The sequence below is a fragment of the Callospermophilus lateralis genome, chromosome 8 (genome assembly GCF_048772815.1).
Source record: "Callospermophilus lateralis isolate mCalLat2 chromosome 8, mCalLat2.hap1, whole genome shotgun sequence".
Classification (NCBI taxonomy): domain Eukaryota; kingdom Metazoa; phylum Chordata; class Mammalia; order Rodentia; family Sciuridae; genus Callospermophilus; species Callospermophilus lateralis.
Genome location: NC_135312.1, coordinates 33231606 through 33375784, shown reverse-complemented (window position 1 = coordinate 33375784; position 144179 = coordinate 33231606). Strand labels below are relative to the sequence as shown.

General features: G+C 36.3%; 1 protein-coding gene across 1 annotated transcript; it reads right to left on the bottom strand.

Moving 5' to 3' along the window:
* Positions 1-34458: 34458 nt before the first annotated feature.
* Grxcr1 (glutaredoxin and cysteine rich domain containing 1) lies at positions 34459-140210 on the bottom strand. Its single transcript, XM_076864015.2, has 4 exons — positions 139827-140210; positions 79516-79758; positions 46258-46323; positions 34459-34638 (listed from the first exon to the last, which is right to left on the bottom strand). Exons 1-4 carry the CDS (start codon positions 140208-140210, stop codon positions 34459-34461), a joined length of 873 nt encoding a protein of 290 aa, XP_076720130.2.
* Positions 140211-144179: the final 3969 nt, after the last annotated feature.

Below are 144179 nucleotides of genomic sequence, written 5' to 3'. Positions count from 1 at the left end.
AAACACTATACAGATTTAATACAATTCCAATCCAAATCCCAATGACATTTCTCATAGAAATAGAAAAAGCAGTCATGAAATTCATCTGGAAAAATAAGAGACCAAGAATAGCAAAAGCAATCCTTAGCAAAAAAGAGTGAATGAAACAAGTGGTATCACTATACCACAACTTAAACTAGACTACAGGGCATTAATAATAAAAACAGCATGGTTTTAGCACCAAAATAGAATGGTAAATCAATGGTACAGGATAGAGGACACAAAGACAAACCCAGATAATTACATTTATCTTATATTAGACAAAGCTGCCAAAAACATACATTGAAGAAAAGATAGCCTTTTCAACAAATGGTTCTGGGGAAACGGAAATTAAGCCCCTATCTCTCACCATGCATAAAACTCAACTCAAAGTAAATCAAGGACCTAGGAATTAAACCAGAGACCCTATGTCTAATAGAAGAAAAAGTAGGCCCAAATCTCCATGATGTCGGAGTAGGCCCCAACTTCCTTGAGAAGACTCCTGTAGCCCAAGAATTAAAATCAAGAATCAATAGATGGGATGGATTCAAACTAAAAATCTTCTTCTCAGCAAAAGAAACAATCAGTGAGGTGAATAGAGAGCCTACAGAAATTGCGCAAATTTTTACCCACAAGCATAACAGATAGAGCGTATCTCTAGGGTATCTCTAGGGTGTATAAAGAACTCAAAAAGCTAAATGACCCAATCAGTAAACAGGCTAAGGAACTTAACAGACACTTCTCAGAAGATAATACACAATAAGTCAACAAATATATAAAAAAATGTTCAAGATCTCTAGCAATTATAGAAATGCAGATCAAAACTACTCTAAGATTTCATCTCACTCCAGTCAGAATGGAAGTTATTAAGAATATAAACAGCAATAAGTGTTAGCAAGGATATAGGGAAAAGGCACACTCAAACATTGCTGGTGGGACTGCAAATGAGTACAACCAATCAGGAAAGCAGTATGGATACTCCCTGGAAAACTGGGAATGGAACCACTATTTAACCCAGCTATCTCACTCCTCGGTTTCTACTCAAAGGACTGAAAAACAGCATACTACAGTGATGCAGCCCACATCAATGATTATAGCTGCATAATTCACAATACCTAAATTGTGGAACCAACATAGATGCCCTTCAGTAAATGAATGGATAAGGAAATTCTGTTATATATACACAATGAAATATTACTCAGCATTAAAAAAGAATAAAGTCATGGCATTTGCAGGTAAATGCATGGAGTTGGAGAATATAATGCTAAGTGAAGTAAGCCAATCCCAAAAAACCAAAGGAAGAATGTTTTCTCTGATATGTGGATGCTTACCCATAATGGGGTGGTGGGTGGAAATTGAAAGTAATGTTGGAACTTTAGACAGGGAAAAGGAAGACGTGAATAGTGTGATTCTTTTTTGTGTACAATTGGAGACACAATAGTACACAGTGTGCGCTGTATGTGTACTATAAATTGAAATGCATTCTGCTGTCATGTATAATAAATTGAATAAATAATTTTTTTAAAAAAGTTTCAGATAACTGCATCTGTACGGATTTGTCTCTGACTCTTCTATTCTATTGGTCTTCATGTCTGTTTTTATGCTGGTACCATACAGTTTTTGTTACTATAGCTCTCTATTATAATTTTTAAGTAGGGAATTATTATGCTTCCAGTGTTACTCTTATTGCTCAGAATTTCTTTGGCTACTTTGGGACACTTATTTTATAGTAAACAATTAAAAGCATGAAAAGAGAGACTACAGAAAGGAGGAAAATCTTTACCACCTACTCTTATGACAGAGTATTAATATCCAGAATACATAAAGAACTCAGAAAACTTACTGAAAAAAATCAAATAACCCAATCAATAAATAGGCAAATGTACTAAACAGACACTTCCTAAAAAAGAAATACAAATGGCCAGAAAATATGCAAAAAAAAAATGTTTAATGTATTTAGTAATCAGGGAAATGCAACAAAAACCTACACAGAGATTTTAATCTCACCCTAGTTAGAATGCTATTTTGTCAGAACACAAAAAATAATAATAAATGATGGTGAAGATTCAGGGGAGAAAGGAACACTTAAACACTTTTGGTGGGATTCTGATTAGTACAATCACTATGGATATTAGCGTGAAGGAATACTCGCACCATGTGCTGAGTTTTATTATCATGGGGCATAGTATAGTACAAGCCTACTCTTGAGACTTTGGGAATCTTCACAGATGAGGAGAAAATTAGTGCTTTCAGGTAAGGAGCAACAAACCAGAAAGCAAAACTGCTTCTGCAATATCAGCTTCACACTGTCAAAGAGCTAAACAGACCATTCATAGGTGAAACAAAAAAAGGTGAAATTGTTTTCTTACACATAGGGCAGTATGAAGGACATTTTACAGGGCAGAGGGATATTCTGTGACCAAAAGCAAACAAAATCTTAAAGACTGCTATATCAAACAAGGATGAACAATAAGGATTTAAATAATAAGGCAGAAAATATCTTGCTATTTAAATGTCTTTTAAATTTTTTTTTCTATTTTATTGGGAGATAGTAACAAGTAGAAAAATGGATTTGTGTTTACCCCAAGTAGAAATTGTTCTGGTATAATCAGCAATGGAAACATATAACTTAAAGTTAAGCCACAGCTAGTAGGATTAAGTGGTTTTTTTTTTTTTTCTTTTTTAAGTAACAGGCAAAACAGGTCTGTGTATTCAGTTCATTAACTGTGCTAGTAAAAAGCCAAGTACCTAAATTTTAGTTTCTCATGATTTGTTTTCTGGCTTTGGGAAAATCCTTCATAGACTTCTGGCTTCAGTTACTTCATCTCTCACGTTAGGGACCTTTCTCATCAAATAATTTTCAAGAGCATCATAATTAATTCACGTTTCATTCATTTGTGGAACAAATATTTATTGATCTCTTGGTAGGCAGAAAGCCTGAAGCTTAATTTTGGAAACAGAATTGAAAAGAGAGGGACCTACATTCAATGAGTTAAATCATTAGCAAACGATTAAAAGTAAACAAGCTATCACAATACAGTTCAGTGAGAACTTCCACATGGGGTAATTGCAGATTCAACTCAACAAATATTTATGAAGCAACTTCCATGAACCAAGCAATATGCTAGATACTGATGAGAATACAAAATAAACTAACACAATTTATGCTCTTTTAAACAGAATATAATTTTGTGGCAACATTCTGGCTTTGTTCATTCATAATTCAAAGTATGTCCTAAGGTACAGAGAGACACCTAGAGATTTAGTTCACAGGTAGTCCCAGGTGCTGCCAGCTGCTCTTCAAACATTGCAACTAATGAAAGGTGATCTTCCTTTAGTGTGCACAGAATGAAGTATTTCTGCAATAATTACTACTAATGCCTTTTTAAGACTATTAGAGACTTGGTATCATGATTGAACACAAATTAATTTAGTTTACTAACATCATCTTAATTACAAAGAAATGTCACTGTTAATAGCTTATGACTCTTAACCAACTTTGGAGACTGCATAAAATTTGCTTGTTTGTTTTTAGAAAAGATCATCCACATCATACTTCAGAGCACTAAATGGTAGATATAGTCTGGTCCCTACTAGCAGGCCTTATGAGAGAGGAAGGAAACTCTTTTTAATAGCTTATTCGAGGATTTCTTTATGTCACTTCTGTAGTTGATCATCTTCTTACTTCCTTTCAGTTACCAGGTAACCTTAATTTCAGGATGTGAGGCTTAAGCAATTTACCCTAACATAATCTTTCTATTTTTTTTAAGTAGAAAGTATGGTCGTGGATCCTTAAACGTGATGATGTATAATGATTTTTATTATTAATGACATGTTGAAGGATTTACCTTTGATATTTTGGTAACTAATTCAAACAATATGATCAAGTGCCAAAGGATGCCAGTAGACATGATCTCTCCTAATGCTCTAAGATCATGATAAAAGTTTTGATAAAATCAATTAAATAGCCTAAGTATATGTAATTATATGTTCACTTCAATTAGAGTAACATTGATCTGCTATTTGTTTGACAAAAGAGTTCTCATGAGTAAATGGTTGAAAAATCCTAGACTCTTATTAGTTTGCACATGCAAATAGGTAAAAGAAAAACAGGTAAAGATTCAGTCAGTCTATGTACTATGATCAGGTAAGTTTAATGACTTTGGATTTCTCAAAATTCCACTATATGTTTCAGATCCAAACATAAGCCCATGTATCATCCTCATATCTGGCAAAATTGGGGTAAAAGTTATTAAATCCATAGCAACAGGCTAACAATACTGACCTTAACATCTGGTGTGAGATAAATTTATAAACAAATAATTTTATTTAGTCTTCCTTGGTTTAATCCCAATATAATTATTTTTTGTTAATTAATACATTAAAGAAAACCAAATTTTACACTTAAATATTTGCTAACTTTTGTATTTTCGATTAGCCACAAATCCCCCAATCTGAGACTATTCAGGAGTTCACAGGACACAACCTGCTCTGGGAGAATTTGTTAAACATTTGCCTATGAGAAGATGTGTATATAGACCTTATTATCTTGGACATCAAAACTCCTGAATCTACTAAACATACAAAAGAAAAGAAATTTGAAGTGTTAAGTTTAATTAAGGAATTTGCTATTTTAGTAAACATATTGAAAAAATGAGAAAATATGACTTGGCTTCTTTTTTGCTTATTAAATGTCATTCTTTGCTTCTGAGAGGGAAAAGCAGAAAAGGTAGCAAGAATCTACAGATCCCAAAAGGAATAAGTGGGCCAAAAGCAAAACATGAGAATGGAGAGAGCCAAAGGTGACCACAATCTGCAGCTGAGATACTGACAGAGGTGGCAGGCTTTTGAAAGGTGATGACCCCTAGACACCATGTTCCAGCTATGATGTGATCATCAGGCATTTAGAACCATCAAAATTATACTGTGTAAGGCATAATGGCATTTGTGTTATAAGTCAGAGAAATATTCAGTAGAATCAGAAGCACTGCTTGACAGTTCTCTATGAAGAGCTGTAGTAAAAAAATGAAAATAAAAATAACTGTTGTTTTTGCCCCCCACATCCCTCCGTCTTCCTATAAGCTGTGCTGTTAATTTCTCATGGAAAGCTACTTTACACTTACTGCATCACCATGCCATAGGAATTCTGGATGTGGCTTTGGCAGACAGCTTACAGTAATTAGTGGAGGGAGGAACACATGACTTACTGAGAGTCAATGAAACACAATGGAACATTTGCTAGGAATCCTAGGGGGCGAGACCTCCATCTCTTTCCCTGGGTTTTAAATGTGGTTGAATAGACTGTAGCTCCTACCATTAGTCTGTCCCTCATGAACCGTGAGGGAGAATACAATAGTTTCAGAGCAGAGCTGAGCTGTGAAATGGGAAAAAATAACATGGAAAAAGGCCATACTTTGAGTTTGTGGCTTGATCAGGCTGCATCTGTATTCTTCAATTATATGAACCAAGAATTACCCCATTTAATTAAGCCAATTTCATACTATTAACTGTTGTGAGGGCCTACATAAAATATGAAGGGGCTTTCTGACATGGTAGAAGAAATTTAGAATCCAATTTGGCTGGACTGAATCCTTCTGTGAGAAGTGAGTTAACCTCTCTGTGGTCAGTTGTATTATAAAATACAAACAGAAAATGATCAATGCTCAATGACAAATCAATGAGAATATATCTTCTAAAATATAATATGCCCCACAATAGGCACTCAAAAATCAGCAGTTATGTCTACAGCGAGAATAATGAACCATTCTGAAAGGTTCCCATGGGTATCCACAAAAAAATAAATACAAACTGTAAGAAAAAAAATTAAATGTCTGAGGATAATTTTTCTGGGTTTGTTAACCAAACCCATATATTCTAATGCCTACTTATTGTGTTACTTTGGAATAGCCATCCACCTCTTATTAATTTAGTTTTTAAATGACTTATTTAGGTGATGAATGTCAATCAATATGTTCTAGTTCTAAACCTCTGATTCTATAATTCATGTAACCCAATAGTTATGAGATTATACCAATTTTTCATAGATATATAAACCAACACATTATTTATATATAAAAATGAAAATTTTATAGTTCATTTTTTCTACTGACTAGTTACCTTGAAATAGTAATTTAGAAAACAGTAATTTAGAAAAATTTTTTAAAAATTCTATTTGAGGTAATAAACTCATTAATTATAACTTATGCCACTAGCTTGTTCGCTTTCCTTTCTTCTTGAATAATTTATCTATTCAAAGCAGGTAAGCAAGATAGGTGTCAGCCAGGACTGGGTCCAGTGGATTGACATAAAGTGTTAAAACTAGAATAAAAGAAAATCATGTCTGTGCACTCTTAGGTGGCACTGGAGATTATTAACTGAGTCTAGGCAGGTTGAGGAAAGCACTCCCATAATGGGCAAAGGGGTGGGGACAATCACAATGGGAGATTGGCACCTACCAGGAAAATGAATTCACTAAATGATACATTGAAGATGATGGGGCCTATGTTTCACCAGAGAAGAGAGTTACGAATGTAGAAAAGCAAAAATGTAGAAAGAATACTTTATTGCTGAACCAGACTTGAAATAATCAAATGAGCTCAAATACATACAAATAAATAAGTAAACAAATATGAGATGATATTTTATTTGTTCATATACCTCTACATGCACATACATATACATCTGTATGGTGTGTGTGTGTGTGGGTGTGTGTGTGTGTGTGTGTGCATGTGCATATACACACACATATATATATATACATATACTTTGAAATTCTATCCATGGAAACGGGTTCTGGAGCAATGACACATCAATAGCAATAAACAAACCTAATACCCAAATATTAGTTTCGCAATATCTGTACATAGTAAAAGGTACAGGAATCCTTGATTCCAGGCTGATTTGGGAGCTTATTATCAAAAGCAAAAAGTGCTCAAAGAATGATGGACATGTTTAAAGAACAAAAACACTACCTTACAGGGACGATGGCTATATTTTAAAACATTTTGGTTCCTGAATCCATAGTGATATAAATAAACAAATAGGCCCAGCCAGACCGGAGCAGGAAGCCGCGACAGCCGCCCAGCCAGACCGGAGCAGGAAGCCGCAACAGCCGCCCAGCCAGACCGGAGCAGGAAGCCGCAACAGCCGCCCAGCCAGACCGGGGCAGGAAGCCGAGACAGCCGCCAGCCAGACTGGAGCAGGAAGGCGCCAGCCGCTCAGCCAGACCAGAGGAGGAAGTCCATTCCCGACCCGAGCGCTAGTCTCCAGGAAGCCCATCAACCCTTAAAACCCATCAAAGTGGGTGTGGCTACCAGCACAGTTGCGGCTGATCCAGGTACCCGGTTTCCAACTCCCCCACCCTTAGCTGCAATAACTCAAAACATTTCCCACAAGCTTTTGGGGATTGTAGCTATCAACACAAAACAACAACTGTAGAGGCACCTGGTTTCTACCTCAGAGACTAGAGTAGGGAAGATACAGGTGGAAGCTCATTTCCCTTCACACTGGCTATACCCACCACCCTGAATACAGAGGCTCAAACTAGGAATAGACAACGCCACCTACTGGAAGCAAGGAAAACAGTGTTCTGAGAGACTTTTTTTTTTTTCCCCTCTTTCTCTTTTCTTCTCTCTCTTCCACAACTTCAGCATATGTGAAACCAAGAACTGAGCATGAACAACTGAATTACCAAAGTAATATAATATAGAGGAATTGCATATACCCCACCTCCCCCCCATTTTTTTTCTGTATTTCTATCTTACTTCCCTTTCCCTTCTCTTATTTCTCTTTTCTTCCTTGTTATTTCTTTTCTTTTCTTTTTTTTTAAATTCATACTCTCTCTATACCACTTTCAATCTCCTAACTTTTGCTATCTATACATAGGGTAACTATCTAAATAGGAGGTTGAGTCTATACATTCTTCCATAAATTACCAGTCGAGTGGTTAGAGTTCTCCAAAGGTGCTAAGTTAGTTTAACCTCATTCCCTCACTCCTTTCTCTTTAAGTATAACATCCTTCGTATGAAATTAAGTTTTCTATATGCCACCAGATATGGTACACCTTTTATGAAACTAAGGAATATATTCTTAAGTAATAATTAAATCCAATATCTATAGTCTTAGAATCTAACTATAAATGTATTAATAATGAAAACTTGTCCTTAGATAATGTACTGTTGATATTGGGATCTGTTAACATTGTCTTTCTCCGAAAAAGAGGGATATTGGAGCTATTCAAGAACAATACAAATATATAAGGGGAAAAACATTAGCTCAACAGTTTCACAAAGCTAGAAAGAATCATGAGCAGTATGAAAAGACAAGGAAAGAAAGGACCACAAACAATACAGGTCAATTCAACATTAGATGAGGTAATATCTGCAGCTGATGGAATGTCAGACAAAGAGTTCAGGATATACATGCTTCAGATGATCTGGAGTCTCAAGGAAGACATTATTCATCAAATTCAGACAATGAAAAACCACTTTGACAATGAATTACATAAACAAATCCAAGAAGCAAAAGATCAACTCTATAGGGAGATAGAGGATATAAAAAACAAACAAACAGAAATCCTGAAAATGCAGGAAACAATAAACCAAATTAAAAACTCAAATGAGAGTATTACCAGCAGAGTAGAACACTTGGAAGATAGAACTTCAGACAACGAAGACAAAGTTTTTCAACTTGATAAGAACATAGACAGCTCAGCGAGAATGTTAAGAAATCATGAGCAGAACATCCAAGAATTATGGGATAACATCAAGAAACCAAACCTAAGAGTTATTGGGATACAAGAGGGTACAGAGGTCCAAACCAAGGGAATGAGTAATCTATTCAATGAAATAATACTAGAAAACTTCCCAGACTTAAAGAATGAAAAAGAAATCCAAATACTAGAAGCCTACAGGACACCGAATATACAAAATCATAAGAGATCCACACCAAGACATATAATAATGAAGATGCCCAACATACAGAATAAGGAGAGAATCTTAAAAGCCACAAGAGAGAGGAAGCAGATTACATTTAAGGGTAAACAAATCAGGATAACTGCTGATCTTTCAACACAGACTCTGAAAGCTAGAAGATCCTGGAACAACATATTTCAAACGCTGAAAGAAAAAGGGTTCCAACCAAGAATCATGTATCCAGCGAAATTAAGCTTCAGGATTGAAGATGAAATAAAAATCTTCCACGATAAGCAAAAGTTAAAAGAATTTGCAGCTAGAAAACCAGCTCTTCAAAACATCCTTGGCAAAACATTACAGGAAGAGAAAATGAAAAATATCAATGAAAACCAACAACGGGAGGTAGTACAATAAAGGAAAAACTAAGCATAGAGGAAAAACTAATCATGTTAAGTATCATACATAACCAAATATGGCTGGAAATACAAACCATATCTCAATAGTAACCCTAAATGTTAATGGCTTAAATGCACCAATCAAAACACATAGGCTAGTAGAATGGATTAAAAAAAAAGATCCAACAATATGCTGCCTACAGGAGACTCATCTGATAGGAAAAGACATACACAGACTGAAGGTGAAAGGTTGGGAAAAATCATATCACTCATACGGACCCCGGAAGCAAGCAGGGGTGTCCATACTTGTATCAAATAAAATAGACTTCAAGCCAAAGTTAATCAAAAGGGATAAACAAGGACAATACATACTGCTCAGGGGAACCATACACCAACAAGACTTGACGATCATTAATATATATGCCCCAAACAATGGTGCAGCTACGTTCATCAAACAAACTCTTCTCAAGTTCAAGAGTCTAATAGACCACAACACAATAATCATGGGAGATTTTAATACACCTCTCTCACCAATGGACAGATCTTCCAAACAAAACTTGAATAAAGAAACCATAGAGCTCAATAATACAATAAATAACTTAGACTTAATTGATATATACAGAATATACCACCCAACATCAAGCGGATACACTTTCTTCTCAGCAGCACATGGATCCTTCTCAAAAATAGACCATATATTATGTCACAGGGCAAAGCTTAGCAATTAAAAGGAGTTGAGATACTACCATGCATTTTATCTGATCATAATGGAATGAAATTGGAAATCAATAATAAAATGAGAAAGGAAAAACCCTACATCACATGGAGATTAAACAATATGCTACTGAATGAACAAAGGGTTACAGAAGACATCAAAGAGGAAATTAAAAAATTCTTAGAGGTAAACAAAAACTCAGAAACAACATATCGAAATCTTTGGGACACTATGAAAGCAGTACTAAGAGGAAAATTCATTTCATGGAGTTCATTCCTTAAAAGAAGGAAAAGCCAACAAATAAATGACCTCATACTACACCTCAAAGCCTTAGAAAAAGAAGAACAAATCAGCAGCAAATACAGTAGAAGGCAAGAAATAATTAAAATTAGAGCAGAAATCAATGAAATCGAAACAAAAGAAACAATCGAAAAAATTGACAAAACTAAAAGTTGGTTCTTTGAAAAAATAAATAAGATTGATAGACCACTAGCCACACTAACAAAGAGAAGAAGAGAGAGAACCCAAATTACTAGCTTACGGGATGAAAAAGGCAACATCACAACAGACAATTCAGAAATACAGACGATAATTAGAAATTATTTTGAAACCCTATACTCTAATAAAATAGAAGATAGTGAAGGCATAGATAAATTCCTTGAGACATATGAACTACCCAGATTGAATCAGGAAGATATAAACAACCTAAACAGATCAATATCAAGGGAGGAAATAGAAGAAGCCATCAAAAGACTACCAACCAAGAAAAGCCCAGGACCGGATGGATATACAGCAGAGTTTTACAAAACATTTAAAGAGGAACTAATACCAATACTCCATAATCTATTTCAGGAGATAGAAAAAGAGGGAGAACTCCCAAATTCATTCTATGAGGCCAATATCACCCTGATTCCCAAACCAGAGAAGGACACCTCAAAGAAAGAAAACTACAGACCAATATCCCTAATGAATTTAGATGCAAAAATCCTCAACAAAATTCTGGCAAATCGTATACAAAAACATATCAAAAAGATTGTGCACCATGATCAAGTAGGATTCATCCCTGGGATGCAAGGCTGGTTCAATATACAGAAATCAATAAACGTTATTCACCACATCAATAGACTTAAAGATAAGAACCATATGATCATCTCGGTGGACGCAGAAAAAGCATTCGACAAAGTACAGCATCCCTTTATGTTCAAAACATTAGAAAAACTAGGGATAACAGGAACTTACCTCAAAATTATAAAAGCTATATATGCTAAGCCTCAGGCTAGCATCATTATAAATGGAAAAAAACTGAAGGCATTCCCTCTAAAATCTGGAACAAGACAGGGATGCCCTCTCTCACCACTTCTATTCAATATAGTTCTCGAAACACTGGCCAGAGCAATTAGACAGACGAAAGAAATTAAAGGCATAAAAATAGGAAAAGAAGAACTTAAATTATCACTATTTGTGGATGATATGATCCTATACCTAGAAGACACAAAAGGGTCTACAAAGAAACTACTAGAGCTAATAAATGAATTCAGCAAAGTGGCTGGATATAAAATCAACACGCATAAATCAAAGGCATTCCTGTATATCAGCGACAAATCTTCTGAACAGGAAATGAGGACATCTACCCCATTCACAATATCCTCAAAAAAAATAAAATACTTGGGAATCAACCTAACAAAAGAGGTGAAAGATTTATACAATGAAAACTACAGAACCCTAAAGAGAGAAATAGAAGAAGATCTCAGAAGATGGAAAAATATACCCTGTTCATGGATAGGCAGAACTAACATCATCAAAATGGCAATATTACCAAAAGTTCTCTATAGATTCAATGCAATGCCAATCAAAATCCCAACGGCATTTCTTGTAGAAATAGATAAAGCAATCATGAAATTCATATGGAAAAATAAAAGACCCAGAATAGCAAAAGCAATTCTAAGCAGGAAGTGTGAATCAGGAGGTGTAGCGATACCAGATTTCAAACTGTACTACAAAGCAATAGTAACAAAAACAACATGGTAGTGGTACCAAAACAGGCGGGTGGACCAATGGTATAGAATAGAGGACACAGAAACCAATCCACAAAATTACAACTATCTTATATTCGATAAAGGGGCTAAAAGCATGCAATGGAGGAAGGATAGCATCTTCAACAAATGGTGCTGGGAAAACTAGAAATCCATATGCAATAAAATGAAACTGAATCCCCTCCTCTCGCCATGCACAAAAGTTAACTCAAAATGGATCAAGGACCTTGATATCAAATCAGAGACTATGCGTCTGATAGATGAAAAGGTTGGCTCCGATCTACATATTGTGGGGTCGGGCTCCAAATTCCTTAATAGGACACCCATAGCACAAGAGTTAAAAACAAGAATCAACAAATGGGACTTACTTAAACTAAAAAGTTTTTTCTCAGCAAGAGAAACAATAAGAGAGGTAAATAGGGAGCCTACATCATGGGAACAAATTTTTACTCCTCACACTTCAGATAGAGCCCTAATATCCAGAGTATACAAAGAACTCAAAAAATTAAACAATAAGAAAACAAATAACCCAATCAACAAATGGGCCAAAGACCTGAACAGACACTTCTCAGAGGAGGACATACAATCATTCAACAAGTACATGAAAAAATGCTCACCATCTCTAGCAGTCAGAGAAATGCAAATCAAAACCACCCTAAGATACCATCTCACTCCAGTAAGATTGGCAGCCATTATGAAGTCAAACAATAACAAGTGCTGGCGAGGATGTGGGGAAAAGGGTACTCTTATACATTGCTGGTGGGACTGCAAAATGGTGAGGCCAATATGGAAAGCAGTATGGAGATTCCTGGGAAAGCTGGGAATGGAACCACCATTTGACCCAGCTATCGCCCTTCTCGGACTATTCCCTGAAGACCTCAAAAGAGCGTACTACAGGGATACTGCCACATCGATGTTCATAGCAGCACAATTCACAATAGCAAGACTGTGGAACCAACCCCGATGCCCCTCAATAGATGAATGGATAAAAAAAATGTGGCATTTATACACAATGGAGTACTACGCAGCACTAAAAAATGACAAAATCATGGAATTTGCAGGGAAATGGATGGCACTAGAGCAGATTATGCTAAGTGAAGCTAGCCAATCCCTAAAAAACAAATGCCAAATGTCTTCTTTGATATAATGAGAGCAACCAAGAACAGAGCAGGGAGGAAGAGCAGGAGGAAAAGATTAACATTAAGCAGAGTCATGAAGTGGGAGGGAAAGGGAGAGAAAAGGGAAATTGCTTGGAAATGGAAGGAGACCCTCATTGTTATACAAAATTACATATAAGAGGTTGCGAGGGGAATGGAAAAAAAATCAAGGAGAGAAATGAATTACAGTAGATGGGGTAGAGAGAGAAGATGGGAGGGGAGGGGAGGGGGGATAGTAGAGGATAGGAAAGGTAGCAGAATACAACAGTTACTATTATGGTATTATGTAAAAATGTGGATGTGTAACCGATGTGATTCTGCAATCTTTGTAATGTTTTGAATAACCAATAAAATAAATAAATAAATAAATAAATAAATAAATAAACAAATAAATAAATACAAACAAAAGAAACCGTTTTCTTTGGTATAACATCAACTAATAAATTTAGAATGAATGATAGAATCAAGAAATTACAATTTGGCAAAGTAATATTAATTTAGCTAAGAGATATCAGGGGATGCTAAAATGAGTAGATTAAAATTTTATGAGCAATGGGAATTTACATAGTACCAAAGTACCTCCCTACAAAACATTTATTAATCACAAAGGGGCACATGAGTAATTTTAATGTGGAAAAGCATAGCAGATGTCACCTTAATCCAGTGCTGCTCAACGATAGCATGACCAGTTATGGAACAAATTAAAACTCTGCATTACTTAATAGGATACAATGAAAAGAACACACACACACTTCTCTAATAAACTTGCTCAAAATGCAAAATTCATGCCTGTTAAAAATAAAACTTTAGAAATGTTAAATTCACCAGAGTTTGTGAAAGGAAGGATTGGCAAATCCAGCAATGCCCAGAAATCAGAATAGGTTCAGAGTGACTCTAGGGCTGCCACAGGGATAGATAGCATTTATGGACAGAAAACAAAACTGAAATACAAAAACAGTGTGTTGGTTGAAGCTTGGCACTTGCCTTATTTGATACTGGTTTAAATAGTTGGCTGCCCTACTTGACTGAAATTGGGCTATTATGACAACTAAGACTTAACTACTTATAAAAAAAAAAAAAAAGAGTGAGAGAGAGAGAGAAAGAGTAGGTCTGTTCACACATTAAGTTAGGTCCCAGTTCACTAGGTAAAGAAAAACATTTAGGTCAAACTTAGAATAAGTAGGGTTGGCCACTTTAAGACAAACTTAATTAAATATAACAAATATAATTGTAACAAAATACCAAGTAATCCCTACTGGAGAACATTCTATGAAATAACTTGGAAAAAAAAACTCTAAAGTCATGAAAGGGGAGAGAAGGCTAAGGAATTGTTTCTGATTAAAAGACATTAAAGATATTTCAATATACAATCCTGGTTTGAACAATTGGAACATCTAATAGAATTCAAATTGGAGTTATGGATTGGGTGGTGATAATATATCCATGTTCATTTTGATATATGTATTATGGTTTATTAGAGAAATGTCCTTACTTACAGGATTAACACTGAAGTATTTAGGCTGATGGCATACCATATCAACAAATTCTTAAATGATTAATGGAATACAAATAGCTGTATTATTCTCATAACTTTTGTCTAAGTTCGACATTTCAGAATTAAAATTATTGTTAAGTTTTTTAAAAAGTGACAAAAATCAAAAGTTAAAAACAACTGAAATGTCCATCAAAAAGTGAATGGACACGTTACTGTTTATTCACACAACATTCTACTTGATAAATAAATGGACCAAACTACCCATACATGCTAACATGGATGAATGTCACAGACATCATACTCTAATGAAATAAGGCCGACACACACAAGAAAAATTATTGTGTGATTTTGTGTACAAGAAATCCCAGAACAAGCAAAATTAACCTTTAATAAAAGAAATCACATGTGTAACTGACCATGGAGATTAGAGAGGTCAGAGAAAACTGGCAGTAAGCAGACACAAGGCAAGTTTTTCCTAGGGTGATGGAAATGCATTCTGTAGTAAGACACCATTAAGCAGGTGTCAACAGTCACCAAATTATACTTTTAAAGCATATAAATTTTATTATATGAGAATTGGACCTTCTAAACTGATTTTAAAATAAAATACTGCTGGTAATAAAAATATCAAGCCAGGTAATAAAAATATCAATGAAAACAAAATTTTTTAAAAGTACAACTATTCTCTATGGAGGTGTATTTAACAAACAGTCGTGAACTGTAAATTAACCTGCTCATTTACTGGAACTTAATCAGTTAGCAAATACGATAGTCTAATAAGTATTTAATTTACTTACCTCTCAATTTTAATGTGACACATTTAATAAAGTTCTATAATAAAAATAAATTTCTAAACCAAACTATTTCATTATGTGAATTTTTATTTAATGTGTTCCTTATCCTCCTGTCTTATACTTATTTTAATGGTGTTTTGTTAAACAGTGTTATACTCTTTAAAGTCAAACAATTCCATTAGCCTAAATATGCAAACAAATGCCTTTCTTGATGTGGCCAAGGAAAGCAACCCTGTAACTTTAATATCCATATATTCTTTAAGGTATTTGAAACATTCAAAAACAAAAGATTTATCATAATCCTGGTTTACCCAAATAGTGTATTCTGTTTTCCTAAAGTTCACAGCAATTTTAATTGCTGAAGTACTATCTTTTAAGAGCAATATACAAACATTCAAAGGAATAGTGGTGTTTCTTTACAAATGTCTTGAATAACCAATAAAAAAAAAACAAACATACAAAAAAAAAAACCAAAACAAAACAAACAAACAAAAAAAGAAATATATGGAGTCTGAAAAGGGAAACTGATTTATGGACCTGAGCCTTGCTGGAAAAGCACACAAGGGTTTTACTCCAGCTTTGCCTTATATTTTAAGTGATTCCTCAAAACCTATCATTTTTGAATATTTTTTTTCAAATTCATTATGCTAGAGTAAAAAAGGAAAGTCCTCTAAGATTTAAATACAAAAAAAAAGTTAAGCACCATCATTTCACCCCAGATTATTCAGTGTCCTTAAGTGCCACATCTAAATTATTTAAAGAAAACTCAGCAATCTAAATTTTTCTGCTGCCTGAATTATTTAGGGCATAAATGTTTCCTGTTGAATGCTTTTGTGGTTACATTTTGCATCTTAGCCTAAGTGAATAAAATTAGCTTTAGTGCAATAATACAAAAGCAATGTCCAGAAATAATACAAGAAGTGACTGCCATTTTTTCCTTATGAAACTGATGAAGCAATGTTGGCCACAGTGCACATTTTTGTTTTATTCAGTTAGCCTTGCACCAACAATAAATTATTCCACAGAGGTATGTGGCTTTTTTTTTACCATATATGAAAGTCAATTGCAATAAATTTTTAACTTACTCTCTAAATATGCTGTTGCTAGTTCAAGTTTCCATACCTATTAGAATATTTTATATTGGCAATAATATACTTACCAATGTGGCCAATTACCTTGGTGAAGAAGAGTTGGCAATTTGTGATTTTATGTGAAATCCAACGAGTTCTCTCTGGAGTATGCCTTAGATTATATTACTAAAAGATAGTACTGTGCTTCATTTTCCCCATTGGTTTAGAAATAGCCTATTTTGAAGAATTACTAGAACCTGGTTTCTGTCTTTAATTTTAATTACCTCTCATTTAGTGGTGCTTTTAGCAAGTCCAAACCACATGATTTGACTTTCAGATTTTATTTCTGTTCTCTTCTTCTTGCTTAATGGAGAAATAGGGGATTAGAAGAAGAAGACCAATGTTCCAAAATGACAAGGCCATAAGAAAAATAAGATAATGGAAATGGATATGGGAAATAAGATAATGGAAATGACTAAATGAATCAGAGGAAAAATAAATAATAGTGAAATTATTTTGTTCCATTGAATCGAATTGAGGTACCCTCTGAATTGAATAATATTTTATGTGTAAGGAGAATTATTTGTTAGAGGTTTATGCTTGTAAGTGATGGAAGCCAATTCAGGATAAAGAAAATTGAGGGGAAAAATAATTAGATTAGATGAGCTGTGGAGATGGAATTTTCTATATGGACACAGGGCTATTTCATAGAATCCAAGGGCAACAGTTATGGGTCTCTAGAAGAAACTGTAACTACACCTATTAAGCTTGGTTCTCTCTAGGCTTTCTCTTCATCTTGCTTGCTCAGTAGATTGTCTGTCCAGTTCATGCAGCATACAGAACTTGGCTAATTCGGAATTCCCAAGGATAGATCCGGTATGTCAAGAGAAGCCCAGCCTCACCTGAAATTTCCTGGAGGAAGAATCTTATCATTGTAGCTGGGGCCAAATGCTTTTCCATGGTCCAATAAACTGTAAGCAAGGATTTCATAAATATTATATGACTTAAGGGACTTCACTCGTCATAAGTTTCCATATCAAAGGAGAACAGATACTCATAACAGGCCCACAACAGAAACCTGTAGATAACCCATTTTGAAATAAATGGTTCTTTTAGATCAATCCCTTTAATAACTTGCATTTTTAATTTGCCAAGCACCAAGGTGTTATCCTTCTAGAATTCTACGTTTTGTCTACACAGTGTAAAAACTAAACTTCCATCTTATAAAGTGTCATGTACTTTGTAAATTGGGTATTTTATTTTCTCCCTTCAGTTTCTACTTTGCCAGTATTTTTCATATTTGTATATCTGAAGTAGATTTTCCTGCACTTCCCTGAAGTTGTCTTCGAAACCGAATTGGAGGGTTCATAGTACACCATAACTTCTATCCCCAAATTCAGCATTAAAACAAAGAACTATAAAAGTAACGACTAAAATTCCCAAAATTCTTTTCCTTGTTCTAGGTAGAGTTTGATGATGATTGGCATTCACATTAAATTTGTAGGATAAAAGAGAAAAAGGAACCATCATTCTCCAGAGACACTTGAAGTCAGGTCTAACACTCAGTGATTCCTAGTGAGCTCAGGAACTCCAGTCTCACCTTTGTAGCCTGAATATGTTGAAGGAAGCTTCTTCAAGATGCCTGAGTATTTCAGCAGCTTACTGGGGACCCACTATTTGATATTTTATGCTGATATCTTTTGTGTCCATTTACTTGACCTAAGCACCCTCAGCAATGGTATACTTCCTTAATTCGTACCTTAAACTCTTATACAGAATACACGTATGGCCTCCCATGTTCTTGATGGAAAAATGACTTAAAAAATTGAACTTATTGAATCATATTTACTTGTTTTTCATGTACTATAAAATATACCTGTTCTCGAGAATCTGTGCTCTTAATCACTGTGAAATTAAATTGAAGGCATTCAGGTATTTCATTCCATTTCAAACATTGCCTCTACTTGAATCATGTGGAGTTTGATCACTTCAACCAATATAACCAATCATTTCAAAAGTATTCAAACAAAAATTCTCATAATTCATTTTTTACATTTCTTTTAAAATGGTATAATCTCATTATATTTTAACATCTGATAGGAAGCAGACCGACATGAGTGGTGGGAACATGAGGTTAATTGGAAAAATCTATAGACAGGGTCTACTGCGCTGACTCCTACATGTATTTTGTGGAATGGAAATTTTCTGGAAGCTGCTGGCTTAATTCAGTGGAATATACTACATTCCTCAGCAAGCAACCTATTATCTGCAGAAGAAATGTGGACCCCAGGACTCCTCCTTGCCAAAAATAAGAGAATGGCTACCCTAAGGGGGACTTTTGGGACCTTTGTACAGAACAAATTTTAGGACTCATGGAGAAGGATAATTAGAATCAAGGCCACAACAATAAAATCTGTAAGAACAAGTTCCAATGAGAACCCGTCAGTGCAGGCCAATGTGACTCAGAGTTGCTTTGAATTTTTAAAATGTCAGTATAATAGTAAAATCTCCCCTTCCTTGGGTGAAACCATGCACAATGGGGAATTGAAAATTTGATGCAGTTCTGCTGTCAGTCAAAAGTCAAGAAGTAGACCTGGGCAGGGCTCTGGAAACTTCCTCTGAGACTCCCAACAAAATTGGAGGACAGGAGGGGCATGCTGTTCCTGTCCTGAGAGGACCCAGTCTCTCCTTTTCTCCCTTGAGAGTGTTCTCTCTATCCCTTTTCCTATCCCTTCTAATAAACTCATGCCTGCCCTCATGCCTGCCCCTCTGAGCAATTTGTCTGAAATTCTTCTGGTGTGAAAACAAACACCTGGCGACTGAGGATCTCTGCAGTCACTGCAGCTCCACGGAGGGCCTTCTCTGCAACAATATCCATGATCCTTTGGGAATGAAACTTGACAACGGTTATAAATTTGCCTCCAAGAGGTTATGGGTTTCTCTCAGTTGCAGAGTGCTTGCCTAGCATGCTCACGGCCCTGGTTTTGATCCTCGGCCTTGAAGGAAAAAAATTTAGTCTTTAAGACTAATAGTCTAGTCATTATCAAACAGTTACCTTCAATACAGCTACCTTCCTTCATCTTTTCTTCTTTGGATATGACCCAACACCAAAAGCTAACTGTGTCCTCTAAAAGTTTCAGGGGCCAAAATATCTGTACTTTTGTAAATCCTCAGAAACCCTCATTGCCCCCTGTTGATAGCATCGCTATAGTATAAAACATGACTCCTCTAGTTTCCTCTTATGTTTTACTTTCATTAAATCAAGCTTGGGCTGTTAGATTTTGCCTTGGATATTGAATTTGGATTAAGTTCACATCAGAACACTGGGAGAAATATGGAGAGTATAAATAAATCAAATCAAATGAATAAAGCATTAGGTGGGCTGTGCAATGGGGCAGAAGCGTCTGCATGTTTGCAGGAATTCAATATGAGATGAATGGCTTTGGAACGCACGTGCACAGCCAGGCAAGGGCTCCCAACCAGCAGGCCAAAGTCCTTCATGCACACTTTACTGGCCCATCCAGGTTGAATTTGCGTGGTCTTTGAAACCCAGCTGTTGAAGCCCCCTTTTTTCACGTTGAAACCAAAGTCCTGTATTATGAATTTCACACATTAGAATAAGCAAGTGCATCGATACTTTATTATGTTCTTCGCTAGAATTTGTGGAAGTGTTAAAATAAATTTTAAAGTTAATTAAAAGATATCAGTGAGTGTAAACTCATAATTATCAAAATCTTTCTCTCTGAAAATAGTTCTGCGGAACTTTACACCCCACAACGTTTGTGCTATATTGTTTTAGGCCCTCTGGAGGTTTAAGTGAAACTTAATTTTCAAGTGGAGTAATTTTCTAAACTCATTTTCTTCTTATAAAACAATGCCTACTTTAAACAAAGCAAACTTCTAAGATATGGCATCTCAAGCAGTTAAAATAATAGCACATATTTCATAAACTTGCACAACTCTCTTTGAGGCCACAAAAAATGTTCTTTCCCCCAGATCTGCTACATTGGCAAGAGTTTGAAAAATGTCAGTAAAGTGGGGGTGGGGGGGAAGATTACTGTTTTTTTTAGTTACATTTAACTTTCAATGTGTTTAGACTCACTACTTTGAAAAACAAAGCTATAAACTAAATTATATGTCTTAATTTTAAATTTTTTTCCTAGTAACTATGTAGATATTATAATGCAAGTAATTCTAAGAAATTCTCATCAAAAAATGAAGACATTTTTCAGAAACTATATTTATTTTTCACACTACTAGGGAAATCCTTAATACACTTTCTAAATATCAATAAACAGCACATTTTTAGTAACCACTCTAGTTCATTACTTGAATTTCCTTATGACCACAGCTTGAGGATTGAGAGAAAATACTATGAAAAATGTAAGATTTACATTCCCAGGTTCTAAACGCAACTTAAAAAAAAAAAAAAAAACAAGAACAAACAAACAAGAAACCCCAAGAACAATGGAGAATGATGGCAGGAGGTTATTATATGATCAGAGAAAAAGTTAAATAAACCTGAGAGCTCTTTATAAAAGAGATTGTGTCATCCTCACAAGCTGTATGCAAACTTTGATCAGACGAAGCATCAAGACTTTAAAAAGAAAGCCTTTGTCTACATTAGATCTCAGAGAAAGACATCCTACTAAAAACTATTATACATTTCCTTGGAAAAATCATCTAAGCATGAATTTTGTTCTGAACTCAGATACCAAGTCTTCCAATCTGTGTTTAAGTTTATAATCTATGTGACATTCCCCTATCTCCAACCCCACACACCCCTATAAATTCTGGAAGGCTTTGTGTTGTGACTTCCTATGCAAAGGATTGGTAGAATTATTAGGAGTAATATTACACAGTCATGGAAACTATAATGGAGAATAAATAATATTTACACATGGGTATTTCTTCTCCATATTTCTCCATTGGATCATTATGATTGTATAATGAAGCCCATAAAAAAAATCACTCGATAATTCAGTTTAAAACTTAAAGTTATCTAGTTTCCCAAGATCAGATATCACTACTAATATAATCTACCAAATAATATCTAAATTCAATCTTACTTTTCTTTAATAAGCACTAGATAATGTATGAAACACAAAGGAATCCCAGTTCTTTTATTCAAGGCTTTCGTTTTTATTTAAATAATGAGAATCTTTCATATTATCAGTTCTATCTTTTTAGATTTTAAATTTAAAATTCCTGGCATAAGACAAACATCAAAGTGTACTTTGATTGAAAAAATACTAACATCTGATACAATAATAAACAACAATAATTATTCATATATTCTATTACCCAATTTTACATTTATTATGTTTATAGCACACTAATTTGGAACACCAGAAGGGGAAAATGGAAGATTTAGGATATTTGTAAGGAGAAAAGTGGTCTAGGACATCATAAATTTCAAAACACATGGTTCCAATTCTACTTAAAACATACATACAAAGGTCTGGGAGGTAGCTTATTTTTTTGCTTGTTTGTTTGTTTGTTTTGTAATCTACAGGTATGTAAGTCTATTTTATTATTTTTCAATAATCTTCCAAGATGAATATCCCAATAAGCTTCATCCATATGCCTCCTTTTAGTATTTCAATGGGGTTTAGGATACTCTCTCCATTTCCTTCTATATAAGACATCAGGGAACAGTTGGCAAAGAGAATTCTCCTTGAGGAACTATAAAAGCTTTGTTATAGACTTATATCTATGTGTGGAAAATTCTAAGTCATGTCAAAAAACTCTAATATAAAATTTAATTTGGGTTTTTCTTATAAAAGTATGATATTTTTCAATCTGTGAAGGGAAATTTAAGAATGAATCACTCTCTAGCACTTCTACATATGCACTTTTTAATTCATGTTATTACTGCTGTACTCCAGTCTATAAAATATTTATGTTATCCTAAGGAAGGTAATATATACCAAACATTATTGGCAGGAATTTCAGCACTTCTGAAGTAAAAGTAACATGGAGGTTAGCCAAGTTTTTATCAGCACTAGAAGATTGTACATTTGACCCATGCTCTTTCTTATGGCTTCCATGAGTATAGTTTGGGTGGTTAAAAGGTAATGCTTTACACAACTTGGTAGTGGGTACACAGGAGCATTATCATGACTACAAACCCATCCTAGAAGAAATCTTTGAAAAGGATTTAAACTCAATGTATATTTCACAGTATTCTTTCTGCCATTGCACTATGGAGGGTAACAGAATGAGAAAATAGATAAACTCTGCTGACTCAATAAGTGTGATTAAATTCCATTTTTTCTAAGTCATTAAGCACTGCTTAAAATGGAATTGTGGAAAATAAAAGAGGGGAGTATGAGCCAGAAATCCCTCAACCTGCTAACATATATAGTAATATGCAGAGCTAGGTCACATACAAATAACTAACATCTCCATTTACTCTTTTTTTGCCACTAAATTTCAAAACACATGGTTTTGAAATTTCTTATAAGAGAATCTGAATGGCACCAAATGGTAAAAATTCTGTGAGTTTAAGATTTCAACCAGCTGTCTTCAGAATCAATCCCCTTGGGGCTTCCAGCTTGGTATTTTTCCATACTTAACAGGATTTAGAAGGCAAAAGATGTAAAGATGTGTGGGCATTCATGTGTGGGCATTAACAAAGCTTTGAAATATAGTGTAACTCAAGCATTGTGATCATCATTGATGATATAAGGGTTAAAAGTTTATTATTACAACCAGCAAGAAGGTAATATGCTATACAGAAAATTCCATGAGTTTACTAATCAACAACATTTCCAGAACCCAATGAAATACATATCTAGAAAATTTAATACTTTAGGTTGCTTATATTTTAAAATTTTTAGATAATTTAGAACCAACCAGTAGAGTTCCAAAAAATGGTCAAAATAATTTTTGAATCAACTTTTCAATAGCAAATTATCTATAAATCACTAAGAAATATAATTAGAAAGCATAATCATTCATCATAGCAACTTTAACTGAAAATAGATGTTGCATAAATGTAATTTTATCTTAGTAATAATGACAGACTGCATGCCAATAATCTAGAAAATTAAACTAGAACACAATAATCTTAACAAAATAGTTGAATTACCCACATGAACAAATAAATAAAATTTTACTGAATTATGTAAATAGGCATTTTAATAAACTAATATAGCAAATATTTGCTTAGTTTATAATTTATAATTTCCATGGTTCTAGCATCTAGAAATAAGATAGTAGATAAACTCCCTGAGATAATAAACCACTACATATGCACTACAATTCCAGGTGCCAATAACTGTTTTGAAGGAAAATAAGGTAAGTAATAATATGATAATAAAGGCTTATCATTTAGATAGGGTAGATAGGGAAGCTGTTTTGGGTTGAGGTGACATTTGAGCCATACTGAAAAAAGAGTTGAAGAAGATATTATCCTATTTCTTAATTTGAAGACTAAAAAGTAGTAAGATAGATAGATAGATAAATAAATAGATATATACACAAATTAATACAGTTTACTTAAATAGACAAAAGTCTTGAAGGAAACAATATCAAGAGGTACAGTTGTGCTGAGTTCTTTCTTCTTTATTTTACAAAAGAGATCTATAATTATCATGTATTAGTTTAATATTCAGAAATAAAAATTGTCATCAAGAATGCTCCTGCTATTCGGATACAAAAAAACATTATTCTGGTATTAGCTTGCTATAGCATTAGTTTGATTTTTCCAGTCCTTGCTCAAATCTCTTTTCTTCTTATTAGCAGGTGGTAAATATCTTTCACTTGAAGGTTTCTTCAAGGACTAGTATGTCTCAAAGTCCCAGAGGGACCCTGCTTTCCCAGCCAGTGCCTGATAATGCCTCTGGTGGCATGACCCCCAAGCCACAAGAATTTTTGCTAAAGACATATTCTAATAGTTTGACTGACTGATGCTCGGCTTTCTGCTGACTTGCACTTCCTACTGAGTTCTAGAATGCTGTCCAGGCCACAGTAAAGGAACCAAATCTATGCTTTTTAGCTCACACTCCCATTGCCAAATATTATTCTTTGAAGCACAGCACTATGTCAGTCTAATGTTAAAAAGCATTTCACATCAGCTTCATCCTGTGTTGAAGCATGTGCTCCCTCCAAAGCAAGAACCCACAAATTTTAGGATATTACTCCTAGATGACACACACAAAAAATATGGATGAACTAGAAAAGGAATGAAGCTGATCCAGAGAGGAAGAGAGAGAAGACAACGGGAGACAACTTTGGGGCTTTGATATGAATTTGAATTCAAACATGGACTCAGTTATAAAGTTAGTGATCAACTGCACACTCTCAAATAGTAGAAGAAAGTGGCAGGGGGAATTAAGGGTATGGATCCATACATACAGAGATATAATGGGGAATTACAACACAGGGATAATCACCCTCCTCTGTTTTTCTGCAAAAGATCATGATATCCAGTTTCTTTTTATAAACTTCCTCACCTTCTTCCATGTTAAGTCTGCCCTCAGTCAACACCTCAGTGCACTGGCTTCCTCTCCTGGTAGGGTAATCCAAATCTTTCTTTCTAGGAGCTTTTACCTTTTGGGTGCCCTGCTTTCATTGCATAACTATAATCTTCCATTAGTCTTCAGCACTGGATGTGACTGAAAAACAGCCTGGGTTCCACACATCCTCTTCCCTGAAGCAACATTATTTTCTTGTCTTTTAAATTTATTTATCTATTCTAATTTGTTATACATGACAGAAGAATGCATTTCAATTCATGGTATACATATAGAGCACAATTTTTCATGTCTCTGGTTGTACACAAAGTAGAGCTATACCATTCATGTATTCATACCTGTATTTAGAGTAATATTGTCCATCTCATTCCACTATCTTTCCTACCTCCACACACCCTTTCTTCCCCTCCCTCCCCTTTGCCCTATCTAAATTTCCTCCATTCCTTCCATTATCCCCCTCACCCCCATTACGGTTCAGCATCCACATACCAGAGAAAACATTCCGCCTTTGGTTTTTTGGGGATTGGCTTACTAAACTTAGCATGATGTTCTCCAACTCCCTCCATTTACCTGCATCCATATACCTGCCATGATTTTATTCTCTTTTAATGCTGAGTAATATTTCATTGTGTATAAATGCCATAGTTTCTTTATCCATTCATCTATTGAGGGCACCTCGGTTGATTCCACAAATTACATATTGTGAATTGTGCTGCTATAAACATTGATGTGGCTGCATCACTGAAGTATACTATTTTTTCAGTTTTTTGGGTATAAACCAAGGAGTGGGATAGCTGAGTCAAATGGTGATTCCATTCCAAGTTTTCCAAGGATTCTCCATACTGCTTTCTATATTGGTTGCACCAATTTACAGTCCCACCCCCAATGTATGAGTGTGCCTTTTCCCCCACATCCCCACCAACTCTTGTTATTGTTTGTATTCTTAATAGCCACCATTCTGACTGGAGTGAGATGAAATCTTAGAGTATAAAACTTCACTCAAAGTGGATCAAGGACCTAGGAATTAGACCAGAGACTCTGCACCTAAAAGAAGAAAAAATATGCCAAAATCTTCATCATGTTGGTGTAGGCCCCAACTTCCTTGACGAGACACCTCTAGCACAATAAATAAAATCAAGAATCAATAAATGGGTAATGGCATATTAAGAATTGTAATACAAAAATAAATAAATAAATAAATAAACAAACAAGAATCAATAAATGGGATGGATTTAAACTTCTTCTCAGCAAAAGAGACAATCAGTGAGGTGAGGAGAGAGCCTAGATAATGGGAACAAATTTTTTACAACATGTACGTCAGATAGAATATTAATCTCTAGGATATATAAAGAATTTAATAAACTTAACACACATACACACACATGCAAAAAAAAAACCAATCAATAAATTGGCCAAGGAAATGAACTTCTCAGATGATATACAATCACTCAACAGGTATATGAAAAAAATGTTCAACATCTCTAGCAATTAGAGAAATGCAAAGCAACATTATTTTTTTATTGACAAATATAATCAATAAGTCAACCAAAGGGTAACTTTTTCTCTGTGAGTTTGATGGTAGCAGAAACTGAGAATAACTTTGTGAAAGTTTCACCTTCTGGTTCAACAGAACCCTTGTTTTGGCCCCTGATGGAAGCTCTCCTCATCTATGTATCAATAGCTCAACATGAAGGATGTAGGAAACTAAAATATTTTGGGTCCCAATATTGATTGATATTTAGAAGGTCCATTCCCACTTCCACTTTTTGGTTCTCATAGTCTTGAGATTCAGTAATTTTTTTTGCATGTCTTCTAAATATCCAAAAATCAGTGCCATATTTTGCCACTGGTTAAAAGCTTATACCGCACCCAAGATCTCAAGTTGTTATTTACTAGCTTCTTGCTTCTTTTAATGTATAATTATTTTCTTTTTCCAAATTAATGTTTCATAAAATAAATAACTTTACTGTCAATGCCTTCATTGCCTAAGGACAAAAACAAACTCCTACAACTTCAAATCTTTTCACCATTTATCTCAAACCCTACAGCAAGTATTGAAATAGCTACTTTATGCGTATTAACGTAATCATCTCAGCAATCCTATTTGTTAGGCATTAGTATTGTTCTCATCTTACAAATAAGAAAATTGAGGCATAAAGGTAGAGGTAACTTGCCTAAAATCACACAGCTGATAAATGGTGGAAGTAGAATTCAAAACCAGATAGTTAGAATCCAAAGCTTACCCTCCGAATCACAGTGATCCACCAGCTGTCACTGGGATCACTTGAAGCAGTGATGAGTATTTGAAAATGCCAGGTACTATGAATATGTTTGCATATTCTAAGAACTCTGCTTTACCACCTACCTGAATTTCATAGGTAGGCTGTGTTGTTACCCATGCTCTTGCAGTAGAAATCCTGGCCATTAAGAAAGATGCTTCTTCAATCTAAGCCCACCAAGAGAGCTCTCATGTTCATGTATTCTGCTCCTTTGAGCATTCCATATTATTCAGTGTTTCTGTGAGACATCTGATAACTAGAACACAAACTATTTCATGACAATCATTTGTTATCTCAATCCTAATAGAGGCAAAACTGTCAAATTTATCTTTGTTCCCTTCAGAATTCTTGGTATATATCATGTCTTTCATATGGTTACTTTTGACTCCAGGAACTCAGGAAGTTTTCTATAATTATCACTATAATGTTACTAGCAAATTTAAATATTTCATTCAGACCCAAGTACTTCTTCATAAATAGGCTTAAAAGTCTCCCAATTCCTACTTTTGCAGACATATAAAATGAGAAGAGGATATGTAAGGAAGAGGAATCCAAGTACTGGTAGCTGTTTTCATATTTATAACAGCACAAGGATTCATAGCAACTACCAAAAATGTACAAAGAACACTTGCACCTCAGGGAAAGAATGTTCTGAAAAACAGTTATATTCCTCTTTTCCAAGACTAAATTATGCTGTAATATTTCCTAACCATAAAACAAAAATGTGACATAAAAATATATTGACATCTCTGTCTCCAGGTAAAAATCTACAGCAACAGGAAACTCAAAAAAAAAATCTGTAATGGAAGCAAATAGTGATCAAAAGCCATGTGGTCATTAAGAAAACAGCTCCTTTGATTTTGTACCACTGATCCTTCTAAGGTCTTAGAACTTCACAACACCTTCATTCATGAAATGCAAAGGCATTGTAGGAAACAAGGAATAAAACAGTCAGCGACTTAGAAAAAAATTAAAAGACCCTTCTTTTCTATGAGCCTTAGCATGTCTCATTCATTGCAATGAATTGACAGCAAATCACAGTACCATTGTCTAGATGGTGCAAACATTTTGCTTTCTAACTGTGTACCATATGTTGAGTATACAGAAGCCATTTATGTTGATATTCTTCTAAAGAAGTGGTAGGGAGAGAAAGTGGGAAAATATAGAGGGAAAATGGAAAGAACTTAAGGACACAGAATGCTAATGAGGCATGTGCAGTGCCGGGAATCAATATGAATTTTTCTAGATGTTGATTATTATTGAGAGGAGGCTCCAGTTTTACTAGACTTAAACAGTGTTTTTAAGACATCTTACATTCTTCTGTGAAACCTATTTGCTTATTCCAAGTTACCTTGCCACCAAATCATGCATTTTGAATTTCTAGTCTGTTCTGTGCTAGGTTTAATGAAACAAGGTTAAAATATAAAGTTTTTATCAGAATGGGTGTTCCTTCTTTCCCAGAAGAGTTTCGCTTTCAGAAGAGGATATTTCCTTGTAGTTGAACATTTTTTCTTTGAATAGAATTTTTCATACATAGCTTGTCCAGGTTTCCTAGAGATACCAGTATTCCTCTGCAGAAGAGTGCTTCTTCTTTTTTTTTTTTTTTTTTTTTTTTTTTTTTTGGTAGGGGGTAGGTGGTAGGGATTGAACTCAGGGGCACTGGACCACTGATCCACATCCCCAGCCCTATTTTGTATTTTATTTAGAGACAGGGTTTCACTGAGTTGCTTAGCACTTCACTTTTGATGAGGCTGGCTTTGAACTCATAATCCTCCTGCTTCAGCCTCCTGAGCCACTGGGATTACAGGCATGTGCTACCGAGCCCAACCAGAGAGTGCTTCTTGATAGAAACTCACTGCAGTCACTTCTAACAAAGCAGAAGTCTCTGCCACAGAGTGCATACTGAGACTGTCTCTAAGTGCGGAAGGTTGGAAGTGTTTCATACTTGCAAAGTGTACATGTTTCCCAAAGTAATTGACTTTCCAAACACTGTGTGCATGCTGGTATCTAAGCAATATCAGCAGATGAAGAATACGAAGACTAGTACTAAAGGCAATGATGAATGACCTTGAGCATGTTATTAATGGGCCCCTTATTACTGTTATGGACACAGAAGTTAGCTAATGATTCTTTCTTAGCCAACTTCAATTTCATATGCTTTCAAGGTTGGCAGATGCTCCCCATTCTCTCTGTAATGCATTCCTTCCAATACCTCCCACCTGCTGACTGCTTGAAACTAGCAGAAACACTCCTGCCATCCTGCTCACTTCTGCTTCCCTTGGGCAAATGTGTATCCCAAGATTCAGGTTAGTTTCTTCCCAAATCTGGTGGCCTTATAATTGTTTACAGTTATTTGTATAATTGATAACTATGTAACATACTAATTTTAATTAAATGAAATAAATTATTATAACTAAATATTGCAAAAACTGGTTAAATACAATTAACAGAAAGAATGCTGTTTATTCTATGAAACCTAAGATTAATGCCTCAGGAATTACTTTATAAAGTCAAGTACTAAGAAAAACGTACTGTCAAAATTAATTGTGGATGAGGAAACTACAAAAGTTCAGAAGAAATGATCACAAAAATCTTACATTCAGATTGCTTGGTAAAGAGCCTTTTAATTTTCACTCCATTTTGAAGAAAGCCAGGTTGGCTTCTTTGAGGTTTGTTTATGAAAGACCAGACAAGACTCTAATCAATAAGCCAATAATTTAGCTTTAAAAAAAAAGAACTTGGAATGACAAAAATACTGAAAATAAAAATGTAGGTAAATATATTAAGTCATTTTTAAAGATTCCTCCGTTAATCTTTTCTTTATATTAATGGGCCAAGTCCAGCCCTGATCTCATTACTGTGTATCCTTTGCCAACAACCAGCACCACCTGACTTCTGAGATCAGGGAGAGGAATGCATGAGGTTGTTTTTTTATTTTTATTTATTTATTTTGGTGGGGGGGGGGTGTTACCAGGGATTGAACTGTGGGGCACTCAGCCACTGAGTCATATCCCCAGCCCTATTTTTGTATTTTATTTAGAGACAGGGTCTCACTGAGTTGTTTAGCACCTTACCTTTGCTGAGACTGGCTTTAAACTCTCCATCTGCTGCGATTACAGGCATGTGCCACTGCGCCCAACAGGAATGTGTGAGGTTTTAAGAGTTGCCAAGAGGTATGATGGGGTTAAGAGTCAGGGACACAGGACAGACTTTCTTTTCATTCCAACTCTTTTGCTTTTTAAATGTTCTTCTTTGAGCCAGTTTGTTGTTTGCTCCACTGATTTTCCACTTTGTACAAGAAATAAAGGCAGCTCACATGGGCTCTGTGGAAACAGCAAATTAATATAGAAATTAGAAGGTGTTATGTGAATGTTAGTTCTTTCCCTTCTCTGGCCAATAAAAAAATACATTGCTAATGCATAATTTTTTTATTTATGAAATAATTCTATGCCTCTGCATTGTTCTTGTTTGAAGTACTTCTTTGTATATTTTAATTAATCCTGCACACTGACAATAAAGGGCAAATATACCAGGTAAAATTTTCTCCTATTTATTTGTTGTAAAACTGAAACAGATGGATGTGAATTGTCTAAATCAAGTTCTTTCAGAAAGATACATAAATTTATGTTTAAACATCACCTACTTTAAGTTCATCCTCATCCTATTACTTTTTTAACTCTTGAAATTCTACCCCATGTCTTGACAGTTTTTTTTAATTAGTCTTTCATAATATTCTCTTTAGAAGTCTATAATAATCAGCAGAAAACATCACATTTAACACCCATGCCAATACGTGCCAAAAAATAATAAGATGGAAAAAAGAAAATAAATTTCTTAGGAGCACAACTGAGAGTCAGTTAGCTTTGTCCTCAGAGTCTGTAGTTCAAGACAGCACCTGAAAATTAGATGCCCTCATGCTATCCCCTTTCTCCATCCTGATGAGACCTCAGACCAGAAGAACACGGAAACTCGGTTGAATTCTCAGACACAGAGTGAGATCCTGAAAAGTAAAAAAAAAAAAAAAAAAATTCTAGATAAGCCCTACTTAATACTTACTGGAGTCTCACCACATCATGTTGCAAGAGAGATGAAATTTGTTGATACAAAGCACTTCCTTTCTTTTATGATAGAAGAAATCAACTCTCAACTAGCCCCATCTTGTTCCACTTAGTTCTAATTACATTTGATTTCTTCCCCTCCTCCCAACTTGTGGGCAATAATTCTACAGATTAATTTCACCTGTTCTCTAACTTCACCTAAATTAGTATAGTATGTGTAGTTCACGCCCTTCATGTCTGGCTTAGTTTATTCAATGTAATGTTTTTGAGATTCATCCATGTTATTTCCAGGATCAGTATTTTGTTCCTTTTTATTACCAGGTCCCGAGCCTCTGTGTAAACATATCACAAATTTCTTATCAATTGTCCCACTGATGAATTTCTGAGATACTCCTACTTTTTAGCTATTGTCAATGTAGCTTCTACAAAATTCTTATACACTGTGAAAATACGTTTTCCTTTTTCTAGGGTAAATAACTAGGGGCATCATTGTTTGGCATCTAATTAGTGTATATTTATTAAAAACTGGTCAATGGTTTTCGTACATGGTGTTTCCATTTGGCATTTCCTTTAGCAATGTATGAGAATTCCAGTTGCTTTACATCCACACCAACACTTGGTATTTGGGGATGTTTTAATTCTATACATTGTAAATATGATGGTAGTCTTATGTCTTACAATCCAATTGTGACTTTACTTTTCATTCCCCTGATGAATAATAATGTCATATTTTTTAAGGATTTGACCATTCATGTCTTCTTTTGTGGATTGTCTGTTGTCTGTCCATTCTCTATTAGATTGTTCTTTTTAATTTTTCAGGATTATTTATATATTCTAGCTTTTAGTTTTGTACAGATATTTATAGTGTACATATTTTCTTTTAGCTCTGGTTTCCATTTACATTTTTACATGCCTTTTTATGAGAGTATTTGAATTCAAATTAACCACAGTTATTGTCTTAATAGTTATTGAATTAATGAGCAGATTTGGGGCTCTCTTCTTTTTGATGCCCTTGTTGTTTGGAACTGTCTATTCAATTCCAAACATTGTGGCAGCTCCAGTCTCTAACCTTTAGATCTTTCTTCAACCCATTTAGATGGTGCTGTCCTCATGAACTATGTTCTGTGCAAACTAGGGAGTGCTTTCAGAGGAAAAGCTGAATTAATATGAGATTCTTTTTGAACCCTTTTTTCAGTGCCTGAATCCCCTTCTGTTCCTTTCTGCTCCTAATTGCTTTCCAGGCCTTCAATGGTTGGGTTTAATTTTCATTATTGTTTGGAGTATACACATGTTATTATCAGGAGCCTCTGGCTGCTAGCATCTTCTTTACTATTAGGAACCTGTCACTTCTTTGTATTGAATTTCTCATACATTTCACACACTTTTTCTCTGAGCACAGGCTCCATGTATGCTATTTCTTCAACTGAAGCACAATCCCTTGCTATCTGACTAATTAGTTTCCAATTACCCTTATATCAATTGTTCAACAAGGTCTCTTCTAACCATTTTCTAAATCATATTTGTTGATCCTCCTGTTCTACATTCCCAAAGCCTGATTGCTGCTTTTGTGATATTTATAAGACTCATCTGCTTATATTTATTTGTTGGATACTTACTTCCTAATTAGAATACAAGCTCCATTAAAACAGAAACCTTGGGGTTGGGGCTCCAACTCAGTGGTAAAGTGTTTGCCTAGCACATGTGAGGCCCTGAGTTTGATCCTCAGCACCACATAAAAATAAATAAATAGAATAAAAGTAGGTGAAAAAAATCTTAAAGAAAAAACAGAAACCTTGAGCCTGTCACAGTAGTGCTTTTTATTTATAAAAAATAAATCTTCTGTCAGCTTTCATAGCATCACCAAAAACTCTGATAACATTTGTGTTATACCTTTATGATCATCCACACCAATGGTCTTTCCCCCTAAAGCTATGCATTAATTGTGGCTTTGATTTCACCATGACTTTATAATGTCTAGTGTACAATATCTCTACTTCCCACCTCTTTGTTCTGCATAATCACGGTGCCTTTCCTCCCACCAACTAAGGAAAAAAAATGGTTACTTAACAAGTGACATGTACAAGGAGTCTGTGTGTTTTGTGTACTTCAGAGTTGAATTGAAATGGCCAGGCACAAATTTAGTCATCTTTTTGTTCACACATTGGCATAAAAATTGGCATTAAATGTTTCTTGTAACTGCATCCAAGTTTTTCCACTAGAAACTGGGAACTTTTCTGTGTAATGACTTTCTGATTCTACGTTTCATAACTCAAAGATTGGACCACTGCTTTCACATGATGTAAGTAGTGTCTCATGACTGGAGTTTATTTTGTAGTATCTGTACTTGTATGTTTTAAGAGCTATTCTGTCAACAGATGATATATTTGTCCTTTGAAAACACAATATAGGGGCTGGGGTTGTGACTCAGTGGCAGAGGGCCTGCATAGATTCCATCCTCAGCACCACATAAAAACAAATCAACAAATAAATAAAGGTTAAATTATTTTTTAAAAAAGAAAGAAAACATAATACAATTTTTAAAAACTGTACATCTAAAGAGATCTCTACTACAAAATTATTCTACTTTAAAAAGTCTAAGCTTAAATATAATTATGAAAATATTCTCCACTCTTCTTTTCTGCTGCTGAAGCATGCCTACAAATGTGTTGTGCATCTAGGGAGTTACACTAACTCATCCCAGACAATAGGGTCACAATAGGCACCATTAGCTACATTGTGTCTTTTCTTTAGAAAATCAAACACATTTAGCAAACCAGACTGGGTATCTTGGAATGGTATTGCATACTCTCTTAATGCCACTTAGAAACTAAGGTCTAGCACAGGGCTTAGCACAAACTAATTATTAAACAAATATTTCCTTAACAAATCAACAAAATTATTCACAGAAAAAATTCAAAACAAAGGCAATTGTAATATACAAACTTTATTGATTAATCCAAAAACATGGCTTTCTTAAAAAAAAAAAAAAAGTATAAATCAAATGATGACTTTCAGTTACTAAAAGGAGTCTTTCCCTGGGCAGAAGCTCACACTAAGCAGCACAGTTCTGACAACGCTGAAGACCATTCTCGTTGCAAGCTGTACACTTCAGGGCTTTGAAAGAGTCTGTAAAGCAATTTCGAAATACTGACATCTTGCTCCCATGGCACACGGAGCATGGAAGAAAACCGAAGCCTCCACAGGAGCGACACTCGTGTGGATGCTGCACTCTCTGTGTAGGGGACAAGGGGACAAGAGAGAATAGAAAGTGTGTTAGCATGAACAACTCAATTAGCCTTCCCATCTTTCTGTCCTTTGAGAGGTTGTAAAATGACATTGGCACAATATAACATGGCTATGAATTTGAAATGACAAGCCATGGGGGGAAATTGGCGGAGTCTTCCTTCATTACCCCATTGACAGCACAGACATGGCTTCTAAAGGCTGGTTAGTTGTAGATTTAACATATACACCTTCCAGAGTTTCATCCTAGGAATATATTTTTTTTACACATGATATAATGAGGCGCTAGATATTTGCATTAAAAGAAATTACTTTTACTTTTCCAATAAAGAAAATACTTTAACTTTCCCTTTAGTATTTTTTAACAGCTTTATGTCTTTGTTTATAGAATAGTACCTCTAATAGTGAATTTGGAAAATCAGGAAACTATAAGCTAAAATGTGGAGGAGCCTCTAACAATGATATCCATCTTTATATTGCCAGTTTGAACAATGCTTTATTCTTTTCAAAGCACTTTAAAATGCATTATTATGTAGAATCTTCCCCCAATCCATCTTCCACATATATAGTCATCTTCTTCAATAAAAACATAATTCAAGCATCATTATCCTCATTTTATACTTAAGGGACAAGCTTAGAAATCTTACGTGCATTTATAAAATGTCCCACAGTAGCAATCAGTATTTCTATCTCAAGCAAACTTCAAGTATCCTAATAGTAGAATGAAAAACCATTAGGCATCACATTGTTGATAATATTTTGAAAATCATTCACATGCATTTCTCTTTGCTTTTCTGAGCATGTAACCTTTGTCAGAGTTCATTAATGGTCTCTGTCAGGTGGGGGACATTAGGAACCATAACAGGGTGAATAGCAAGAGAAAAGAGTGAATGGATGGTCAGTTTCTGACTTGTAAAATGGGAATCTGCATCAATATTTAAAAGCTTGGCTTTGTAAAGAAAATAATTACTAAAACAATGTTGGCAAATGTAGGAATACATACAAAGACATACTCGAAGAAACATGCTAAACACACTTGTACATGCACACAGCTTTTCTTTAGAGATTAAAAATCTCATATCTTAAAGTCTCCAAAAATCCATCTTAAAAGGAACCTGCCTACCTGTATTTAACCAAACATTTCTCTAACACATACAACTTTTTCCATGGAAATAAATATAACTCTCTCATAATAAGTAGCTTGTGAAACATACTTTGAAAACAAACATTAAAAACATGATTGACTTAAAATTTATATATTTCCAGACTATTTTTCAGATGTACATTTTCTGTATGTGGCAAGATTCAGTTACCATTACAGTTTGGCTTAGCTATCATATTAAGATGGCAAAACCCATGAAATAGCTCATTTTTAACAGCACAGAATTACTTTCTTGGAAAGTAGTGGTTGCCAATCTGAATGACACAAACAAGGAACTTTGTCAAGATTGTAATGATTTAGAGGTCTTCCAACAAGTTGAATTGAACGTATGTAGCAATTTGGTTATTTTTTTAAATGGTTTTTTGTCATTGCTTGGTATAAGAATTGACACCAAGAAAGGTGCACTGAAGTTATAATTTTTGTATACTAAAAAGTCTTTAGAAAAATACCTGGAGTAAAAGCAAATCTAGCAATAATAAAAAGAACCTATTTTAAAAGCAAATATAAGAGAATTAGTAAGTAATGTTGTTCTTGTCCAATTTTAGAGATTATGAACTATCCTTGACATAATTAAAGTTAGAAAGAGAGATTACATTAAAAATGGTTATGACTTCTACAACAAAGCCACCAACTACACAGAACAGATGTGGAGCCTACCTAGAACTGTAGCAAGGATGTTAAGGCCCCTGAGTCCAGAATCTCATTTATTACTGCTGAATTGTAAATAGTACCCTAGGAAAATAGGTGGTCCAAATTGCAAATAAAAATACAGAATGCTAAGATAAATTTGAATTTCAGAAATAATGTTTGTATAATTATATATTCTGTTGAACATAAACTATAAAATTATTGATCATTTACCTGAGATTTAAATATAAATGGGCATCCTGTATTTTACCTGGCAACCCTGTGGAAGAGAGGATGTCAGGCAAAGGAGAGTTGTTTATGCAGCAGCTACTTATCAATCAATAAAAATTATTTCAGTATCTTCAAAACCACTCAAGGCATGCTTCAATTTTTTTAATAACCAGTATAGCTGTGTGGATGTACACTAACTGAATATCAACCCTGCTATTTCCCAAGACACATGCAAATGATCAAATTTTTGAATTGCATATGGTTTTCCCACAACCTATATGTGGAATGAAAAGCAAAGAATAGAAAAGCTGAAATTATATGCATGAGGTAGCTTCCTAGGCTCATTCTCTACCTACATCACTCACTATAGACACCAGACTATTGGCAAACAGAATTCAAAATGGTAACTCAAAAAAATTATTTTTTTTACACCATGGGCCGTCAGTATGACTTACAATGCTTACTTTCAAAAACCACAAATATCAAAATGTTAAATCCACTAATACCAAGAGTCTACTGTTTCTTAATGATGTATATTAAGTCATAACAATACCTTTCCTAAAATAAAATTAGCATATCAATACTGAAAGGTCATTTTCATTCTTAAAGGGAATCATAAATATATCAAAGCCATCTTAGAGAGTGTCCTCAAAATTGAAGCAATTCTATGATGCAGTCTGTCCTACTCAAAGGGTTGGTGAGAAGAGTCAGGATTAATTCACATACAATGAATAGACTATCGCCTGGCGCATAGTAGGCATTCAACAAGTTTACTCATTATTAGCAAGTGTTTCATTAATAAATCCTTATTTGAAGGGATATTGATTAACTACTAAATTGCTTATGATCACAACATAACCACAAGCAATTTTTCTATCATTTAGAGTCATTTTATTAAACACATGTTCTATAATTAACCTTCTGATTTAAGGTCTTGCCACTATAATGAAGGGTGAGCAAATGTGCTTCAGTCTAGTGCTAATTATGATGTTTAAGGCAGTGCTGGAAAGATCCAGAGACCATTTCCATTCTCAAGAAAACCTGGCTGTTTCAACCATACATGTGGGAGAGAAAAGGGACAGCTTAGCCAGTTCAAGATGAAGTTCTTCTAACAAAAATTAAACACGCATTGCCTACACGCATTCTCACACCAACCCCATATGATAGATACTGCCATATTACAAAGAGAAAAACAAAGCCTCTTAATGGGGGAAAAAAATTCAGGTCACCACTAGAAGATAAGAACTGGAGTGTTCTCTTCATAAGCAAAATCTGTGGGCTTTCTTCTACAGTGTGCTAATTTTTATTTATTGATTTGCTTGTGCTGCAGTGCTTGGGATCCATCCCAGGGCCTCATGCATGCTAGGCAAGGGCTACTACTACTGAGCTGAGCCCTTGGCATAGTTATTTTTTGTTTGTTTGTTTGTTGGCTCAAATGATACATACATGAGATCCCCAAGTGTAAAATAATTAGAAGAATAAATACGGTGACTAACACAGAATGTGGAGCAAAAGGAGGGTCTTGAGGGCACCCACTATGGCTCTTACTTGCTCTATCAGCCTTCAGGAATCCCATTATTGTTACATCATCCAACACAATCTAAAGCAGTGGTTCTTCTAACAAAAATAAGTAGGTCAGTCATTCCTAGCTACCTCCTTCAAAGAACACTTTTGTAAAACTGAAATTTTCATTCCAATTTAAAGTACTCTCTACAAAGAACTTGCTTAAAATAGATGCTCCTGACTCACCCAAAGTCCAAGACTTCAGTTTTTTCTTTACAGAACAATGTAAAAGAAAAAAAAAAGCTAGGAAATTTCCAAAGAATGTGGACAATGTTTCAGGTTAAAAGATGGAGAAATGACTGAGGTTAACAATATAGTCATAACTATTAGGAACAAAGCAGACTTCCACTTTCAATGAAGAGGTTAACAACAAAAACTTTGACCTTCTAGCAATTCAGGAATCTAAGGCAGCTCTTCAGTGCCCTAGTTGCCAGCAAAATGAGAAACCATGCAGACCTGGTTGAGAACAGACATGGTTGGAGTTCTCAATCCACAAAATGTTCCTCCGCTGAAGAGTGGTTTAGATTGAGGCATGTCTCTTTGTAATGAAATTTTAAGGAAAGGGGAGTAAGAAATCATCTTTCCCCTTTTCCTCTTTTTGTTCATGTATTTCTGGTGAAGGGCATTTTTAAAGAACTCACTAGGTGAGATCTTTTTACTTATTAATTTATTTCACAAATACTTACCTAGTGTCCACTAGCCAGGAACTGCACAGGCATTGGTGATTACAGCAATGAACTAGAAACTTCCTTGTTCCCCTAAGAGGACCTCTCAGCTCTATCCTTAGATCTTTGAATAGATTCATTCCAGTCATTTAAATTGAAGCTTACAGAAATTTCAGATGTACAGCAAAAGACCCAGGGGACCAGGACTCAAGGGTGGAATGCATGAATGATTGTCAACTTTGTGGTACAAACTTTCTGTATTTGGAGAATACAGAAAGTTGATCCCAGGTCCTCTAATATAGAAATAAGATACCAAAATCAAGAGCCTTTGTGTCATCTTCAAGATCAGGAAATATTAAATATTAATATTAATCAGGTTATTAATCAGGTTATAAATATTAAATATAAAATATTATTTATTTTTTAACCTCAGATCATCCAATTCTATCCTAGTAGAGTTTGAAAGTACCTTAAACACCTACCAAAGAGAAGGTTATTTATTTGTGTCCCTGTGTCAACAAACCTCATCATCCAGATTGTCCATAAGCAGATCTATTCATGTAACAAATTATCAACAAGCACACACTTGAGATATAATCATCTCTCTCTGTACATAGATATGACAATTTAATTTAGCAAATGCTTTTTAATTGCCGATTAAAACACCTCACTTCTGGACCATGCTGTTAAAAAGATTAAACAGAATCTTTCCTAATCAACAGTGTTTCCAGCATTCTTAGTTTAAAGTTGGGAGGGAAAGCCACTGCACAAAATGCAGACACGGGAAATTTGTATTTATAATACTCAATGTTTATACCTGAATATAGGAGTCTAATTCTGTAGCCCAATGGGATGGAGTGCTGTAAATCTGCTTAATAGGTTATCAGTTTTCAGTGAGAAGCAGATGACATCACCTGATTGCCCAAGTGAGAAAGTGGGGCTCTGCTGCCATAGCCTCTGAACTTGCTGAGTCTGCTCCCTAAGAGGGACCATTCTCTGCAGGGGGGCTCAGGACAGTCTTTGACAGCTCCAATGCCTTGTCACACAGCCTGTGCCATTTCCAGCATCTTGCTGTATAGCTGGGAATCAGGTTATAAATATTAAATATAAAATATTTATATTTTATATAAATATTTTATATTTAATTAAAATTTTATATTTTATATTTAATTAAAATTAAAAACTCTGTTTTTAATGAACAACAAATAACTGGTCACCAACCCCCTGGGGGGAATCAGACTAGGTAACCATTTTAAGCTTTTTAAGAAATTAAGGGCAGAAAATGGATACAATGTTGGCAAGCTCAGCAGAGATGACAATAAAGCTTATGTTCATATTTTCAAAAATAAATAATCTTAAATATAAGAACCACATGATCATCTCGATAGATGCATAAAAAGCATTCAACAAAGTACAGCATCCCTTTATGTTCAAAACTCTAGAAAAACTAGGGATAACAGAAACATACCTCAATATTGTAAAAGCTATCTATTCTAAGCCTCAGGCTAGCATCATTCTGGGAGAAAAATTGAAGGCATTCCCTCTAAAATCTGGAATAAGACAGGGATGCCCTCTCTCACCACTTCTGTTCAACATAGTTCTTGAAACCCTGGCCAGAGCAATTAGACGAAAGAAATTAAAGGCATAAAAATAGGAAAAGAAGAACTTAAATTATCACTATTTGCAAATGACATGATTCTATACCTAGCAGACCCAAAAGGGTCTACAAAGAAACTATTAGAGCTAATAAATGAATTCAGCAAAGTGGCAGGATATAAAATCAACATGCATAAATCAAAGGCATTCCTGTATATCAGGACAAATCTTCTGAAATGGAAATGAGGAAAACCACTCCATTCACAATATCCTCAAAAAAAATAAAATACTTGGGAATCAACCTAACAAAAGAGGTGAAAGACTTATACAATAAAAACTACAGAACCCTAAAGAGAGAAATAGAAGAAGATCTTAGAAGATGGAAAAATATACCCTGTTCATGGATAGGCAGAATTAACATCATCAAAATGGCGATATTACCAAAAGTTCTCTATAGGTGTAATGCAATGCCAATCAAAATCCCAACGGCATTTCTTGTAGAAATAACTAAAGCAATCATGAAATTAATACGTAAAAATAAAAGACCCAGAATAGCAAAAACAATGCAAAGCAAGAAGTGTGAATCAGGCGGTATAGTGATACCAGACTTCAAACTATATTACAGAGCAATAGTAACAAAAACAGCATGGTACTGGTACCAAAACAGGCAGGTGGACCAATGGTACAGAATAGAGGACACAGAAACCAATCCACAAAATTACAACTATCTTATATTTGATAAAGGGGCTACAAGCATGCAATGGAGGAAGGATAGCATCTTCAACAAATGGTGCTGGGAAAACTGGAAATCCATATGCAACAAAATGAAACTGAATCCCTTTCTCTTGCCGTGCACAAAAGTTAACTCAAAATGGATCAAGGAGCTTGATATCAAATCAGAGACATGGTGTCTGATAGAAGAAAAAGTTGGCTACGATCTACATATTGTGGGGTCGGGCTCCAAATTCCTCAATAGGACACCCATAGCACAAGAGTTAATAATTAGAATCAACAAATGGGACTTACTCAAACTAGAAGTTTTTTCTCAGCAAAAGAAACAATAAGAGAGGTAAATAGGGAGCCTACATCCTGGGAACAAATCTTTACTCCTCACACTTCAGATAGAGCCCTAATATCCAGAGTATACAAAGAACTCAAAAAATTAAACAATAAGATAACAAATAACCCAATCAACAAATGGGCCAAGGACCTGAACAGACACATCTCAGAGGAGGACATACAATCATTCAACAAGTACATGAAAAAATGCTCACCATCTCTAGCAGTCAGAGAAATGCAAATCAAAACCACCCTAAGATACCATCTCACTCCAGTAAGATTGGCAGCCATTATGAAGCCAAACAACAACAAGTGCTGGCGAGGATGTGGGGAAAAGGGTACACTTGTACATTGCTGGTGGGACTGCAAATTGGTGCGGCCAATTTGGAAAGCAGTATGGAGATTTCTTGGAAAGCTGGGAATGGAACCACCATTTGACCCAGCTATCCCCCTTCTCTGTCTATTCCCTAAAGACCTAAAAAGAGCATACTACAGGGACACTGCTACATAGATGTTCGTAGCAGCACAATTCACAATAGCAAGACTGTGGAACCAACCTAGTTGCCCTTCAATAGACGAATGGATAAAAAAAATTGTGGCATTTATACACAATGGAGTATTACTCTGCATTAAAAATGACAAAATCATGGAATTTGCAGGGAAATGGATGGCATTAGAGCAGATTATGCTAAGTGAAGCTAGCCAATCCCTAAAAAACAAATGCCAAATGTCTTCTTTGATATAAGGAGAGTAACTAAGAACAGAGTAGGGAGGAAGAGCATGAGAAGAAGATTAACATTAAACAGGGACGAGAGGTGGGAGGGAAAGGGAGAGAGAAGGGAAATTGCATGGAAATGGAAGGAGACCCTTCCATTTATACAAAATTACATACAAGAGAAAGTGAGGGAAAAGGGAAAAAAAAAAGGGGGAGAAATGAATTACAGTAGATGGGGTAGAGAGAGAAGATGGGAGGGGAGGGGGGATAGTAGAGGATAGGAAAGGCAGCAGAATACAACAGACACTAGTATGGCAATATGTAAATCATTGGATGTGTAACCGATGTGATTCTTCAATCTGTATACGGGGTAAAAATGGGAGTTCATAACCCACTTGAATCAAAGTGTGAAATATGATATGTCAAGAACTATGTAATGTTTTGAACAACCAACAATAAAAATTTTTAAAAAATAAAAATAAACTAAAGAAAGAAAAAAAGCCAGGCAAAAGCTTACTCAGAGCTGCTTTGCCATCTAAGATCTTGAATCGAGTGTCTGCCAGAATCAGTGGTATGCTAATACATCTCTGAGCTCCCCGGGTTCTCTCTGCATGTCTTGGTTGTCATTTGGAGGAATCCTTAGATACCTTTGGCTTCTAACCTATAGCCTTTTTATTAATATAAACAAATTACATAAACATATAAATTAATAAATTCTACTAAAAATACTCTTTTCATCCAAGCATTTTCCAATATAAAATAATAATTTTGATTTTCATCTCTTAACTGCTTTACCTCATTCAAAATCCTTCAATGAAACTGGAATCATTAATTTATTCACTCAACAAATGTTTGAGTGCCCATTATATGCCAATCCCTGTTCTAGGCACCAGCAGGAAAGCAAAGAATAAGAAAGATAAGAGTCTGTATCCACTGGAGCTCATATTCTATTAGAAGGATGACTTACAAACTGTCACCTCAGGAGCAGAACCCCATTGCTACAAACAGCTGTATGAAACTTGGTCTTCATATTTACGACCTTCTGTTTCACATGCATCTGCACCAACCTTTATCAACAAGTCTTATCCATTCAGCTTCCCAGAGAAACTTTCACTGATATCCAAAGTATTTTAAGCTGAGAGAGAGAGAGAATGGTTCTATTGATCTAGCATGGTGATGTTAAATTGCAGAATTCAAGAATTATGGACTCAAAAGAAGAAAAATAAAGGCTATCTAAGTCAGTTATCAAGACCCTAAAAAATTGCTATTAAACAATGGAAATAAAAACAGTATTATATTGGTGTAATAAGAAACAAACAAATCAATTGAATTGACTAGAAAGCTCAAAGACCCAAGTACATGAGAAGATTCATTATAATGTAAAGTGGGCACAACAAAGCAATAAAGAAATTATAGATTATTCAGTAAATGGTGTTAGGAAGCTAGTTCACCATAATTAAAAAAATAGAAGTAGAATATAAATTAAAGAATTAGATATAAAAAAACAGTACAAAGCTAATAAAAGAAAATAGAGGATGATATCTTTGGAATTCTCAGATGAAGAACTAAATTAAAGTTCAGAGGCACAAAACATAAGGAAAATGGTAGATTTTATTATCTTATGAGAGGATTTCTTTTGGATAAAGTACACATGAAAGAAACTTAAAAGGGGAAGGATATTATGTCAATGACTAAAACAACTAGAAATTAATATCTAGATTAGAAAAGAATCTTCTGAAAAATCAAATCCCCCAAAAAAGATAATTCTGTGATTTTAATGGGAAAAGTATAAAAATACAAAATTTACATAAGAAAAAAATGTAAAAATCTGACAAACATACAATGAGATGCCCAAACTCAATAGTAATCAGCAATGCATAATTTAAAACAATAAGGTTATATAGTTCTATAGCTTCTACTCTGGAAAATTTTTAGAAAATGGTAATATGAAATATTTCCAGGAATGTAGAAACACAAGAAATATCTTTCTTTATAGGAGGGAATATTGACTGATGCAACTATTCCAAAAAGCCATCTGGCACCATCTAGAATTAGGCACATGCACAAGCAAGGCTCCAGCCATTTCTACTCCTGGGAAACCCATAAAGGAACACATTCACCGTTGTTCCTTGCAGTGCTGTTTGTTTGAAGGAGGGAATGAGAGAACACCTGGGTGTTCATCAGTGGAAAAGTGGGAAGATAGATAAAAATATGTGGACACTGTGGAGCTACACTGTCTAAAACAAGAACAACTAGCTAGGTGTGAATTTAAATTTAGATTTAGATCAAATCAAATTAAATTAAAATCCAGTTCTTCTGTTATACTAGCCATAGCTCAATAGCCACTAGCAGCTAGAGACTACTATTTTGGGCACTAAAAATAAAAGATATTCCTATCATCAAAGAAACTCTATTGTTTATGGCTGCTATGGAGAAGCATGCATCAGTTAAAATGAGTAGATTAAAGACTCACATAGCAATGTAGATGGTTGTTAAAAGGATAGGTACCAAGTGAGAATACTTTAAAACCAAATTAGGTATATTATATAATGCCATTTATATAAATTTAAAGTATGCAGAGATAATAATAATACAAAATAACCAAGTTAAATGATTGGATACACGCTAACTTAATGGTGTCATAGGATTGGAATTGCACATGGGGACAAATGGAATGGATTTATTTAATCCATATTAATGATTTATTTAATCCATATTAATGATCAGGAGGTACACACCCTCATCTAATAGATAAAGGAATCAAGATTCTGCGAGATGACAAAATATGCCCAAAGTCACATAACTATCAGTGGAGCTGAGGTTAGAGTTATTATCCTTTTATTTGCAAGACATACTACTTCACAAGTTATAAATTGTGCAAACCAAGGGAATTTAAACCACTCTTACACAAGGTCAGCTTTCTGAAAATACCCTATGGTTTTTTAATTTACTAATCAGATCATGGTACATTGCCTTCCTATATCCAGGGACCTTTCCTCCCAGATATTTTCTCTCTAGCTATCATCTTTATTGAGGCATAGTATCTAAATGCAATGCTATTGTATTATGACATAAATTAATACAAAACTTTTCTGAGTTATTGCTCTATGCAGCCAATTCTTTGACAGGGCACAATTGTGTCCCTTAGCAACATGCCTATAAATAGTAGATACTCAGAATATTTGTTGAATGAATGAATGCAGTGTGTTTTCCTTCTAGGGAATATCACAATATAAATACTTGTTTTGACTGAAATAAAAGGTTTGGCAGAGCATCAGAAATAAGGATAGCAAAGGATGTTAAGACCAAAAGAGGAGATAATAGCATGGAGATACTGGGTAATCATAGACCAGCCTAGTTCATCCAGGAAAGCAATGTTTCATGTTTGCTGTCCCAGAAAAGGGACATTCATTCTCAAAAGGTCCCAATCTGCATGATAACGAATGTAATCTTTTTACATATAGGAAGAAACAGGATAACACAATAATTTACCAGAGAAGTGAAAAGGGTTCCCTGGTTGCATATTAATCTGATGCATTATGTATTTGAATAGTATTTCTCTGATGTTTTCATTAGAAGTGTGGGGGGGAATTAAATTGTGGTTTTGAGAGAAATAACTTTTTTCTTTCATCTTTAGAAATGATGAGCTAGTTCATGGGAAAAATAAAAGTTTTAACAAAACTTTAAAGTGTGTTTTAACACAAATTCCAGACTTGAAACACCTCATCAATATCTCTGCTACAGAGAATTAGGCTCAAATAAAGCAGACCAAAATTTTCAAGTAATAGTATGAGATTATTCAACCCTAGTACTAAAGTCACTTTAGCTGGAGCAAACCTAATGGCATGTGATATTCAGTTAAAATCATCACATGTATCCTGTTACATGTTTGTAACAACATAGGGGGAAATTCAATTAGGAAAACCGAATTACAATCGAATGTGCTTAACATTTTGATTACTAAAAATAAGTTGCTAAAAGCACAATTACCTCAATTTTGGTTAAGAGATCTTGTAGTTCTCCTGATTCATTCATTGACAAAATTTTCTCAGCACCCTATTAACAAGAGAGGGTGGGGGGAAAGAAAATCCATGGTGTTAGTATTTGAGAAAACAAAGTTCTAGTCATGAAAGTTTAACTCACAAAACAATAAACACGATTCTTCTCTTCGGATATGAGTAAACTTCAAACCAGAAGGCCAAAAAGAAGTTTTTCTTTATTCTCAAATTTTCGCCCCTCTAGTAAGGCTTACTATATGCAGAGAGAAAGTTGCCAGCAGGGGTTGATCTCAGGGCAGCTGCAAGTGTCACAAGTCCAGAAATGGTAGGATCCTGCATACCCTTTGGGGTGTTTGAGCAGAAGGAGTCAGCTATGCCATCTGGGAAAGGAAGCCTTCGAACAAACTCCCAACCCTGGGCTGCCCATGATGGTCCCTGGTCTTCAAGATACCCTGGTGTCTACTCCAAGCAGTCTTGGACATGACCTTCCTTAGACTCATGCATGTAAAAATAACAGCTAATAATGAAAATAATGATAATAACCAATACTAATTATTATTGTGACCCAGGCACCAAATATCACCTGATTTGATGTAGTAGACTCTATTATTAGTAAAATTTGAGTGTCAGTGAGATTAAATAATAATTCCAAGGTCACCAAAGGAAGACATTTACAGGGAACTTACACACAGCCAGGGACTTGCTCCAGAGCTGCTTTTAGTTTCTAAAACTTTACTATGAAAGTAAAAAAAAAAAAAAAAAAGGACAATGCATTCACTTTCCAACAAACTCCTCTGTTCCCTTGAACTACTCCTATATTCTCCCACTCCATTTCCCAATGTACAACCACAGAGCAGGAATTTCATATTGTGTCTGCATTGCTTAGCAGAGTAGGTGTCGAATTCATTCTTAATTAATGACCCAGGAAGGGAGGGATACCATCACACTATAAATATGTTCAGATTCCCATTTTTACTCAGCATGGTGGGAAACACAAAGATCCATTTTAAAATGTAAAAAGGATCTTAGATCTTATGGAAATTATTATATATTTTTATGTAAACATACACAAAAGTAACCCACAATGTAGAATGGAAAATAAATGCCAAATAAAAGATGCAGAAATAAAAATGGCACCCGAGGGATAAGGGTTGGGGAGATCTGCTTATTGAGGATAGGGAAGGCTTGGCTTGGGACAGGAAGATTGTGTGAGATTTCTGAGAGTAGGGAATTCTGTAGTGCTACATAGGAGACTCTAGTCCTTGGTTTCATTTAGCTTCAGACTATTTTATATATCTCATGTCATCTTAATCACCATAAGAAATATCAGGTCAATATATTAAACACACTATAAATGAATATACAGGGTTATAGAGAATATATATAGCTCTTCCAGGCAGATTATATTCTTTCATATGTTGGTAGTCTTAACAGTAATACAAACCTGACACAGCCAAAATAAGAGCAAATGTAATGAAACACCATGACAAAGCATCAAGGTCTGAAATTTAGTAATAACTGGTAATATTTTAGTTTTGCTACATTCTACTTCTTTTAAGAATTAGCTAAGCTAAAATGGGGGACTGGCTCTGTGGAATTTGGTTACAGGAACTAAGGCAGTAAAAAGAATATATGACTCATTTTTCGTAAATGAAAGAAAACACACAGCGATGAATTCAAACAAAATGAATGTGCCAGAACTTCCATGTGCCTGTTTCTGCGACCCCTTCTCCATCAAAACACTCTGCCTTTGTTACTATGTAGACTACAGTGACATGCCAAGAAAAGCATTTGCCCTTAAATATATGAAATTTGCTCTGTTTCAGCAAAATAATTTTAACAGCATTACTAATAAGGAAGTAGATTCCACCTCAAAGGAGAAGTGTAAGCTTTGCTCATATCAAGCAATGTATAAAAAGGATGATGGTCCCTGGTCTTCAAGATACCCTGGTGTCTATGGGGCATGAAGTACATCAAGTGCTCAAGGCTGGGAAACTTTGCCAGTAAGAGAAGAGGCAGCTGATAGGAGGAACTCTCCTCTCTCAGTGCTGCTATTTCACATGACCTCTACATCTCTACTGATCATGTCCTTGGCTCTCTTCCTTGGAACCACTCCTCTGGTCTATGTGCCACATGTGAAGCAGGAACAATAGGCAAAATCTCCTGTTCCCTACTGGGTCCCATTTCTCTTCCCCCGACTTAACTCCCTATCATTGATGATTCTACATGCAAGATTTCTGGGAATGGTTCAAAGAAAATCAGAAGATCCCCTCTCTGATCCTAACAGCAACTCCAGTTAAATGAGGATCTTAGCCTAACTGCAGAAATTATAGATTGCTCTTTTTTCAGTGAACTTTTTTACCATTGTGACAAAAAGACCTGACAAGAACAATTTCTTAGAGAATGAAAAGTTTACTTGAAATTCACTTTTTGAGAAGTTTCACTCTATAGATGGCAGACTCCACTGCTCTGGGGCTGAGATAAGGCAGAACATCATGATAGAAGGGTGTGGCAGAGGAAATCAGCTCAGGACACGGTACCAGGAAGCAGATAGAGAGAGCTCTGCTTTCCAAGGGCAAAATATAAACTCCAAATACGTGTCCCTTGAAACCCACCTATAGCCATACTCTACCTGCCTGCAGTTAGCATCCAGTTAACCACTCTCATAATCTAACAGACAAGACAGATTTTTTCTTAGAATAGTAGTCTAAATGATGCCTTACATACTATTTCAGATAGACTAGCTGATTTAACAGATGATATTCTTGCTTTTTCATTAACCCATAAAAATTTTGTCTCCAAATAAGTGCTACTATAGAAATGGCTCTTAAATCCCACAAGTACGGGTTTATATCCCTCCTATTAGCTCTAACCAGTCTCTTTTTCCTTCTCAATCCCTCCTGCCATTTATTTATCCCTATGTTATTGAATACTCCACAGTGCCTGTAGAGTATCTTCTATTGACTATGATAAAAAACTAAATACCTCATTTTGGCCCATAAATGCCTTCACTATTGATTGCACCAATCTTTGCAACACTGCTTTTAACATCATAAGTGCCTGATACCCTCAATTTTTCTTCCCCTGACACTCCAAGTCCATCCATGAGATTTTATACCTTTGTACATGCTCCATCCTTTGCCTGAAATTTTGTCAATCCTTTTCCCCAGTTTCTTAGAAAACTCCTATATGTCCTTTAATTTCAATTTAAAGGTCACTTTCTCAATAAAGAATCCTTTACTTTCCCAGCAAAATCAATCATATCTTCCTCTGTAAGTATTCTTACATCACATTTGCCTCACTGGACAGCAAACCCAGTGGTGATCATAGGAGATATGACTTTCATTCAGTACATAGCACCTTGTACACCATAGACAATCTGTAAGTATTTACTACATTAATGTCTTCAACATTTTTTGTAGCAAATATAGCATTAAATTCTAAGCAGTTATATCTTCTAATGACTACTGATTCAAAAAAGAAAAACAAGCCAGCAAATATATCAAAATGCACTTTTGTGATATGCAAGAGACCATGATGATGTGATTTCATAATGGAATGACAGATAACTAGAAGGATGAATACTATGTAAATGATGTCCTCTGCCTATCACTGCTCTCAGCTGGACACTTGATGGAAAACAAAGATCAAACCATTGGAGGTTGTACTTTGGTTGCACTCTCTGATGAGGACCAAGAGGCTAGGACTATCTAGTACTAGCTGATAAAGAACCCTTCTGCTGTGTAATCAGGAGAGCAGATGGCAGTTTTGGCATTGAAAGAGCTCAACCAGAAACTAGCATGATGTCTGCCAAAGGATGTGCTCAATAAAATGTTTGTTGCAATGTCACTCACACTGGAAATGGGAGATTACATCAACTCTGCCTGGAAATGGGCCATCTGAGCCCTGCTGGAAAAAAAAAAAAAAAGAATCTACTTCAGGAATTAGCTCTGGATCTTCTCTAGTGCATGAACAAACTCCATGGAGTCTCTGGAGTTCTATACTGAACACTTAGACCTGGAAACTGTTCAAAGCAAGAGTAGTAATATCCCATCAGTGTCTTTAAAAACACAGTAAAGGCTCCTGTGGATAATCTCATTCTAAAGAGCATGGTTATCCTATGTCCCTACAGGAGGAATTAACTACAAAATTAACTAAACTCATGGACTTTTTTGATGCAATTATGTAATACAGGCCTTTGGGTGTCAGAAAATTTCTACCAAAGAGAGGAACTATAGTTTCACATAATTAGTGCTGAGCCACTGTTTAGTGTAGTTGTAAAGAATGATTTCCAATGGAGACCAATTCTGATTTTTATAATAAACTATATCATCAAAATAAATTGTCATGGGGATACACTATTTGCTTCTTTGTTGGAAAAAAAAGCCATCCTATTTAAGTTATTATCAAATTATATGAAAGTGGTATCGAGACTGATTTTTTTTAAATAGTCATGTTGGCCAGTGGGCTAAAAGAAATCAGAAGACTATTCTGTGTAACAGATTTAATATTTTTTTTCCCAGTGACCCTAAATCCTCTTTTCAAAAACGAATTTTAGAATGCAATGGTTAAATTCACATTTTTTTAAAAAAAGACCCAGGATTAAATTCAAACTCTTCAAATTACAAGTTAACATGGACAAGCAGTTGGAACACTTTAAGACTCAGTCTCCTCATTTGTAAAATGCTCACGATAATGCTTATAGGGTTGTTGTAATAATTACATGAGATGTTATATAAGGGTCTAAATCATCATAAGATAGGAATAAATATTAGTCATTTATTTTTAATAATAGTAAATTACCTAAAAATCAATGTCAAGTACATAAATTGTGTCCATAAATATTTCTTATCTACAGACAATCAATAAAGAAAGAATAGTGGAGGCCAAAAAGAGTCTTCCAGTTTCTGGAGATGTTACCATAAATCAAAATAGAATGTAATAAAAAAGGGGGAATGAATGGAGTACTTGGGCTTAATATGTGCTTATTACTCATGCAAGATAGTGAGAAGAAAGACAAATTTGTGATTTATTACAAAGAAAAGATGGCATGAAACCTGAATATTTTGCAGGCCATAAAAGTTGTCTGGTAAGTTATAAAATGACTAAGTTTTCTTTAATATGAGATATGTAGGTAGTGTTTATCCAGGGCTCTCTGAAAAGTCAAAAGAATGAGAAAAGTTAGTGAACAATATTGCTGAAAAAGACTGAGTTGATTGTTTTTCTGGGGCAGTGTAGATATTTGGAGGAAGATTCACATTGTGATAGTAATTGAGAAATATAATTAGATGATCAAAATGTCAATTAAAATTCCATTCATTGGAAGGAGTTCCAACTTGAATGGGCTCTTAGCCCAGATGGGATTTAGGGATGTTTGAACATAGATTGGTTACTAAAGATCCATCACTGCAGCTTATTCCATTCCATGACAATTTCTGCACTATTTATATTACTATTTTTGTAAAACCCCAGTTGACTCCTACAAAGAATTGTCTGCAGTGTACTGAAGTTCATGGTCATGAAATGAAACAAGTATCTATTTCTAAAAGGTAATACAACACTAAAGAGTCTTGGATGGTAAAGAATGATTTCCAATAGAGGCCAATTCTGATTTTTATAATAAACTATATCATCAAAATAAATTCTCATGGGATGTATTGTTTGCTTCTTTGTTGAAAAAAAGCCATCCTCTTTAAGTTATTATTAAATTATATGAAAGTGGTATCCAGACTAAGTTTTTTAGTCAAACATTTTTTTTTTAACTTAAGTAATAACCCAAGTTAGCTTCAGAATCCTTGCAGGAAACAGGTGGCATTCCTAATTTTATTAAGAAACATTAAAAGAAAGTCCCACCTTCTTTAATGTGAACAAGGTTATGTAAACCTCTAGACTTAGTCCAAATACCCAGGAGCTGTCAGCAACGGAAGCTTTTGCCACCCGAGGTCTAGGGTTCATGGGAAGATATGACGTTGCAGAAACTTATAAGAGAGGTATCCACAGAAAAGAGGCTGAAAGGAACTCAGCAATGGCAGAGGAAATAAATACCCCAGTTCCCCTGCTCTGCCTGCTTCAGACTTCCTGCTACATTCACCCTCTAACTGGAAGCCAGTCAGAAGTCAAAGGGCAAAGGCACCTGTGTGCAGCAGTCTATAAAGTTTGCCTTCCTGGGGTTCAGAGTAGGCCAGGGGAGGGGATTAAAGGGATCTTGGAGGAAAACAGAAAGTAACCTGCATAACCAGCAATGAATCAGTTGCTTTTATTCTAATATGGTCATTCCCCATTTGAATTTATTTGTTATGTGTTTTCAAAAGACAGAAAAAAATGATGGTGATGATGATCATGACCGTGATAATCTTCCCATAATCCTGAGTTGAAGAAAAATAAGTCATTTGTGTAAAAATGTATATTGGAAAGACTGAAGCACTGCGATTAGAATTGTGGGCTCAGCTACATTGAGACAGGGCTCAGTCTCTCTTCTTTATTGGCTCATGAGCTTAGGCAAGTTGCTTAATTCCTCAAAACTTCCATTTTGATTTAAAACACTGAAAGGAAATGTATCAGATAATGATACAGGTGATGGGAAGTAGCTCCCCACCACTTACCTTGTCGCTAGATCCCTAGATGGGGCACCTCACAAAGCAGCATGGAAGAGAAAACTATTTCTAATATGTAGGGGTTTTAAAGTACAAATGAAATAACAGACATTAAACACATAGTATACTTTTCAACACATAGAAATCTTAAGTAACAAGAACAATATTGACTTATTCTTGTTGTTTTCAGAATGTTAGTGTTAAGTTATGAACTTTCTATTGAGCCTCATTCTAAAAAAAACTTTTGGAAAAAATCACTGTAACCATTTTTTTCTTGTTTAAATAAACTACACAAATCTTTTTTATTGGAAATTTCTTCCTTCTGTTAATAATGAAGAGCAATTATCCCCAGACCATGACCACCATCCCCTCTTCCTGTTAGAGTCTGCTCTGCAATGTATTCGAACATAGCATTTGGAGAAGAACTGCACTGTCCAGCCTTTGGTGGGGTTAGGTGTAACCATGAGAGTAAATTCTTGCCAGTGAGAAATGAGCAGATGTAATACATGCATCTTCTAGGCTATACCCTGAAAAGCAAGCCATTCCTCCTATACTTCCTTTTTCTAACTTTCAACAATCTGGAAAAAGCGTGATAGGGACAAATCATTTTTACTCATGAAAGTAGAGATTTCCCTAGAGGAAGTTGTAATAAAATAATACAATTACTCATAGAGGAGAGGAATCTTTACCTCTGTACCACTTCGAATTCAGGCTTATTTGGAAAATAAATAAATGTATATATTTTGTTTGAACCACTAGCCTATGATTCATAGTGATGATAGGTAGCTAAGTAGATGCACAGACTCATAGACAAATACACATCTGTGTGTGTGCGTGCGTGTCTTTGTGTGTGTTGGGAGAGACAGAGAGATTCCTATAGCCTAAATGTTTGTATACTATCCTCAAAAAGAAAAAAAAACACTTACTGAAATCCTAACCCTTAATGTGATGTTATTAACAGGAAGAGCCTTTGGGTGGTAATTCAGACTTGAAAGCAGAGGTCATAGTGAATGAGATTAGTCCTCTTAATAAAAGAGGCCCCAAAGAGCTGCTTTGCCCTCCCACCATTTGAGGACACAGAGGGAAGTTGATTATCTGTGAATCAGGAAGTGGACCCTCACCAGACACCAAATCCGTTGGTGCCTTGATTGATCTTCTACTTCCCAGGCTCCGATTTCCAGCCTCCAGCCTCTAGAACTATAAGAAATAAATTTCTGTTGTTTATAAGCTACTTGGTTTATGATACGTTGTTATAACAGCCCTCGTGGGCTCAGACATGCTTGTCTGTGTGTACATATATACATACATATTTAGATACAGGTAGAGATACAGAAATAGACATGATAGGCAGAGAGAGAGAGAGAGACAGGATGAGTATGACCTTAGAGAACTGAAGTCCCACACAAACTCTTGGGTGCAACCCAAAGTTAAACAATTTATTTTATCTACAATGCTTAGGGAAAGAAATAAAACAACGCAGCAATAATGAACTTTTCCAGAAGAAATATTGGTAGATATTTTAGAGCCTTTTCCTCCATTCCTTTAGGGACTGACTCTACCTACCAGAACTGTGTCCTGCTTGATGAAGAAAATCAAGGAAGTAATTATTCTGGGAAGATGAATAAACCCGGGTCTTTAACTCTAGATTGAGAACAAAGCCTGGTACTCCATTGTCATTGCCCTCTGCCATGGCCTCTATAGCCTCCAAGGCAAGCGAGTTTGGGATTTTCTCGAAGTTACAAGGCTTCTGTAGTTCATCTCTTGGGGACCTTCCACGTTCAGTGGGGAAGACAAGGCCAGAAGGATTTCTTAAAGGTGGAGAAGAGGGAGTTTGAGCAATGGCATGGGAGCAGACCCTCAGGAGAAGTCTAAAATTGTTTAAGAAGATGTTTTACAAGCATCACTTATTATTCTTAACTGCATCCCCACAAGCTGTCTTTTAAAATCTTCAGTCTTAAAGACCGGAAAACTGAGACACAAAGAGATTATATAAGTTCAAGAGTTACAAAATTTCATCTTCAAGATCCCATAGCTGACAGTTGGCAGATCAGAATGCAAATGTAAATCCATCTAGCTTCCCATTCCCTGCCCTACTTCATTTAAGTTCACTTTCCTCACTTATAAATATATTTAAAATAATATCTACCTCTAGCATGATATGATTACATGTTAAACTATAGTCCAATATAGAACATATTAAATGCTTAATAAATAGCATCTGTTACTATTGTTACCCTTGTTACTATTGCTTTTAGTATTATAATCACACCCTTGCTACTATGATATTGTGAATTTCATCAAATAAACAGTGATGGTAGATGATGCAGAACATGATCTTTAGGTCCTGTCATTTCTTATGCCTCAAAAATTCTTTCAGCTTTTCATTTGTGTCACCAGTGAAGTCATAAACCAGTGAAATCTTATGTTGTTCTGATTCGTGTCTTCTATTTTACTTACCAAAAAACAAATGGACGGAAATACAGGCTATCACTAAAGGACATAGGCAGGTCTGTGTCAGGGCCATCTGAAGAGTAAATATGCAGTCCCTTTGTTTAGAAGTGGGCTAACAAGAATGGTATTGATATAGTGACCACTGGTATTGCCAGACATCCATTAAGGTAAAGCTTGATCATAGATAAAAGACAATATCCTAAATACTAAAAAAATTTTTGAAAAATGAAAACAAACTTTAACAAGTATAAGAAAATATTGAAGAACATATTCCAAGTTTAAAAATATATGTATATATAATCAATAAAAACTAAGTATAACTCATCAAATAAAACCTCTTCAGAGATATTAATAAAATAAGGTGTTATAACCAAAACCACAGCAGAGTAAGAAAATCAAGATAAAGAGAGCTCCAGAAACACTTTAAAAATAAATAAAAATGTGCAAAATATTTGAAAATGTAAAATTAACCAGTTAAGATACTATAAAGTGTCAGAGGACAAGCCAAGAATTTTATTAAAATGTATAAAAGAGGCGGCCTCTGAGACCCAAAGCATAAATCCTCACATGAAAACAATGTGGAGCATTAAAGCTAAAGCATGTATTGAGTAAACTGCAAAGGGTACCACCAAGTACCCACATTCTAGCTCTTGACATTGTCTCCTCTCCTTCTTCACCCCAGACTCAATCCATCAGTAAGATCCCCTACAGTTTATTTTCAATGTGTTCCTTTCTCATCTCTGATGCTGATACCCTATTGCAAGGGTCCACCATCACTCTGCTTTGATTCTTGGTCGCTTCCCATCTTCTCCACAAGGCCTGAATGATCGTTCACAAACTCATAAGTGATCACTTCCCTTGGCATTCTCCCAATTATAAACATTGAATACTTTTGTTTTTTATTGATATCAGAAGCTGATCTCCTGACAGTAGTCTACAGGGTCTACAGTAGTCTACAGCATGGCCCTGCTTATCCCTGGAGCCCCACCTCACAGCCTGGTCTCTGTCTTATGTCCGTGAATTCCTCTCACTTCTTTCACTTTCCTTTCAGCTCCTAGACTATGCCCAGCTCCTTCCTTCCTTAGAGCATCAGCTCATGCTTAAATGTACAAAATCTCTACATAGGGAATGCCCAGCTCCCAGGATCTCTTTTTGGTTGCCTCTTAGTATATGTTTCATGTCTCAAAACTTCAAACAAACCTCTGATCACTAAACTAATCCCTTTTCCTAATTGCTCTCAATCCCAGATCCTATTAATTAATCTTATTGCAACTTTCAATCTGGACTTGAGTATAAACTTAGTTACCTGTTCCTCCACTGCCTCCCACCCTGGGAGAAGATAAACCCTGGGAAAGCAAAAGCATCTATTTAAGTTAACACTGAACGTAACTGGCGCCCAACACGGGACTGAACTCATCTTACTTTCTCATAAAAAATTGCAGAATGAAAGTCCAAGCTGTAGAGCCTCTTTACCAAAGCGTTGGCGGCCTTCTGTTAACAAGAAGTTTCAAGCTCAAGCTTCAGGGAACAGCTGTCAGGTCATTGCCCCTTTCCTCAGCTGATGACCCACTCCCCCACATATCCCGCCTACCTTAGATGGTAACGTGAGAACTCAGTCTTCAAACCAGAGAATGCTGTGGCCTGGCTTTTTGGCACCCATAGTCTGCCAAAAAGTCCTGGTCACAGTCTCCCCTCCCACAGTGGCACTTTGTTCATAAGCAACGTAAGGGTTAACTACAGGGCATTGTCCTCATTGTCAAAAATGATGGAACTTCAGCAATTTGTTATGGTTAAACTTAATAAAAAATGCATCAGTCCTCAAAAAAGGAGCATAGAATTACAGCTAAAGTATATGGTACAAAGAGCAAAACATCCCATCAACCTCTCAAAAGCTACCATGACCTGCAGGTGTGTTTTAAAATCAAAGATACTAGAAAACACCCCAGAAACTAAACCGTGGCTCAACACAGACCATAAACTTCAGTACCTTCTCTCTCTATGAGACCAAAATAAATAATCATTTCTTTGCCCCAGGGATTTATAAACTGGATGAAAAGATGGGGAAACACAGCATTGTTACATCTAACCCAGTATTCAGGGGAAAAGCAAATGAAACATAAACAGGATGTCACAGACATGAACATCTACAAGCAAGCCATTTGGAAGCTTCCAGTGAGATAGATATACTGCTAAGGACTTATATTTTTAAAAAAATGCTAACCAAAAACATTCTCCTCTAGGAAAATGCCACATAATTCAAATAACTTTTCTCAGAATAATTGTCACTGACTCCTGAGTTCAGCATTTTAAACTGGGTATTTTCCAATAGTCAAAACTCAATTAAGAGAGCTTGGCTGGGTGCAGTGGCACACTCCTATAATCCCAGTAGCTGGGGAGGTTGAGACAGGAGAATCACCAAGTTCAGAGCCAACCTCAGCAAAAGCAAGGCGCTAAGCGACTCAGCGAGACCCTCTCTCTAAATAAAATACAAAATAGGGCTGGGGATGTGACTCAGAGGTCAAGTGCCTGAGTTCAACCCCCAGTAGGCACTGAGAGAGAGAGAGAGAGAGAGAGAAAGCATGCTTGATACATTGCAATGTCTAGCAATAAGCCCAGTGCCAAGTTACCATTTCTTGAGGTGTGGTTGGTTTTAGCTCCTCCTCAAGGTAAATTCAATAAGAAGAATGAGACAAGTAGGTTTAAGACAAGTAAAAGAAACAAAAGTAGAGGCTTGCTCAAAGTATATTTTAGTGTAAGAATAGTTACCTGACCACCAGGGAAGGAAATTTGGCTCTGGTACAAAGTTATATAATCATCTCTGATAAAGAAAAGTTATATTGAAAAAAGAGCCAAGTGCATACAGTCCAAGTATATGGCTGAAAAAATTATGCCTTGGTGATATAGTGCTTTCCACCTCTCCCTCAGTGATTTGATAATAATAATCAAAGTGGGCTCACGAATCACCAAAGATACAAAAGTCACATTAAGCAGAAGTTAAACTCCAGCAACCATTTGATCACAAACGATTTTAGGAATTTAATAGGATTGTTTTCTGTTTACTGATGCATACAGACAAATGAGCCAACAATATGCTTTGGGATTTTTTTTTAAATCTGTCTACTTTTTAGATTCAATAGTGAATTAAAGCTATTTTCTTAATTCAGTGTATGACAAACTTTAACAATGACTTTTTAAAAATCCCTACTAGTTGTTCTTAGCAAGTTATCTTTTTAACAGAGCAGGCTGCTTGGGAGGAGGACCCTGATCTTTGGGGTTTCTTGAGGGAAAGAATGAATCTGACAGTGAGGGAGGCATAAGAACCCAAAGCATGAAGGAGAATTGCTGCACTGCTCTGTAGGAGACCAGGCAAGTCCTTGCTCTGGCTTCCAAAGAAGGGGGAGAGGACAGAAGATACTGGGTAGTGTGTATGGGGTGGGGAGTGTGCAGTGATGACATGGGACAAACCCTGTAGGGCATATGAGAAACCCTGTAGCCAGAAGGACCAGAGAGAAGCTCACGTTTAACTAGAAGTTGTGGGGACTGAAGCAAGTCTCTCCTCTACCTTTCTCACATATTCTCTGACTCTTAAGTAAATTCCACTCACAGTACTTTGCAGGAATCACATATAGAGAAGAACTGCACAAAGAAACTGTGAAAGACATCATGCTTGAGTTAGAAATGTCCATAAAAATACAAGCCCTCAGGCCTCTCCCCATTTCGCTGTCAAGAATTCACGAAACTCTTGGTGAGGATTTTTGAATGGGCACCAAGAAGGCAATCTTATGACTCAGTTTATTGGTACTCAGATCCTACATGGTCAGGGAACCCATGTGTTATCTGAGTTGTGTGTCAATTAAGTTATTTGTTCCTACATTCTGCTTATTTAAAATATGTTTTGACAGTTGAGAGGGACTTAATAATGTTGGTACCAAATATCAAATCACCATCATGAGCTGTATTTCATGGCTGAGAAAGACAAGTCTACTAATTTGTTTTTTTTTTAAGTCAGCTCTAAAAATTTATAAAATTCCAACTAATGATTATCATCAAGAATGATCAAAAAGGTGAAAAACACTTTTTTTCTGTTTAAATTTACATTTTCCAAAGTGATTATTTCTTGAAACAAGACTCTCTCTGCCTTATGGAGAAGTCAGGATATGTGAACTGTCCTGGACCAATGATGCTTTTAGGAGAAATGTCACAAGGATGAAGTCTAAGCATGACCACTCAAATGCAAGTCCCATTGGGTTTTCTTTTTTGTTTTTATTAAGAGTCATGGAAAAACATTTTTGGCCTTATGAAGCCTGGCCATTTTGCTGACTTTTAATCCAATCATTGATACCTTTACAATATGACACTCAATTGCACTTTGGTGAAATTGTCTTTAGAAATTGTGATTTCCCTATTTTCCATTTTTCAGGTGTGACGAATTACATGTTCTATTCAGTTGCATGCACATAGTGCAATTGTTACATAAATAAAGATGTGAAGCTCTTTAGGAATGGAGTAGATATTTCAGTGTGTTTTGTTTTCATATTCTTTTATATTAAAAAAAAATCTGCCAACAGTTGACAAGAATGAGTGAAACAAAGGGACAAGTTTTCTAGGTTTTGTGGAATTCAGCCTAGTGGTGGCATATCTGAGCTTGAGGGCTGGGTGCAGAAAGTCTTGTTCTAAACTTTTACTCCACCACTTCCTGGCTGTAGAACTTTGCCTAGGTTCCTTACCCTCTTACAGTAAGAAAACGTTTAATTGCAAAATGAGGCTACATACTATGTACCTCATAAAGCTGGTAGGACCTAGTAAGATCCCCTGTGAAAAGCAGGTACCACCATGCCTATCCCAAAGTACTCAATAAATGTAAGCTTTTTTAAAAAAAAAATGTTAATCTGTTCTACTTTAAAGTGTGGGTTTAATGGTGATTCATGTGTGGTGATGGCAGCAGATCAGGAGACAGCTGGCCATGGAAAACACTGTTTGTGCTTACAGTTCTGAAGACGAGGCGGCTCACCACTCCAGGCCAGGGACAAGGGGGTGGAAGTAGCATCAGGGCCTGCCTGGAGGCAGAGGGAATGAGGGGGAAAGCAGGCAGGAGCCTTAACTGGCAAGGAAGGGTCAGCTAGCCTAGAATTGGCTGGTTTGGATAATTTCAGTGGGGTTTGGGAAACAGAGACTGTCCCTATATATCTGATAAACCCTGGAATAAGTTAGGGCAGGGGCAGAGTGGCTCTACGTGTGAGAATCCCATAGAGGAGGTGGGTGTGGGTGTGGGCTCTGATTGGTTGGTTTGCATTTCAAAGGCTCCTTCCAAAGCCAGTTGTGTGCCACCTCTAGGAATTAGCTCACCCTGGCAGGGGCACTCCACTGTCTGTAACAGTCCATCTCAAAGCATCAAAACATAAGGAAAAAAAAAGTTCAGACATCTCAGCTTCATGATTATTCTCTTCAGCCATAGATTTTAATTAGTGTTTGAATATTAGCTAGACACTGCCTATGTAAATAGACACATTTCTGCTCCTTAAAATCACAGTTTGCCAATCTATTTTGTGAACAATAATAACCTACACCAAATACTTGAGGCTTCTCACAGATGGCAAAAGTGGAGACAAGGAGTTACTTAAAGTATTCCAAATCTATGACATCATCTACCCCCAATACGCCATGCCTGCAGGCCATTTTTTATTTTTTAGTTTTAGGTGGACACAATATCTTTATTTTACATTTATGTGATGCTGAGGATCGAGCCCGGTGCTCCCTGCATGCTAGGCGAGCACTCTTCCGCTGAGCCACAACTCCAGCCCCATAACCTCCTTTTAATAATCAAACATTTGTACATACATATATCAATTAAAGTATCAATGACATATGAAAAATTTTACTCAATAAGTCATAAAAATGGCCACTAACTAAACATGGTAAGAAACTAAACTGACATAGTTTAAATTAAGGAAAAGAAACAGAAGTAAACAATATTCAGAAGGTAAAATGTAAAGTACTTAGTTACCAGGGTTTGTAACCACACCATTGTGAGGCAGGAGACAGAGAGGAGGATACATTCATCTTCTTGTCTATTTACATTTTATTAATATATTTGTTTTATTAATATACAAAAAAGTTTTAGTGTCTATTAGAGTTTATGTTTTATGCAGTCAGTATGTTATTTTATCATCTTTCATAGTAACAATTTTGAGGTATATTACATATACATAATTAAGGACGACAGCTCTGTATAATAAATCTATGTGTTTTATTTCTGGTCTTCCTGTATAAATTCACAATGAAATGAATACTTGACTACAGTTTTTGAAGCAAAAATAAAACTCAATCACAGAAATCTGTTATTTTACTAGGATTACCTAGTGCATCTCAAAACTCATAGATTATTAGTCAAGATTTCTTGATTGTGCAAACCAACAGTCCCATGTATCAAAATATACAAGTTAGAAAAACTGCAATGATTTATTCTCCAAGTAACTCTAGGTCAAAGTTAAAGATGACTTATTAGAGTCATAAAATAGCACTGGATGTAGTAAATTTATGTCTTTGCTTTGTCCCCTGTCATTTTATAACCAAAGCTATTTCTACCCTGCCATAATGTATATTTTTAATCAGACAGTATTAGCCACAGCAGAGCAAACCACAAGTCACAAGGACAGATGACTGTAACTCTATTTATGTTAGAGATAGATGTCTACGGCACTATATCTAAAGCAGGATTTATTCACCAAATTAAAATTTCACTCCATTTCCACAGTAATTTTGCTTCTAAAGAAATCATTTTGACCCCTAAATTTTATTTTTAAAGCATTGTTAAAAGTATATAATTTTTTCTGCATGCTTCTGGAGTATCATAGTTTCAACAAATAATATCCACTCTTAACTGATTCAACGACTCCTTAGATAAAGCAGCATCATGAAGAAATCAGAAAGCTTGAGGGTGTTTATATGTGAGGTGTTTTCTGGTAGGACTCGTAGTAGTCAGGAAGGCCTTTGCCTGGCATCAGTCCTGAACACATAAACCATAGTTTTGCTTCAAACACCCTCTAAGCCCTTAGATTCAATAAGACCATATCCTGAGCTGCCTGTAAGGCTCCTGTACCTAGAATCCTGCACGAAGTTCTTCCATTTCTTTAAAGATGATACTCTGATTTGTTATGGACAAAATATTCCCTACAAGTGACATGCTATTCCTTACCTCGGAAGGGAAACACCATCAGAAATTTAAAATGTCATTGTCTTATTTACCCATTAATTTTAAAGACTGGCATACATACATCCCATGTTATCTTTAAGACAGCAGACACATGGGCATTTTAATAAGATTTGCACCACATGTGCCTTTGCTCAATGCCACCAACTCATATGTGTTCACAGGATTGCAGGTATAAACTCCATGCAGCAAGGATGTGGTAAGGTAGTGACTCCTAGTGGTTGGTATACAAATGTGCAAATATCTATTTCCAGTAAAATAAAAATGGGGAAAACATAATACATGCTTCTTTGTCCTTTAAACAAAAGAGTTATTTTCTCAAGAAACATTTTTTAAATGAATCATTATTACACCTGCAAAGAAAATACATGTAAGGATAAGCACATTTAAAGCTATAATAAAATGCACCTTGTAAATTGTTCAAAGCAGAATTGATGCCTATTGCTAAAATACAACTAAAGCTCAGTTATCCCATTTCTGGTATTCTGTCCTAGGAATATAATTCAACAGGTTATCTCCAGTGTTATATATAAAGCATAAAAATCCCTGCATTGGAAATGTTTAATAAATTTAAATGTGTCACATGATGATATAAAGTCAAATCATATTCAATTTTAATTACAAGTACTTGGAAAAAAAGGTAAATTAGATTTAATCCGAATAGTAAACATGATCCACTTATTATGAATGCCTCATATCAAAGCAGACAATTAACTTGCACAATTTACTGTCCCCACATTGTAGGAGCTGGAGCAGAGCAAGGCAAGGATATGGCCCCTCATTTATTTTGGAAATTTTGATGTTCTTAGAATTGTCTAGCTCTTTATAGTAAAGTTAAACAGAAGTCCTCTTAGTTTCCTCCTGTTCATTCAGCTCTTCCTACACTGTCTTGAATAAGAAACAAGGATAGCTTTGCACTTGGACAGCCCTGTCCTCTGCCCTCCAGCTCATGACTTATGCCCTAACTCATCCACATTTCTTGATATCCAAAGTGATTAACAGTTGTTGCTAATCTGTAAGAGCAATATTCCCTATTTCAAGAAACATCTTTGACCACAAATTCCTTAAACCTAGTGAAATTCTGCTGACCTGCGCTGCTACGGCCCTATAAAATATTTTCTCTGCCTGGGGATATGGCTCACATATAGCATGTCCAAAGCCCTGAGTTTGATCCCCAGCACTGCGGGGGAAAAATCTCTTTTAGCAAGAAAAAGGCTCCTTCCAAGCCACCTGTTGACATTATAGAATGAGGAATTTTGCTCACGATGCCCCAATCAATTTTCTTTCATACTTCTATTTATTGAAGAGATAGAGATAGAATGGAAACAGGACCATATGTCTTTTCCACTCTCAGAACATAGCATCCATCCCAATCACTGATGCCTACTTGGATCCTAATAAGTATTTCTTAGTTGAAAGTAACTGAACAGCAGATCTTAGGTTCAGAAGCTGATACGAGAGGCTAAAGCTAAAAATCTAGTTCCTCACTGTACCCCTACCCCACCCTTTTTTTTTTTTTCAACTCAAGGCAGAAATGTTTCAAGGAATTAATACCCCTGGATCCAAGAAGAGAAAACAGGAGACAGACAATGAGGAAGATGAGAAGAGTGTTTCTGGGATGTTACCAAGGGCAAGACTCTCATGCGGCCAGGAGCACATTTTTAGCTGGTCCTCGATGGGAGGAAGGAGAAAGGAATGAAGAAAAGAAGCAGAGGTATGGTAGGAAGAATCCCACCACGAATTTACAGCAGCATTTGCTGTCTCAAAGCTAAAATGACTTGTGCTATATTGGTGTTTATTTAAAAAAAAAAAGGAAATGAGTGGGGGGAAAATTACCTTCAGGAAAAAAAAAACTTTTTATTAATTTTCTCTCCAAATTGGGAATGACTAAGCAATGTAAGAAATGGAAAAATACTGATTAATCAAAGGTAGCATAAAAATTTGGCATCTTTATAAAAATATTGTAAGTCATTTTAAGGAACCCATTTTACTTTTATTTTGTATTTAAGTAATTATACTACAACCTGTGAATTTTACTGCCACCTACAACAGCCTCAACTTAATATTCTGCATGTACTGACAGCTAAGAACAATGCAAAGTCATTTTCTCAACATGTCATGCACCTGAATCAAGTAAGCATTATGAGCTCCTATATTCCACTGTGGAAACAAAGACACAGGCTCTGCGGTTACCCAGGCAATAGCATGGCCCACTACGAGTATATTGAGCATAAATCTGATTTAAACTTTTTCCACCCTTGTATTACAGTTCTAAGCAAGGAAATTGTGACAGGAGGGGAAAAAAAGTTAAATTCTCTGGATCATAAAGTGTTAGCAATGTTTAAAGGTAGAAAAAAATAGTTGGCACCAATATACATCTTATAGCGTATAAAGCATAAAATCACCTTATCATCTCTGTTCTAATTAATAAGAAAAATGGCAGAGGAATTGGCATTCTAATAAAATGATTATCCCAAGCTTAACTTGTAGCATTTGCTGAGCTTCATTTCGATGTTATGCTCATGGTTGTATTCTAGAATCTTCTTAGGAAAAACAGTATGGATTTCTACATACGGTGATAACATAAGTCCATGAGTCCAACTCCTTTATCCACCACTACCAGATTTTCCATGGGGGGTTGAGGAAGAATTTAAGAGTTGATTTAAAAGGTTACATCTGCATATCAGGTGCTTAAAGGAAATGCTACAAAAGGAAGGGCAGACAGCTTGGAATGTGCTGCAACTCTGCCATACAGAGGAGCCACATGTCTTAAAGGAAAAGGAAAATATCTTCAGAAAGTGTCACCAATAGTTCGTCATTTAATAGTGAGGAGCAGTAATGAGACCTCTCTGTGCTGCATGGATTTTTCAATGAGGACAATATTGTCTCCAAGAAAGTGAAAATTAATTCTGGGGTAAGAATTAACAAAAAAAACTATCTTTTTATATATAGTCACAGATATTAGATCTACATATAGAACATAAATAGGGCTGATAATGAAAAATCATGAGAAATAGGTTGTACAGCACCAACTACAGAGAAAGGCTTCTGACACAAGAAACAGCAATAACAGTGGCATGGACAGTTGGCAAATAGTGCCCCAAGCTACTCCTGACTGCCTCACTGCAAGAGGCAGTTGATTATTGTAATTACCTCACCTGCTGTCTCCTTCCTTGTTCCCTTAAACTGCAAAGAAAAATAGTTATAGACATATATGTAATATTATATTGTTAATTATTACATTAATAAATACAACATATATAATAATAAAACAGATATATTATTAAATATATATATTTATATAATGAAAATAAAATGTAGAAAATCTTTTAATAAAATATGGATGGGGCCTGTGGCTCAGTGGTAGAGCACTTGCCTAGCATGTGTGAGGCACTGGGTTCAATTCTCAGAACCACATATAAATAAATAAAATAAAGGTCGTCCATCAACAACTAGAAAAAAATATTTAAAAATAAAAATATATATGTATATAATTATATCTTTATTTTCAAAATCCACTTTTAAATTAAATTACCAAGAAGAATAAAGAATGAGTAAATAAATATAAGGCAAACAAAAACAAAATACATCAATAAAATACTGAGATGTAGAATAGGTCAAGTGAGTATTAATAAACCAGAAGGAAGAACTGAAGTCAAAAGCACTAATTGAATGAAGGTGATTATATTACATTAATAAAAGATGAAATCAAAATAAAGAGAAATTAGTCAAAAATATATCTCTGCACATTTAAACATACAAAGCCAAATTGACAAAAATTAAAATGTAATAAAAGATTAATAAATCACTACAAGTGTTTGAGGAAACTAGTAGATTAAAATAAGATATTTGAATGATATAACTTTAAAATGTATGGTACTTCTGTACATATATATGTGTACATATGCAAAAACAGAGACTACATATTCTTTGCAATAAGCTATGTAAAAGTTTTATCATATGTTAAATTGTAAAGAAAATATCAACAAACTCCAAATAATAAGCATCTCATGGAGCATATTGTCTGATCACAATGCAGTAAAATTATAAATAGTTAAATACAAAACAAAAATATTCAGCTTCTTGGAAATTAATAAATTCTCCAAAAAACATTTAGGTCAAAGAAAGAAAAATTTAAATTACCACCTACTCTAACTATAATAAAAATTTAAACAAAACTTACACATACAATGTAAACCATTTTATGAGAAAAAAATCATATCCATTCATTTTTATTCCCTCAGAAAAATAAATAAATGAACGAATAATTCAAGAAATTGAACAATATAAGTCAAAAGTATCTTAGAAAAGAAAAAAGAGGAAAATAAAAAAGACCAAAATCTTATAACAAGTATATACTGTGCTTTCCTGGAAACTATTGAAATTTGCAAGAAATTACTTTCTCTAATTATTAAATCAAATTTTTGCACAATCTTGAAAATATTCAGGAATCATTACTATAAACACGGAAAATGATACTTTATTAATACTTCAGGATTTGTTTTACAAAGGACCCTATATTTAATAGGAAAAATGACTTGTCAGGTGCTTGCAGATAGACCATACTGACTGAAGACACTGAGATATTTGTGGAACTCTTAGTTCTAAGAGAAAAGAGGAAGCACTTGCTTATTTCTGTAGGGAAAGTGGGAAGATGACAAAGGAAGGTGAATTTAAAGAAGTCGTCTATTAAAAGAAAAAGAGAGAAAAGAAAGATTCTATGTGGGGCAAAATGTGATCCTTCTGGATCAAATAAAGCCCAGACATGCTTGATTAAGTGGACTTATTGTGCAAGATAATGAAGTTCTACTTCCATTCTCCTGTAGGATAAAAGAGGAATAGTCCATAGGGGCCCAACAGCACAGAGGTAGAAGCGTAGGAAATCAAATGGAGTAATTTGCATTATTATAGGTTGTTATGGGCTAAACTGTGCCTCTGCCCCCTTCCAAAATTCTCTGAAGCCCTTACTTTCAATGTGACTCTGATATGAAATGATTTATCCCTGAGAGACTCATCTGCTGGAGGCTTGGTTTGCAGTGTGGTTATGTTGAGGTGATAGAACCTTTAAGAGCAGGACCTAGTGGAAGTATTTAGGTTGTGAGGCTGTGACTACATGGAAGGATTAATGCTATGTTTTGGGAGCAAGTCAAGTCTGTCAAAGGCACATTAGTTCCCACAAGATCTGTGTCTGCCCACTCTGGTTCCCTCCTGCCAATATTGCCCTGTGATCTTTTCCACATGCGTTTCTATCATTGTGATCCCATCCACCATGAATCCTTCACCAAAGCTAAGACAATGCCAATGTCTTGTTCTTGAAGCTTTAGAATTGTGAACCAAATAGACCTCTTTTCTTTAGAAAGTAACCAGCTTCAAGTATTTTATTATAGCAACACAAGATGGGCTAAAACTATATTTCAAGATAGGGCTTTTAAAGAGATAAAGTTAAATAAGTTCATAAAGTTGGGGCCAATTAAGTTGTATATGATCAGAGGAGAAAAAGTGAGTGTGAGCTGCCCTTATCAGGAAAAGGCTTCTTGAAGCAGCAGGATTCCACTCTTTCATAATCCATTTCTCCATAGATCTAACTCAGCTTTTCTGACTTGGTGATCTTGAGTGTGTTAGTTAAGTTCACTCTACTTTAGTTTTCCCATCTACAGAAGGGGACAATCAAAGGCTGGGCTCTGTTGCAGAAAGCTCATACTGACCTTTCCTCCTCTCTTTGTTTAGTTGACTAAAACAAAATAAATAAAGAAAAAGAAAACCACAACAACCCTATCTTGCACAGGGGCACTATATTTACCGCATCTTGTCAGTCTTAGAAGTTTCTAGTAAGAAAGATTGCACAGTTTTCAGAGCTCCTGAATGCTCAAAAAACCCAGGCAACATATGATAGATTCTTATCTGTTTGTCAATTAGAACTTCACAAGTACTAAACTATTCACTGACTGAAAGAAGTTCAGGAAAATGTACTCAGTTTTCCTCTACAAAAGAAAAATGGACCTACTACTGAACATTTAGCTAGATTTTTATTCCAGTTTTCTAATAATTTATCATAGTATATTTTGAAATATGATCTTTTGAATCTAGAGGAAAACATGAAAGACTCTTTATTGTCAATAATCTCTCTTTAACCTGAACTCTGCCCTACCCAAAAGAGAAACGGTAGACCAAACTTGGCAGTCCTCTGGACAGGGCATATTTTATTTTTTATTGTACCTTTTGCCTGAGAAATGACTGGAATTCTGTGTCATTCTGCATCGGTGCTTTCAGTTAGTGACAGAAGGAATTGATCTATTTCTCATTTTGACTTGTAAAAAAATCTGGAAATGTAGGTCTTGTCCTATTTTCCCCAGCCACAGAACACAGTAGACAGAGCGGAGGATGGATTCTCAACAAGCACCCAGCTGCCCAGAGCATTCCGTACCCCAGGTCTTCAGGTCACCTTCTTATGCCCTCTCTAGAATCATTCAAGAAGAGACTAGAAGACTGAATCCCAGGATCAGTCATTTCAAGCTCCAGAGCACGCAGCACACTCCAGGAAATTTGTGACATCCGAGGAACCATTGAGAACCCCAAGGGGTTCTCCTGCCAGTTGTAGGCTCTGACACCATTTGTCATTTGGCAGCCACAGTGGAAGATAGGTAGCAAGGAAACTGGTTACCATCAGCCATGAGCTAAGCGGTCAGACAAGCCTAATAGAACCCTCTGTCCTTAGACACTGGCACTTTGTAGAAGTCTAAATTGATCTGAAAGTCCTTCAGGAAAACATTCTGAGTCTCTAGAGATCTTTGATCTTGCATTTTATCACCTAGACCTTTCCTACAATTGAATTGAATCACAACTCTTCAGAAGGAACCAAAGATTTTTAAAGTCAGGTGTGGCCAAGATTTGTTCTTTTTCAAAGCCTCCTGCTGAGAAAACACAGGCCTAGAATCAGAGGCACATTTTCCCTCCTTTTTAAAACCTTATTCATTTGCAAAGCACAGTTCAAAAGCTACTTTCTTAGAATCAACCCCATTGCCCTAGTTAAAGTATATTTGTCTCCTTTTTTTCCTAAATAAACTCTTTTTTTCACCATTAATTTAGCACATAGCACAACTAGAAAAGCCTGTGGTGAGGTGGTGTGTGACCATATGGTCCACCCCCACCTTCCCAAACCCTACACAGGCATTCCTTAAGTTTGGAGGCTAGATAGCAGGAACTGTGTGCTTAAAATCTGTGACTCTCTAGAACATTGTGAAATGCTGTACAGACAGAATGCTTGCTGTTTGCTCCATGATTATATAGCCTGTTCCTTCTGGGATTTTTCAGGGTAAATAATTTCTAATTTACCCTGTAGGCTATGCAAAAACATATCCACCTGCCTCACCTGATTAGCAATCACTGGTCTCCACCCAGATTAACAGAAACACCCAGAGATATACAAAAATAATAATAATATAACATTAGTTTAAAAACTGCAGACATTCATTTTTGTTTTTCCCCAAGTTATTCAAAGGAAAATTTCAGTTTGTTTTATTTTTTAAAACCTTTCAAAGGAAATTATGTAAAATGAATAAAAGAATGTGTAGAGGATACAGTTGGCATTGGGAGAAGAGCCTGAAATCCTTCTCACTTACATTACCCATCAGGTTCGTCCAGAGGAAAGGCTGGGGGAAGCTCAGAGGCACCACCAAGAGCCACTAGAAAAGCATAAATTCTGAACCAGCCCCCTTGATGCCTCAGATGGACACATGAATCAGGGAGAGATGCTGGGAGCCAAAACAAGTGGACGAGCACCTGGAGCTCACCAACACTAGCCCTTGTTGATATCTTGCAAGGTCACACCCACAGAGGCAGCACACAGGAGCCCGTCTCAGCATTGCAGGTTTGCCACTGGACAGATGGTTTGCTTCATTTTATTCATTATATTCATTCTTTGAGTCTAACCCGGAGAATAAACACCATCAGGATCAAACATATGGCCAGGTCTTTAGCTTAATTTTTGTTTATGGAGAGAGAAGTACCTTGGGCAGAGCTCAATCAAACCAGGAGTCCAAGGAGTGATTAAAAACAAAGCCAAACCACAGTGAGTGCATCCTGATCCTACCTGGGCATAAGCATGCCTGCGGCGTGACTCAGAAGCTTTGCTCTCTCAAATCCCTGTGTGAGATGTTTGCTCGGCTGTAATTATATATAACATCATAGTAACAAACTCGATGTTTAGAGAAAAGGGGTCCTAAGGCCCAAAATCTCTCAGAAAAAATCCATGTATTTTCCATTTACTATTTTCTAGTCAAAAGATCAATGAAAGTTTTAAATATCTGATTCAAGATTAGGCACAAAATAGTAAAATATTTATTATATTTCTTTTAAACTTTTGAATTATCAATTTAAAATTGCTCCTCTTAATTCTTAATTTTCTTAAAGGAAATCTGGATTTGAAACTTTGCATGTAATCTATATGGTTAAGACATGTAATTTTAATTGGGCTCTACAAAAGATATATCACAAATGATTTCTTCTATTTCCATGTGTTTTCTTACACATTTACTGTATTTTCTTATATTGTGAGAGCCCTCTGGTGGCTGAGAAGACACTAAATCTCTAGGCGCATAAGAATATAAACAGAGTTCATTACCAACCAAAGCTTTTCTTTACGAAGATACTGATTTTAAATTCTATTAAAAATGGATGCTTTTTAAAATTTCTATTGCAGGGCCAAGTGGTGCAAACCTGTAATCCCAGCAACTCAGAAAGCTAAAGCAGAATGATTGCAAGTTCAAGGCCTGTCTCAGCAACTTAGCAATGCCCTAAGCAACTTAGTGAGACCTCTCTCAAAATAAAATGGCTGGGGATGTAACTCAGTGGTAAAATACCCCTGAGTTTAATCCCTGGTACAAAAAAAAAATCTATGAACTTCCAATTACTTTATTTTTATTCATTAATTCATTTTTTATTCATTTTATAGGATTAAAAAAGGACATTTTCACTTACAGAATATTTAAGTCCAAATAAGAAAACATTAAGTATACACAAATACATTTTCTCCTCAATCAGATTCAGAATGATTAATGACTTAGTAAGTTGAGATACAGGTAAATTGTAGGTAATTAAATTTGTGTACAAGTTGCAATAGACACAACTGCTTTATACTTTTCTTAGTGTTTAGGTCCAGAGGACCAACTATAAGACTTAAATTTTGACTTATTATACAAATTTTAAAATAATGAACCTACTAGACAATTTACAAGCATCTGGCACAGAGCATTATAGCAGGTGAAACTAAGAATGGCAAGTCTTGATCTAATATGATAAAAGATTTAAACCTGTGAAATGATATAGCAGAATATAGACTCTTTTGTATTAGTTTGTAATACAAACTATGTGGAGGAAACTATTCCTTGGAATATTTAATGTCTGCACACCTCAAAAGTTCTCTGTCTTTAATTGACTCTGAGTTTCAGGAGTGAAAATTGAATTGTGCATAAAGAGGTTACTGCTATTGACTTTTCATGTCATTGAATTAACAGCAGCTTCCAAAATATGAGATAAGGAAATTGTAGCCATAGTATTTCTGCATTTCTTCTATGAGCCTTAAGACTTGAGGGAAAAGATGATAAATAAATCTGTGACACTGCAGGTAAAGATTTGATCAATGGACCCAAGGTGTCACAAAATACTGTTTTTTATGTTGGACAAATACTAAAGGAACAAGATGATGGTGTGCTGATAGTGGAAATTTGAAGGGGACCTGGTACTTTGATTAAAATCTACAAAACTGGGCTTTCAATGCCAAACTGTCCCACAAACATCTCATGGGCTGATGAGGTGTTAAAGCATTTAACTGGTCAATCAAAAGTATACAATCCTCCAACATGAAAAGGCTTCAGATCTGTGAGCCCCCATTTAACATAGGCAAAAACCAGGATTAGATAATATCAAAATCCTGCACTTTAGTAGATTGTTACAGGAATTGTGTGAGCACCCCTATGGCTTGATGTTAGTGTGTCTCTCATCAACACATGGGGTCTATTTCCATCTTGAATCTGGACTTCACTATGTGTCCTGCTCTAATCAATGGTGAAAAGCAAATATGATACAAGAATCATCTTGAAATGTGCCTGAGCATTGTGGTTTGCCTTTTCAAACCCCTTGACCACCATTTAACATGTCCCAGACATTCTGCTCAAGAAGAGACTTGGAGAAAAACCTGAGGTGCCAATCTCAAGATATGTAACTGAAGTCATCCTATGTCATTCAGCTCTGGCCAAGCCACTAGCAGACTACAGAGAGCAGCCAAATTCCACCAACATTGCAACCTATCAAAACAATTGTTTTCAGCTACTAAGATTTGAGTAGTTTATTATATAACAAAAACTAATACAGCTACATCTTAATACCCAAACCTTAACCATGGATTGTTCCAGTCCATGCTACTTTTCTTTGGTGATGAAGTTTGAGACATTTGATCAGTCATTAGCTTCCTGATCTAAGGAATGATACCAGCACCAGAAGGAAACTTGATCCTTGAGGACTTAATCATTGCACAGTAGCAACACACACATAAGAAAAAAAACTTGGGAAAAGTATAGTAAAATATATCCCAAAACCATGAAGATATGGAATCTATCTTGAAAAACAATCTACGTGAAAGTTACATGAAAATTTTGACTTGTCCTAGATTCATTTGATCAAATGTATGGCATAGCTATTTAAAGTCAATCTGGGCTCCTTTAGAGGAGGGATGGAAACCATTTTCAGGGAGATTGGCTCAGGATGCTATTAAAGACCAGAGTAGAGAATAATTAAGATGTGGAGGTTCAAAACACCATGGAGTTAGAGTTTAGGGAACCATGTAGAAAACATGTCAATATTCTTGTAAAAAAAAAAAAAAGTTAGTAGAACAAAGAAACACTTTCTATTTATATTGCTCCAGGAAAAAGAATCGGGACCAATTCACAAGATTCACAACATGTGTCGTCCATTCAAAATGACCAAGAGGCTGTTGTGATTTGAGTGTAATCTGAATTCTCCTAAACGTCTAAATATAAATTTTGCTTCCTATGGTGATGGTACCAGGAGGTGCTGAGGATCTTTAAGAGGTTGAGCCTAGTCCTTAGGTAATGTGGGTGTGCCTTCAAAGGGGATGATAGAACTGCAGTGTCTCCCAGCCCCTCTCTGTCCAGGTTCAAGATATGACTGCTCTGCTCCCACATGCAGTCTTGCCATGATGTGCCTCTGTCTGCTACCATCACCAGAATTAAGCTGATGCTGATGCCATATATTCGAGCCTTCAAAAGTATGAACTAAATAAATCTTTTCTCTTTAGAAGTTAGTGCCTCGGGAATTTCATCCTAGTTATGTGAAGCTAATTAATACAAAGGAGTAAAAGTAGAAGAATGTGACTTATAATGAGGAAAAGTATCAATCAATTAAATCATACTAGAATTGGCACAGATATTAGAATTACTAGACTAGGGAGTATGTTTCTGATCCCCAACCCCTTTTCTTGCACTTGCTTGCGTTCTCTCTCTCTCTCTCTCTCTCTCTCTCTCTCTCTCTCTCTCTCTCTCTCTCTCTCTACTTTCTGGCTGCATGAGGTGAGCATCTCAATATCACAACATCCTCTCCACCATGATATTCTGTCTCATGACCAGCTGAAAGCAATGGAATGAGCTGACTGTGAACTGAAATCTCTGAAACTATGAGCCTAAATAAACTTTTCTTCCTTTGAACTGTTATTCCTAGATATTTTGTCATAGTGATAAAAATCAAGCTAACACAGTACTCCTTGGTATTTACCCAAAAGAGTTGAAAATTTATGTTTATAATAACCTTTACATTCATTTTTTATTTACTAGAGATTTATTCATTATTACCAAACTGTAGAAGCAACCAAGATGCCCTTCAGTTGGCAAATACACAAATAAACTTTGGCACATCTAGACAATAAAATATTTCTCAGCATTAAAAAGAAATGAGCTATCCAGCCATGAAAGGACACGGAGGAAACTAAGATGCACATTACTGAATTTTAAAAAGCCAATCTAGAATCTTTGTACTGTTTATTCCCACTTATACACCATTCTGGAAAAGGCAAAACTATGGAGACAGTAAAAAGATCAGTAGTTGCTTGAGTGGAAGCATGATTTTTTTAGATAGTACATGATTTTTTTAGTATAGTACCCCAAATGGTACTATAATGGTAAACACATGTTATAAGTTTTTAATGGCATATGCAATTTTTTTTGCAGTGTTGGGGATCAAATCCAGGACCTTTTGCACGTTAGGTAGGTGTTCTACTCCCAAGCTATGCTCATAATTCTTATCACTATAAGTTTATCCAAATTCTTAGACTATACAATGTCAAAAGTAAACTGTCAGATAAACTACAGTCTTTGGATAATAATGATGAGTCAATGTAGGTTCATCAGTGTAACAGATGAATCATTTGTTGGGGGGTGTAGATGATGGAGGAAGCTATACATGTGATCCAAGTTATATGGGAAATCTCTATAACTTCTGCTCAATTTTGCTATGAACCTAAAATTACTTCTTTAAAAAATTGAGTCTATTTTAAAAAATTGAACTTATAAAGATAAAATTACCATGTCTGAGATAAAAAATAATATATTGCTGGGATTAACAGAATATTAGACGTTATAGAAGATAAGATCAGGGACTGAGGAGATATAACAATAGAAACTACACAGATGAAATGAATTGTGCTATGGAACACAGCCTAATCCTAATCCTCATATAAACGGAGGCCTTGAGGAAGAAGAGAAAAAGGAGGAGATGAAATTTTTGAAAAAAATAATAGCTGAAAAGTTTACAAAATTGACCAAAAAAAAAAAAAAAAACAAAGATAATATTCAAGAATCCTGTGAAATTTCGGCACACCAACACAAAACTGTTTTAAAACATATGGTCATCAAGTAGGTCTGTTTACACCAGCATCACCAAAAAGAGGTGGGGAGTATGTTATACCACAATGTTATGAGATCACCATGTGATAGAACATTTTTAGCTTCCTTATAACCTTATGGGACCACCATGGTATATGTGGTCTGTCATTAAACATCATCAAGTGGCACATGACTGTACCTTCTGAATGTAGTAGTAGGTTCATGAGTATACACATTTGTCAAAACTTGTTAAATTATATACTTTTTGTTGTTGGAGACAGGGTCTCACTACATTTCCCAGGCTGGTCTCAAACTCCTCTGCTCAGGCGATCCTCCTGCCTTAGCTCCAGTGTGAGGACTATAGGTGTTCCACTAGATGAGACTGGATTGTGTCCTTAAATGGGTACAAGTCTACCCCAATAAAGTTGCTTTTAAAATAATAAATGAAAACAGCATATCTGGTAGATGCTGTGATTTGGCTCACTCTGTAATCAATCCAGTTTTGTTCCAGAAGTTCTTATTGTACTTCAGAGGCTAGAAAACCAAAAAGCACATTTTCCAGATTCCCTCATGTTAAGTGTGGGGCTTATTTAGTAAACTTACTTATATTTAGGAACAGAGTTGAGTATTGGGAAGGGCAGAGAACAAATAGCCCTTTCTGCTGGTGTGAGCCACAGCCAAGGCAGTGAGTCTCTGGAGCTGGTCTATGCTACTTGATGGAGGCAGGAACAGCCTTGGGGACCCATCTCAGCTGAAAAGTTTTGTGAGTAGTCCTTAGAAATGGGCCAGACTCTATTTCTAGTCCATAAATTAGTTATGCTCAATAATAATTACCTTCTCTCTTCAATGGAACAATACAGTACTTTAAATAGGGAAAATATCACAGTCACAATATCAGCTAGTATAAGACACTTATCAATGGTCCTTCTATGACTCACTGATACCAGACACTCCACTTAAGTACTTTCTGTTTATAGCTCCATCCAATGAAGTTTTCGTGGATTTCCATTGTAGACTTTTGTGTTTGGTCCAGACACATCATCATTTCTGACCTATTTGCTAATACAATTTCTAAGAACTTTTGTCTAAACTATTGGATCTTTTTGTGGAAATATTTTCTGATGTCAAAACAACAGAACAGTGGATCCAAGCCCATTCCAACCTGAATTCCTCTCTCCCCACATTGCAGCATTCCAAGGCGGTGTTGATTTGTCTTCTAAAGCAATTCCTTTCCTTTGACTGTTCCCATCTTTAATTTTAAGTTTGGCGGAGGATGGGAGTCAGGAAAAAGAGCTTCGCTTCCTTATCAGTTCTCCTGTTCTTTCTCATTGAACTCCTTGTCTTCACTTGGAGGAAGATAACTGGCTTCCTCCAGCGCCAGACTCCTGGGGTGGGTAGCAAGAACAGTAGCAAGGTGAAGGAGGTGCGAAATGCTCTCCTGCGGTCCCAATCCCCTCTAGGTGTCCCTTGTCTCTGCTTCCAGGTGCCACTCATTCTGTTTCTATCTATTCACTTCATTTTCTAAAGAAAACTATTGTCTAGATGATTCACACATCTTGAGTTTTCTCACCCACCTAAACACAATCAAACAGCTTCACATGACTGTTGAAAACATCACAAATGTTAGGGAAATTACCAACATCACTTTAGTTTCCTAAAAGCCATGTTTCACCACATGCCAAAACCCAGCAGAGGGCATCCTTCCATTTCAGATGCATGAGCAGCAGGAAAAAGGCTCCACAGTGCCAGCACTGGATTCCTTGACAACTGAACCCTGGGATTTCAATAATGGGGCTGTTGTAGTTGAAGGGGAGGTATGTTTTATAAGTCATTTTTTATTATATAAGTTATCATTTGCCATTTTGAATTGTAGGTTTAGCAGTAACAGAAAACTAAAAGGAGAACAAAAAAATATCTGTTTCTGGACCCTTTCCAGGTTTGGAGCATTGGATTCAAATTGCATTATCAGGGAGGTTGCACCTGCATGACACTTTCACCCTAAGTTTACTAAGTGTGCAAATGAAGTGATCACAGAGAAAAGAGGGGAACATGTGCCCCACCTCATTGGTCCACTGCACTTTTTCATGCCCCCAGCTGAAAGAGCAGGACAGGCATTACAGCCTGTTACAGTGTCTCAGAAGAAGGAAGGAAGGAAGTCTGAGGTTTCTGGATGGGAACAGGCATGGTCAAGAGCAGTCTATAGGACGGGGCCAACCTGTGTGTGAGGTTTCGTACAAATCCAATGAGAAATACCTTATCTTGTCAGAATTTTTCCTGAGTTCAAGGATGAATGCCTAAAGCCCTGGTAAGTTATATTCTCCCTGATGTGATTGAGTTTATCAGATCCTTTCTTTATGGATGAAAGTCAGGAGGGGGAGGAAAGAACATGAGAAAGCAATGCAGCATAATTCACCCATCCTGCCAACACAGCCTTATTTGGGCACCCATTTAGTGCCTAGCCCTACTGGAGGCATTAAGACAGAATCATCAAAGAGTCAAAAACCCTTTTCCTCCAGATGATGTTCCAGAAAGCAGGGGTTTGGAATGTCAAATCTAACATTGTGTCATGGCCCTGCCTCTTGGCCAGCTTTGTCACTTGAAGCAGAGAAATTAATCTTTTCTTTTGCAAAACAAGGATAATCATTAGTATTTCTTGAAAACCCAATTTGTTAAACAGGCATAGAAACTATGTACTTATATGTATTATCTCATAAAATCCTTACCATCAGCCTGTGAGATAAGCTCTATTATTATTCTCATTTTGTAAATGAGGAAACCAACAAGCAGTCACAAGTTAAATATCAGAACAGGAATTTTAATAAGGCTGCCTACCCAAAACCAGTGTTCCCCTCTTAACCAGTATGCTGTCCAAGTTATCCTGAGGATTAGATAAGATGACTGGTGGAAACACGAGGGTACAGTATAGTGTTATTATTATTATCATTAGTTTTTATCACTATCATTATGGTTTTCTGGAGCCTAAGGGTATATATTGAAATACACTAAAAACAGGATCAATACTTCAAATCAAAATTCCTGTACTCCAAAATGTAGCTGATGCCCTTTGGTTACAATAAGAGTGCATAATGTCCTCACTATGGAATCACAGCTGCTTGGCATCTATCTTTCCATAAGATGATAGGCTGCCTCTAACAGGTATGGCTGTAGACGAGATATGAGAATGCACATTCCCTGAAACAGAACACAATCCTCTCCTGCTCTAGATTTCTCCATCTCCTCTGGAAAGCTAAAGGTTAAAGTCAGAAGCTAGACAAAACCAAGGTGCAAGTACCCTTCACAGTCTCCGTTCTATGATAAAGGATCATGTTGTCTGCTGTAGCTCTCAATGGGTGCTGGTGTCCCTTGGTACTGTCTCCTTTTCCAGACTGCACTATCCCAAGCCCTTGCTTTGGGCTTCTTACCCAAGTGTGCTCACAGATCAATGGGGTTAATTACACTTAACAGTATTATTCAAAGAGAAATGAATTGGACATATTTTGTTGCCTGCTTTGAGAGTTCTCTCTGCTTACTGCAAGCCTGAATTTATGTTTCACACTGCACTACAAAAACCAAGAATAATTTTAATCATTTATTATTTCAATAATAATTTATTTAAAATTTTATTATTTTGATAATAAACAAGCAGATAAGATTCAGATCCCAGGCCCCATTTCCTGTCTATCACATTTCAAAATTGTCATCTCAGGTTCATTGGGTAAGAAACTGGGTGTTTGATAATAGGGTATTAAGAGAACACAAATGCATAAGCCTCTCATTTTTCTGATTTGTAATGAAAGAAAAGGTAGTTTTATCCCACGTCAATCTTCACATTGCAAAATTCAAGTAACCTGAACATTTAAAAAATGTATTCAAAAATGCAATTTCATGCTGATTTTATGTCACTGTACTTTTGTAAGGCTGAACACGGTAGCAGCACATCATTTGGGACAGACATAAATGCTTCAATCCCTTTGGTTTGAGCTTCAAAAAATATCAAGTGCCCCGGTAGTTATGTTGCAAGTCATCTTGTTAGATAATCTTACATATGTCTCTCAACACTGTTTGGGGTCTATGACAAAGGATCTCCTCTTTGGCTGAGTACTTACCCCGAGATAATTGCCATCAATGAACACCACAGGGAGGGACGGAGCTTCCGAAACTCGCCGGCACATTTCATCTAACTCTTTTCCATATTCACCATTCAGAGCTATGTTTTTCTCTTCAAATTTTACTCGATGGTTTTGGAAGATCTTTCTAACCAGTTCACATCTCTCGAAGGTTGTCCTCACCACTCGAAGACAAGTGGTATAAATCACTACACGGTCAAATTCTAGGTCAGTTGATGGTTGCTGAAGGGGAAAAAATTGCAGTGTAAACACATTTCTTTTACTTTCCCACATCTTATTATCATCAGACAATTAGCAAGTGTATTATACAAACAACATGCAATAAAAGTTGAATGGATACCTTATTTATAAAGACTTGGTTTTTTTTTAAGTTAGAACATTTGTAATTGTGATAGGACTACTAATATCATTTAAATGACACAGTATAATTTCTTTCCTTTCAAGTAATGTCCTATCTAAAGATTGGCAAAGTCTCGAACAAGATGCAACGGGGTGAAATAAGGAATGGCTGAATTATTTCTGATGTTTTCTAGCAATTTCTATATCTGTGTCTTAAACACAAAGTATACTGAATAGGAAAGTTTAGAAGTTTTAACCAGTTGGAAATTCTTTTACATATCAACTTAGTGAATTTTCATTGTCTTTTGAGCCAGGCTTTCCTAGGAATAATAAAAGCTCCCTCATAAGGTGAAGCAGCACAGTACAGGTAAATAAATGTGCTCTATTGAGTGTCAGGGCTACAAGGTGCAGTCTCTGCCACAGGAATAGTGATTGACTGGACCAGAAAGGGAGTGCACAGAAGCCAACAGAAGTGAGCCCAGAGTTGCAGCCAGGTACCTAAACAAAACAAACAAAAGAGGATTCAGACATCAAGGAAGTGGAGGAAAGCAACATTCAAAACTAAGGCAAATAGTGCCGTATGGAAGAATCTCCGTTTCCTGCTAAATCAGGAATCAGTTCCTGCTGGCCTGGGAAACTCCACAGCACTACTAGAGTGAGCTACAGGACCATACTCTTTGTCCTTATCACAGGCTTACTGAAAGAGACTGAATAGGATATAACTATACCCTGAGGCCAAGAAATACTTGAGAATTCACAGGGCTGTGATTGTTAAAAATGTAGCCTTACAGTGTGTCATGTAACTATGTTGTATATCAAAGTAATTTTTTAAAGTTTCCATCCTAAACCTCAAATCATGTAATTAAAAATTTGTCTGTTTGTTTGTGACCTAATTGTGATTCTTTTATTAATAAAAGGCAATGGGAAAAGACCCTTTATTAGGCTGATGGCCAGACCTACATTTAATTTTCCTGCATTCTATGAGAAGTATTGTACCAGAGTATTAAAAGATATGTAATATTTTATTGATAAATCTATCCTTCAAAAGGAATGCATTTTAGGATATCATCATTTTGATGTGAATCATGTAAATGTTGATAATATGCTGTTTATTATACATTTAGTGTTTCAAGATATTCACTGAATTGCCTTTTTGCCCATGTATATTATGCAGTCTATTTGGAATTTTATTTTAAATAATGACATTAAAAGAGTAGTTTATGTAGAGAAATACTAGTGAATGTTAATTGTCTCTCCAGCTGTATTTATGGGTGTGTGTTCAACTGCTTTGCTGGTTGCAAAGTTGTATTATCAAAGTAAAGTGTATTTGTAAACTGTATGGAACTAAAAATTAGTAATAAAACCATTTTCTTAAAAAAATAAGAAAAATATAGCCATATAATTTGTGATATCCCCATGAAGTCAAAACCTTGATCAGAAATCATTTCACACAGCTAAATACCAAACCAGCCACATTAGTCATCACCACTTTGTATTTAAAGAAATCAGATCATCTGCTAAGATACAAATGCATGGAACTAAGAACATCTAATGTTATGAAGATGTCAATACAATGATCTCCACTTTGTGGAGAAAAAAATGACAGTTTTTTTTTCTCTAACAATAAAATTTATTCAAGATGTAAGAATCATTTCTTCCCTCAATAGAATATAAATGTTAAGTTGAAAACTCAGAGACCTGTAGGGGCTAAACAGGTGTCACAAATACAAAAGCAGGTCAGAACTAATAGAAAAATTAGTGACAGACAGGAAAATGGCATCCATAAGAGACAAACTTTACACAGCTTCAGGCAATTGTTGGCTTGCATACGTGTGACCCCCGTGTGGTTAGACATGATTAATTTTATATAGAAATTAAAATCTAGATTTCTGTAGCAGATTTTCTGATTTCTGAATGGTTGTATCTAATTAAAAATGTTTTAAAAGACCAATTGGACCAATACATGTGAAGGTGTCCTCTTTTCCATTTCTAAAACAAAACACCTGAGATAATCAACTTATGAAAGAGAAAAGGCTTATTTTGGCTAACAATTTTGGAGATTTCAGTTCATGATTGTATGGCCCCATTTATTTGAGTATGTGGCAAAGCAGCAGATCATGGCAGAAGTATGTAGTGGAAGAAAACTCACTTCTTGGCCAGGAAGCAAAAGACAGCAAGAAGGACATGCTGCCAATGACCTCAAGACCTCTCATCAGGCCCTACCTTTTAAAGATTTTACCACCTCTCTCAAGTGCCACCTTGGAGAATGAAACTTTAACACATGGGCCTTTGGATTACATTCTAGATCCAAACTATAGCATGGCATAAACTGCCAATCTATTTCCACTAGAGCGCATGGGCTTGAAAATCAGATAAACCTAGGCTCCGTCCCCAGCCATCTGTTCTTCTAAAGAGGCAGCACAGGAACTAAAGGAAGCACATGAACTACTGAGCCTCAGCTTCCTCATTTGAAAATGTGATAATAACAAAAGCTACCTAACAGGGTTTCTGAGAAGATTAAGTAAGAGAGACTATGAAAGCAGCTATTGTAGGGGCTTAAAAGATGGTGCTGCTCAATATGGAAAAATACTAAACTTGACACCAAGAGATTTTACAGTTCAAACTTGAACAAAAATAAGTCTGTGGAAAAGACCAAGATAACTGATAACACAAAGATGGATTCTCACTCTGCTTAGATTAAGAAGCACTAATTTTAAGAGGAAGCAACCAAACACCCCAGAGTCCCTGGCTCTTCTCCATGCTCACAGTCACAAGTAAGTGAGGCACTTACGGGGCTCCCTGGGGACCTGGCAGCTTGTGGAAGAACATGAGGGGTCTCCTTCATCTGATCCTGTAGAGATCATTTTACTTCTTCTTCCTCTACAATTTACTTCTCCTTCACCTTCTTTTTTTTTTTTTTCTTACTTGAATGCTCTAGCTAGGACTTACAGGAATGCTTGAGTAGAAATGGTGAGAGTGGACAATCTTGCCATGTACAGATCTTACCCATCAGGAGGCTAGCTGTGTGCTTTTCATGAGTGGCCTTTGTTATGGTGAAGAATTTTTTTTCTTAACTCTATTTTATTGAGATTCTTGTATCATGAAAGGACATTGAACTAGATGCATTACATTTTGAAGAACTACGTTATGATCACATAGCTTGAAAGACAAACTGGATTTATGTCCATTTAAAATAATGCCTATGGGCTAGGGTTGTGGCTCAGCAATAGAGCGCTCACCTAGCACATGCGAGACGCTGGGTTTGATCCTCAGCACCACATAAAAATAAATGAATAAAATAAAGGTATTGTGTCCAACTACAAGTAAAAACAATACTTAAGAAAACAAAATAAAATAATGCCTAGTCATTCATTCAGCAAATTTATTTGCTAAACACAGTGCTGGGCAATAGCTATATAATAATGTACAAATAATACAGTTCCTTATCAACATGAAGCTCAGAGTATAAAATAATAAAAAAAACCTGAACAATTACATAAGTATGGATTATAAACTGTTAAGTACCATAAAAGAGATGTATAATTAGAACATTTTGCAGCAGTGGTGTCTCTTCTTGTCTTAGAAGACAAGAAAGGGTTTTTTTGACATTTCAGTTCAGATTGGAAGCACAGGAAAGAGTCACAGAAATTAACTAGAGACCATGAGAAGAAGGTGGCTTCTCTGAAATTCTTCAAAGGTCATTTTCTGAAACACAGAGAGGAAAAAAAAAATAGAAAAAAAATGTACTAAATTAGCCTAGACAGATATGCAGGGTTGTATTGTATCGAGACTTTAAAGATCTAGAACAATGGGAAATTCCTAAAGGTTTCTATGGAGGATGGCAGAGGCTGCACTGAATGAAGTTTACATTTCAAAAAAGATGAATGAAGAAGGGACAGCATATGTAGTTGCAGACAGTGTGCACTGCAAAGCCCTAGATAGTGCTGGAAGAATCACAGTCTAAATAAATGATTTGTCCAGAGTTGTGAGTCCATATTTTTGTGCTACCATTCTCAGTCTAATCGCTCACCCCTTGCCTAAGAATATTGAGTGTGGGGCAAAGGTAGCATAGAAAGTATGGCTGTGTCTTAAATGGGGTATCCAATATAATGTCCTAAAAAAGATCTTATTGCACATTTTTTATATGGTGTGAAGTTGGTTTTCCTAGAGGTAGGGTAGATCAGATGATTCCTCTAGATCTTTTCCAGTTTTATAATATGAATTTTAAAAGATATTGTCTTGGGAGGAAAAAAAAATCCTCTTCTACATTTGTTCCATTTCTTTTTTTCCCTCAACAGATTTGACAAAGCATCTGACCAGAAATCTAAAAATAGCTTCTGGATGGCTCGCCTTTCCTCTTCTGGCTCCCTGAGGGTTACCATGGGAATAGTGTAATGAGGGGTGGAAGCAGGTGAGCAGCCAGAGAAGCCACTGGGATTGCAGTGTGCTGCTTCTCAGAGAGCCACCGAGAGGGTGATAAAGGCAGGCTATTTCCTCTTCTCGGTTGATTAAAAACATGAATCAGGGATGCCTGGCAGCCTCACAACAAACTGCAGCAAACACACAGGAATTAGGATGGAAATTGCTAAAAATGAGAATAAAGGTACCAAAAGCTGACCTATGTCCTCAGTCTGCCTTCACCCTGCAATGATGGCCCCTGTGAAACAGTAAGTACTTTCATCACCCAATCATCTTAGACAATTTTGAAGGCTTCACCCCTACTGGAACTGGTCCTGGAATTCAAGCCAAGAATTAGTCCCCACAAGTCCCTCACAGAGGAGCAGAGCAGAGCAGGTTCAGCTCCTCCACTGCAGCAAACCCAGCCAGTTATTCCCACTTCAGCTTGGTCCAGTTCTCCAGAAGAGGTTTCTGAGATTTGCCCATGTGTATCCTTAAATCAAGGACTTAGAAATTCCCAGACATCTCCAGGAACTCTAATCTCAAGGGGAAAAAAAATTTAATAAAAAATTTTAAAAGTCTTTGAATATCAGTGGAAGACATAATGTTAATCCCTTTGCATTCATTTAATCCTCGCAATAACTTACATGATGTTCCTCTCTTCATTAATAGATCTAAAAACCTGGGCTCAGAAATGAACCTTGACAAGGTGACAGTTAAATAAAGTAAGGCCAAGTTAGCGAACCCAAAAGCACACCCTCCCAAAGTCTGTAGCTCCAAGCTGAGCCTTTGAACCCAGTTGTTTAGCTGTCAGCTCCCCACAACAAAGTTGTTTCTAATTTACACACTGCAGGAGGTGGAATCCATTGCCACAAGGTAGAGATAAGGGCTATGATATATAGAGGTTTGCCTTTTACTGAATTATGCTACCACATTTAACAGTAAGATACAACACACAAGGGGCACTTTAAACAATTTGTTTGTTGAGTTTCAAAAAACTCCTTTGAGATAGATAAGGTGTAGGGATCTTTTCTGGTCCTCCTGAAGGCCAAAGAGGCAAAGTGATTGACTCAGAGTCTGACTCAGAATCATGTCAGGAAGCAATTGGGACCAGACCCAAATTTCCTGATTGCCGAGCAACAGGCCAACCTGGCTCCAGGGTACAATTTTAAGAAGCAGGCCCATGCCAGTGGAGGCAGAGCCGTGGGCCCTTGCAAGGGTGGGCAAGGGATTTTTATATCTGTTGCTCTCTCTCCTTCTCTGTGCTACTCTGATCCCTGTAGCTAAATGTGTATCCTGAGTGCTTCTTGATGTTCAATAGCTAAACAAACCTCTGCCCACCTTGCTCTCAAATCACTTTGAATTCCCATTCTTGAATGTAACAGGATTTGAAAGCCCACTTCACTACACAGGTTCCTTTCTTAGCTTATTTCCAATTGCAACCATTTTTTTTCATTCAGTCCTAAATGAGAACCATGATCTTCTATGCTGCATGCCCCTTCCCACACTTGGAATTCAAAACATGTTTTATGTTTTAGGGTGGAAGTGTGAAGCTTTGGAGGGAACTTCACCATGTCTCTCCATAAGAAAGAAGTTTTAAAAATACTTACATTGTCATTCTTTGCATGATGACTGCATGTTCTAGATGCAGTTCTAGAGACTTCAAGTTGGACTTCACATGTTTTTTCTTTATTCCCATAAGCAATGAGTATTATGATACAGATTTTATAGATGAAAAAATGATAGTGCAGAAATAAACTTAGGGAACTTAGAGAAAAGCAACAGAGCCAGAATCTGAGCTCAGTCTGCCTCCCTAGTCCTTGCTCTTTTCCCATGAAGATGCTCCATCACCCTATTATTGTAAATTACCACAGCCCACTGTACTAGAACTGTGTGGCAAATTATATCATGAAAGGACTGTCACAGGAACAATCCTAGATGCCCCACTGCTTGTCCCTTTACTTCACTCCCATCTCTGGTTAAATGTCACCCTTCAGACAAATTTTCCCACAAATCCTATGGAAAACATCACCTCTGTACTCTTACCTAATTCCTTCCTTTAATGTACTCAGTGTTGTGGAACATTATATGGTGTTTGCTTATTGCTTCACTATCTATTCCTACTAATAAAATATAACCCCATTTAATCACCAACTTAGTTTTGTTCCCTAGAACTAAAAAAGCAGAATATAATATGGTACATAGTAGATGCTCAAGAAGTACCTTTTGGCCTCTTTTTCATGCTTTCAATTAGAACTTGGTTCGAACTTCCCTCTTTGTAACTAAATAATCTTGAATTAATTACTAAAATTCTTTAAGTCCAATTTTTCTTGTCTTTAAAACAGGGATAATAATGTCTACTCCATGGAGATTGTGAAGATTAAATAATACAATGAATGAGGGTGAAACTCTTAACATGAACACTTATGCATAATAAATACTTGGAAAATTGTGTGTCATTGTTTTGTAAAATGTGACTGACACCTATCAGCACCAATACCAATATTTCTATAAACAAAGAGTTGAAATCTACAGACGTCATTCTCATAACCTTAGCAGCAAATTTAACCTCACAATTACATAGTGATCAAAAAATAAATGTTTTGAGGTTAACTGTCATTTATTTTTGTCTGGAATATGCCACCAATTCTAAGAATAAAAGTGATGGAGAGGAATATATTTAAAAATGTTATGAAGATCTCTCCTTTTCTGAGCCCACTGCCCTTTCTGACATGGAAGAAATGCAAGAGCATAATCTTTGCAAGCAAAGGTTTCTGTAGAGAGTTCTTTCCATTTTTGTTAACTTTCTAAAATCTTGCATATAAACAAATTTTGATTACATCCTTAGGAACTGTCTATTTGTCCAAAGCAATTAGTGAATTAGCCCAGACACTAATTGAAAAGTCAATGAACCTAATGAATCCTCCACCTCTTCCCCAATAAAGCAGTGTGTGTGTGTGTGTGTGTGTGTGTTTCAGACAGTTAAACTGAAACAATGCTGAAAATGAAGATAGCCCCTTCACCCACCACATAGAAGGGGATCACAGGTCTACCAAGTCAGCATTAATCAGGCACAGGAAGATTTCCAACAAAAATCTAGATTTTCATGTTTTTGAAAACACAAAATATCTGATGAAACGAAAATGTAGTTTTTATACATTCCTGCAATAGCTGGAGTTTGGCATCAGCAATAGCTGGAGTTTGGCAACAGCCACCCCTTTTAGATGACACATGTCCTTTAGTGCTGAATTTCATGTCACTTTCCTCTATCTGGACAATTTCACTCACTGACTTTGTATCACTCCTTAAGATTTGAACTAACAATTTGGAATCTAGGCTGGTTTGTTCACACAGACCCTTATATGGAAAGAAACTGAGACCCACACAGTTTTAATTACTTGAATCAAATCTTTCTTTAGGAAGCAATATTTTGCACAAAAACAAACAAACAAACAAACAAAAACAGCCATCAATCCACTGGCACTTACTGACACTTCAACTGTGATAGTTAATTTTATAATTTTATGTATCAATTCTGCTGGACCAGAGGATGCCTAGATATCTGACTAAGCATTATTTCTGAGTTTGTCTCTGCAGGTGTTTCTGGAAGAGGTTAGCATTTGGATTGAAATTAGCACTTGAAAATAGATGGCTCCCCCCAATATAGGTGGGCACCATGTAATAATCTGTAGAAGACCTGAAGAAACAGGAAGGCAGAGGTTAGTTTTTGTCTTTTCTTTTTACCTAACTGCTTGAGCTAAGTCACTGGTCTTCAGACCTCAGTGCTTATTGTTCTTGGGTCTGCAGACCCAGACTTGAATCAATACCATTGGCTCTCTGGCTATCAGGCCTTCCAACTATACCACTGGGTTCCTTGGGGCAACTTGCAATCTGAGGAGCATTGTACTTCTCAGGTTCCATAATCCCATGAGCCAATACAATATAATAAATCTCTTCCTAGATACAGATATCTCTATAGGTATGTATAGATATAGATGTAGCTATGGACATACTTTGCATATTGGTTATGTTTTCCCAGAGAAATTTGAGCAATATAGTTGCTATATGAATTTGAGAAACCTAGTTTACTTCTCTGGGATTCAGTTTTCTCTTCTCTAATATGGGAATAGCTATAATCTAGCTGTTATGGTTTGGATGTGAGTTGTTACCCCCAAAGCTCTCATATTATTGCAGAAATGTTCAGAGGGAAAACGATTGGATTATGAAGCTATACCCTAAGCAGTCCACCCTAGTTTGAGTGGACTAACTCTGTGATAACAATAGGCAAGTGGAGTATGGCTGAAGGAGGTGACCGGTCACTAAGGATATTCCCTGGAAGGATTCATCTTCCCTGTGACCCTTTCCACCCCACCCCACCCCCATCTTTCTACTTTCTGACTCCACTATGAGCAGTTTCTCTTTCACTGAACCCTTAGACCATGATACTTCACCACACCTTGGCCCACAGCAATGGCATCTGCAGAGATAAAACCCTGAAACCATGAGCCAAAATAAAATTTTCCTCCCCTTAGCTGCTCTTGTCAGGTATTTGGTCACAGAGACAAAAAGCTAACTAACGCACTAGCCCATGATGTTGTTGTAGAATCACATATAAAATGTACCTGAAAACACATTGTTAATTATGAAACATCGCAAGCTTACCACTGTCATTATTACTCAGAGTTCATGTATGGGGAAAAAAGTGACTAGATCGAATTCAGAAATCTCTCCTAGAAACTATGCTCCTGCAAAAGTGTCTGTCTTATAATAAGAACACTTTGACTTCCTATAGAAATTGTAACAAACATTACCTACCGGGATTTTAGATTTGCTCACCTCTGCAGACAAAAGCAAGATCAAGGTGAATGCCAAAACTACCATATTCAAGAGCATCCAGCCCCAACATGATAGGCTTACAACATTAAAAAGCCAGGCAGAAAATGAATCAAGAACATTCTACAAATGAAAATCTTTAAAAATATATTTTTAATCTCATCCTTTGAAATATTAAAATTGAAAATCCAAAAGAAAAAGGCCTAAAACATCGGACAATAAGTGGCCTCCGAATAAGTGGTTAGATAAGCACCATGCTGTCATTTGATAATGCCCTTCATCTTCTTTACAAAAACCCTCATGCTCTTTCTAAACAGGAAAGGTGTCCTTCTTTTCCATCTTCTCAAATGTATGCATATCATGAATAAATATCAAACAATAAAACCTTAAAATGTCCTCAATTTTCTACACCAAGGAAAATGTTTCAATTATCAGTTAAATATAGCCAATCCCTTTCAGTGGATTTGGATGCAATAAGAATTTTACCTTAGAGAGTGAATTACCTGTACCAAATTTCAGCTTGAAGCTTTCATAAGTTCCAGAGTGACAGAGAGAAGCGATCTCAGTCTCTGAGGAATTCCCATAATAGACTGAGAACCAAGAGCGGCAAAGACAGAAAACTCAGAAGCTGAGAAAATTGGACCCAGCTGCAGGCACACTTCTCATCCCTGTCGTCTCCTGTTTTCCCATTCTGAGGTTAATCTGTCCCCCTGACTACCCTGTTGATCAGGGTTCCAGACTCACCTAACTCCTAATGCTGCACTTGGGCCATGGGATGGGGGTAACTGCTGAAGAACTCTGATGAGGAAATTAGAGGTTGATGTAAGAAGCTAAGATACACTTTATGGGTTATGAGTCCTTTATCTCTATAAGTAAGGTAAGTTCTATTATTATGTTAACTGTACAAATAAAAATACTGAGGCCCAGAGGAATATGTTTCTGGCCTAAAGTCAGGTGACTAGCAAATCATAAAGCTGGTATTTGATCGACATAAATTGTAGAACTCTTGACTCCATCTATACCTCATGTCTTTTGGTAAATAAGAATTGAGAGCGACTGAGGGAGAATCTATGAATCCTAAAGTTTTATAAATAGTATAATCACTTCCTATTGCTTTAATTTCATACTCCTATTTTAACAAATTACCACAAACTCAGTGACTTAAAACAACAAACACATATTATTTTAGAATTCTGGAGGTCAAAAGTCCCAGCTAGGTTTCAGGAGGCAGAAGGTGTCAGCAGGGCTACAGTCCCTTCTAAGACTCAGGAGAGACGCCATTACCTTGCCTTCCCAGCTTCCAGAGGCCACAGTATCCTTGGATCAAGTTCCCTTCCTCCATCTTCAAGGTTCTTGAGGATGAAGCACTACCTCCAGTCTCCTCTTCCTCTCTGCCTCTGAACTTCCCTGCCTCCCTTTTGTAAAAGATGTGTCCTGAAAGGATTCATCTTCCCTGAGGCTCTTCTCTCCCTTCCCTCTCTCTGCTCTCTGATTCTGCCATGAGCTAAGCAGATTTTCCTCCATTGGGTCTTCCGGCTATGATGCTACATATACGTTGGGCTCATCCAATAATCCAGGATGATTTTCCCATCTCAATGTTTCTAGCTCATTTATATCTTCAAGTCCTTTTTACTGTGAGATATCATATTTGTGAGTCTGGGGATTAGGAGACAGATATTGCAGGAAGGTAGGTAGCTATTTTTCAGTGGCCTACCACAGATAGGTAGATAAAGTATCAGATTCTAGCTACAGGAATGGAAGTTCTTCAAATTACATAAGCTTAAAACAGAAAGGAGACTTGAAAATTATCTAGTGCAACTCAAGCAAATGTATGATAATATCAAGAACACTCTCAAACTTCTGGTTATTTGCCTAGATCTTCCTCCTTGTAATTTTCAGATTGTTTTAGAAACAGAACTGGAAGGTAATTCTAGTAAGGTGAACATGAAACACACTGTTCTTTGAAAACCCTTGATAGAATCACTTGTGAATAGGATTTTTCTTTAAGTTGCTACTTAAAGAGTATTTAAAAAAAGAAGCAAGTGGATTAAAGTGAGGGAGATGGTTTGCTTATTTTTTATCAATCTCGTGTATCCATCTATCTTCTGTACTCTTTTGTATCTCTTACTTCGCAAAATGCTTTTCCTTCAATTGTCAAATAAGCCTTAGAAATTGCTATGAAAGCCAGATTCTAAGCATGACCAAATGAGGGAGGTGCTTTGTGTTACATGAAAAGGAAAACACAAGTGAAAATATTTGAAATTTCTGCATAAAGCCAGAGGTTTAAATAGTCTGGGAGTTCTACAAAGGAATCTAGGTAATTTCTTAGCTCAACTTCAAAGAGAACAAATAACTCTTTAAGATTTCAAAAGCAAGAAAATATTGCCTTTCCATTTCTTCTGAAATGTCCCCAAATTGGGTTGCTTTAATAAAAGCACTTAAATTGTGAGAAACATAAAATTACACAACAGATGTGCAAAATAATGCTCAAAACATTAAAAGTCATGTCTTTTCAAGTATACACTATATCATTTGGAATGACCTATGCAATTCTGAAAAGGAAGTTTACTGCTTATTATTCATTGTAGATTCAAATGAGAAACGAATGCAGGTGTTTTTAAACAAGATTGATCACAGAATCATTATCAGAAGGAAGAAAATAGTTATTTCTGGGAATGTCCTTCATCCAAATCTGCTTGGTTTGTTACCAGGGCCCCATACTGGAGCTGATTATTAGGTTTTGGAGATTCAGCCAGTAGGAAAGAGATCTAATGGAATTATTGAATAAAATAGTAAGTCTCGTTAAGTGGTAGATTTTATGTGAATAATTTTATCAATAACCGAGTTAAAACTGGAAAAATAAAAATTATTTATTGAGTGAATTCCAGGAATTATGTCTACTGAATGTATTTATTCTTGTTATAACCATACAACATATTATGTAATTGATGCTTTTATTCTTTTTTTTTCATTGACAATAAAAATGAGTCACAAGGAGATTTCTAATTTTCTCAAGGTTACAAAATCTTGAAATTTTTCATATATGTGAATATATCCTCCCCCCTTTTCTAGGTTTTCTCCTACAAATCTGGCTGTTCCTTCTCCATGTTGCACAATGGTCACACTTTATCTTAAGCATTCTGTTTCCCAGGAGCTCTCAGCTGGGTGTACTGGCTACCTCCTTCTTGCTAATGATCTTTTAAAATTTTCACCAGCTAATTCAAGGCTAATGAAACTCCACATGTATATCTTCATCTCAGACTGTTTTCCTACAATACAGACCTGAATTCCAGCTGTGTAGCATCTGCACTTGCATATAATTACCATAGGTTGAAGTCAGATTGTCGGAAGCTCACATCATCATTGCCACTAAGCCTACTCAACCAATTGCCTGAAGTCTAGGTATCATTTGGACATCTTCTGAGCTAACACTAACTAAACCCATGTTCTGCAATCAACTAGTCATGTCACTGCAAAAACGTTTAGAGGTGAATTGACTGGGGTATGAAAGCCACTACTTAATCAGTGCATTAACCCCCTGATTGGAATCAACTGTGTAGTAACTGTAAGCAGGCAGGACTTTGGCCTATACATTTTGCCCATATCCAGGAACACTCTCTGCTTCCTGGTTGTCATGTCCTGAGCTGCTTTATTCCACTGCACCCTTCCGCCATGATGTTCTGCCTCACCTTGTGCCCAGAGCAATGGAATCAGTCATCTATGGACTGAGACCTCTGAAACTGTGAACCCAAATGAACTTTACTTTCTCTAAAATTGTTTTTGTCAGGCCTTCTGGTCACAACAGTGAAAACACTGCCTAAAACAACATAAAATAATAATAAAATAATCATTTCCTATTGCTTTAAAGATAAAAGTCTAAATACCCAGAAAAACCCTGTTTGTTGTGGCTTCTGCCTTTTGCCCTAGTCCTGTTTCATATAACACTCCCCTTGGTGTGTTTATTATTTATTTCACTAATATTTATCAAGTTCTGTGATTTAATATTTACCATGTTCTATGTGCAAAATTCTCCAGACACAAAACTTCTACTCTTTTCCAAGAGTAGGAGCTTAACATCATCTTCCTCAGTGGATAATTTCAAGTCATGCAGCAGCACCTCTGGGGATCCTCCCAGCCCTCTCTCTTCAGTGGGATATGACTTGTCCATCTTCTGGGCTTCCTGCACTGACTCTTTCCCTCTATGAATTTCCCAAGACAAAAAGTTTGTGTTACTTAATTTTATATCCTCTAGAGTTAATAGAGTCTGGAATATGGTCATAGACACTGCTGTGATCTGGATGTTGCTGTCCCTCAAAAATTCATATTTTTAAACCTAATTCCCAATTATTAAGAGGTCAGCCTTTGAGAGGTAATTAGGTAATTAGGTCTTGAGGACAGAGACTTCATGAATGGGATTGTCGTCCTTCTAAAAGAGACAAGAGAGAGCTGTTTGAAACTTCTACCATGTAGCTACCACAATAGTCACCATCCTTGAACTAAGCCTCACCAGACTCTGAATCTGTTAAAGTATATATATATATGTAATGTGTCCAACTACAACTAAATATATATATTTATTACACCATACCTTTATTTTATTTATTTACTTTAATGTGGTGCTAAGGATCGAACCCAGTGTCTTGCATGTGCTAAGTGAGCACTCCACTGTTGAGCCACAACCCCAGCCCATAATGTTTTGATCATATAATTTCCAGCCTCCAGAGGAATAAATGTCTATTATACATAAGTTACAGTCTAAGGTGTCATGTGATAGCAGCCCAAATGCATCAAAACAGATACCATGAATTTTTGTTGAATAAAGAACAACCAAAATTTAAATTTAAGGCTGTCTGATGCTAAATTTTATATGTATATGTTCTATTGTAATAAAATAGCACAATCTAGCATTGTATATGGGGATAATGAAGAAAAAAGAAAAATAACAAAAGTGTTTTAATCCAAAATAAGTAAATCAACAGTAATTCACTGGTATAACATCCAAGAATTGTCACTCAAGTAAGCATTTTTCCCTATCTCTTTAAAAAATTTTATACAATTTTGCTCTTATCAGTAGCTGAGGCAGAAATGCAGGTTGTTGGTGTGTCTGAGCTTTCCAAGTGGGTGTGTATCATTCTGAACAGGGTAATTTTATAGCACTTGCCTCTGATTAAACTGAAACCACGTTGCCAGGCCAGAAGCTGCAGGCTAACTGCACAATGGCCAACCTCTTACCCTGAACCCCATGACGCATGTAAACATGTTGCCAAAAGTCTCTCACTGCCTCATTTTATCACTTTTAATAGCAAGTTGAAGACGGAAAAAGGCCAAAAGACTTTTGCTCACAATTAAAATGAAATAATGTTATACAGTCATTAAAGCCAATGATTTCAGAAACATTGAAGACTGTGAAGTGGTGCTCAAAAATATACGTTTGTGAGAGAGGGAAGAGGGGATTAAAAACAGGCTAACCACGCCTGAAACAGAGCAGAGCATCATTATTGGCCAGTGATATATTGTGCAGATGTCCACTAGGCCCAAGAAAACCCTACCTGCTGCCCTTTATCATCACCTACTGTTCACCCGTTAGCACCTGTTGAAATTTACAGTCCAGATCTATAAGACATAGCCACTTATTCAGCCGGACATGGGAAGGAGAAAGCATCTTTGTCTCTGGTTCCAAAGCAATGAAAGTGTAAGCATAGAAGATGCCAGACCTAGTGCTCTTACCCCCTACACACTGTCAGAGAAGGGATCTGACAGCATTTCCATGTTCATTGTTCATCTTCATCCCTGCCATGGCCATGGTTTATTTACATGAGTCAATAAATTAATTCCTCTTTGTGTTTTGAGGGTAGTTTGGGGGTGTATGTGTCTGTTTAATTCTTCATGTTTCCATGTTTCTGTCATGAGCAATGTATCTTTGTCCTTTGGGGATGCATAACAAAATACCATAGACTTACAAACAACAGAAATTTATTTCCAGAGTTCTGGAGGCAGGGAAGCCCAAGCTCAGTAACCCAAGCAACAGATTATGTGTCTGGGGAAGGCCCATAAGCAGTGACTTCTTTCTGTGTCCTATCAAGGTGGAAGGGCATATGAGCTGCCTCTGGTCTTTTTTATAAAGGCACTAACCTCATTCATGAGAGTGAAGTAGAGTGGCCTCCTCACCACCCAAGGGTGCTAACTCTTATAATATCACTTGGCAGTTAGGTATCAATTAATGAATTTCGAAGGGACACAAATATTCAGATCATAACACAAACCAAGTCACTAACTGATACAATAGCCAGGATTCCAGCAGATCCAGTGAACTTTTCAGATTGTTTTGCTCTTTATAAATCAAAAACTTTCCAGAAACAGTATTTTTGAAAGAAAGGTAGTAACAGTTTTCACACACTGGGGACATTAGCCCACCTCCACACTCACATATCACCTGGGCTATTCAGAATGAGCAAGACCTTAGGAGTGCACAAATAATTTCCTTCCTCTTGACTCCTGGTGCTCATAACATTGAAAATTCTGAATTCAGAGGTAGGAAACCTCAACTGTGAATCCCATCTTTGATATTTTGTAGTAAGATGACCTATAGCCAATTGGTTCCCATTTTCATAAAACAGGTAAAACGTACCTACCCACTCATGTCACCCAGCCCTGATGAGGATTAAATAAAACAGGTGGCATGACTGGACTTTGTACAAAGATGCATAAGTGACTGCTAATCACTGGCCTTCCCCAAGGCTTGGTGTTGAACCTTGATATCTTTTCTGTAAAACCCTGTCTTGAAGGACTCATCTTTATGATTTCCTGAAACTATCACTTTCCTTCTCCTTCTCCCAGGTTAATATTTATTTTCTTTTCCTCTCATTTGTGGGACAGTTTAATGAGCTTTCCATTTTTAGAATCCCGACATCATTTCAAACTTGTCTAGTCTACATGCTGAACTTTCCCCCAGTTTCCTTCTCTCTCTGCTCCCTCTCTAGCTTTGATCTGCTTATTTTCTCTTGGACCATGGAGCCACCTTCCACCCAATCCTCCTATTGATCATACCCAATCGTAGACCAATTTTTCCTGGGAAGTGTCCTTAAAATATTTTCTCTATTATCTCTATTGCTTTCTTCTTATCATTTTAAGCAACTCTCAAATCTCATCACCTTTTGCCTAGATTACTACATCCTTTCTGCTTCGTCAATTTTTTCTCCCTAGTACACTACTTCCTCTACCCATTCAGAATAATCTCTCAAACCTTCCGTCTAAAATATTTAGTGGCTCCTGCCACATAAAATCCAAACTTCTTATTTTGGCTTATATACTTCTTTATACTCTGTCCCATACTTTCTAATTTTCCCTTACCTTTTATCACTCTCAATTATGTTCCCATTAGAAGAATATACATTTCATTAGGGCATGGAGCTTAGCTATCTTCCTTACCAACACCGAGAGTAAGGTTTCTCAACCTTACTACTGTTGACATTTTGCAGTAGATGATTATTGGAGGGGAAATGGTTAACTGTCTTATCTACTATCAGATGTTTAACAGCATCCACAGCCTCAACCCAGTAGATGCCAATGGCAACCTCCAAACTGTGAAAACCAAATATCTCCAGACATTGACAAATGACCTCTAGAAGGCAAATTTATGCCAGTTGACAACCACTGACCCAGAGCAATATCTGGCACATACAAGATGCTGAAAAAAATATCTCCTAAAGGAATAAATGAAAGTACCTAAACCTTAGTGAGCCCCACTTCTCATTCTCCATAAATCTTTTTTCTGTGTTTCCATTTGAATGGCTTTGGCCTGGTTGCTTCCTGAGTCTAACTAAGATGCTCTCTGAATTGTACCTAACCTAAGAGCCACATGGATATTTATTGAGCTAGGTGTCTAGGCTTTTGTCCTGGAGATTCTGACTTACAAACTCTGGCCACTGGGCCCAGAGATCTTTTTTTTTCTTCTGTATTAAATAGTTCTGGTGATTTGTATGATCTTATAAGTTTGAACTCTGAACTGGAGGTCAAAACATCAGAGATACTTTCTGAATACCAGCATACTTAAACTAGAGTGATCTGATGGAATACAACTACTGAGGTTTCACTTTCAGCATATTTCTTCTTTATTTCTACAGCCAATTCTTCTTTAAAGGATAACAAAAATAGCAACTCATGGGGCAACTACTCTGTGCCAGTTGTAGAATTAAATAATTTTTGTGTGTGTGTGTTACAACTCTATAGTGTGCTTTTATTTTTTAGAAAGATGTAGACACTGAGACTCAGAGACATAAAATAGTTTTCCCTAGAATGGATAGCTGAAGTACAGAAAAAATAGAATTAAGCTTTGTTACCTCTATCTCTCAACTAAATAATGCGGTGTTTTCTATGAACATACCACATCTCAATCCTTTCATTGAGAATTTTGCAATTTTCTCTTGCTCTCAAATATCCTCCTTTTCTCCCCTTACTCTTCAACCTATGCCAGTCGTACGTTGTTTTATTTGTTTGTTTGTTTGTTTGTTTGTGTTTGTTTGCTGGGGTTTGAACCCAGGGCCTTGCACATGCTAGGCAAGTGCTCTACCAGTTAGCTACATTCCCAACCCCTATGCCATTTATTAATGACATGTGTTTACCAAGCAGATTGTGAGTACTTTGATGGAAAGATTTAAGTCTTCAAAGTACTTCAAATTATATTATTATCTATTTTGTCTTATTTTCTATCCCTAAAATAAAGCTAAGAATAGGAGGTGGCAGGTAGAGATTAAATCCTCTAGAATTCCTATAAGAGACAAATGTATTGTCATGCCTTCTCAAAGTAAGTCTATAGGTCACTGGCTTCAGCTGTCTTGGGATGCAGGTCCCAGGCCCCAACCTCACTAATGCTGGTGCCGTAATCCGCTACTGAAATAAGAGCCCCATGTGTTTCTGGTGCACATGACAAATTGTAAATCACCAACCTGAAATCTCTCTTCTTGTCACAAGAATGAATTTTTAAATAGCATATTCTATTTGTGCCCCAATTATTAAATAGCATATTCTACTTACACCCTATGGAGAGTAAACAAACATTCTACAGGAAATTTTCTCAGTCCTATGACTGTTAAGGAATGAGACTGTCAACTTTTTTTCTTATTTTCTCATTTTCTCATTCTTACTGAAGGAGAGGCCTAATCCAAACCTCCCACTAGGTTGACAGTGATTCATGTTCAAGTACCTATCCTGTCTTATTTCCTTTCTTGATTTCAAGAGAAAAATGTGAAGGAAAAAGTAAAATCTTGCACCAAAACTCAATTCACTTTTAAAACAGGCATCTCATTTTAAATAAATCACAACCCATCCACCTTTCCTAGTTGTATAGGCTTCACGTTGCATACCAGATCCTTAGAGTGCTAAAATTAATTACCTCATTCTGCTTCCTTTTATATTTTGTAGAAACGATTTCATTGTTGTTACCATGCCTACCACCAGAATAGTTTCCTATTACAACACTTTAGTCCCACACAAATAATTTTAGTTTTACTCCCTCTTTACAGACAGCAGGAGGAGCAGCTGTGTTTGTTGAGCTCCTCACATAGAGATTTAAAAGTGATGTGCTTGAGTTGCTGCCCTAGGTTCAGATATGTGCCAGATTTATAAAGGAAGAACTTCTCAAATATACCCCTCACCTGACCCACCCATATCATTAAAAGTGGGCAAGAGCAGTGTGAACATTGCCACACACCTTCCTATGTTTCTTGTTTTGTTTTGTGTCATTTTGGGGAAATTCCCAATAGGGAGGATTATTTTGTTCCCAAGAATTCATACTCTCCCACTGATGTGTACGGAAATGTGACTCTTTGATAAGCCCTGCAGTCTATTGTTATTACATGGGGACTTGATCTAAGCAATTCCAATTAAAGCAGACACCAGGGAGTATGGGGATAGCATTGGGCCAGGAAACTCAAGTCTCTTATCTTATTTGCAGCATGGTCACAACTTTGGGGCTTTTGTATGGAAGACATTTGTCTCTGTATTAAATGAGAACAACAGCTTTAATCAGGGGCCATAAATTAAAGGTTTTTCGGGAACTAAGCAGGTAACCAAACGTTGGAGGCAAATGACAAATGGAATTTGACAGAGAGTAATGGAGATTCTGAGGAGCTAGAGTTGAATGCTCCCTCAAAAGGCATTCAGATTAAAAATAATTTTTAAAACAGTTATACAACCAAACTCTTGAAAATCAAATTCAGTCAGGTCATGATTCCTGGAAAAGATGGCTTTTCAAGTACCTTCTAGCTTTAAACACACACAGTGTTATTCTAAGTAATGGTCATAGAAACCACCAAAGATACTAATGATAGCCAACATTCATTTAGTGCTTACCACACACATGTGGGCTCTAAACTAGAGATCTCACTTACAATAACTCATTGTAATCCTGAACAACAAAATGAGGTAATATTATGGTTATAATTTCTCTTTCCAGGGGAAGAAACTGAGGCATAAAGAGTTTAAATAATTTGCCCAAATTAATCCACTTACATTTCTGTCTGTATACTAATTGTCATGGATCCACGAAATAGAGAAAATATACTTCATAATTGACTAAAGATTAACATTATAAACCTTAACAAAGATACTTAATGGGCCAGGCACTATGGCACATGGATGTAATCTCAGCAGCTCCAGAGGTTGAGACAGGAGGATCAGGAATTCAAAGCCAGTCTTAGCAAATTAGTGAGGCCCTAAGCAACTTAGATACCCTGTCTCTAAATAAAATTTTAAAAAAGGGCTTGGGATTGGCTCAGTGATTAAGCAACCCAGGGTTGAATCCCTGGTACCAAAAAAAAAAAAAAAACAAGAGAGAGGCAGAGTGAGAGAGGAGAGACTTAATGAGGGATAAAAGTAATATTTGAAAGAAGTTAGGAAATATTTTATATGGAAACAATAGTCATTGTTCTACTCCATTAAAATTAATGAGAAATCTGAATTATTTTGACATCTATATATTAATAAAATACCAGTATATGCTTAGAAGATTAATTTTTATTATAAGGTAGAAATTAAGGATAGGGCTAATAATGTTTTTTAAAAAGTGAATTGTCTAAAGTGTAGGTAATTTTTTTTTTTTTTTGGTACTGAAGATTGAACTCAGGAGCACTCTACCATTGAGCCACATTCCTAGCTCTATTTTGCATTTTATTTAGAGACAGGATCTCACTGAGTTGCTCAGTGCCTCGCTTTTACTGAGGCTGGCTTTGAACTCGTGATCTTCCTGCCTCAGCCTCCCGAGCTGCTGGGATTACAGGTGTGCACCACCATGCCTGGCCTAAAGTGTTGGTGATTTTTAAAATTAAAGGGAAAAGGTTGTTATTGATGTTATTAGAAAGTAATATGGCTATATAATTAAAATGGAAAAACTAAGAGGCTCCTAAAAGCCAATTAGTATTATTCCTTGACCTATTTATTACAATATATTACAGCTGAAATCTGATCATAGAAATAAACCACCTGTTTTCTTTCAGAATACCAAATGACACCATCATTATTAAAACCAAATAGTTTGGGTTTTCCAGTTTCAGCTCCAACATGAAGAGCTTGATGGTTGTTGATCCCTTCCTTACAATAAGAAAAAGCTGGATGAAAGTGAAAGGTAATGACTTTCCTTGGGTCCATGAAAGAACTGGGGTTGCAGGTTGCAGAGTAAATCGTCACCCTGACATTTGAAGAGACAGATGCATTCAGACAGATGTAACTGAGATATACTCACCTCACTGAGACAGGAGGATCAGGAGTTCAAAGCCAGTCTTAGCAAATTAGTGAGGCCCTAAGCAACTAAAAATGCCATAGCTGGAAGAATACTTAAATGGTAATTATTCCTCATCTATTCTTTTTTTTTGCTACTTCTGTAAATTTTTTAATTCATGCATAATAATTATACATTTTTATGGGGTACAGTGTAGTTATTCCATACGTATATAAAATCAGTAATGATCAAATCAGAGTAATGGGCATTTCCCTTTCCCTAAACATGAATCATTCTCTTTGTTTTGAGAGTCTCTGAACCCTTCTTTTCTAGTTCTATACAAAATACATGGTAAATTGTTGTGAACTATAGTCACCCTAACATACTATAGAGCGTTAGCACTATTTCATTTCACCTAAGTATCCAACCCCCTCCATCCTCTTTTCCCAGTCTTCCTACCTTCTAGCAACACTACACAACTCTCTTGTTCTACGAGACCAACTTTTTAAGTTTTCACATATGAGTGAGAATATTAGTCTTTCTGGCTTTTTTCCTTTAACATAATGCTTTCCATGTGCATCCATGTTGCCACAAATAAAAGAATTTCGTTTCTTTTATGTCTGAACAATATACCATTTTGCATGTATACTACATTTTCTTTATCTTTTCATCGATAATGGGCACATCAATTGATTTCATATCAAATGGAATATGAGAGATAATTTTAATAAACTACTAGTGACCAAAGATAAACTGCTATAAAAGAAAGAAAGCCCAGATGGCCATTGTCTTACAGGCAACCCCAAAATTTAATGGATTTTACTTCCAACAACCCCAATATATGATACAGGAAAGAAGAATTAGGAATACTACAATAGATATTCTATTAGGGTACTTACATTACATATGAAACTATATAATTATATTTGAATATGAATATAGATTATTTAAAATATATATTGTAACATTCATACATATACACTTAAATTTAACAATTAAGTAAATGAACGATAGATGATGGGACTCATGTTTTTCACTTTTAAAAACGGAAGTTCAGAAATAAGCAAGGTAGGGGGAAGACTACAATAATTCATGTGATAATATCCATGTTGTAGGCACTGGTATGAATTTATGTTTAGTTTAATTTATGTGGTGACAGATAGAAATATTTACAGATAAGGGTTACACACAGGTTAGTATACACACATATATTTTATCATTCTGACAAATGAGAAGACCTACAAGCAATAATATCCCTGAAGCAATGAGCACACTCAGCACCCTTAGCACCCAGATATTTTTTAATACTCTTTATCCACTAAAATGAACTCAAGCTTCTTGGAGAAATTGACAATTCTAAGACTAGAGCTGAAATTGTACTAGATATAAAAACATGGTCATATTAAAACAAAAACCTCAATCATGTGGGTATGTCAAAGGGTCAAAAGAGGCATCTGGGATTTCAATGATCAAAGCTAGAGAAATTTGAGTAGCAAAATAAATAAGGTACTTTTAATGTTTTGGATGTGGTTTATTTCTCCCAAAGTTTCATGTGTTTGAAGCTTGGTCAATGTTGGCAAGTGGTGGAAGTGGAAAAAATGAGGCCTAGTGGGAGGTTATTAGGTCATCAGAGACACTGCCTTCAAAAGGGATTAATGCTGCTCTTGCCAAATGAGTTAGTTCTTGAGACAATGAGTTGTTATAAAAAGAGAAATACTAGCTTTTCCCTTCTTTCTGGCTTCCTGTCTTACCATGTGACCTCTATTTCCACACATGTGCTCCTACCATGATGTCATCCACTATGTCATAATGCAGTGAATGATGGGCCCTTACCAAAGCCAAACATGTGCTAAAAATCTCCAAATGCTCTTGAATCTCCAAGACTGTGAACTAAATAAATCTCTTTTCTTTATAAGTTCCAACCTCAGACATTTCATTACAGCAGCAGAAATCAGAATAATACAGTAGTATTTCTGTCTCAGTCCATTTTCTGCTGCTATAAACAAAATACTACAAGCTGGCTAAATTGTTAACAATGGAAGTTTATTTCACTCATTTTGGGAGGCTAAGAAGTTCAAGATCAAGGGAGCACATATTGTAAAAATCATCCCATAGCAGAAGGGCAAGCAAGCATGACACAGAGAAAAATTCAGGCAAAATTCATTCTTTTTATCAGGAACTCGTACTCCTGTGATAACTAACCCACTCTCATATTAACAATATTAATCGAATCTTGAAGGTTCTACCCATCATGACCAAATCACTTCCAAAAGGCCCTACATCCTAAAACCATTATATTGATGGGGGGGGGTATGTTTTAACATGTGAATTTAGGAGGGAAGATATTAAAACACAAATATCTCACTTTACTCAGTATTTGCTTGATGGCGCATGAGAGTTGTTCTTATTAGATGAGAGACAGGTAGGTGTGAATGCAAACTCTCAAAGACTCACTTTGTTTTGGAAGTCTTTGTAAGGTATTACGGCCTCTTCTAATTAATCCCCAGCTCACGGATTCAGGCAACATCATTCTGGTTTATGACTCAGTTTTTCCCCATTTCCCCAATTTTTCCTCTTTTTTCCAGGAAGACTGTAGCTTCCTATATCATTATCCTCAGTATCCAGGAATGGGGGTGGGGGTTATCTACTTAAGCTGAGAACTATGCATGGGATATGTCTTAGTAACGTCTCACCAAGCCATCAATCCCTAATTCTCTTTTCCTATATTTTAATAATATATTGGAAAGTTAAGTTTTCCGTGGAGCCCATGTCTAATCATTGAGTAAAGTTGTAGTCTCTCTTTATTTGTGGGTCCCTAGAATCATAGATGACTCTAATTATCCCCACACTGACCCCTTCCCTTCCTTAGCTTAGGAAAGAGGAAACATCAGATCTCCTTATTCCTTCTCCACCTTCAGGAGTTCAGGACGAGGATTGTGGTCAGTAGAGAAGAATATTCTCCCAATAAACTTTCTGGGATGTTGGCAAGCCCAAGTGCCACCAGCTCTATAAAACTCGGAGGCACCCAACTCCTTTTGTGCTTGGTCTTAGTCTTGGTTGTAATTCATGGCCAAAGGAAGTATATTTTCACTCAACAAATAAACTATAAACACCATGGGAACAGGGATATTTCACATTCCTTTTTGGCATAGCACAGTGCCTTATGTAGACTGGCATTCAAAAACTTATAGTTATTCACTTATTCTATAGCTGCCTATGACTGACCCTTCATAATGCAGCATAGTCCTTTACATTGTGAGAATGAGGTGGCACATATGTTAATCACTTAGTCATTTCAGAATGCACACATATCTCAAAATATGTTGTACACCATAAATATATACAAACATTTTATTTATCAGTTAAAAATAATTCCTTTTTTAAAATAAAGACAAGAGTTTTGAAAGGGCCCAAAGGAGGTACCAATGATAAACTCAAAAAAGTATAGCATGAGAGGAAAAATCAGCTTGCAAAGGCAAAACTCCCAGAAGATAGCATGACAGGTTACATTTGATCATGAAAGACTTGTGCTCCGTCCATCAACCAAAAACCCTACAGAGGACGGGGAAAGGTATTGAGGTGTACCATGAGAAGAACAAGTTAGGGAACTAGAGAAGAAACCCCTGTTTCTCACTCCTCACTGTCAGCCTTTCAGACTTGAGAGACCCCAATTGGAGGGTAATGAAGTTCAAAGTTTTACTTATTACACTAGATTATATATTTACTTATATAAATGGGTCTGTGACTAAGCCAAAAGGCCGTCCACTTTCTGTGTTAGTCAATTACAATATAACAAAAAATCTCACATAACCAATTTATAACCAGGAGAGTTTGACTTCGACTTATAGTTTTAATGGTTCCAGTCCATGATTGACTGGCATCCCCCAATGTCCTTTGAAGGCCCACTCCCCAATGTTCTAACGACCTCCCACTGAACCCACCTTTTACAAGTTCCACCTGGATACCAAGGCTTTTACCATAAAGGCCTTTCTGGAGGTCTGAGTATGGGAAGGGCATTCAAGATCCAAATCATAACACTTTCTAAAAGGACATACAACTACCTACCTGAATGCAACCTACCTGATATTTCTCCAATACTTTATGAAGAATTATCCATAAGCATGAAAAATGGTAGAGAAAAGGTGTATAAATTTTGGGCTCAAACACACAATAAAAGAGAATAAACCAGCCATCTTCCCATTCTGACCTTTACTGAGCTGCTATCTTCAAAACTTAGCATTGTCTAGAGACTGCAAAGCAGGATAAATTAACAGAAGGAGATCGCTTTGATGCCTTCCTTCCTGTCAAGTATCCATTATGGATGCAGCGGTCTAAACAGAGTTCCATTTCCAAAACCCAAAACACTGCCTGCTAATTGATGATATTGTTAAAGTCTCCAGAAACATACTGAAATATCTTCAGCCAGATCCATATTTATACCTTTTTTTGTAATTTCTATTTCACAGTCTATTAGATTCTAAAACATTCTCAAGAGTTCATGATACTGGGGGGAAACCAGGTGAAGAGCTTTCCCACCTTAGAAAACCTACCTCACACCTCAAAATTTTCTCTTTTATGGAGATGCTCTGAGCACATGCATATATTGCTTTATAAGGAAAACATGAACTTGGAACAGATTGCAGAAAGCACTTGGTTTCCTTTCTTTATTTCTTTTCAAGTATTCATTAGAGTTTTCAAAGAGTTACATAAGAAAATTGGTATTGGGGTTCTATTTGGAAAATGAGTTTGAGACTTTGTTCATCTTTTAAGGAGATTGGTTTAAATATGTAATATTTCATATATTCCATTTATTAACTCAAATATAACATTTGTCTCTGAACCTGTCAGATTTTGCATTAAGATTTTACACTTGACATGAATCACTTCTTACACCCTTATGAAAATTTAGTGGCTTGATTATCCTCTATTTATTATAGCAGGAGAAAAAAGAAAGAATGGAGAGAAGGAATTAACATTACTGAGTTTTTTTCTATGTGCCAGGGACTGTTCTATTCTACAGGCATTAGCTGAATTTTGAAAGCTTATATTGGGTCATACTAGCTCCATGGTCCATTTATTTTTTTAATTTATTGTACATCTGCTGTGTGCCAAGAACTGTTCCATGCACTGGAGACAACAGCAGTGAATAGGCAAAAAGTAATTTATGCCTTTTATGGAATTAACTTTCTAGTGGACACTTGGAACATTTTTACCCATATATTCATTCAAAGTTGAGCTCAAAGGAACCTAAATGAAGAAAGCACCAAAATAAGTTTAACTCTGTTCTAGAACTCTCTAATCCCAGTTGGTGTTGTCTGAGTTTATAAAAATCTATAATAGAACTGCCCTGCTGAACCTCTGCTTTCTCCCTAACCGCAAGGAAGAAAATACATCCATTGAGCATTTTCAAGTAGAAAGAATCGGACAGAAAAAAAAAATGTTTTCTCTTGGGGAGATTGGAAATGTTCAATCAGAGCAATTTATTTCTTGGCACCATTTAATGAAGTTATATGAACGTCTCCCACCATAAGTTCCACATTGAAGTTTTCAGCTTCAGAGTCTGACCTTTGGAGGTGTTGAAATTGGTTGGGGGTATTAACTGAATCAGCTGTCATAGTACCACGCCTGCCTCTTCACTTACACTCGATAACAAAGCAAAGACTTTCTCCATCTTGCTCTCACTTTCCAACTCATTAAGTTCACTGCAAAGAAGAGGGAAGGGCATGAGTCCAAGTTATTCCATTTCATTTCCAACTGTGAAGAAGGAAATGGACTGTAAAGTCTTTACATGCATGAATTCTGCATACTTTTAAAGTTAGTTATATCTGAGAACATCATTCAGAGAAAATCATTAAGGAAAATGTTGAAATAAATTACAATGGTAATTGAATTGTTGGAAAAAAATAACAGACTATTTAAATTAGCAAAATTTGGTTAATTGGTCTTCTGCAATTTATTCTTAAATTTATTCTTGAACACTAATTCAGGGCCCTAATGTACTTCGTGAAATGCCTCACATCTTATTTTCCTCTAGATCCAAGTTTATTATATTCCTAAGTAAAACAAAATTGAGGTTTCTTTTGTTTTAGATTGGTAGGTTTCACATTCTGCTTCCATTAGCAATTTACCCTTACCACTCTCCTCCCAAAATCTTGACTGATATAATTTTTCACTCTTCATTCTAGTTTTCTTTTCTTTCCAAAACACAAAATCTTGATCCTGGTCAAAGAGGTATTCACCTAAACACAGGATATGAGCCTACTTGTGATATAACTTAAAACACTCTTTAAATACACTAAGACATTTCTCATGCTTTTAGGAACAGATTGCAAACTTTTGTCTTTTATGGAGATGCTATGAGCACATGCATATATTGCTATATAAGGAAAATATGAGCTTAGAAAAAATCACAGAAAACAGTTATGGTTTTCTTTCTTTTTTCCTTTATGATATGGGGGATTGAACCTAGAGCCTTATGCATGCTAAGTAAGTGTTCTACCACTGAGCTACATCCCCAGGCTTTTTTTTTTTTTAAATATATATATTGAGTCTGGGATGGGCTCAAACTTGCAATCTTCCTCTCCCAAGTAGCCAACCAAGAGTTTCTACTAACAAGTGCCCATTGTTTACAGAGAAATAGTCGAACTTAAAGACTTCAATAAAATTGCCAGTGCGTTGGGAAGCACATCAGTTTTTAGACTTCCTGCCCCCCATTTCTAGAATAGCATCTGGTTCCTATTCCCAACTGTTACTGCTATCCTTCATTTTCATCTCCTTACATGTGGAGATGTCCTTCATGGTGCATATTTCTACCTGATGGGATATACCTAATTACTTGCTTATTACTTAGCAGTCTAAATAAAAAATAAGCTCCAGGAGATGTAAACTGTATTGTTCCTGCAGTATACACAGCACCTAGAAACATAGTTGGCACATAATTTTTCTCCATATATTTTTGTTAAATAAAGGAAATCACTAAAGAAGAACTCAGAGAGAGGAGGAGATAGTTTTTAGGGATATTGGTTCTGGAGTTAGCAGGTCCTGGGCTGCAATATGACTTCATTACTTCTTAAATGTATAAAGTTGGGCAAATTAAGTAAATTCTATGCAGCTCTGTTTCCTTATCTAGAAATAGAATTAACCTGACTTTTCCCACAGAGTTAAGTATGATAATATAAGTAAAATCATCATTCCTGTGTGTATGTTATACACACATCCACATACATGTAAACACACAGGAGTTTATTTTAGCATTCTCATATGGTTCACATAGATATCTCTAAAACATAACTAAGTAAAAGTACCCTAGTAGTCAATGAGTGTTTGGTGAAATTGAAACTGGATTATAGGACCTTGTTGTGTACCTAGGACTCACCATAATTTAGGGTCTCTCTCAAGAATCACTCAGAAGTCAAATTCTCCACTTCATTATAACATCCTACTCTATATTTATTTTTCTACTTTAGGACCTCCATGGAATTGCTTGACAACTGTAGTGTCACAATCCCTTGTGCAATCTGTAGCAGCAACTTATTACCAAGAATAGCAATAATGGTTGTGAGTAGCTTTCCTTTTAATATAAACTGGAGAGAATTCAAAGTTATCCCCATAATTACTCTGTTGTTCATTGGCATCTCTAAATGTTCCTCTGGACTAAGAGAGAAGGGGGTGAAGACAGCACACTAGGCTTAGAACATCAACTTTAGGGTTGCCCATGAAATGATGTTTGGGATGTGAGCGATATCTATCATGAATGTCTCTGAAGAAGAGGAGAGGGGAGGAAAGGAGCAAAGAACACATATTGCAAACTCTTTGGAGATTTTTTGAGATTTGTTGTTTGTGGGAATATACTGTGTACACTTCTTGCATACTGACAGATGGAGTATAGAAATATGGAGTGAGGCAAGAAAGACAAGGGATTAATTTGGTAACTTGCATATGGCTCAGAACACATTTTAAGCCAATTACAACTATGCTATTTGTATAACTGTGAAATAAAAGAAATTTTCTATATATAAAAGGCAAAGATCTAAGTAAATATTTGGCTAAATAGTCAATTTTTTTTAATTGGCAGCAATGTTACCTTCTCTCATAGGATATTTTGTTTGCATGCTTATTAGGATATTGACAACTTTTCCTGTTGGCCCTGGATGGAATAATGTGACTGTAGCTGAGAATACGAGAGCATAAATTGCCTTATAATTGTGAGCAAACAGCCCTTCCTGGGCTAATTAAAAAACAAGTAAATAAACTCAGCTACCTTTCAGCCACCTGCTATCCCATTGCCACTTCCTACTGTGCATCAACAGAAGATAAATGGGAACAGAGGACCATCAAAGTAAGCAGTTATGAGTCTAGAAGGAGAGAATTATTGCTTATTCACTCCTCTCCCTCCTCATGGAGAAATAATGAATGTGACTTCTCCACTAAGTTAAGCCAACAAAAGTCCAAGAGAATCATTTATCATGATTGACAGATTCCTATGAAAAGGCAGACCAGCAACTGATTTAAGGTTGGGTGTCCATTTATGCAACAATTCTGCAGATCTGTAATCAGGACAAGAGGAAAACAAGTGGAGAGAAGTAGCAGGATGAGGGAAAGGCAGACTGAAGCAATCTAATTTCCTATTATTTAACTCTATATTGCTGTAGGACTATCCCTCAGGTGAAGTGGGTACCATGGAGACATCTTGCGGGTACCACATCCAAGAACATTAGTCTCCAGGTGAGAGAATTCTAGTAGCAAGAGGCTATAGAGAATTATCTCCAGCATTAAGGCTAAATGACAAAAAAAAAAAAAAAGATAGGAAGGAGAAATGGATTTCCTATATTTTGGGGTCATTTAGTGAAAGACCTCAAGAATTCCTTTGTGTCACCAACATGACCTCTCACAAATGGGTAAGAGGGGCTGCTACCCCAAATCTGCTCTTTACAGGACCTTTTCTTGTCCTCCTACAGTCATTCTTATCCCTACAAGGACAAGGATACATGTCTGTAGGAAACTTGCAACCTCTTCTAGATTATGATCTGAGTACTGAGTACTCCAGAATTCTGTCTCCTAATGGCCTCAACCCTGCTACCAGAGTCTACACAAACTTCTTTCCTGTGTTCATTCTCCTGAGGAAAAAACTCCAGGCCCAAGGAATAGCCAAGAAGAAGCTGTTTGCAGCAGATAGTAAGAAGTAAAATAAAGCTTGAACGTGTTGACTGAGATGACTGCACACAGATGGAGTAGGCTGCTATCAGTGCAAGACAGATTCAGGACAAGAAAGGTTCATGTACGAGTGTGTATAATTACAGTATCTCCCTATATACAGGTTGCTCCCTGCCTCCACCACTGAATTCTAACTAGAAAATTATCCACTGTCTGTCCTCCATTGTTATATTTCCTGCCATGGGATCTTACCAGAAGGATGATATATTTCTGAATTCTCAAATTTGGAAAATCCTAAGAGAAAAAAGGAAAATCTAAAAATGGATAAAAAGTGGACATGTGGGAACAAATAGAGCCTGGGTGTAAAGCTCATTGGCATTTGTTTTCTGTGCTGCAGATTAAAAGGAAATTATTGCAAAGCCATATTTTCTCCAATGTATGTTTATGCTGCCTTTGTCTAGGATGCAAACCTGAACAATAGATAATCCCATGGCAAAGTAGACTTAGAATAATTTATTCTTCTCTACATACTAAAGAAGATCAAAGAAGGAAAAACAGAGAAACAACTACAAAGGGCATTAATAAGAATTTATTCAGGATTAGAGTAATGACTTAGTACAGAAAATAAGAGAAAAATGAAACAGATTTCATTTCCCAAAAATGCATTTAAGAAATTTTGAAAGGAAAATTTAAAAAATAAAAGGAACAAAGGAGATAAAGAATAAAAAGGAGAGAGGGAGGGACAGAGGAAGAGGAAAAGGAAGAGAGGAAGGGAAATTTAGGTGCTGCCAGATTTACCCAGTTTGCTGAGGGGAGAGCCCTGTGGCTTGTGCCACACAGAGCTGGGATCTTCAGTAGAACCTCTCAACTCTCTGAATGGATTCTTTGCTTACCCGATGTTGACACATTCTCTGTTTCTGGCTCCTCTCAGCATGTTTGCCACACACTACAGTGCTATGTGCTATTTCTACGTGACACGCTGTACCAACATATATATCATAATTTCATGCTTGGCTTCCAATACCATTCTTCCCTATGTGTGCATTAAGTGTGATGGCAGCAGTAACAAATTAATTCTCACATTGGTTCATCATAAGCTGTGAAATGAAAGACTTCTTGGCTGACTGAACAGGCATATCATTAGACATATTGAAAATTTCTCCTTAGTTGAGGTAATTGCTTGCTGGTATAATCTCACTCTCTGTGCTCCATGTTTGTCTCCCTCCCCTCCCCTCCTACCTTGCCAATTGCTCACTCCAAGTAAGGCAACCAGTCCTAGAGGTTGTCACCAGGGTGTCCATTGCCCTATAATAAACTCTCAGCTAGTGATGCTGAAGAAACATTTCATGGGAAAGCTCTACCTCCTGCCTGGCCTCAGACACCAGCAAGACTTGTTACTCCCCTCTTGGATGTCCAGGGCCACAAAGAGCATGATGCTTTTCACAGGCATACAAAGAATATATAGGATAATTCTACACATTGTACATTTCTTAACAAACCACATATCTCAAACCTCAGAGAGATATAGAGGTTAATTGACAGATTTCCAAATTAATAATATAAACAGAATAACCATTATAGAATTTAACATCTTAGAAGTTAAAAATTCAGGTCTCCATATATAAAACAAAGCATGAGTTCCAAGAGTTGATTTTTCCCCTAAGGTGTGATATGTTCTTAAGAAATGGCCTTCTGCCCACTGTATGTTCTAAAGCATCCGGTCAGAATAACTAAGAAAACATGGCAAGTTTTTGAATCACCCAAAGATTCTTCCACATTCTGTTGTGTTGTCACCTCTGAAGGCAATGATCTGAAAAGTCCCAAACTTTTTATGTTTAGAATCAGAACACCCTGCGTTTACCCTGGAAAGGGCTTAAGTGTTATAGCATGCCTTTATAAAAGCATAAGCATAAGCCCTTAAACCATCTGGACCATGGCTTCAAATCCAGTGCCCACAGGGAATAAGTATGCAACATAAATACAAGGGACAGAGGCCAGATCTAAGAAAATAGAGTAGACATGAGGATAGACACTGAGGACCCTTGGACTTGGAGTTAGGTAAGTGATAAAAAGCGGTAGGAGCAGTGCCATGTTAGAAGGTATAGCCCTGTCTCACTGACCAACCTCTACACAGCTTCAGCTGGTACCACATGAAGAAAGCCAATCCAGTTTTGCCATGTCACCGAATTTTGTTAAGAGATGCTATCAATTCAGATTGTGTGTAAAAAAGCTCCTGGTTTTAAAATATTAGTAACTAATACAACTTATTTTCAATCCCAAGTATTACACTAGCTATTACTAAAATGGCAGCTAGATGAGCTCCCAACTTGAGCCTAAAATAGCTTCACCTTAGAAAGATACAGAAGATATAGATATATATGTATAGAAGACTGTTGTGGTTCAGTTAATAAGATGTCTCCCAAAAGTTCATATGTGAGAGAATACTAGAACATTCAGGGGTGAAATGATTGGGCTACAAGAGCCTTAACCTAATTAGAGTATCAATCAACTGATAGAGATTAACTGGGTCGTAACTGTAAGAAGGTAGGGTATGGCTAGGGGAGGTAGGTCACTGGGGATTGCCATTGGACTATATATTTTGTCCCTGGTGAGGAAAACTCTCTGCTTCCTGATGGCCACATTATGGGCTGCTTTCTTCATCCATATCTCTCTGCCATGATGTTCTGCCTCACCTTGTGCCCAGAGCAATGCAGTCGGCCATCTATGGACTGAGACCTCTAAAACCATGAGCCCTAAATAAACTTTTCCTACTCTAAAATTGTTCTTGTCAGATCTTTTGGGCACAATGGCAAAAAGCTGACTAACCGAAGGACCAATAACAAGAGTCTGATAGAACTTTCTTGATGTGATACACTGCGAAAACTACTAGTAAAGAACTCAAGTACTGAAAAAGAGATAGTCAAAACAAGAAATTGTTGCAAAAATAATGGGAGACAGCAGAGATGGACAAATATCCTTGGTGTCATCTTTCACTCCTTCAATGTCAAGCACAAATAGCCTCAGCACAGACCTCATGTGCCTGCAGGGACAGCACTCATGTTAAGGAGAAGCAGTGGGTATTGACAGGATAGGCATCAGCCACAGTGGGAGGGAAGATAGAGCTGGAATATGGAGAAAAGGAAGGAACACCAGGAAGTCAAATACTATGATTTTGTCTCTTACAAGACTCATGAGTTGGCAACCTAACCCTCAATGCAACAGTGTTGGGAGGTGGGGCCTAATGAGAGGTATTTAGGCAATGAGGGTTCTTCCTTTCTGAATGAATTAATGCCACAATAGATAAGCCTTCCAAGTATGGCTTTGTCCCCTTCTGATTTTCTGTCATGTGAGGAATAGTGTTCCTCCTCTGTTAAGAATACAGCATTCAGGGCACAATATTGGAGGTAGAAATGGCCCTCACCAGACACCAAATCTGCCAGCACCTTCACCTTTTACCTCTATGCCACCATAAACTGTGAGAAATAAATTCCTGTTCTTTATAAGCTACCCAGTTTTAGGCATTTTGCTATAGCAGCACAAAATATATTGACATCTTTGGCGAGGTTTTATCCTCTTGAGCAGTGCTTCTAAAACTTTAATTTACAAAGATCTCACCTGGGTATCTCATTATAGCTTACACACAGATTAAGTCTGACAGTAGACAAAAAAAAATTATGTTCTAAAAAAATTTCAGGTGATGTAGATATTACTGGCCCTCTGCTAACTGGTTAAGGAATATCCTATGTTTTCTGGGGGTTTTAGTGTTCCCAGAGGAAAAATAATTAAAATTATGTTAGAACCAGAATTGCTACACAGACATTTAAAACAAGACTCAAGAACTGTATGAATGTGATCATAGTTTCAACCATTCATGAAGGTGAGAGGCCGGTGTAGCAAAGAAAGCACTCAACGAGGTAAATTTTGGACAAATATAATGTACATATAAAGCTGTATCCAAACAACTTTAAACTCAGATAAAATTAAGTGCTGGCCATGCTGGAATCTAAAAATGTCTGTCACTGATTAATTTCCTTATCAGACTCATTACATTGAAAAACTAAATATTAAGATCTTCTGGTTTGGATGGAGGTCTCTCCAAAATTTTAAGTGTTAATGAAAGAATATTCAGAGGCAAAATGATTAGATTGTGAGAGCTGTAACCTGATTAGTGAATTAATCTATTTAAGATCGATCCACTGATTAGGAATTAATAAGATTAATCCCTATTACAGGACGGTGGCTTATGCCCAATTATCCCAACTGATTCCCTTCCACCCAAAAACACTAAGCTAATCTTTCTGCAAGGAAAGCTTCTTTCACAGTGAAATCCATTCCCCCTAAAATCTCTGACCTATGGAGCCCTTTGTGTCTCCATCTTGATGGCCACCTATTTATGACATTATTTAATTAACACATGTATCCATGGTTCTATTTATCACTCTGCCAGGAAAGCCCTCACTGGTGAGTTTCAGCTGAGCTGCAAATACACAGCATTTTCCAGCCCTTCATTTGGGATTAATTACTTTGCAGGAGTCATATGCTTAGGGCGACAAAACAATTTTCATTCATCAGCTGCAAGTGTGAGATTAATGAAAGCTACAATCTTATTGGAATGAAACACTAAGCTCTCGTTTGTGCTATCAATACTGGAAAAAATGGGACATTTTTTTCTCTTCCAGCATATTTCTGCTTTCAGCAATAAAATCAGACTAAACTTTCATAAATTCCAAGAATTGCACTTCTAGATATTGTGTATGTGGGTGCATATATGTATATATAACATCAAATATATTGAGAAAACATCAGTAGTCTCTGGAGGCAATGATTAAAAGCAAATTACAAAAGCTATCTTCCTATCGTGTTCTTTTGAAAGGGACAAATCTTGCTTTCATTTCCTCAAATTTCCTTCTTTGATCCTCAAGCAATCACATACTATTAGAGTGAAATATTATTGGAAGAGAGAAGACAAATTTTTATTATCAAACTTATAATCAGCATGTACACTAATTCATCTCCATTTAAATTTTAATTTTCCTGGAGACAGAGACACCACTGGAATCTCAGAGGTGCTGCTCAGAGGTTCTGGTCAGCATGATGGATTTCTGAATAGACTCATGGGATCCATCTTCCCAAATAAACATAGCATCAACAAGGAGCAAAAATAAAATCACTCATGTCCCGTGTTTTCCGTATTATTAGGAGTGAGAAAATAGCATGAGCTTCAAATTAATTAAAGTGAAAAATTTCAACACAGTTCCCTCCAACATTATCATCAGTTTTGTCCACTTAAAGGACAGATGATAACGATTTACCAGCAGCAATGAGAAAACCTACCACTCATATTTTAAAGGGACAAATCTTGGTCTCTTAATACCATTCTACATCAACAAGACATTGCTGATTTCTAAACAGGGCAGGAAAGGGACAAGGTAAGTCTGTAACATCTTGTGTTCAAAAGTAGGGAAGGGCTCAGAAAAATTGACAGGGGCATGTCAAAAAGACCCCAGTCCCAGTTTTAAGAGATTTCCACCAGCCAAAACTGAAGCACTTAGAGCACAAAAATAAATAAGGACAATGACAGACTATAACAAAGTAAAAAAAGCATCCATTAGTCTATATATATTGATAATAATGGATGGATGAATAAAGTCATAAACAAAGAAGAATAAAAAGATCTCTCTTACAGAAGTATGGACTAATTTCTATATTTAAAAATCATAATTTTGCAAATATAATTCTAAAAGTTGATTCAGGCAAAAATCATTAATGGAGACTTAATCATGGTTGTTGAGGTTTGTTGAGGAACAATATATTTACATATCCTCCAAGTATCGCTTAATAAATTATTTATTGATTACAATGGGGAAAATGAATACATAGTAGAGAAATTAAATAACACAACATTAAGGTGATCAAAATTAACATCACTAATAGAGAGAAACTAGACATCATGTGTGTTCAGTTGGGATAATTCCAGAAGGATACAACATTGTTTATGTAATATTCTAGGCAAAAAAGGCATAACCTGAACCTAACCATGATAAAACTTTGGAGGAACCTAAACTGAGGGATAGTCTATAAAATAATTGTATTCTTCAAAATGTTAATAGTATGGAAGAAAAAATTGGGGGTAGGGAACTACCACCTCAAGAAAATGACAAATATTCGTTTGCTTTGTATTTGAACCATGGCTTTGCTTTGGTCTGTGTAGTTTTACCTTGTATTTGTAATTTTCCTTGATGAATATGCATGGGTATCTCCGGTAGTCCTCTTTGTGCCTGAAGACTTCCCTCTCCCTGCCATTTAGTTTATAAATCCAACTTGGGCCAACTACTCTTTGGGTTTACTGAATACTTTCACCCCAATGTCTCTACAGCTCTCCAGAGTTGGACCAGTGTTTCTTGAATTCCAAATCTTTCCCCTGCTTTCTAACTCTCTGCCTTGCAAAAATTCATGCTTGAGTCATCTCCCCCCACAAAAAATGCTGCAAGAAAGGTAAAATCACTTAAGTCTTAGCACATATGGAAAACATTCATTCTATACTTAATCAGTAATTTGTCCAGAAATAGAATTATCTATTCAAAATCTTTTTTTTTCCTGAGATATGTCCAGTTGGGATGGTTTAGAGGTGTCCCAAAGCATTGTTCCAAATACACAGCACTGAGAGATAAAATGAAAACAGTAAATCTTTTTAAAAAAACAAAACATGATATCATGTCAAGGACCAGAAATGAAAAAGAAACAAAGTAATGAGCAGGACTGAAGCCACAGGGCTCCCTCAGCAGTGAACTGAAGCCAGACTCACTGTCTGAAATGGAACTAGGCTAGGGCTCAACAGATCATGACAGGTACAAAGAAAATAAGTCCATTGGATGCCTAGAAACACAGCTTATAAGAGATGTGTTGAGACACCAACAGAAGCTAGCAAACAGGTCCTGGGCCACATCACACCCCCTTGTTTGGTAACTGGATCTGAAACATACCTGTATCGCCACAGAACAAAAGTCTTGAGCTTCAATCGTGTACAGTGAATCAAAATGAGTTCTGCTGTCATATATACCTAATTAGAATAAATTAATTCATCAATTAAAAAAAATTAAAAAGTCTTACATCACCATTTAAGAAGTGTTTGCAGACTGGCTGGAGGCAACAATAACTACTAAAGAGGGAAATGGAGGGAGAGAAAGAAAAACTACCCTCTACTCAAGTCAACCCTGCACTCCCTAATTCTAAATGTATGAAGAAAAGGTACTGGAAGCAAGACAGTCAGTACAGGTGACATGAAAATGCTGGCCACAATCTGATGGTCTCAAGTCAGACACCACTACAGGCCATTTGAGACCCTCCGGGACTCACGTCTCTCAGACTCCATTCTCTGCTGTGGTGACCAGCTCTGCATGGGTTCTGACCAGCTTTCACCAAGTAAAAGGGAATAAGGTTGATTATGAGCCTGCACTGCACCTCTTACTGCTGCCCAGAGAGTGGACTCAGGTCCACTCAACATAGCATGAGATTCACTTTTCTGAGCACAGCTAATGATTTTATATCTTACCTCATTAAAATGATCTCACTAGTATCAACAATTTAGTTTCCCAATATCCCAATCATAATAATTCCAATAAGGTTATAAATATAAAGTACAGAAGAGTGTTGAGATCATAGCACAAACACTGCTGGTGTTGTCACTGTCCAAACTAAACTATGAACTAATGAATAAAACTGGGAACCCAGCATATGAAAACAGTTTAGGGCTGTCATTCTGATATGAAGCAAGAGACCTCCCATCTACATGAGCTGCCTTACTTCATTGGCAATGAGTTTTGACTTCTTCCTATGTTTGTTTTGTTTTACCACAAAGGGTTCAGATTCACTTACTTCTTTGAACATTTCAAAACACATGAAAAGAAAATCACAATGTACCAATATGCAAAATGTAAAAGGCCTCCTACCAGATTATCTCCAGATCCTTTTCAGCACTGTTCTTATTACACTATGGAAACAAGTATGATTTTGAATAAATATGCAGACTTTCCTCCCAACCTACAAACTGTTCTCCAATGTATCTTACATATTTGTGCTAGATAATATTCCTAAATCTCCATGATTCTTATTTACATACCCCTGTTTTAGACATCTTTAATCTAAAGACACCAATATGGGAGCTCTAATAATTATATTAAGACAATTATTAAACCATAATATCCAGGAAAAACTAAGACATACAATTATCCTAATCTTTTTGGTTTCCATTACTAGTTGTATCCAAATTGTTAGATCCTCACTAAGATTCCAAACAGCTTTCCAATTTTATCTATCTCCATTTCCCCCACACAAAACCTTTGCTACAAATAAACTAATCCCTTCACTGCCTTCCAAACATAACTTACATCCCTGCTAAAAGACTAACTTCCCCCTTGTTTAAGGTAAGCTATATTAAATGTAATACAAGTGTTATATGCGGAACATTATTCTAATCTCTATAGATATATTAATTAATTTTATCCTCAGCCACATGAATTAGGTATAATCACTAACTCCAATTTATAGATGAGTTAAAATTTGCTCAAGATTACACAGCCAATGGGTAGTGTGTGACGTAGAAATTTGAACCTAAGTGCACTTTTCCAAAGCCACTGTTGTAAATCAATATGCATAGTGCCAAATTCAACTCCTAGAAACCTCCTTACCCTTCTGTCTCCAGAAAGAAAATCTTAGAGTCCTCTGTTATGGCAAATCTATTTCCAGCTACTCATTTCCTGCTTTCCCATACTACCTTATAAATAGTTCATATCTCTTTGTATTTCCCCTTTATTAGTCATCATTTTATGTGTTTGTGTCTTATCTAATTCTTAAAAGCAGGAATTCCATATTCATTATATTGACTTACTACTTGATTTCCTACAAAATCAAGTGACATTGTTGATTCTATGCATCAGAGGTATATTTGGTATAGTATTTTTTCAAAATGTACCCATGCTTCAATTGCTTTGGGAAGGCTTTAATAGAATCTGGGTTTTCTTTTTTTTTTTTCTTTTCTTTTTTTTTTTTTTTTTTTTTTGGTGATCCACTGGTTTAGCTATCCAATACACTACCAAAATGTACTCATTCATTTATTCCACAGTATTTAAGGAACATTTATTATATAACCAAGTATATGGCTACTCAGGATATGGAAACTTAAAAAAAAATGCAGTGCCTCACAGACAAGCTGGATAACCAATTTGTGTGTTAGAGTTACACATGTTGTAATAAGGTCTTCAGTGGAGCTATATGACAAGGAATGTAAAAGGACTTAACACTAACTGAAGGAAAACATGGAAGCGTCCGGCAAAAAGTCACAGCTGAGGTCAGTTTATAATTAACTAACAAAAGAAATTGGCAGCCTCTCTAGAAGAGAGATCAACATGTATCAAAAAACAAAACTAATCTGGCTATATGAAATGGCCCTGTGGAGTTCAGACACCTGCATTGGTATGGGCAGGCTATAAGGGTGAGCTTGTCCAAGGATGAGACTGAAGGAGTTGCAATAGGAAACCCCAGGAGCTTTCTATGCTGGGTATATCAGCTGCCTCTTTTAGCCCATCTCACTTCCTCTAGGCCTCAGGTTAGACTCCAGCCACAGCTTCCAAGAAAAGCTTCAAATCACTTTGTACAAGAAATTCTCAAAGAACTCAAGTTACACATCATTGACTTTCTGCTCTGGGCTGCTTCTGACTGCACAAAGGGGGGCTTTTGTAGAAGCCTGCTTGGCATATAGGTTTGTAGTGCATAAGTGTGGGAAGCTTGAGATCTCTTGGGGCAACAATCAAAAAAATAAAAGAGGGAATCTACCAGTGTTCCACTCTGTAGTTACTGGGCAGCGTGGAGTATGAAAGGCATTCTAGACAATTCTCAGAATGCCCCAGAGGATCCAGAATCAAACCCTCGCGCTGTCCATGGCAGTAGTCAAGGCACTTCATATGGCCTTTTCTTCCTTACCTCTTCCACATCCCTCCATCCCTCCTTTCTGCCTTGTAATTACTTCCTCAGTAAGCCTAATGCGACTGAATGGGAGTCCTTATTTCACACCTTTTATTTTGTCAGAGAAACTAGGGTCACTAAAGCAAACTGAGAAACTTGATTTAAATGTAAATGCTGCAGAGAACCCTTGGTTTGTTTTTAACAAAGGAGGAACATGATCAGATTGTTAAGACTGGAGGCTGCAAAAGGAAATACACAGAGTTTCTTCCCATCTAATGCAACATGACGTGAAGCTACTAATCAAACCCAGGAGGTAGATGGATTTTTTTTTTAATGAGGAAATAACAATAATGAACCTAAAAACTGACTAACCAGATGGCACTTTCTGATTGCCTTTAGGAAAAGGAGAATGTGTAGGGAGTTGTTCTGACTCCAGGATAAATTATTAAGGATGTAGAGTTTGGGTGGCAGTGGTGTTGTTTGTGGGGAAGGGAGTGTCTCTTGCTTTTCATCTTTTCCTGTTTTGACATTCAGTTGAAAAGCATTTGATATCCTCATTCTCAGATATGTTGCTAATAAACTACTAATTTGAAGAATTTTCTTATTTCTTGGATATAAAACTGCCATGATGGCTAATTGAAAGTGTCAAGGGTCTGCAACTGACTTTCTGAATTTCCTAATGTTTAACAATATCACTCCCCACAGAAAGGGGCTCTGGCTACACAGAACTCCTGGCAACCAACCCTCCCCTTTCTCTTTTCTCTCAAGATGCATCTGCCTTTCACTGATTTTCAGTAGAGTGTGTCAATGAGGGATCCCAGAATCCTGAGTTTTGATCCTTCTCCACTCACTACACTCCTCCCTTGTCTCCAGAGGATGCAGTTTTATGTTAACAGCATGTACTAGATGATTTGGTTTCTGTCCCTCACCTCTTCCCATAACCAGGTGGATGAACCATCCCCATCAGTTTTGAATGTTGGCTATGAAATGTGCTCAGCTGCCCCTTCCTCTAAACAGAGAAATGCTCCTTCAGATACATGGGCCTCTTCATCCAGGAAGCTGAAGGGTGAAGGGATTTGATGGGAATTCATGATCCCCAGAACTTCACACTGGTCCTCTAGTATTAATGACACCATCTTACTAAGACCTGATGAGCAAGAAATATTTAGTATCTGGATGCCTTGATAAATAAAACATATTTGCTTCAAATCATAGGAGATAAGCCCTACAAAGATGCTAACACAGATCCAAGAACTTACAACTCTTAGAGCATTATTTTGGAGTCTGTTGGTCTGGGGAAAGCTGGAATCATCCATCCCTTGAAAGGAAAGAAGAAGTTACTGTGTTTTGGACCTTCTCCTTGCTTTCTTGCTTTTGTGGTACTGAGGTTTGAATCCAGGGACACTCTACCACAGGAATACATCCCCAACCATTCTATTTTTTACTTGGAGGCAAGGTTTCGCTAAACTGCTGAGGCTGGCCTTGAAATTGCTATCCTCCTGTATCAAACTCCAGAGTAGCTGGGATTATAGGCATGTGTTCCTATGCCCAGCTATAGTTTCTACTTCTAAGAAAGAATAACAGTGCTTGGTGGCTTCTTCAAGTTTTGTAATTCATTTATCAAGTGGTGTAGACGGTTGGTCATTTTGAGTAGGGCCCACAAAAAGAAGGGCTTGGCAACAGCTCCAGGCTGAAATAGGAGACTGGAGCTTGGGTCAACAACCCAGCAGATCTCATGTTCCTAGCTTTATCTGTGGTAGAGGAGGGCACCACGTGGAGTCTCTGTCCAGACTTAATAGAAAGGTCATAGAAGAAATTCCCAGGGTGCTGGATCAAGACCTTGCCATAAACAGGAGAAAACTTTACAGCATGTGAAAAGCAGCTTCTGGCAGGCCATGGGCTATGGAAGAAACTGAGTATCTACCCTAGCAAGTCATCAGAACTACCTATCAGTACCCATCCGTAAATGTATACTGCCACACTCACAAAGTCACAAGTCAGGCAGGCACAGCAGCAATTCATCGTCAAATGAAAGAGGTTTGTCTAAAATTGTGTTCAGGTGGATCAAAGACTCGAGTAAGCTACATAAACAAGAAGGAGTACAGCCTGGCCATGCACCATGCCATCTTGTCCTGCCATCTGAGAGCATGTTAGAAGAGCACTGTGAAGGTGCAGTTGATGCATTTTCTTGGAAGTGACACTCTAGGGGAAGATGGCATCATTCTTCAAGATGCAACTTATATCTAAACCAGTAGTTATCACAAGGTGCAATATTGCCAATAGCTAGAATTCATGATCCAATGGAAAGATGTAGGAATGGTCCCATTCTCCATCACCCCCAGTCACCTCCCTGAGGAACTGTGCTTTATATCCTTGCAACATCAGACATTTTTAGTGTAAATCCTTGAATCCAGAAGGGAGCTCTTTTTTTCCAAATAACGCAGTGAGTTCCACTAAACTTAAAGCTACAGTTGACATCTGGATACTTGAGGTTCATAGAACATTTAATTAGCTGGCATAAAAAGGAGTTCTATACTGGCAAAGGTAACTGACCCTGATTGTCATGAGGAGGCAGAACTACTGCTCTACATAACTACTGTTCTACATAAGGTTCAGGCAGATATATACTTGGCCTGTCTTGGAACTCACATGGGTTTAGATGTAAATGGACAATTTCAGCCCCCACTACCTGATAAAGGCATAGTGACCAGAGCTCATTCTGTAGGGACTGACAAGATAGGTCAACCAAATATGTAAGCTGCTGCAGCAAGTAGATGTGCTAACTAAAAGCAAGAGGGTCTAAAATGGATAGTAAAAGAAGGAGAAAATAAATACTGGTTATCACTTCAAGACCAATAGAAGTTTAGGAGCTATAATCTATCCCACTAACTCTCCCACTAACTCTTGCAAAGCTGTGTCTGGTTGTATTTACTTAATGAACGGAAGCAAAGAAGTCTGATAGTTCGAGAGGTGGACAGTAGTGGATGCCCCCAGACTCTTTTCACACTGCTGGCCAAGCCACTTCTCAGCTACTGTGAACATTGGCTACTGCTAAAAGCTCACAGCCAGTGGCTAATGACAGACTGACACAGGTATGAAAAATGGCATCCCAAGTCTCAAAGTGGGACCAATCAATACAGCAGTTTGTATTCCTGAACTTGTAGACTGAAGCTGGTCCCTAGCCAAAATCACTACCTTGCCTAACTCTCTTCCCTGCCCTAACCTGCTTCCCTTGCTCCCTCTCTTCTGAGATTGCTGTCTTAAGAAATCACTTTTCATATAAATTGAGTCTTAGGTTCTGCTTCTAAGAAACTCAATACAATGGAGATCTCTGGCACAAAGAAACAGGGAATATAACAGAAGTATTTTCAGAACAAAATGAAGGTCAAAATATTGGAGAACAGATGTCTTTTCATTCTCCTTTAAATTATCTGGACATGTTGTCAGTCTACATCATGTAAGTTGAGCTCATATTCACCTTGTAAATTTGCTATGAGGATTAAAGAAACAATGCTAAAAGAGAGGAACCTGAGATCATTTCTGTGACATGTAGGTTAATAGTCAAAAAAACTTGCTTTTATACTAACAATCTTCTTTATGAATTGTAATTCATTCTGCTGTCGTATATAACAAATTAAATTTAAAATAAATAAATAAATAATTTGAAAATAAAAAACAGCTTGTTTATGACCAGGAGGATCAGGGAAGCAGAGATGCATTGCTTCAAAGGCTTTCTGAGCACAGGTCTGTCCTGCTGTGCAGGCAGAGAGCTTTCTACCACTGTTGTCAAATGTGAAATGGGTTCCAAGCTACGGAGCTCCTGAAGCAACTGGCTTCTGAGGCTAGAATAAAAAGGAGGAGTTCAGGGATGAGCACTCTGACCATGTAGTTGTCATGCTTTGTATTTTTTAAATTTAATGTAGGTAAGCAGGGGAAAAATATAGATGTGCACAATTTAGGGGGAGTTCCTTTCTGTTTTAGATTGCTCTAGTTAGATCAAATGTAGCATGCACCTTTTAAAAATTTCCCTTCTAAACTAGATAGAACAGAGGACTATAGATAACTATAGATAAACAGATACCTAATATACTAACACTTTAATGTTGTGTGTGTGTGTGTGTGTGTGTATATATACACACACACACATATATATATTTGTGAAGTCAGGAAACAAAGAGCACCCTGTTTGTGACTAGCATGGCCCCAAGGATCCACCTCTTCCAGTCATGCCCCACCTCCCTACAGTTACCACCCATTCAAGTTAGGATAGACAGCTATGTAACAGCTCTTGAAATCTAATCATTTCATCTCTGAATATCCCTGCATTAATATAGGAGCTTTGCGGACGGCGGGGGGATATCTCATATCCAAACCATAGTACTTCTAATGCACTAATTAAAATAACAATAGTAATAATAGAAAGGAAATCAGTAGAGAAAGTGGATCAGGGGGTGGAGGAGTAATGGGAAAAGACAGGTACTAGGGAAAGAGTTTGATCAAACTATGTTATATGCATGTATGAATAAAGCATAATGACTTCCACTATTATGTAAAATTATGATACATCAACTTAAAAATTAAAAGAAAGAAAGAAAACATGAAAAGAATAGCCACGTGAAATGTAAGCTATATAATGTAAGTGAATGCATCTGGGAAGTTTCTGAAATTTTGTTTGTCTTTCAGACAAAAGATTACATTTACAAAAACTATTCACTTTTGCCACCTCTCTCTTTCGATTTTTGACTCTGGGCTGGCTTTAAGTTGTTGCAACTATTTGAATTCCCAAAAGGTATCACGAACAAGCCAAGGATGATGGAGCAGAACAGCAGGAAAAGCCTGTTCTTGATAAGCTGTTCTTTATCAGCTTATCAAGCCACCAAATAACCTGAGCATCTGCCTCTACTGAATGCCTTCATACATAATATAAGGCATCCCTATGTATTTTAAGCCATGTCTAGCAATACCCTCTGTGGTTTGTAGCAGAACACATCCCACAGAATATAATTAACTCCCTGGATTGTTATGAAAAGGCATTAAAAACCAACCCAGGTTATCACTGACAAAGAGACTGAGTCAGCCTCTACCCCAAGGGTGATTCGTGTTCCAGAGGAATACTCAGACACAAGGCACGTGGGTGTCTGGCTGAGCTCACAACTATGCAGCCAAGTACAGCACAGCCAGGCTGGCACACATTTGGCCAAGTAGACATGGGAGGTGAAAACTCAGTAATACAAGACAAAGACCCAGGTAGGGGCCAGAGCCAAGACAGGATCTCAAACAGAGGAAATTGGCCACACAAAACAGGTTTGTGAGGCAGGAGCTCTGCCAAGATTAGAGGCAACAGCAGAGATTTACCAAAGGGAAGTGAGTTCTGCCAAGAAAGTCTTCAGTACCATGAAGCCTTTTAAGGAGTGCCCAGACTTCTCACACAGCCTTATATCCACTAGCTGCTATAAGAGGGCAACAAGATCTCTGTAAGAGTCACAGAATTGGGTCAGATGTCCTGCCTCTATCCCCCAATAAGTTTCTGAGTACTTTTCATGTTTTACATTAACTATGTGTTTGTGTATTTCACAAGAACAACTTAAATTCCCTGAGGACAGCGATCATGCTTTATTCATCTTTGCATCCTCATGGTCCAGCAGAGGGTTTAGTGGTACCTGATTCACAATGTGTGGGGGAGACAGATAATAAAAATAATAGGATTTATTGAGTACATAGAATGTGCCAAGCATTCAGCAAAATGCTTAGCACACGATAGCTCATTTCTTTGATAGGAAATAGTCATTATCATTATCTACCCTTTACCAATGAAGAAATTGAAATTCATAGAAGTCTGTTTTCCTGGAAGAGACACTAGGAAAGAGCAGGCTCCATCTGAAACCAGGTCATCTCCATCCAGAGAAGAGTGTTCTTACTCATTAATGGAGGGAAAGGGAGCACATTAACCATTTTCTAGAGAATAGTGATATTTTATTTTCTTTCAAAGCAGAGCTTTGATTCCTAAAATCTTGGGTTTTATCTTGTTCCTGGGAATTATTGATAGTTTTCAAAAGCCTGGACATAAAGGCAATGAAGCTGGGAGTTCAAGAGTTGGAAGAATCAAGAGTTGGGCATCCTGGGAGAAGGCCGATGTTAAGGGCCCTGAAAGCTTTCTGAAGCCTGAGTGCAGCATTATGTGGCTTAGGGGCAGTGCCACAGGTGGATCCATGGACCAGGACCATCACTAATTTCTCTGATCCCTTATAAGTTTGTATATATTGCTATTTCACTGTGAGTGAGGAAAAGATCACCAATGATAACTAATAAAAAACTTGTGTTCACTCTCAAAAATAGGAGCCAACAACCACTTTAAATCTTTAAATTTTAACAGAAAGAAGGGGAAAGGAAAGGACTTTTATCAAGTAGGCAGCTACCTGATCTCCAGCACAGCTTTCAAGGAGTCTATTTCAGTTCTCAAGAGCTTCCACCACTAAGTCATTTCTTTGAAAGTATTAAGTTCCACCCCAAAACTCCTTCATAGAAATATACACACACTCCTGATGACATCAACTTGTAACTGAGTAACTGAGGCATTAAAGCACTGGCCTTAAAGTATGCTGAGGGAAGCACAAACTCAGAAGAAGAAAAATGTAAAGATACACACACACACACACACACACACACACACACACACACACATTCCAAATGCATGCATACATTCATATATTCCAAATTAGAGAAAGAGACCTGAAACTTGAAAATTAATCAAGGAAATCTATAAAGTTGTGTCCCAAATTTATATTATTTAGTTTAATTAGAAATGCATTATCCTCAATAAAGGAAGATTCGTTTGTATATGATATCCTTGCAGTAGATGTTCCAATACTTCTTTGATTTTAAAAATATGCATTTCTATATTACTACATCTGTTAATAAGTACTCATATAGTACTATTTTAGCCCAAATTCTTCTACTTCTTTCTTTGTATTACAAACAAAACTCCATGAGTTCTAGAACCCACAACCACCACCATTTGAGTATTGATTCAAATGACTCAACCTTGTTCTTACCATTAGAACAAGTTGTGTGTTCCCTAGAAATAATAGTTATCACCCTCAGATTATAGAAATTAGGATTGTCTTAGTCCGAATTCTATAACTATAACAGAATACCTAAGACAGGATAGTTTTACAATGAAAATAAATTTATTCAGGTTCATAGTTCTGGAGGCCGAGAAGTTCAGGAGTGGACAGCTAGATTTGGTGAGAGCTTCATGATGTTTCATAACATGGTGAAAGTTAGAAGGGGAGAGAGGGCATATAAGCACAAGAAAATCAAGGTAACCAGACTCCTGGGATAGATAACTCTTCCCAAGAGAAAGACATTAATCCATTCATGAGGGCTACAACCCCATCATGAAAATTCCTCCCACTAGGATGCATGTGCCCAGACACCCACATTGAGGAATTAAGATTTTAACACATAAACTTTTGGATGATATGCTAACCAAAGCATTGCTCCCCTGAACCCCGAAGCTCTTGTCTTTCTTACACTACACAAAACATTCATTCCATTTCAATAATCCTAAATTCCTAACTAATTCCAGCATCAATTCAAAAGTCCAAAGTCTCATCTGAGACTCGGGCAAATTCCTTCCAGCTGCAAGCCTACAAAATCAAGTCAAATTGTCTACTTCCAAGATACAACAGTGGAACAGATAGAAGACTGACACTCCCGTTCTGAAAAGGGGTGACAGGTATAAAAGAGTAACAGACCCGATTAAGTCCAAAACCCAAGGGCAAACCTTAAGTCTTACAGCTGGAGCTTAATCTTTTGTTCTATGTGATGCTTCCTGGGAACATGGGGGCAGTCACATACCTGGGTTTTGCTGGGCTCAGTTCCTGCCTCCACTCTACTAGATTAGCACATCTATAGCATTCCAAGGTGGGAATTGAACCATGCCTATATCTTTAGTTCTAGAGTCTTAAGGAAGGACCCCATTCCCATGGTTCTACTAGTCATTTCCCTGGTAGAAATCTCTATGGCAGCTAGGCCTACAGTTGTTATATAATATCCTTAGAAATTTACAGGGAGGAAATTATGTCTCTCGAGCTTTTGCATTCTGTACGTCTGCAGAATCAGTACCACATGGATACTGCCAAAACTTCAGTTTGCGCCCTCCAGAGTGACAGCCCAAGCCACATCTGTGGCTGCTTGGGCCATGGCTGGGACCAACCACTGCTACATCTAGATTCAGGGAACAGAATCCTGAGGTCCCTGAGCAGTAGTGACTATATGGAGAGTACTCTGAAAGTACTCTGCCCTGCAAGAGCACTGGGGATATAATGGGAGGGGCAGCCTGGAAGATCTCTGAATACCTTCTGGGTCATTTCCCATTGTCTTGATGGTTATCACCTACTTCTATTCATGTTTCTCTCTTTAGTAACATTATTTTCAGCCTTAGACTTGTTTTGTTCTCTTGAATACTATTTTCATTCTTCATATGGACAGGCTGTGAATTTTCCAAATTTTACTTTCTGCTTCCCTTTTAATTATAAATCATGCCTTAGAATAATTCATTTACTCTCTTATCTCACTGTATGGAGTAAAAAGGAACCACACAGTTCTTTAAGGACTTTGCTAATTAGAAATTATTCTGCCAAGTGTCCTACTTTATCACTCTTAAGCTCTGCTTCCCATGAAGCCCTCAGGCAAGGGCGCAGGCCACACAAGCTCTTTGAAACTTTACATGGATGAACTTTATGCCAGTTCCAATAACATATATTTCATTTCCATCTAAGACCTTATCAAAATGGCCTTAACTGTCCATATTTCATCTGTTTTCTGATCATGACCAATAAGTGGTTCCAGACTTTTTTAGTCTTTTTCCTTCTTCAGAGCCCTCACCAGAATTGCTGTTAAAAGTTTCATTCATGACTTTCTAGGCTTTTTCTAGCATTCACTTAAAAACTCTTCCTTCCTTTACCCACTACCCAGTTCCAAAACCACTTTTCCATTTTCAGATGTTTGTTTGTATAGCAATAGCCCCTTTTCGTAGTATCTTTTTCTAAAAAAGAAAATAAGATAAAAAATCTTATTCCATTGTCTGTTGCTATAACAGAATACTTGAAAATGGGTACTTTATAAAGGAAATGAGTTTATTTAATCATATGGTTCTAGAGCCTGAATAGTCCCAAGATTAGGTGGCCATATGGCTGTATCATGTGAGGTCCTTGTTCTGCTTCATTACATGGTGGAAGATGTAAGGGAAAAGAATTCACATGCATGCAAGAGAAAAGCAGGCTGAATCCTGTAATTAATAACCCATCCCATGAGAAAGGAATTAATCCATTCAGGAGAGCTCTGTCCCCATGATTCAAAAACCCTGATTAGGCCACATCTCCTAACACTGCCATGTAAGTACAAGAACTGCAAGGGACACATTCAAATCATAGCAAGGGTTCGTGAGCCTTTAGGACAAATGATTCCCATTCTGAACAAAGTTTCTGGCATGGTATGTGTATGTAATGTATAAGAATCATACTTAAAGAAAAGGGGAAACCAGCAGAGTCCTCTAAGGCTGATACAGTGTGTCACAACGATTTTCACATCAATCATCTTTCTTCTCTTTACCTAAAACAACTAGTTTAAATTTGTGGATTTCTAGTAGTCACTAAAAATCATTTATCTCTTCATTAAAAATTTTAATTTTCTTTAAATTTATTCATTTTTACTCACCTAGTATTTATTTTTCCACATTAGTAATTTGCCATAATAAAAACTGTGTTCCATTGACTCAATAATGTACTAAGACACAGGTATGCACAAGATGGGAATCCCAAAAGATTGTAACGACCTGGATTACACAATAAAATTAATTTTGTCCCAAAGTAGAGTCCTATACGTAGAGAAAATGACAAAACAATTATATGAAATAAAAAATAGGTGTTTTATGTAAGTTTTGACTCATGAACCATATCACCAAGAAAAGATATTCAAATAAGTTACAAACCAACATCACTTTAGCATGAGGTAGTTACCAGAAATATTAATTTAATCTTAAACTATATTAATAGATATGGATAGCAAATGGACTTTACTCTTTGCTGCTATGATCAGTTCCAGTACATTCACTATCCAGAAGACAGTGAGAAGACTTGATTCTTTCCTGTCCAATCTTTTGCCCTGAGAAATCCCCACCAAAGCCTAGATAAAACCTTGACAGAGACATTGAAGAAAAGATTTAGGCATATGATGAATGAGTGGCCCAACCTCTGAAGTCAAATACGCCAATAATTACCATTGAAGTATGTTTTGTGCTCTTGCTATCTGCATAACTTGGAGCAAGCTATTCAGTATCTTGAAGTGTGCAGTTAGTTTGTTTCTGCTACTTAGCAAACTACCCAAACTGAACAAAATAAAACATTAAGCATTTATTGTTCACTCATGAGTCTGAAGATTGGTTAGCAGTTGGTTGACCTGTGCTGAGCTCTGTGAGACTTAGCTTCAAACTGTCATTTGGATACAGGTCTATTCTTTGTCTTTCATGCTTCTGGGATGAGTAGGCCTCCCATGGCATATCTTTTTCATGCTAATGAAAGAGGAAAAGGGGGCATGTCTAACCATGCATGTTCACTTCAAGCCTCTGTTTGTGCCATATCTATTATCATCTCATCAGCCAAAGGAAGTTATGAAGCCAAGACTATGTCAAAGGTTGTAGAAGTACATTATGTTCACAGATGATCTTAGCAAAGGTGTGTCAATGTATAAAACCACAAGAGAGGAATCAAGAAAATCATTTACAGGCAAATTTGTGAGATAATGAATTATTTAAAAAATAAAATTGACAAAAGAGTTCTCAAACCTTAATTGAGTATGTTTGTGCATGTAAATAGAATTCCTTTAAAAATTTACACATGACATTTTATTCAGTTCAAGATTTTATAAATCCCTTTTAGGCAATAATGATTGAGGAACTGATATATTTATATAGTGTATCTGTTTATAAAGTATGAAATGTTTATATTAATTTTATGCAAAATTGAAATACCGAGCTTCAGAGAAAATATCAAACTGTCAGCATGCACAAGCTACTGAAAGGAGGTTTGTCTTGTCCTGCTCTTAAGTTTTGTTGCTTTTTTTTAAAGTTTGGAAACAAATGTAGAGTCTTCAAGTTCATTGATTCTTTCTTCTGCTTTATCAAGTCTGCTGTTGAAACCTGCTGTTGAATTTGTCAGTTCAGTTATTGTATTCCTTATCTCTAGGATTTTTATTTGGAATTTTCTAATTTCTATTTCTTTATCAAATGTCTCATGCCGTGCACGAATTGTTTCCCCAAATTCATTTAATTTTCTATCTGTAATTTCTTGTAATTCTCTGAACTTCTTTAGGAGGATTATTCTGAATTCTTTGTCTGTCATTTCGTAAATCTCTTTTTCTTCTGGGTCCATCTCTGGAGCTTCTTTAGATTCTTTTGGTGGTATCATATTCCTTTGAGTTTTCATGATTCTTGTGTCCTTATGTTGATGCCTGCACATTTGATGAGATGCTGACCCCGTCCAGTATTTGCAGGTGTTCTTTGGTGGTGACAGACCTTTACTAGTTAGTCTAGCCTGGGATTCTGGATGGGCCGGCTGGTTGCAACCCCAAACATGTGAAAGTATCCAATCAGAAGAGAAAAAAAAAGAATAAAAAGGAATGAAGAAAGATCAGGGGATTCATGGGATAGTATCTAAAGAGCAAACATACAAGTCATTAGAATTCAAAAATGAATAGAGAAGAAGAAGTAAGAAGCTTAGTTAAAGAAATAATATCAGAAACTTTCCAAACCTAGAGAAAATACAAAACCCAGGTGCAGGAAAGTAAAAAGACACCAATCATAACTAGTCCACCAGAAATCTTATCATAATCAAACTGCCAAAGATCAAGAGCTGGTCGTGAAAGCAGCAAGAGAAAAGAGGCAGGGCTGGGGTTGTGGCTCAGCAGTAGAGTGCTTGCCTAGCACATGTGAGGCCCTGGGTTGGATCCTGAGCACCACATATAAACAAATAAATAAAATAAAGGTATTGTGTCCAACTACAACTAAAAAATAAAATATTTTTAAAAAGAAGAAAATAAAAGAGACAAATAATATATGGGAAAATTCAATATGCCTAGCCAGCAGATTTCTCAGCAGAAATCTTACAGAGGTCAAGAGGGAGCAAAAGAGTATAATCAAAGTGCTGAAGGAAAAAACAAAAATATGTCAACTAAGAATACTGTACCCAGAAAAGCTGTCATTCAGATTTAAATAAAAGATAAAGACTGTCAGATAAACAAAAACTGAAGGAGTTCTTCACCACCAGCCCTATCTCATAAAAAAATCCTATAGGGAGTTTCTCAAGCTGAAAGAAAAGTTGGTGATGGGTAACATGAAATAACCCATAAGTGTAAAACTCACCAGTTAAAGTGCTCAAGCTTCAGAGTCCTATAATATTGTAATAGTGGTATAAAAATCACTTATAAATCTATTATGAAGGTCAAAAGGAAAACTACTAAAAAAATTAACAAAAATCATTTGTTAAAGGATATGCAATATTAAAAATTGTAAATTATGACATTAGAATTCAAAATGTGTGGGAAGCAGTGTAATAAAAGCATGGAGGTTTTTTATTTTTATTTTTTAAATCAAAGTTTCTATTGGCTTAAAATACCCAGCTTGAAAGCCTCATAGTAACCACAAACCAAAATCTTATAATAGATACACTAAAAAGAAATAGATAATGAATGAAAACATGCTGTTAGGGAAAATCATTTAATCACAAAGACAGTAAGAAAGAGAACATACAAGCAACCAGAAAACAATGAACAAAAAGTTATTATCTATGAATAATTACATTGAATATAAGTGGATTAAATTCTCCATTCAAAAGACAAAAAGTGGCTAAAAAGACTAAAATACAAGACCTAACCTCCTACTGTGTACCTGTAAGGACATACATAGACTGGAAGTAAAGGAATGGAAAAAGATATTTCATGCAAATGGAAAACAAAAGACAGCAGCAGTAGCTATACTTATATCAGATAAATATGGGCTTTAAGACAAAAACTGTAAAAAGAGACAAAGAAGATCAATATAATAATAAAGGGGTCAATTCAGACCGAGGCTCTGACCACTGTAAAAATATACATGAACACAATATTTGAACACCTAAAAATATAAAACGAATGTTCACAGATTAAGGACAATATACATTGTAATGTAATAGTGGTAGAAGACTTCCACATACTATTTTCAGAAATGAACAGATCATTCAGACAGAAACTCAACAAGAAAACATAAGAGTTAATCCTCACTGTACACCAAATGAAACTTCCAGACAATTCAGAACTTTTCATCCAATGGGTACAGGTACACATTCTTCTCAACTAACACATATGGGACATTCTCCAGGCGATAAATGGATAAAGAAAATGTGGGGTCTGTGTGCAATGGAATACTATTCAGCCAAATAAAGAAATAAATCTTGTCATTAACAATGACATAGTTGAACCTGAAGACTATTAAGTGAAATTAAATCAGGCAGGGAAAGACAAATACCACATGATGCCATTCCTACATGAAATATAAAGAATTGTTCTCCTAAAGGAGAGAGTAGAACACAGTTATGAGACACATGAGTGATCAGTAGGGATGGAAGGATAGAGAAATATTGATAAATGAATATAGAATTATAGTTAGATAGGGAGATTATCTTCTAAATGGCCAAAATAGGCAAGTAAATGGAGACAGAAAGTACTTAAGTGATTGTGTCAGACCTGGGGGAGTTTGTAAGAAGAGGATAAGAGGGGAGAAGGAAGACATGGGAAATGACTAGAAATGGTTATGGAGTTTCTTTGTTGAATGATTAAATTGTTCTCAAATTGATTGTGATGAGGGTTACATAATTCTATAAAGATTAAAAACCACTAGATTTTATACTTTAAATGGAAAAATTGAATGATATATGAAGTATGTCTTAATAAAGCTGTTCTTCAATTAAATAAAGTTTGAAAATACCAGGTGTTAATTTCCTAATTATGTGGTAACCACAGGCTGCCCAAAGATTTCGTTAGGTGGTTGCAAGTCAGCTGGTGGAATCCATGGGTTTGTTCAGCATGTCATTCTGAAGTTAGAGTTCAGTCTCATAAGCTTAAACTCCGGCAATTAAAACCAAGGTTGCACAAATTAAAATACCATGATGATACCGAACTCTGATAGATAAGGAAGAATGAAAGATATCCAATTTAGATATTCATTGAGCTAAAGAGAAAAGGTTTTCATAGAACTTGAGTAAGTCAGTGCTCATAGTAAATCACTGTTTTAGACTTCTAGAGACTGATAGGATCAAGATAAGAGTCATTAATACTACAGATTGCCCTTCAGTTCCTGATGTTTGAGATAGAACTAAGTTAGGAAAAAAGCAAGAGAAAACTAAAGAAAAAAATTCAATTAAATGATGGGCTAAGCAAAGAGAAAATTTAAAACAGTGGAGAAATAAAGAATGAGTAGCAGAGTCTGTTACATCAACAAGAAAACAGATGGAAAAACAAAGTCAAGATGGAAAGCAAAGTCAAGTTCATATCTAAATTCTTTTCAGAAGTTGCTTTCTACAGCCATTTACAACACACTCCTGAATATTTCTGCAAAAGGCAGAAATAGAATTAATTTCTCACATTACCTAACAGTGTCTGCTCCATAGTAGAGATGCAATAAATGGTTGTTTAAAAAATGATTGAAGAAACACTGAGGAATGGAATGGAGCCAGATGGCAACAATTCACCATGAAAACTCTAGCCCGTCCTCATATAGGAATCTCTAAATGCAAAAGGAATAGAACAAAGGGAAATAACCACTAGGTGAATATCACTAATTTCACTAACAACGACAACAACAACAACAACAAAGACATTTGCTTATATCCTACTCAGCATCTATGATTAATGCTGTGACCAAGAGTTGCAAAAGGCTGATGTATGGAAGAGGATAACAGGACTCTTAAGGTCTGTCAGTTTATAATTCTCTTTTGGTATAAATAATTGTGTTAACATGTCTTTGGCATTCTTTCTTTCCTAATTTTTGGATAACAAGTCACCTGATTTCTTAGTGTGACTTTTTGGGCCATTTCTAATTGTACCAAAAATTTTAGAGTTTCTGAAAGCTCAAAAGACAATATTTTCATCTTGACAAAAAAAAATCACCTAAGAATTTCTCTGGTAAATGCTATTTGAAATTCTACAATTTAATATTTACACAGAGAAGAAGTTCAAATTATAAATAATTTATTAATAATAATACTACCTCTTGGTTGCTGTGAGGAATAAATGGGTCAATGCACATAATAATGTGAACAGTGCCTGGCATCCAGGAAGTACCTAGTTGAAGCTTAATATTATTGTTGTTGTTTTTATACAGTGATCCAAAGAGTCACCTTCTTCTCACTGGAATATTATTCAATTACCAGAGCTAGCTTTGGTGAATTAGAGATGGATAAGAAATACTGCCAGAAACTTCTGTTAATATCATCTATGCTGAGTCAGTGGACAAGGCTGAGCAACAGTACTGCTTTAAGTAACCAACTCATCCTCTTCCAGTGCTAACTAACCTCATGAGGATCTAACAAAATGATGAAGAGAAATAATGGCTTCTGATAAATTTTTTAAAATACTATTTAAAAGTGAATAGAAGCTTGTATATCTTCTGAAAAAACTTTGCCAGATGAAGATCAAATGTGAAACAAATGATATATTTTAAAACATGCCAACCAAATGTTGAAATTTAAGAATACCAGATTTTATCATAACATGATGTAGTCAGATAAATATTCATATTTGTCATGATAACATTTAAAACAGCAAATGTGAGACATTTTGCATTTGTTATGTTTTTTAAACTGTCAAAGTATCCAAAATTAGAGTTCTTGAATTAGTAGCTTTTATTTCTGATAGTTATCAAAAAATGGGCATTATAATAATTTTGCTGTTTATTTCACAAAATTTTGGATACAATTAGGTAAAATAATGTATGTGAAAGCCCATGAAAAATGCAAATTATCTGGCAAACATGTTATTATTTTAATTTTATTTATCTTGAAAGAATACTTATACATGCAACTACACTAGCCAGACATATGCATGTATATGCACAGACAGAAGCTGTACGTCTAAGTTCTAGAAAGGACCTGCCAAAAATATAGTATGTGTTATAATTATTTTCCCTCTTTGGATTTATTTTTCTCTAATACGGTAATTTTAAATTTGGAAGTGAGAAAATTTAAATTATGGAACTTACAGTAGAAGATTCTAACAGACTACCCATGTAGTTTAATGATAAGGTCAAGAAAAGATTACTATTCAAAATTTAATCCTATAAAAATAATATAACAAAAATAAATTACCTTAATTATCTGCATCATTGAGCCACCCTAAGAAATATTAGGAATCTAAGAGCAAGGTGCATCTCACATTCAATCATGCAAACTGGGTAATGAGATCTATGAACTATACAATGGTTTTCTAATTTGTTTTGCATGAGGTAACAAGAGACTGATTTTAAGGAGAAAATAACTTTTTTTCTAAAATTTTCTGGTAATCAAGTGTAAAATCTATCCAGATAGAAACATCCTAAGAGTAAAATTTCTTCAAAAGTACTAAAACAGAGAACTTATATTGGAGTCTACTGGTAAAATTTCTGGACCTGTTCCCAAATCAACTAATTGATAAAATAGGATATTAATAGGAAACATGACTGTCATCCTTGGCTCAGAAAAGGTTCTTCTAGTGATTTAACCTTATCCAAAGAACAAATCAGATCAATACGTATCTTCTTCATTTTCCTTATTAAAAATTAAAGACATAAGGAATATTTAGGAATTTTTGTTTTACTCTAGAAAACTGGTTGGATTTTCTTTTTATGCTTTAGATCAATAATTTTCAAACTGTAGTATATATAAGAACAACCTTAAAAGTTTCTAATAAATGCATATTTCCAGATCACAAATAGATTCTAGGTTTTCATATTTCCAAATTAGCCTTTCCTGGGCTTTGTATTCATGATATCTCTGGGAGATATGGAAAATTCAACCACATCTGAAGAGTTATAATGGAGTGACTCACCAACAAACTGCCCTCCACAAATTTCACTTGAGCAGTCAGGTGACCATTCTGTTTGCCTCCTGGTTCCACTGCTACCCTTAAAGACCTCAACTGATATTGTGCATCCTCACTTACTCAAGATTCTATAGGGTAAATTAACTGACAAAACAGAAATTAGCTCTGATATCCTTTTTATATACAGTTTTATAATTAAGTACTGCTGAAAAGTAAAGACACTTTAAAACAAATCATTTTGATGATTATTGTCTGCACCGTTGAATTTTTTTGCAAGACACATGCCAGTATTTTATGAAATAGGAATTGCAGAGTGGGAAACTAACAGCAAGGAAGAAAAGTGACTTTCAGGGTCTTTGAAAGATTTTATTTATGTTGTTTCCTCTCAAGTTTCTAGTGGAGTGCTTTAAGACATTATACCTTAAAAACGGAAGAAAAGTCTGACTCTTTGTCAATCACAGTTCCTTTTCAATAAAATTGGCCATCCATTGAATCCCTAACCAGACATCCAAGATACCAACTGCTCACTTTTTCTTCCTGGAGGGAAACTGTTAAGTTACAGTTACATGAGGTCAAGTTTGGTGCTTATTTTGCAAGTGATATGGAAAATATAAAGAGATCCAAAGAAAGAGTTGTAACTGGTAGTGTGTATGGGAATAATTGAATGGTAGCTTCAGCTATTACTGCTGCATAATAAGATATCTGTGGAAAACTACTCAGTCATCCTAAGACAAATGCTTAGGACAAGGATTAGCCCCTTATTACACGTACGTCCCTTAGCAAGTGGCAAACATTCAAATCTGCTCTCTACATAATTGTGTAGGTTATATCGTACAAGTCAAAGCATGCTGTTCACACAGACAATTATCTGAATGGAGCCCTTTGAATAATGCCACTGGCAACCCCAATTAATTTATTTTTTGTCCTAGAGAGATCAGAGAACATTTACTTGATGATGGTGGTGGTGGTGGTAGTGGAGGGTGATGAAAGTAAAGACAATAACCAAAATCTGTGATTACCTATAACATGCTGGCTGATTTACCCATGATATTAAGAAAGAAGGATCACATATAAGAAAAAAACTGATCAAATATCAAAGACTTTGAGGGACCTCTGTGTGTAACCATTGCTACCCTTTTCAAGCCATGGGTAAGTGGAATTATGTTAAATTGTTAGAAAAAGTTTCATTGGATTTGTTCTCATAAAATGGTGACAGAATTATGAATAGAAAATGTGTAATACTCTAATCTAATCTGATATTAGAATTTTGACTTTAAAATTTCCTTCATTTTTTATTTGTGAATTTATAGCACTATCAAGGTAAATGCATAGGGAGAAGATTAGGGGTTTTTTCTCTTGCAGGTTCTGAAGACTTAAGATATTTATTCACAAATCATAATTTGGGGGGAGAGTTGAAAACACAAATTCAAATCAAAGTACTAAAAGTGGTAAAACAGGTTTATAAACAACCCTCCAAATCATAAAGCAACTCAAATAATAAGGAACTAAATTAATTGCAATGAATGCAAACATTTTAAAACTCAATTGTACAAAGATTCCTAGTTTACACATTGACAGTAACAATTTTTACTTTAGGTGAAGCTCATTCCACTGAGATTCTCATGTCTAGAAGTCTCTATAAGATCATCCTCAACCTAATAAAAGAGTCATCAGTTTCTGATTGTTGTCCCCCATACCTACCCCTTCTATAAAATCCTTCATGGGTAAGTTTTATTAAAAAAAAAAAACTCTTTAGTCTTAACTGCTTTTTTCCTTTCATTAAAACTTAAATTTGCTTTTAAATCTTGATGATTTGATCTTTTCAAATACTTCCTTTGAAATAAAACATATATGAGTATCTTTTATTGAAATTCTTTCCCCCAACCACTCCTGCATCTCTATAATGTAGAGGCATTGAATAATTTATCACAAGAGATTGTTTCATTCGAATACTGAGAATCATATAATACAGAATTGCAATGAAGATTATTGGTTTGCTACCTTAATGTTAGTGATTATAAATTCCATTGCTAAAATAATTATGTCTGTTATTAAGAAAAAAATATTTTTCCAATGCTCCCAGGCAATTTAAAGCACTTATCATTAGATCATTGTCAATGATGTTAGGATCTGAATGATACAGCCCTATATTAGTTGGAGGGGTGGGCCACATTTTAAGGACCATTTTTTTGGCTAGAAAGTCAGGATTTTAGTCTGTACACTCATAGAGGAATAGAATTTTCAAATGCTGCTCCAGAGTTATGATAGGCAAATAACAAAGAAATGGACCTCAGATAAAACCTGCAACTTCCTCTGGAAAGGGAAGAAGTCACAGCCTTTACATCTTTGTGACATTCCCACTGAATCCAATCCCACTGAATGCAAGCAGTCAACATTTTCATCACAGATGATGGCAAATGGTACCCTGATGATTTAAGAATAATAATCCAAGAAGAAATCAATTTCTAAGCTTTATGAAATGTTTTGAACACTAGAGTCTGTCTCCTTTCTTGCCTGAGAAGTAAAGATGCAGTTTTAGTCCTTACACTGGTAGAAAAGCTCTTCTACATGTTAGAAACATGGCTTTGAGACGTCAGTCTGGTTGCCAAGAATAATGACCCTGTTTTTAATCAGTGGCTGTTGAGACAATGTCTTACATGGGGAGTGTCTCTGAAGTATGGAGGAGTCATGAATAAGAGAGGCTTGCTTTAAACTGCAGAGCTGAGAGGTGTTCAGATGGCCAGTTAGGAACAAAGCTCAGGAGGAGGAAAGTGTCATGACTTACCTGTAATACTTTGGTCAAATTGTTAAATAGAGCTTGGCCAGCACTCACTTTGTATTTGACGCCTCTCACTGTGCCATTTTTGCTTAAAATGTTGACTCTTCTTGTACCAAAACCCTTCTCACTGGCAGCCCTCGCCAGCACCAGCAAGTTATCCTGATCATTCTCTTGCTCATCACCTTCCGATCCAATGTGGCCATTGTGCTGTCCATCAGAATCACTTAGTCCATCTATCCCACAAATACTGGCACATTCAGAATCCAGAGAGCCGGATGGTTGTCCATCATCATAAACCTCCTTCAGAACTCGTCCACTGTGAGATGATGCGATCCGAAACCGGACTCTCCGTGGCCTGTCACTTTCTGGCTTCATCTCCCTTTTCAGCATGGTCGCCTCCACCCACATGAACAGTTTACATCATTTTGAACCCATTGTTAATGCACTAGTTCATTGCCACAGCAATGTCAGAGCTGAAACCTAGTGACAGCAGCAGTGTCAGAGCTGAAAACCTAGTGACAGCAGCACTCCTACAAAACTAACACTGAAAGGAAAGAAGAGTCCCAAGAACATACAGGGCATCTCTGCTCTTAATAATAAATGTGTGTGTGTGTGTGTGCTATGGTTACCTTTAAACTAAAACCTGCAAAATGATCCTGGCCTTTAAATATTAAATGACCATGGTGGACTCCTTAACAGGACAAGTGCAAGGAAGTGGCATGCAATAAAACAGAAAGTAAATTTAAGGAAAGGAAATGAAGGACAAACTTTGAAGCCCATGGTAAGTGTTGAAAAAAAAAAATCTTAGCAGCAGAAAAAATTCTAAAGTTTAATGTCCAAAGAGTAAAAGTCAGAGATAAAAAGTGGAATCCAAGGTGTGGAATAGGAGGTGTCATCATCTTCTTCCAATGCTAATTTCTTTTTTCACTTTCAGCAGGTGACCTTTGAGAAGGGCAGTGAATCTGTTCCATGATTTCATAGAGCTAGCGATATTAATGCTTATTAAATAACCAGTGACTTCATCTACACTGTATAAGATGAATTTTCAAACTACATTTCCATTTTGCTCAAGAAATCTTTATAATAGGCTGTGAGAAGAGATAAATTTGGGTTAGTCGTGCTTCTACTTCTGCTAGTTGAAAGTGTTGTTCTCTGCAAGAGGGAAGCTTTTGAAAAAAAAACATGGAGCAGTAAGGGAAGAATGGAAAATCCCCCAAGCCAGCCAGATCAGCCAAAGCAATCCAAGTGATCAGCAATGATAGCTACTACCTCCAAACCATCCATGCATAGAGAAGAGAAGGGGCCTCTGGGTCAGGCTCAGTGTATGTTCTTACCACTTTGTTGAAGTTATGAAGGCACATTGAAATGTGTTACACAGTGAGGGTGCCAAGCCATCTGCACCTGGTATGAAAGGATCAGCAGCCAACACACCCATAGCACTGCCAATTTTAATATTTGTAGTTTTTATCTAATTGTGAATTTCATATTCTTAGAAAATACTCTATAGCACAAAGTTGAAAATGAAAATCATGAATACCTCCCTAGAGAGATTGATAATTTTGTGTATTTTCTTCCAGTGTGAGTGACAGACATGCTCCTGATGCTTACAGAACTGCATTGCTCAGCCTCTTGCATTTAAGGAGAGGGAACCAGTGCCTAGCTTTTGTCTATGAGATATGAACAAAAGTGAAGTGTCATTTATAGACCAAAGCATTTAAGATAGGGAGAGTCCTACTGGTGCTGTTTCTCTTCCTTTCCCTTATTTTCGTCCTATGACCTCAGAGAACCGTTGAAACCACATACTGAGCTTGTCAGAGTCACAGAGAAACTCATAAACACTACCACTCCGCATGTGATTATGTCTTGAGCAAAAATAAAGAAAATCAGCCTTTATTGTGTTAAGCAATGGAGATTGAAATTTAGGGTGTGTCTGTTAGAGCAGTAATCACAATTGAATCTGATTAAAATGCTCTCGTATATACAGTCTACATTTATTTAATATCTGGCTTTATCATTCAACATTATATATTGAGACCTTTCCTATATACTATTTTTGAAAGCATGAATTTAATTTAATTAGATTGATATGCATGCTTTTCCCAACCCCTACAGTATCTTCTAAGAAATCTGAACATTTGGAAATAAAATTGCATTATTTTTTCCTTGTCACAATAGGAAATAGTTATCTTGCATATACCCATTGTATTACAACAAGTACTAATTCTCTTGTATATACTCATTGTGGTACAAGAAAAAAAATAAAGCCATTTTATGTCCACTTCTCCAGATCTTTCAGATGGGACTTACTTAAACTAAAATGTTTTTTCTCAGCAAGAGAAACAATAAAAGAGGTAAATAAAGAGCCTACATCATGGGAACAAATTTTTACTCCTCACACTTCAGATAGAGCCCTAATATCCAGAATATACAAAGAACTCAAAAAATTAAACAATAAGATAACAAATAACCCAATCAACAAATGGGCCAAGGACCTGAACAGACACTTCTCAGAGGAGGACATACAATCAATCAACAAGTACATGAAAAAATGCTCACCATCTCTAGCAATCAGAGAAATGCAAATCAAAACCACCCTAAGATACCATCTCACTCCAGTAAGATTGGCAGCCATTATGAAGTCAAACAACAATAAGTGTTGGCGAGGATGTGGGGAAAAGGGTACACTTGTACACTGCTGGTGGAACTGAAAATTGGTGAGGCCAATTTGGAAAGCAGTATGGAGATTCCTGGGAAAGCTGGGAATGGATCCACCATTTGACCCAGCTATCGCCCTTCTCGGACTATTCCCTGAGGATCTTAAAAGAGCATACTATAGGGATACTGCCACATCAATGATTATAGCGGCACAATTCACAATAGTTAGACTGTGTAACCAACCTAGATGCCCTTCAATAGATGAATGGATAAAAAAAAGTGGAATCTATACACAATGGAGTATTATGCAGCACTAAAAAATGACAAAATCATAGAATTTGCAGGGGAATGGATGGCATTAGAGCAGATTATGCTAAGCGAAGCTAGCCAATCCTTAAAAAACAAATGCCAAATGTCTTCTTTGATATAAAGAGAGCAACTAAGAACAGAACAGGAAGGAAGAGCATGAGGAAAAGACTAACATTAAACAAAGACAAGTCGGGGGAGAGAAAGGGAGAGAGAAGGGAAAGCATATGGAAAAGGTAGGGAGACCTTCAATGTTACACAAAATTATAAGAGATTGTGAGGGGAAAGGGGGAGGGAAAAAAGGGAGAGAATTGAACAACAGCAGAGGAGGTAGAGAGGGAAGATGGGAAGGGAGGGGAGGGGAGGGGGGATAGTAGGGGATAGGAATGGTAGCAGAATACAACAGTCACTAATATGCCATTATGTAAAAATGTGAGTGTGTAACCGATGTGATTCTGCAATTTGTATTTGGGGTAAAAATAGGAGTTCATAACCCAATTGAGTCAAATGTATGAAAGATGATATATCATGAGCTCTGTAATGTTTTGAACAATCAATAAAAAAAAAAAGAATACACAGTAACAATTGGGGAGGGCATGCCTATTAGCCTAACCAAGAAAAAAATCAAAATTCTGTGCTTCAATTAATTTTTTTTCCCAAGCTCCCCCTTTAATCTTCTGAGCTTTTTATTCTTAGTGCTTGAATTGGAGACAGTGTGTGATAGCATGAGTAATGTTTTGGACTCAAAGGAACTTAGGTTCAAATGCCTTCTTGGGAATTTTCACATGGAAAGATAGCAACATCTACCTCAGAAAGTTGCTTGCAAAATATCTGGAATATATCACCACTCAATTATAGTCACTCAATGTGTCTGTGATATTGTGCACATAACTACAACTACGTGTACTCCAACTGAAAATAACTCTTTTTAGCCTGATTAGAGCCAAACAAAGACTATATAAGATCTTAGTCTAAAGACATATTTGCAGGATAGAAAGAATTTGTTAGAGTCATTAGAAATTTAGGATATTTTAAAAATATATGTGAAAAGTCTATGTGTGTGTGTATACATATGTGTGTGTATGTGTGTATATGATTACATATTTTAAATGATGATACTCCTTTAAATTATCTCCTTTCTAAGAATAAACTGAAAGTCCAGTAGACTGAAAAATATCCTGCCACAAGTACAAGGAAACATTAGCTAAGAACTACATGCCTGATACATAACATACCCTTAATGATTATAATTCACACACTTATCTTAAGCTAAAATAAAATTAAACTGTTCTCCTTGGTGGAAAATTTTTGCAATTTTTCATTCATTCAAGCAATGAGTATTCTACAAATATCTACTGACCACCACTCAGGGATAAAACATAACAAGACAGTACAGTA

Coding starts and splice junctions, on each gene's coding strand:
- Grxcr1 (XM_076864015.2), bottom strand. CDS start 140,210: ATGCTGAAAAGGGAGATGAAGCCAGAAAGTGACAGGCCACGGAGAGTC. Junction 79,759..139,826: donor ATTTGACCAAAGTATTACAG/GTAAGTCATGAC, acceptor TTTCCCCTTCAG/CAACCATCAACTGACCTAGA. Junction 46,324..79,515: donor TTGATGGCAATTATCTCGGG/GTAAGTACTCAG, acceptor TCTTGTTAATAG/GGTGCTGAGAAAATTTTGTC.